The sequence below is a fragment of the Scardinius erythrophthalmus genome (genome assembly GCF_964197995.2).
Source record: "Scardinius erythrophthalmus genome assembly, chromosome: 25".
NCBI classification, from domain to species: domain Eukaryota; kingdom Metazoa; phylum Chordata; class Actinopteri; order Cypriniformes; family Leuciscidae; genus Scardinius; species Scardinius erythrophthalmus.
In genome coordinates this window covers 28,516,227-28,660,405 of record NC_138245.1, presented here as the reverse complement: position 1 = coordinate 28,660,405, position 144,179 = coordinate 28,516,227, and the positions used below count along the sequence as shown (strand labels likewise).

Sequence of the window (144,179 nt, the reverse complement as noted above, 5' to 3'; positions counted from 1 at the left end):
GCATCTCTGCTGACATCTGCAGAGCTGCTGAGAGGAACTAATAATGTGGGACTATAGAAATGTCCTTTCAGTCAAAGCAAACCAACTTCATGTGCATCTCAACCAGCATTATCATTATGCTGTCTGTAGAAAGCTGTTTTTTCCTTTTAGAACACACAGAGAGGATAATTGTATGGTTGAGTTAACGTTAATGAGCTCTGGCAGTGAGTTTAATGGATTTTTTTTTTTTTTTTTTTTTTTTTATAGAAAACAGGGAATAAAAAACAATAATAAATAATCTTTTTTGTGTGTGTGTGTGAAGGAAATGACCATATGCATGACTGTGAAACGCCTGGTTGGTTGTCTTGGCATTGCTAGGCGGTTACTTACAAGCCCACCCCTAAGATGAGTTGCATATTGAAGTTTAGTACTTCAGGCGGGGGGTTTATTCAGCCCTGGGAAGCTCTTGCTTCTTATCTCGGCATGTTGTTGGGAGTTTCACAGCTGGGCATTGCTGCTGCCGCTGTCATTTCCGTCTCATTTCAGCCCAGGATATTACTCACAGCGTCAACAGACTGAAGGGGAAAATGGAGATCACCCTTCGTGTGCGGGATGACTGACACCTGCCCGAAGGGGCGGGGCTTCCCGGAGGAAGGAGGAAACAGGACGTCACATTTCTGATATTCTTAACATTGTGACTCGATTGTGTCAAGGCTTCTGGTCTCATTCACTTAAGTTAATTTAGTTGTAAAAAACTCTGTTATGATGCATGTGTTACGGATATGGTGGCTGTAATCAAGCGCACGATGAAGGAGACTTTAATTCAATACTTAAACAAGAAAACATACAACCACATATCAATGAGAACTGAAATAATTCAAGACAAGGGACTGACTGAAACAGAGGGCTTAAATGCATGGACAAATGAGAAAATAGACAAGACACACCTGAACAGAGTACTCAAATCAATTAGTAACCACAGTGACAAACAGGGAGAGAACTGAGAACTGACAAGCACAACACAGCTGAACCAAATGAACTAATGAAGATGGTGAAAGTCCAAAAACAAACAGACATGTAACAGCGTGTTTATGTAATCATAAACACACTGGTTTGTACCGCAAATTATTTGACCATTAAATGCATTTGTTTTTTCTTCCAGTGGTTTACTTTAGTGGCTAATGAATCAGAAGTGCCCACACAGTCACAGAATATAGCTTACTTCTGCGTTGATAAGGTGAATAAGGACAGGCGACAAAAGACATTATCAACTGAGAACGTTGTAATCTGTTGCTGACATTCAAGATCCAGTGGAAAAGTGTGGTAGATTAGATTGGTTTATTATTTAGTATTATTTATAATTTCAGTATTCACCGGAAACATGTCGACAGATGAGGTCATTGAAACTACACTGTTATGATAGTTCGATTATAAAGTATATTTGAGACTATATCGATTTGTCAAACTATAGTTTGAATTAATCCCTTTTCTTTGCATGACACATTGACATTACAGTACAGAGCTTGATTGTATTTTTATTTTTGTCATTGAATGGAAGAGAGATTATCATCACATCCTTTTGATTTTCCCGGCCAGAACGTCCCGAGTCTATCACATAAAAATCAGTCTACAAGCTTTTTTTTATTGCGATTATAATTAAATGCGATTAAAAAGTCATGTGGGTTTGGAGTGCCATGAGGGTGAATAAATGATGACAGTTTCATTATTGGGGGAATTATTCCTTTAAGCATGCCAGGGCAGGACTTCTATTAGCACAGAATTTTGTCCTTGTTTGAAGCAAACGAAACAACCCCCATCTTGACACTATTTCAATCAAACGTCCAAAGCACAAATCCATCAACACAGACATTTCATGCGAGAATGTTGACGTCAGGATGCTGATGTATGGATTAACGGTTGCACAAACATCTCCTCCTTTACAGGAACCTGACACAGTGTACGGGTACGCTCTGACATTCCTTTACCCACAATGCATTTCCAATATAGTGATCAATGGGACACGGTTACTAAGGGCTACCACTCCGTCGAGCCTAAGCAATGTGTAAGTTCCCATAAAGAAGGGATTTGGGGCTCCTTCCTCATGGTAACGGTTCTCAGTGACCTTTCAGACAATGGCAGACAGGGCAGTAAACGGGCAGCCAAAGCTTTAGAGGACTGAAGAAGAGTTATGGCTAGGAAGGGCTTGTTTCCCATAATAAACCAGATCCACAGTCTGGAGGGACCACGGTACGAACCAGCCCCCCTCTTTCACTCTGACATTAAAGAATGTTCCTCCACTGCAACTACAGCTGATCTGTAGAAAGTACAACCTGAGCCAGAGGACTATTATGATCAGTAATGCTTTAGTTGGATTTTGAGCAATGCAATTTGAGCATAATACAGGGGTTAAGGCATCCAATCATTAGTCATGACGAAAGACATTTGACATTATACAATCCATGCATAAGCACAGTTTTAAGCACAGTTTAAAAGCATGATTTATTTAATCTTGGTACTTTCTATCTATCTACTTATTTGACTTATTTGATAAGTCATATTTGTATTACATGACTGAGTAATGGAGCTTGACAACTGTAAAATGGAATGAAATTATATACTTTTTTCTTCACCATATTGTGGTAAGAATTTAAATGATGTTACATTAAATGATGGGTGTCAATTTTTTTTGGGGGGGGAGGGGTGTTAAAAATGTCGGTGATACATGATAAGTATACAGTAATAGAGTATTTACAGATCATTTGCAAACTACTGTCAGTTTATAGTTAATTAATAGTTTATAAACTGTAGTTAATACATTAATAGACTATATACAAATGTATTCATTCATCGTCACTGCAATTAACACATTATTATTGTTTAATTAGCTCATATAAAGAGTTAGATAATGCTTTGTTAGCAACTTATTAACCGTATATAGTTCTCACTTTAGATGAGGTCACGGAAAATAAGAAAATATCATTAATTAAGTGCTTTAAACCAACCTTTATTGGAAATTAATTGCATAAGTATTAGAGTTCCTTAAAATGTTTAGAATTCAAATACATTAAGCCTATCCCCAAGCATAACACTCAAAAAAATTACATAATGTTGTCAATATGAAATTCATACAAATACTCTTTAGGTCACGTTATTAAAAAAATAAAAGCTTGTACAGTATAAAAATCATTACTTCAATGGAAAGTTCCCATAAAAAACATGGAAACCCAACGTGTGTGTGTGTGTGTGTGTGTGTGTGTGTGTGTGTGTGTGTGTGTGTGTGTGTGTGTGTGTGTGTGTGTGTAATGTATTTGTAAACATTTTAAGGAACAAATTGTTGAATTCAACAAACAATTCAACAAACAAAACATTGAACATGAATGCAATTAATGTTCAGTAAAGGTTGTTTTAAAACACTTAATTAATGACAATTTCTTATTTTCCGTGTCCTAAAGTAAGAACTATTTACGGTTGCAAACAAAGCATTATATCTAACTCTTTATATGAGCTAATTAAACAATAATAATTTATTAATTACAGTACAATGAATGAAGAACTCACTATTTGTATAATGTATTAACTACAGTTTATATATAGTTGACTATAAACCAATAGTTTGCAAATGATTTATAAGTGATTTGTTACTGTATTATAAAGTGTTACCAAACTGTCCATTAATGTGTACTTTTTCCAGTGCTCTTCATTGAGAATCTAGGATAAAATCATTAGTGTTATACTCAATCCAACTGCCAAGTTTGTGTAAATTTAGTGCAGCGGGAGTGGATGATCTATATTTGGCTCCTTCGCTCTTTTCTCAAGTGTTTATTTGTCTCATAATTCCATTCATCATGAAAAAGCAAAACCTGAGATGAGATGTGTCAGAGTGGATTTAAAGAGCTTAAGACATGTTGCTCTAACAAAAACCTCCGAGAACTGAAGCTACACGGCAACCCGGAAAAAAATTGATTCCAGCTGTCAAGTCGCAAACTTGGCCGGAACATCACAAAAGCAGCAGCTGAGGATAAAACACCAGCGACTCATGGCTTCAATTAGAATCGATTCCAAATCAAGCTTGTTAAAAAGGGCAACAATACAAATCATTCCAAGCACCTTCTCAAACTCTTCCCTCACGATTGGACTCTGCAGAGAACAAAGCTTCCCGTAATTCAGTCTGAGGACTTCTGGTGTGCATGTGGATCATGTAGGCGTTGAACACACCTGCACTGACACGAACGCTTCTCTACCCCTGGTTTGAAGAGTCTTGGGGTTTTTATTGTGCATGTCCTTGTGGGGAATGAGGAATGAAAAAAGAAAACGGAAATGTGCTCTTATGGGTGTTTAGGAAGAAACAAGCCAGGCCGAACGCTATATGATTCTCTTGCATAAGAACTGTCAGGGTGGCAAGTACCCGTGTAATGTAATGAATCAAGGTGGACAGTCACTCAATGCATATGTTTCTACACAAATAGTGTCATCGAATTGCAAAAAAAAAGCTCTCCTCATTGGCACGCCATTAGTTGAGCCGATTCTTAAACCTTTCAATAAGGTGCTACATTTACTGTATATCATCAAAGTGACTGTTGTTATGATGAATATATCAACATGCAATTAATAAAAGGAGAGAGATGGTAAAATCTCAGTTTAGTTGAAGAGTAATGGAGAGCAAGGTGAGTTTGATGACTCCTGCCACACACACACAGACACACACACACACATACCTTCAACATGGAGGAAACACTTTGCAAGCTGTGCTGAATCTGCCTGAGATCTCGCTGCCAAGAGCACACGACCTATAAATATTCTGAGCCAGAAAAATCTCACATGAGAGAAATCACCTTCATCAGAAATACAGTGACTGCAATTATTATAATATATAATATTATTATAATTTTGTGGAATTATTATAATAATATTTACGTAACTGTTTCCACTTCTGCGCTATATGGCAAAAAAATATAATTTTGTCTGGCCAAAATATATTTAAAATATATGCTAAGTATATGTTTTAAACAGCACCGTTTAATTAAATATATTCTTCAAATTGGTAATATATATATATTTAAACCTTCAAATGCCGCAATATATTACAAAAAGTAATTCAAAGGAAAAATATATTTTCAGTCTTTAAATTCATGTTGGGTAAATGCAAAATATATTTATGAACAACATTTTTTTTTGTAAAAAAAAAATAAAAAATTATTGAGAACTTTTCTGTATGCTAAAATTTAAAAGAAACTTATTTTTTAAGTATATTTTCAAAAATATCTGAAAAAAGGACTAGCCTATGTACTAATAGTTTTTACCTAATTTTACTTAATTTGTCCATATGTACTGCAAATTTTATGGCTCTTATGATAAAAAGTGCATCCATCATTTTTGACAGGTTGCTTTGGATAAAAGTGTATGGATGAATACAGCACACATTTGTGCTGTAGAAGACATTGCAAACTCTTCTTCTACAGTCAGTTTTCTCTTTCAGGTCAACTACAGTCATGGCAGAGCAACAAGAGCTAGTTAAATACTTTAAATATCTACCTGAATATCAACTCATAGCAAAATACTAGCCAAACATTTGCATTTGTTTACTTATGTGAAGTATGTTTATGATCATTCTCAGCTGGTATAAAAACATTCCTTACAGCGCCATTCAGACACAGAGAAGTTTCGGCTTAAAAAAGGTGATAAGCAGATAAGCATGTGGGCAAAAAAAGAAAGAAAAAACCCCCATAAAGTGGTGGAGCTCAAGTGTAGGTCTTGAAAAACCTCCTTCTCTCTGTCAGACACTCGCTAACAATGACGGATGGATGAGGAGAATGAAAGCAGAGGATGTTGCTTCCTCTCCAAGAAAATCCCATTCTATCAATCAGCAGGAAGATTCATTTCACCGTTTGGATTCGCACAGCTTCCAGGTCACACCTGATGACGTGTCGTGATGCACTGCATGCTTTCTGTCTCTGTGTCATTCTTTTCCTTCTGGGCTGGAATCTTGTGTCATCCGAGTACAGTTTGGAATTTGAGGAATATGTCTTGTCAAGGGTTTGAGGGTGGTTGTGTCTCCCGGGAGTTGTACATCAGTTTAATGATTGTGCCGGTGCATGTGACGTCACGTATTCACGAGTTTAACATGTGATTATCAAATCAAATCAGTATTTCCAATTGAAACCATTCATTTAAGAATCATTATAATCTTAAATGAATGGTTTGGGTTGAAAACCAGTTAAGCAAGTCTAATTGCTGTGCTAATCAAATGTGTCAATTTGGACTTTTCAGACCCTTCAGTTTGTAAAAGTAGTAAACTTGAATGGAAGTATTTCTAGCATCTCTGTTTTTATCAACGCATTTTTCTTCTATTAAAGAATTAATTATTGTCTGTAAAGCTGTAAAGTTGTTTTTTTTAAGTACTGGGACTAAACATCCTTACATACAATGGTATGTGTTTACCATATATTTAACTTTGCATTGACAAGGTTAGTAAGTGATTTTATCACACTAGATGGTAACACGTTATTTCAATGGTCCACTTTAGACATTTAAGTAACTTTAGGTGTCAACTAGCTCTCTAGAGTATTAGTAGATTGTCTGTTGATGCTCCCCTACAGATATTCTACTGACTATAAGTAACTTTGCAACTAAATGTCAACTTATTCTACTAACCCGAACCCTAACAGTCTACAACAGGGTTAGTTGACATGTTGCAAAGTGTGGACCATTGAAATAAAGTGTAACCCAATAGAGTAAGGTAAATATATATCAAATTAACATCCAAGCAAACGTTCAAAACTGTGCATTTTAATGTTTATTCTGGAGCAATGCCCTATAGACTTTTATTATAACTGCCTTACTTTAAACACGATTTTTGCTTGTTTTAACGAACTGAGGAAATTGCACACTAATTAAATGTCACATTTGACTGAAACCAAAACATCACCTTTATCTTGATTTATAACAATAAAGCTGGCGGTTGGGAACCACTGTAGTTCATTCTAGTTTGCAATGTAAAGCTATTTTTCTTGATTTCTTGATCGTGCTCATGTATCATACGGCGGTCTTGGCTGTGATCACGGCAATTCTTCTTGTCGTTCTTCTTATCGCCGTGTTGGGGGGTGTTTTCAGAGGTGATGTCATTTCTCCGGGAGACCAGTGTGGCCCTGGGAACCGTTCTACTGTTGCTTTATGGTGACATGAAGTCCTGATCCATTTCCTGTTTCCTGGCAGAGTAACTTGGCAGCGTCCACAGCTTAAAACCGGCATTTAGTGTCAAGAGCAGCCTTAACAAAAACCTTGTTAGCTGCAAGTCAGGCACTAATTAACCGGCATTAATTTGGCCTGGCAAGGACACATCATTATAATACCCAACAAAGGGAAGGGGACAGCAGACAGTGAAACACACCAGTGGAACACTTTCTCCAACAGACACACATATCACATCTCCAAGCAGTCATAATACGGAGAACACTTGCATTCGCTGCTTTTTCTGGGAAAGAGGAATCATTGAAGAGTTTTATCAGGCCTCTGCGCTCCTTCAGGCCCCGACACGTTAGGAAATTTAGCACTTGGCAAGTCGGAGCCTGCTGAGTGACTTTTTGCAGGATTCAGCAGTGATAAATTCTCACTAATGGTTTCAGAGGTTGAAAAAGTGTTCGGCTTGAAGGGGGCATGAAGAGCGATATGAGAGGGATCAAATCTGTTTGTCTCAGCAATTTTGGGTTCACAGACTGGAAAAATAAGCTGTGTAAATGTCTGATTTATGTAAAATAATGGTCAGAGGACAAATTTGGTGGAATGTGCTCTGAAGTTTAATTCCTGAAGTCTAAATGCAAGATTCCCATTTGTGAACGAATTGTTTTTGAATGGATCGTTTAAGTAGAGGAATTGAGTCAATTTATGAATGCCTGAAAGTGAAAGATGCACAATTTAAATGACATAAGTGCATTATTATTGTCTTTTTTTCTTTAGATTGATAAAAGTTAGGCTAAGTTGATAAAACGTTTGAAGCTTAAAGGTATAGTTCACCTCACAATAAAAAATAATCTGTTGTTTCTTTCTTTCTTCTGTGCAAACATAAAACAGATATTTTGAGAAATGTCTCAGTGCAGTTTTTTTGTCCATACATTGCAAGTCAGTGGTAACCAAAACATAATCAAAATATCTTCTTTTCATTTTCATTTTTGGGTGGACTATCCCTTTAAACACTATTTCTCAAGTCTCTTAGTAGATTTGTAAACATGCAGATTTTTACATAGATAGTGAGACTTTCTTCATTCCAGGCTAGGCCTTTTAAAATAACTGATATTGCAGGTTTTCCATGATCATATCAACTCTGTAAAAGACAAAAATTAGACACCAACAAGCAATTAACACTTTATTGGAATAATTTGAATCTCATCCTGCATCAGTAATTCCCTAAATTATGCAACTTGTTATTATGCCAATGAAAATAGTTTTTAAGCACCACATCAGCTAGAAATAACTTCTTAAAGTAACATGCATATATTTCTTTCTGTGCTCTTGGAAAATGTTTGCTTCTGGAGACAGCAAGGTGTCGTTGAAGGCACTCGTTGGCAGATGTCGAGTGTGGACTTCCCACGAAGCCTAAGTTTGGGCACTTTGCCACCAGCGAAGATTATCTTTCCACTCTCACAATGGCGAGAGCAATTCCTCCTCACTGAGAGATGTTAATTTAAAACGTCCTGCGCCGGGAGAATGCCCCACACTAGATTACAGCAATAAAGCTGATGTTCAACTTTTATTTCTTCTGAAAAGAAAAGTGGCGCAGTAACAGATTTTACAAATACACACATGCACAATGTGTCTTTCAGCGGCAGCATCGGGGATATTTCGTTTGAATGATGGTGTGGATCACTGCCATGGGGGGTCTTTCCCCGGAACAATGCCGACAATTAAAATCAGATGTTACACAAGCACTTCGGCCTTGGGAAATCACACAGTACAAGCCAAAAGTGTTTGGGAAATACATACGGTAGTGGTCTTAGCGGAGAAGCACTATTATGTTACCGTGTTTGCGCATGTCGTTTTTAACGTATCCATTAAAGGCAGACTGAATGCTCACAACAGTAACTGATGTTACTCTGTTGATCCAGTGCCAGGGGGGTCATCACGTATTTACTCTAGATGGTTCCCCCTCCATCAACACTAGGCCACAGGGTGACTTTCTCTCCCTCGTATGTTCAAGACGTCAATGATGTCATTCGCAAAGGCCACCATAAACTAGCCTGATTAAAACGTACCATTTTGTCTAGCGTTATTTTTTTAAAATGAAATTTTCAATGACTTTTGATTTTGTTAATGATAATAAGGATACGACAACAACACTGTAAACCCTAACGCTCAAAATAATTAATTGGTTTGAGTAGGACAAACTTAAATTAAACTAATTAGTTCAGTATTTAGCATTTCTTTCAAGTTCACAGAACTGATATATTTTAAGTAAACTGAACTGTTTCATTGTTTTGAGTTTTATGAAATTATGATTTATTTTAATTTAAACAAACTTAAGTTTAACTGAAACGGCTGGGATGTCTATTTCCCAGCACGCTTTGCCGATGGCACTTGAATGGGAGAGTAAATGCTAAAATTAAGTGTAATATAATGTTGTTGTTTTTTGTGCAAGATTAATGTTAAGTGGGAGATTGAGTATTGATTAATGTTTTGTTATGCTAATTTAGAAGAATTTCTGTTAATGTTGGTTTTAGGATAGTTACCATCATGGTGACAAGTGGTGCATGCGGCTTGATTTGAGAGCAAATAAAATCTTTATATTGTTGCACTCATGCAGCAAGTGCTGTATAACATACTATTGTTAGCATGATAACTGTTAGCAAACTAGCTTGTTAAAACTATAAGTTAATTCTAATGAAAGTGTTCACATTGAGATTACATGAAGGTTTTAAGTTAAATGTATGAAATAGTGTACTCTGATTTTAATTGTTCTTAACTTGAAAAGTACAAACTTAAAATCTGCCAGTTCTGCTTACTTAAACTTTGAATTTCAATCGATCGCCTTAAATTTTTTGAGTTCTGCTAACTTATTCGGGTTTACAGTGAAGAATGCATTATGACTAATTAAACATTTTAAATAAACCATACTGGATATATATATATATATATATATATATATATATATATATATATATATATATATATATATATATAGTGCATGGCTAATGTTTGAAAGCTGTGTACGGAAGAGCTTCTGTGCTCTTATTGGTCAACGTTACAAAAAAATGACGCGCCATTGGTTGTCCTTCACTGTGACACACTACACGAGATGAAACGATCAATTCTTGTGTCCCAACGCCCATTGTTGTTTACGAATCACTACGACACCCGGTAACACTTTATTTTAAGATGACATAGTTACACATTACTACATATATTTACTATAGTAATAACAGTAAATTTTGCATAATTACAAGTAACTAACCCTAAACCAAACCCTAATCCTAACCCTAACTCTAATAGTAAGTACATGTAGTTAATTAATATTACTCAATACTTATTTACGCAAGTACAATGTAACTACATCCCCTTAAAATAAAGTGTAACCAAACACCTTATGTCAAGCGGACTGATAAAATCGGGCTGATATCATGTAGTCTGAACCCAGCATTGAGCAACCCAATCTTACAGGAACACGTTACTTTTTTACTAGATGGCATTTTCATTTGAATTCGTTCAATGTGAATTGTAAACAAAAAAAAGGATGATTTTTAGAAAGAAATTAAGCATGAAGGTCCACCCCTAACCCTACCTCAAAACATAACCTTCACTCGGGCATAAGGAGAGAAAACATACAAATGAGATAATTCGCCAACAATTCGCCTTTACATAAAATTCTTACGAACAGCCATAAGATTGTGTCGGAATGAAGACCTCTGCTCCATTCCCTTTATTCTTGTTGGTATATTTGCATAATTAGACTCAACTGATCATATTGGTCGCTGTCGCTCATGTCTACAGATAGCCACAAATATAATTGACTCAAATTCCTATAAATTCTGCCATCATCCACTGCAGTTCTCAAACAGTGGCCTCTCTAAGCCATACAAAACAATTTATTAGTTTTTTTTTTTTTCTCAGTTTCAAACAAATATTTCTCTAGCATCAGGCTATATATTGTGTGTGAGTCTCCAGTGAGCACCTTTTTTTTCCCACAGAGCAACATCATCCCAGGAGGTAAATTGGCAGAAATCCTGTAATCCACTGGAGGGGGATGGCGGGTCCACAATTACAGCAGGACTACCTTGGGAACCGAAAGTTGGCGAAGGCCTCGCTGGGACCATTGGGCTGTCAGCACCAGGAGAAATTAACTGACATCAAACACCGTACCTCACAAGCTTAGACATGTCCAGCACACAATCACACAAAGAGAGAAAAGAGAGAGAGACATCAGACAGTGCAGGAGAACCAGAGAGAGAGAGACAGGAAAAGACAGGGAGTTTAAACAAGGGAGAGAGAGAGGGGGGGGGGGGGGCATAAGAGAGATAGACAGGAAAAGAGATGGAGATTAGAAAAGTGATGGAAAGAGAGAAAAAGAGAAAGGGGCGAGAGAGAATTTGATAAATCTGATTAGATATGCTCCTTATACATAGGGGTGTTTGACCTCACTAATTACGGTTCGAGGCCCACCCAAAACGAGGGGTCTTAAAAAGTACATACTATGCAGTATAATATATAGTTTTTTTATGTTTTAGTCCCATTGCTGATACACTTTATGTATATATATACAACATACTGTACAACAACATTTTATTTTGTCATTTTGGCTTCCTCCGCAATCCGCCACGCAGCACTGCTCATCTCATACAATAGCAATGTTTCCATACATTTATTTTTATGCGAATGTTGGGATATTGCATAAAAAAAAAAATGCTGGATGGAAACACAAGGATTGCCAGTCTAAAATGCCTGAGCCAAAGTCTGTCATCAAAATGGTTGGGCATAATAACCTCACAGAAATGTCCCAAACACCAGGCATCCGAGACCGAAGGTCTAGATAACTGTGCGCTCTGAAGAGCAAGTCATTTATGATGTACGAAAAAAAGCCACAGTGATTGCCGCAACTTCCATTTTTATTACAGATATTTTGCTCCAATTTCCCAGGAAGTGACAATTTTTTTGTCTTGAACACATGGGATGGAAGCGCTGCTTTATTCGCAAATGTGTTATGCATAGTTCCAATTTTGTGCGCAAGTTAAATTCGGAACTTTGGATTGAAACATATCTAAAGACAAAGTCTGTAGCTGTACTTGACAAAACCAACCAGCCCCTCTGAAGGGCCAAGAAACCGTCACTGCACCACAGGCTGCACCTAAAGCAAGAGTCTGATTCATTAGGTAAACAGTCTGCATTAATGAAGGCACTTTCCCTGGCAACTTTGAGCTTATTGCAAACAGCAGAGAAAGCATAAACTGAAATATAAGAGCAAAAGTGACGCCTGACGATGTTTTGATTTAACACTACAGGAGGTTGCGGGTTAAAGAATGCAATGGCGAATCAGCAGCGCGAAGGGTGCAAAAGTTTCAACGGTTTGTTTGTGAGTCTTTCCTGAACACAACAACAGGGTTGCGGTGGAATATTTTGAGGAAAACGAATAATTAATTGCAAGTGTTTGTATCCCATCTGCACATCTTTGAGATGTTTATTTACCCAGCTGTAGTTTCAGATCAAATTAATTCAAGTTTGTTGACATGTTTATTTACTTTGGCTTTCTTCTTCTTTTTATTTGGAATCTATTAATTTTAAAATTTTGTATGTTTGTACAGATTTTGCCATGTTGGACTGATCATTGATCATTCTCAGTTTGTTGTAGTCATTGGATGACAGAGCGATACCTTCACTAACCCTCTGTGGCCTACGACACACCCATATGAAATCAATGCATTTCAAGGGTAAACTCTAGTGTTGTGCCCTAAGGAGAGTTGGCATGGCATTTCTGGCACACAAAAGACAAAGCAGCCAGTTTGGCTGGTACAGTAGATTGTTCAGTGTGATAATGCAGCTGGTCTACGTTAGGCCCAAAATGCAATATGGTTCAGCTCAACCCTATTTGTATTGGCCATTTCACGGTGTACCGTGTATACAATGTCAGGACAGACGGGCTGTTGACAGCCTGTTTATTTGGACAATGCACAGATGTAAGAAAAACTCAGCAGATTCTCAACACAGGCCTTAAAATGTTGTACTGTTTCTCTCTCTCTCAAGCAAGAAAGAAAAACTTTGATTCAAAATCTGATTCACAGTTAAAGGGTTAGTTCACCCAAAATTCTGTCATTAATTACTCACCCTCATGTCGTTCCAAACCTGTAAGACTTTCATTCATTTAATGAACTCAAATGAAGATCTTTTGATGAAATCTGAGACATTTCTATCACGAGTTCCAAAAAAATACTAGGCAGCACAACTGTTTTCAACACTGATAAAATTAAGACATGTTTCTTGATCAGCAAATCTGCATATTAGAATGATTCCTGAAGGATCATGTGACTGAAGACTGGAGTAATGATGCTGAAAATTCAGCTTTGTCATCACAGCAATAAATATTTCACAAATCTTCTTTTAAAAACATAAAATGTATATATCTATATAGTGTTTTTTTAATGAATAAAATTGCATGAATAAGTGTTTCATTGATTAACCCATAAAGACAGTGGCTGCATCCAAATTCACATAGGCTTAATAGTGTGTGACAAAAGAGGTGTGTCCGCATTCACAGTCCCCAGAGTAGGAAAAAAGATGACCGGATGACCTACTGCTTCTGCTGAGTGTGCATACGATGGACACTTTACTATCAAATGAGGCCACGGGAGAGGATTTGTGAATGTCAGTGAAGTGACACAACAGACGCTGATGGTCACATGACAATGACAACATGCGAATTTAGTAATTCTGGATTACATTCATGCTACAGAATTAACTTTTTTAGCAGGTGCAAGTACCTACTCAAGAGTATGCGATTTCAGATGCAGCCACTTTGTTTCTGAATGAATCAGTGTTTTGAATAAAATGATTCAATGAATCACTCATATAGGTAACTTGTCACCCCCTACTGGTGTAACGTTGTTAACCTACAGAAAGACAATACAGCTTCATTACAGCAACTCGTGAACATTCTTCAAAATATCCCCTGATCTATCTAATTAAAGTACATAAAACAGGTTTGGAACAACCTGTGTGTGAGGTTTAGTTCCAGCTTCTTCAGCAGGCGGCGAACAGCAAGCAGACTGCAGTGGCTAGCGCTCTTCAAACCGTAGCAGGTGGTTCTTATATGGCCTTTGCACTCTCTAATTATTCAAGAGCGCCGGGCTTGTACACCGTGCTGTAGTTCAGGGTCCTGCACCTGTTTTACCGGCTGCTCCCTCTGGCTCTGTGTTAGCCGTGCACACACACACCACTGACATCAATTAGCCTATTAAAAAAAATCCAGAGCTTTGCCAGGGGTCTAAATATAGCTCCTCTGCATATAGCAAATTTATATTCTGAAAAGGAAAGAGAGAATGACAATTCAATATCATCATTACACCACTAGACTCCGAGTAACATGTAAACTACTTACATGCACATTCAGAACTGAATCAAGTAATAACCACAAGATTGAACAAGGTTAAAGTCAACAAAAAACACATAACATTAATTGGCATTAAAAAAATATTAATAACTATTGAGGGCTGCACTATCTGCAACAGTAGCATGAAAATGGCTAATTAGCAAATAATGGCTTAATGGTAATTAACCTGATATTTAGCCAAATTAATCGATATTGAATCAAGATCATGATTGAATCACAAGCTTACGAATCTAATCACCTCCCATCCATAATTCTCACTCCAAGCTAAACTCAAAAGTTGGCAGCCCTTATATATTTTTTTGAAAGATTATAAAGACAAACATTTGTTTTCTTTGCAATATCATGCACTAAATAGTGCAAAAATAAAACCAGGGACGTGAAATCTGATTTCATGTTGACTTTAAATAAAGCATGATACTGGCTGTATTATGTTGTAAACTCAACGTATTCCAGATGCTTTCCAACACAGTTAAGCTGGCAATAATTCATAACAGCAATAAGAGTTAGTGACAGGTGCATATTTTCCATGTAATTGATAATAAACAGGGTTTCCTGCCTTTCACGGTTCGTTTCTTAGAGGGCATCCACACCCATGTTGTGCCGATATTCATTTGGAGAGCCGTGGTTCACTAGATCTGCCTCATTCCTGGCCTTACCGGTCCGAGGTAACAGAGAATTGTTTATTTTTTTGTGCTCCTGGACTGTGAAAACATCAGTGCAGAACTGAGACAGAAGCCTGAGCAACATCACCATTAACTGAGAAACAGTGTGACACGTCTCATTTCTGCTTTCAAACATCTTGAATATTTACCTCCTGTTATGACATTAATAAAAGTTAAACTCTACCACCAAATATTTATTTGATATGATTATTTTTTATGTTCATTTGTTATTAATAATTTATAAATAAATACCTTTAATGTATTAATGAAATGTTGTTTCATGTATCCCATAATCACATCTGTAAAGTGATAAAGTGATATGTATATATATATATAGCAGTTTGATATTCAAAATAACATGCACTGATGAATTGTTCACTAAGTAAATATGATCAATTTTGATTCAATGTTAGCTTAAAATATTATTAAATAATAAAAAATATTGTATACATTACATATTAATATTAAATATAACATTAAAAAATATGGAATATCTCAAATTTTTATATTAAATATATACCATTTTAATTATAAAAATGCCTCTCTTGGTGTCCAAGTAAAATCTCTTAGTAATGTCTGGAATACTGAGATTAATTATACATTGCACATTGTCTACTAAATTAAATGGGCATTGAAAAACCGGTCTGGAATGGCACTTTAATGCTAATGTTTTACAGCAAGTTAAATCACAAAATGCTTAATAATAATAACCAGTGTTTAAGGGAGACGTACCATGTCAGTCTCACTCTGTAAAAAAAAAAAAAAAGCTCAGTCATAAATGTTGCTCAGCAATTTTTTTTCCTACTCTTAAGGAATTAGTTCAGAGATGCAGGACTGTCAGCTGGCACAAAACCCCTCAAGCCCAGAATAGTGGTGGTTTTTAATAACCATGTTCAAACTACGACGGTATGTTATTAAAGAAAATTACCTCTCCAGACCTTCCAATGGGCTGTTTGGGTGGGCAGGGGTGGCCACCCATGAATGAATGTATTAAAAACGACAGCCTGTTTATTCTGAAATGGAGGATGACCGTCTTACCATGATGAATGAGCCTTTAAGAGAGCTTCACGCAGCTTCTGAGACTGGCACTTCTTCTGCATCTGTAATTTGAAGAATAGTAAATGTGTGACTTTAGTGATGCAACTCATTGCACACATGAGAATATCTCGAGACTAACTTTATTTGGCACTAAACTGTGTTGTTTTTGGATGTGAAAGCTTATGTGTCTTAAAACTGAACCATCAGTAACTTAGAACAGTCCCATGACTGAAATCAAGATAAAAATCGAAATAAAGCCTGGTTAGGGTGTTATATGAACACTGGCCATGTTGCAAATCAAGCTCGACAATTTAGACACAGGCTACACTTTCTTGTTTTGGGGCTCCTAGCGAGTGACATAACGCCATCAAACGCACATCAAGGGAGCAGATCCTGGATGAAGTTCAGGAGCGAGAGACGTCTTTCCCACCCTCTTCCCTCCCTCTGCCGAGGGCCCTGCAATCGCGCCGCGGTCGAACCCCTGATTGAAAGTGGCAGTTTAACGAGAGCGTTTCCTCTCAGACTACAGTCCCAGTTCAGGAGGCCATGCGATCGCTTTCACAAGCCCTGTGGTTCGTCCCTTCCCATTTAGATTACAATCCTGAAAAATTTAGGTCACACCACAGAGAAATCCCATCCCTCCACCGAAGAGCGGAGAAAACCATTCCTGTTTGTGCAGTGCAGGGGAATTTTAGTGTCTGTGGAAATGTGGCTCAGAAAGGTGTAATTGACCTATGACAGATAAATGATTGACAGCCCGAATAGCCAATCAAATGGCTGCGTTGAGAAGCCTTGTTGCAATCCGCCAATGTGTCCATCAAGCTTTACTGAACTTCCGGATGCATACAAACCTCTTTTTAAAATCAAATTCCTTTGAATATGATAAAAAGGTTACTATGTTATTCGGATGCTAGCTATGCAGAATGGCTAGTTAATGGAGTTTTGTTCGTACCATTCACAAAATCAGTCAGTAAAATAAAAATAAAAAATGCAAGCAGTGAAACAGACTTCACATTCTTAATGACATTGACCTTCATTCATTGCACTCTTCTGTGATTCTGTGATGTTTTCTCCATTAAATAGGTCAGAAAAATTGAGCAGGATATTTGGTTTATTTATTAGGCTACGTCTACATTAATCCGGATACATTTGAAAACGGCGTTTTCGTTTATAAACGCTCTCCGTCCACACTAGCGTTTTCAGGCGTTTTCGGACGTTTCAGTGTGGATGAGAAACTTTTGAAAAACGCCTGAAAATGCTAAATTCACCTTACTGCGCATGCGTAAAACCCCACAAAAGATCACTGATATGATTCAGATGAAAAAATAAATAATGAAGTTATCGCGCAATTCTTCTCTTGACAGCATATGAACACTTTTCTGAAAACGGAGAGGGTGAAATGTCCGTTTATGAAAATAACCGGCCACGTTTAAACATAGCCTTAAGGCCTGTTCACACCGGGACGAATTTCGCGCGCGATATTTTCGCCGACGTTTAACGCCTCGTGACTAAACAAAGGGCGCCAATAAGAGTGTGCACACCGGCGCGAAAAACGGCACGCGTAAAAGCGTAATTTTTTAAAAAAACGCCTCGGGTTTGTTTTTTTGGTTTGACGCGCCGCGTCAAAAACTATCCGACCAATGAGATTGGCGCTTTTGTTCACGTGTCTGGAGCTTCTGAAGTTACAGTAAAACACAACTTGGGGGCGCTCAAACACAAAACGGTCTTGCTGAGCACACATACGTAACGGCGAAGAAGATATACACCAAGTACACTGCCGGGAAGAAATAAGACGAGGAAGATGCAAGGCAAGATGAATGTAGAGCTGCTGGTCTCGTTGGTGTCAGAACATAAAGAACTATATGACAAACGCGACAGCGACTACAAAAATCTTGATAAAAGAGAACTGTTATGGAGTGGTTTCTGTTTTACATTAAGCGCCATCTAATGTCAGGGAATGAATTTGCATGTTCACTCGGCTCATCGTCAGCGAAAATCGTTTGGGTGTGAACACAAAAAAACGCGTTGAAAAACGCTGGCGAATAACGCACGCCGATATTCGTCCCGGTGTGGACGGCCCTTTAGAGTGAACATTTGTATACTGAATGCAAATAATCTTCATTATGTTTGGTTAAGTTTGGATTATTTAGTCTTACTTCAAAAACAGAAACATGATGAATGGATTCAGGCGTGAATCTCCAGCTCTGCATCTCTGATAAGTATTGATCTCACCGCAATTTGTATGTATTTTACGAGGTGGCTAATTCGTACGAATTCATACTACCTTTCTCGTATGATTTTTGCTAAATAGTACATATCTTACGAGTTGCCCAATTTGTATGAATTCGAATGACTGACCTGCCCCTGACCCCGCCCCTCGTACGAATTCCTACTAATTGGTCGTAAGACAGCGTTGGTAATAAATAATGCAGCCAAAGTTAACTTTAAGAAAAATCTGCATCTTCAAGGTGTTAATTAATGTCAATATTTATGACAAGTCGATTGTCCGATATCTTGACACTTGGGTAGATTTCCCCATTGTAATTTCACTATTTTCTCACCTTCTCCCGTAATAATATAACATGTTTTTCCAAGGTCATTTGGTATATCAGCAAGCGAGCAGACTTGCACAGTCATTTTGTTTGACGCACATAAATATAGAGCACCCGCCCTTGAAAAGCATTGGACGTGGTTAAATAACCGCTGCAAGGTCATAAGGTCAATTATGAGTGCTAATAACCGTTCAAAAATGTCATTGTGTACTTGGCTTCTTCCTGAAGAAGGACCCCCGTTTCTCCAAGGTTCGGGTTTGGAAGTGACAGGTAGGTGGAGTGCGAGATGCTGAGACTGCGGTCATACCTGGGTGTATTTGCTCAACAAGCCCCCGATGACAGACTGGGCTCAGGGAACAATAGTTCCCTTGCAGCTCCTTATCGCGGGGTATGTACCACTGGGAACCTGCCACAGGAGCGACCCGTGTAAGCTGAAGCTACGGCGCTGGATTTCCAAGTGGGTCAGCAGCCAAACCCAGAACTGCCTCCATCTCTAGGACGAAGGGGCAAGGCCAGGGGTGACTCAACCATGAGCAAAACTCTTGTTAAACGTGAACTCCTGTCTTATCCCTTTTGGAAAACTCCCAAAAAGCCTTCAAAAACATCCTTCTGAGCCTCTAAATGTTAGGACACGTCTACATTAATCGAGATACATTTGAAAATGCAGCTTTTTGGCCTCCCTTTCTTACTGAGAGGGTGTTTTCCTTTTTGCTTTTTGAAGACACTCTTCAAAGTGGATACATTTAAAAATGCTCTTTTGCGTCATAGTGTTGACTGCGAAAATTAAGGTCTTTGAAAAACGATGACACATGTTTAGTCATGTGACGCATTGTACAGATAGATGAGCCTGCTATGTGCTGTTTACTTTCACAGTGTTGCTATAATAGATTAACGTTACTTTGTACAATCATATTCCATTCCTGCAAAGAAAACTGACTGAAATTGTTGTCCTGTTTCAAAACATGAAGGCAATTTTGTTTTAGACTTGACACGGAATGGCGATTTCTTGGCAAAGTAGTTGGGATCCTTTGATGATAAAATGATCGCACCTGAAGAATAGCTTGTATCATCTCACTGATTTTACACAAACGCAGTAAGATATTTTAAGCATTTTCTGAAGCTTGAAACGTTAGTGTGGACAGAGAGCATTTTGAAACAAAAATGCTGCTTTAAAATGTATTCGTAGACGTAGCCTAACTTGAAGAGCTTATCCATCATGCTATACTGTTTACATCAGCACCACCAGGTTAGTTGAGCAATGAACGCCATCGGTATCGACAATGAAAACACGACCGCAGGTATGTCCGTCACCGCATGTACCAGGAGGTTTGGAAACACTCTCATCATTGAGTGAGCTCTTCTAATCCTCTGGTACATCGGAGGGGGCCAAAAACACTCAATCCCTCTTCTGTGTTGGCCAGTGGGATTTCCCTCTTTAATTAATTCAGGATTTGTAGAGAGTGCAGAGGTCAGATGTGAGGAGAGACGCAGGATTGATTTTCGCTTGTAAGATCTTGAGGCCTATTGTGTGCCATGCTTAAACGGGGGAAATGTGCGTTTGTATGTTACACGTCTGGGAATATGTCAACGAATAAAACACACTGCTTAAATATACAGGTGAAATGGAACTGTAAAAATATTGACTGTAGGTTTCTCGACACTTTACCCGTTGTCCATTGAAACTGAAAAATAACATACAGTAGGCCTACATCAGTTTTTAAAATCAAAATGGACCATTCTTTAAACTTTTTTAATACATTTCCTCTTATCGTATTGTGCATGTTTCACCCAGTGCACATTATTATAAAGAGAATTTTTGTTTTTATTAACACATATCAAATAGTGTATTTGAATTTGTTTGAATGAAAGGATAGATAAAAAGGACAGAAACTGAATTTGGAATAGCATACTACCATTTTATATGGTGTATAGAATGCGTGTAGTATGAATGTGATCTGGACGTACTACATTCGCCATGTTGTCATTGTCATGTGACCTGCCAATGTCAGTTATGTTGCTTCACTGCCATTCACAAATCCTCTCCCATGGCCTCATGGGATAGTAAAGTGTCCATCGTATGGGAATCTCAAAGGAAGTAGTAGGTCATCCGGGTCCTTTTCGACCTACTCTTTTATGTGAATTAAAAAGAGTAGGCGAAACTCGTCCACTGTGAATTCGGACATAATGTTGTTGTGCTGTATGTTTTTTACTCACTAAAAACCCCAGCTCATACGCTTTTGAATTTCACTACACGATAATGTCTATCTATTACTATATAGGAAAGGTGGTATTAGGACAAGTCAGCTTACCATTTATTTATTTATTTTATTGCAGTGCAGGAACTGAGTGAGTAACAATGCGCATGTGCAAGAACGAATGCTTTTTGACATTAAGGTTGAGAAATGCAATGTTCATGATTCTGACTGAATGGCCAAGTTAAATGTTCTTTAACAGCTGCTCTATTTTGTGGTCAATATGGGAGAAGTATTAAAAAATTATTGTAAAGAAAACATCTAGCTTGCTAACACAGAATTGAATGTGCCCTAAATTCATTTAAAGGGGACATGCGTATTTTTCTTTACCATATGTGATAACCCTACTGATTTGGTAAGAATGTAATTGCTTCCTGTTTGGTTGACCCATGTTGCCCTTCTCTCTTGCTTCACTGAAACATCAGACAATGTTAAGGTCAGAGGTCAAAGCTATCAAGGGCACTTGTAGAACGATACTGTTGGTCCTCGAGAAAACTGAGCCAAAGATCACAGGGTTGTTTCTTGGAAAGACCCAGTCAGTGCACAAGCACCGCTTGATAAATACAGTGATTTATGTTGTTAATGACTAGCTGTTAATTAAAGGATGATCAGGTGTTTTGATGTAACAATATCATTTATGTTAAACCGACTCTGAAATTCATAAAGTCTACATGTTAGTGATGTTTTGCCATGGGTTAGTGATTTAAATAAACTCCAAGTGTTAAATGGAAGAGTATAATCTGCCCTGTCAATGAATAAAACTTTAAATTATGTTATTTATGGAGGCAAATTCTGAAATATACTGTATTCATAGTGATCAGACTTCAACTTTTGACTTGCGGCCAGTAAAACTGATGAAACAATCTCATAGATTTAGACTGAAGAAGGGACCAGAGATGAAAATATTGCAGTGGCATGTCTCATGTTAATCTTAAAAGGCTATGAAAGACAAATCCTCCGCTGTGCCTCCTCGGATCGCCCATTAAGCGTAACTTCTGGGAGGTGAGGACCACAGAACGTGCAATAAAACACGACAATGCAAATATACACAGTAAGAACATGTTTCCTGAGGGCCAGGTGAGGTCTGGACTAGAGGAGGGGTGAGTTAAAGCTCTCTAAATCATATCAGGCGCCCCTCAAATGCCAGTTCACCCCCATTTTCTTGCTCTCCCAGGTTTCAGGTGTTTTTTTGTCATGTCATTTCCCATGAAGCCCTTGTCAGTTATTTTGCTGACTGATACGCTACCTTGGGCTTACGATCCCCGGCGTCTGCAGGTCGTAATGCTTCATGCTGAAGGAGGGCAGAGTTACTGCTGTTTGGAGAGTCGTCACTGGTCAAATATGAGCTCAGCCAGATCCACTCACACAATTCACTGAGATTTATGGGAAGTTTGCCAGTGTTGTGACATTTAGGAAAGTATTTAAGGTATCGGTCATGCTCAGAACCTTTTTTCTCCTCTCCTCTTATAGGCAGAGAATAGAAATAACCCCAAATCAGTTAAATATTTAAATAATATGTATAGAGGTCTCTGGAAAGAAATGATGGATGGAACCAATTTCTATTAATTTAATTCTTATTTATTATATTTCGTTATTGTATATAATATAAGAAATAATAATTAAGATATTAAGATATTTAATTAATTTAGTTATTTAACTGTGTTTGCACCAGTAAACTAAAGGTTTATGGAAGCAGCTAATCAGAAATTATATTTAAATTTGTATTATTATTATTAATTTTAAACTTCTGAATGTAAAATGATTTATAACAATGACAAAAAGCATGTTAAAAATAGTAATTATTGTTTTTGATAATATATCCAAATTAATGGTTGGAAACCATTAATTAAATCAATTTAATATTTATTTAGCATATTTAATGTCCTTGTGAAATTATTATATCAGAAGCGATAAACTACTGAGGTCAAAGTTTTTTTTGTGTTTTTGAAAGAAGTCTCTTCTGCTCACCAAAGCACCATTTATTTGATCAAAAGTACAGTAAAACAGTGATATTGTCAAATATTATTAGTTTCATATAAGAGTTTTCTATTTGAATAATTATGTTTTAAAATGTAATCTATTCCTGTGATCAAAGCTGAATTTATACTCCAGTCTTCAGTGTCACATGATCCTTCAGAAATCATTCTAATATGATGATTTGCTGCTCAAGAAACATTTCTGATTATTATCAATGTTGAAAACAGTTGTGCTACTTAATACTTCTGTGGAAACCATGTTATATAATTGTTTTCAGGATGTTTTGATCAATATAAAGTTCAAAAGAACAAAATTTAATTTGAAATAGAAACATTATAAAACATTGTAACATTATAAATGTCTTTACTGTCACTTTTGATCAATTATTGATAGTGTTATGATAGTGTAGGGATTGTGATTATACTATATCAAAAATAATAGCTGGCATTTTTAAACAATTTTAATTAATATTTTATTAATAATATCATATTTCCTATTTTAACGAGTTTAGACTCAATGGAAATGCTATTTATTACCACTGATGCTTACAAGAGGTCAACCGTTTTTGCTCAAAATATTTTTTCTGTATAAAGGCCAGTTTGAAAGAATGACATAAGAACTGCTTATTGTTGGTGTAGAACAGGATGTAGATGCGTGTCTAGAAGTGAACAGGTGATCCCGTGGACTCCAGCGCTGGAAGTCCCGAGTCTGTTTGGAGTGCAGGAATGTTTGCAGGGCAGTGATTGGGAGATAAGATCAGCGAAAGGGGCCAAGGCGCTGAGAGACAACCGGCGAGGAGATGAAGCTTGAATTAGAATCACCCATGCAGGCAAGTGTGGGGAGATTGGAAGAGAGAGAGAGAGAGAGAGAGAGAGAGAGAGAGAGAGAGAGAGAGAGAGAGAGAGAGAGAGAGAGAGAGAGAGAGAGAGAGAGAGAGAGAGAGAGAGAGAGAGAGAGAGAAGGCGCAGGCCCGGGTTTAGGAACAGCTTTCTTTAGCTCACTATTCATTTCCTTGTGACATCACAGGCGCATCACACCTCAAACCTATACGCTCTAAGATGTCGAAATGCTGTGATGATCGAGCTCACTTAAGAGGGATTATCTCGACCTGTCTTCGCTGTGCTACCTTTGAGAAATGAATCTATGTTTTTACAGCTGAGGAGCTGCTCGTTGGAAATCCTAAAGATACATAAACCATAAATTACTGTCAGCACCTCTTGTGGATTGTGAAAGCACTTACGGTCTTTATTCACACCTGCTCCGTCCTTCCTCTCACTACCTCTCATGCCTTGCATCTCTAAATCTTACAATTGGGATGCAATAAAAAAACATGTCTTCAATCCCAAATGGCTAAATAAATTCCTAAGTACGGCTCAGAAGAAAATCCTTTTCTGTCTAGGAAATAATGGAGTCACTCTCAGTATGAAATATTAACAAATGAACCACAAATTCAGGCAAAGATTTGAAAACGGACAATCCCAAACCCTTTACTTGCAACCAATTAGAAATTATTCAACAAAAACTGAAAACAAACAACCGAAACGTAAGGAAATCCCTTTCAATTGTTTCAGAGTAGTTTTTTTTTTTTTTTTTTTTTTACGTTGCTTCCTAAATCGCATACTGTCTGAGTAGGTACTACATTTGAATTGGAATTTACATTGCATTCGTTAAAAACATATGTTCTATATAGTACAAATGAAATTCTGACGTACTCTATCCGCCATGTTGTTACCGTCACGTGATCTACCAGAGTCACCTGTTCATAAATCCTCTCCCGTGGCCTCATGGGATAGTAAAGTGTCCATCGAATGCACACTTCAGTAGTAGATAAGTAGGTCATCCGAGAACTTTTTGCCTTCTGTTTTTCAAATACTATGCATTTGGACCTACTACTCTGTTGGCACACTGTTTTTCACATACTATATAGTAGGGAAATATTCGATTTCAGATGCAGCGTTAGTTCACAATGAAGTGCATGCAATATATGCACACTGAATTGTGATTGGACATCATGCTCGTCTTTATTTGCATACAGATTTGTGATTGGTCTTTCCTTTCTTACATATATAGCTGCATTTACCCTGCAAAAGCAGTAGACAGAAATTAAACCGCATGATATTAGTCATTATAATAGCAACAGTGGTTCTAATGAAATTTCATATACCTAAACCTAAGCTTACCTAAACAAAGCATTTGTTATTGCTTAGTCTTACTTCATTACCCCAAACACTGAAAATGATGCATGTGAATTTACAGTCATGGCGTTTGACATTGGCACTGTGTGGTCCCGTGTTCAATTTCACCTCAGTCTAAGATTTACATTTTTGAAACCTGACGCTCAGCACAAACCCTCTGGTGGCCGGGGGAACCTGTGGTCCTCACTGAAAAAAAGCCAATCTCTCCGAATGGAGCAGATGCAGAGTGTTGTTCTTAAATGAATACTGACTTATAATGCGCAGACCTTGAAACTGGCCAACTGTACGACGCCTACACACCTCCTCAGACCGCTGTTTACAATATATGTGGAACCCGAGAGCCAAAAATCTGAACGTTTGCTGAAACACTGTTTTGGGAGGCGAGAGGTTGGAAGTAATGTGGAAAGCTGTCAGGTGGCCGTATCGTTACCTGGGAAGAAGGCAGAGCTCAAATATTTGTGTTAATCCCAGCTCATGTGAGTCCTGGATCTGGTTTCCCAGCGATTGAGTAGGCCCGGCTTTTTGCCTGGGATATCGGAATCAGGATATCAGAAGACAGACCTACTATAAGCTCTTGAGGTGGTGTAACAACCAAAGTCCCTGTGAAGACTTACACAATCCATAATCCTCAAGAGAGATCCACCAATCAGAGACGTTGCCGTTACCATGGAAACCAGAACTGTGGCAAAACAGCTCAGCAGTGACTGCCCAATCCCATAATCCACTGAAAATGACGTAATCTCCTGCATCACCGATAAATGTATATATGGGAATATTTTGTAATAAAATTCAAATACTAATCAAGTAATGAAATGCTTTATTTAAGGTATCATTTTGAAAGGCCAAATGAAAGTCCAAGGTCTAAAATGAAATATAGCCTACATATACATATATATACATACACATATATATATATATGTGTGTGTGCGTGTAACTAACACACACTCACACCTTTGTTTCTATATGTAAGAAAAATATATTCTTATGCTTTTTCATATTTTTTTCCATAATTTATAATTAAAACCTTGAATTCATAAATTGTTTAAATCATATATAATCTTTATTAGAATTTACAGTTTTTGCTTTGAATAAAATTGTGCAATATTCCTTTTTTAAGATTTGATCTTCTAAAGAACATTTTGAATATGAATGAGAAAGCGAACGAGAAAGCGGTTCTGTGGCAGGCTGTGTGCGTATTTTCCTCGTATCGACCTTGCGTGTGAATAGCTAGCATAAAAACATGAGCGTGTCATGTGAATCCGTCTCTTCACAGGTTAAATGTGTCTAACTGATGAACTGTCCACTTTTCAGAGCTTTAATGGTTTTTGTGTCCCCATGTGAAAAGCCCTTTCTTCCAGTTTAACGTCAATACCTCCCATGATCCTCCTATCGCCCGCGGCTGCCTGACCCACACGGAGAGCTGGGTTTATTTGTGTGGGCTGCCTGGAGTGTTAAAATATTGCATTGTCTCCCGGTAGGGGGAATGCTGCCCCGATTTCCCAATTTGTTTTAAATATGTCAAGACTCTGGTTCACGTAAGGGGGCGTTTGGAGGTGCCTGAGACACTTTAAATGTGTTTAATGTCAGACAGAAATGTGCCTGTGGCATGTTGTGATAACATGAGCCATCCAAACAAGCCCTTACAGACATGACAGGGAAAGAACTTCAGGTGTTTAATGCAAAATAACTCATAAAATAAAGTACAATTCAATAAAGCAGCGGTTCTCTTGGCATTACAATCTAAAGTTCACAACTGGCCCATATACTTGTAAAATGTATATATAATTAAAGTGGGTTGCACTTTATTTAACAGTACGTGCACTTGCGTCTACTTACAGTGTTCTTATCTAAGAAAGTACTAGTTAATGTAAGGTAACTACATGGATAAGGTTAGGTTTTGGGGTGGTTTGAATAATTATTCCCCAGTTATTGCAATTACTATAATAAGTATGGTATGTACACGGGGAACAGGACTGTAAAATAAAGTGTTTTTTCCTCTGATAACCAACATTATGCCACAGATGCTGTCCATAGAGCTTAACTTGAGCCTGGAACATTCCTTTAAGGAGCTGCGTTTACATCATACGTATGTGAACCTGTCGACCCCGTTAGGTTAACAGAAGCTTTCCTAAGCGCAGACCAACTCCTTTGTCCGGGCTAATTACACTTGCACTGTCTACAAAACAGCACCTTCATTTTTCATCTGATGAGCTGTTCATACCTGTCTGACAGTGGCCACCCTTCACGAGTCTCCTGCTGATCCTCCTTCCCTCCTGCTGATGGTGAAACGGATAAACAGAAATATTTCAGGACTTTTGTGTGCAAATGTGTGATACTCTTTCTGATAATCAAGATCATAATATATCTAGTTGCATGTCAATGCAATTTTGTTGCTTTTAGCAAACCACAATATTTTAGCTATTCCAATCAAATAAAACCTTAAATTTTGGCTTTTCACTGACAGAAAGAAATAACATTCTTTATCATAAATTACTCACGGTCATATCGTTCCAAACCATTCCAAGATCTGTTTGATGAAATCTGGGATCTTTCTGTCCCTCTACTGACAGCTACGCAACTACCAATTTGATGCTTCAAAAAGTTCATAAAGAGATCGTAAAACTAATTAATATGAATTGAGCGGTTTAGTCCAAATTTTCTGAAGAGAATTGGTCGCTTTATATGATGAAAAGATTTAATTTAGTCTTTTATTCACATTTAAACATTGATCAGCGAACATAAACAGAAGCTCAACCGAACTTGCTTGAGGCGCAAGAACAAATCTCATTGGTTCTTGTTGAAGCTCAAATGTGCTGCGTAACACAGGAATGAACCTCATTGGTTCTTGCTGAAGCTCAAACGTGATGCGTAACATGAGAATGAACCTCATTGGTTCTTGCTGAAGCTCAAACGTGATGCGTAACATGAGAATGAACCTCATTGGTTCTTGCTGAAGCTCAAACGTGATGCGTTACATGAGAATGAACCTCATTGGTTCTTGCTGAAGCTCAAACGTGCTGCGTAACACGAGAATGAACCTCATTGGTTCTTGCTGAAGCTCAAACGTGATGCGTAACATGAGATTGAACCTCATTGGTTCTTGCTGAAGCTCAAACGTGATGCGTAACATGAGATTGAACCTCATTGGTTCTTGCTGAAGCTCAAACGTGCTGCGTAACACAAGAATGAACCTCATTGGTTCTTTCAGAAGCTCAAACGTGCTGCGTAACACGAGAATGAACCTCATTGGTTCTTGCTGAAGCTCAAATGTGATGCGTAACACGAGACTGAACCTCATTGGTTCTTGCTGAAGCTCAAACGTGATGCGTAACATGAGACTGAACCTCATTGGTTCTTGCTGAAGCTCAAACGTGATGCGTAACATGAGATTGAACCTCATTGGTTCTTGCTGAAGCTCAAACGTGCTGCGTAACACGAGAATGAACCTCATTGGTTCTCGCACATCAAGCGAACATGCTTGAGCTTCCGTTTACCACAACTGATGTGTGAGTTGATGAATGTTTATGTGAATAAAAGCCTAAAATGAATCTGTTGGCTGCTCTCTATATGCACTATTATTGGCCAATTTACACAGAAGAAAGGGTTTGGAACAACATGAGAGAAATGTCATTTTTGGGTGAAATATTCCTCTAAAGCAACAACACAATGATGCAAAACATTTGCACCTTGACTCATTCTTTAGCGTGTAAACTAAGTCAGACAGTTATAACTGAAGCAATTCCTCACACTGTTTAGCAAACAGGTTTGTGTCTCCGACCCTATGAAAGGCAGAAGCCCCAGGCCCTGCTTAGCTCTACCACACTGTTTAAGAGTAACCTCACGCTGACCCTTGACCTGCCGTGTGGAAATATGTCCCTCCTCTCTCCCTGACATCACTCATGCACCCTAGACAAATCAGTCATGTTTCACCAACCGCCTGCAGGCCCAAAACACACATCAGCTCATTGGAGATCCAGCGGAGGTGTGATAAAACTGCTGAATGGATCTCAAAAGAGCAGAAGGGAAGCTGGCGAAGGCACCACAAACAGGCTCTCGAAGTCGTGGCCTGGGGATGTTTCAGCGTCCTGGGTGGCGACGTCTCTGGTGGCGACAGAAGCCAAGAAACGGCACCTGGAGCGAGAGATGCTATGTTATCCCGACTGGTCGAAATGCATTAGACTCATTGGGTTTCAAAGTGAAATGCGAGATGCGTTTAATGTGCTATCGCCACTGTTGGCAGGCCCACCCAATAGCTATATGCCCCGAAGAAAAATATCCGAAACATACCTGTACACAAGCGCGTATAGTCCTTCTAGCTACACAAACTTGATTCTGTGCAAAATTCGTAACGCAATGCAAGTGCACAATGCAATCACACAGTTTGAAGAGAAACCAGCCACTGAAATAATAGCATATACGGTTTATTAACCGTTAAATTTGAACTCTATCGCCCTCTTGAGTGCTGAGGTTTTTTACCGCAAATTTGCAATACATTGCCCAAGCGCAAGTAAGGGATGTGAGGAGAAATCAGAGTCAGTGGGTAAGATTGGAAAAAGCTATTTTATGCTTCAAACTGTTTTTTTTTTCTTCATATCAAAGCATCTATCTAGGTCTAATACATCATATCATGTTTTGCTAAATGTGTAAAACTACATAATTTACACTAGAATTCAAAAGTTTTTTGTTTTTGAAATACAGTAAGTTTCTTCTACTCACCAAGGCTTCATTTATTTAATAAAATAATACAGTAAAAACAGTAATACTGTGAAATATTACATTCAAAATAACTGTTTTCTATTTTGTTTTTTATGTAATTTATTCATATGATGCAAATCTGAATTTTCAGCATCATTACTCCAGTCTTTAGTGTCACATGATCCTTCAGAAATCATTCTATTTGCTGCTCAAGAAACATTTCTTATTAATATTATCAATGTTGAAAACATTTGTGCTGCTTAATATTTCTGTAGAGACTGTGATAAATGTGTATTCAGTATTTTTTTTTTGATGAATAGAAAGAACAGCATTTATTTGAAATAGAATTTAAGTATTAATTTATTTAAAAGAAATATCTTACTCCAGAATTCTGACACAACTTACCATTAAAATGGGGCAATGGACCACATTTTCATATTTTCTAAAATGTTCATATTTGAATGAAATATTTATGCCATATTTATGAAACTCTATAGATGCTTTCTTCTAATTTCAGTTGATAGCAGGCATCCTGAAATAACTTGGCATATTAGTTTACTTGACACAGGACTGCCTAAGTAAAAAAAAAAAAAAGTGTCACAGTTTACCCCACAACCCTCTACTTGCGTAAAGTATGTATCTGGCCTAACTATTCAGACACAGTAAATGTAGTCAGTCCCTTAGACGACAATAAAAACAACAGCAGTGGTTTGGCTCTCAGAATCATCTCTGTACGCTCTTTCCCAGCTGTCTCACAACTCATTGTGTTTTCCGATCCTGTGCTAATCATGTGGGTGCCATGTCAGGAAAAAGTCCTGAAATGAGCGTCTGACCAAGAATGCTTGCCGCAAATCGTGTTTTTTGCGCATTCCGCCGCATTCCAGAATGCTAACAAGCGGAAGGAGCTCTTCAGAGTTCTCAGCTATAATAAATGGAAAAAAGAAACGGTCTGTGGTGTAAGCATTATCCCCAAGACAGCAGTTTGGAGGGTGACAGCAATGCTGCAATGAAGACCTGCATGCTCGTTTTCTTCTTAACAAGTCATCGAGACAGGGAGACCATTAAGATCGATACACAATCAAAACATCAGCGAGGTCCTGCACCCTAATGCTCTCAAACCCAAGAAGAGATAGTGCCCGAGGCTGTCGTCACAGAACAAGGGATCTATATAGGAAATTCCACATGGAAAACTGAGTGTGGACGCACAACAGAGACTCTAAGAGCCACCTGGACATCACAACACACACCTGCACTGACACTATAGGAGGAGAACAATGCTGAAATAAGTGGAAAATGGAACTAACTCTGCAACATCTACACCATTATTGAACTGAATTGAATCACTGTTGAACTAAATTGAGCTTAATTATGACACTATTACCTAAGAGCTACTTCATAGTTGAACTGAACTTAATGAACTTTGCAACACTGACTCATTTCAATTGAATCAAACATTCAATTGAATTGAGACAATGCTGAACTAAATTGTGCTGTATAATGATAATATTGTCTTCTGTAGAGCTGCTTTACAGCTCAGACTGAATTTGTTTCATAATTGATGCATTTTACAACATTAACACTATTTTTAGTCAGCATGAAAGCAAGTTGCGATAGTCTTTTCTACCCTATTGTGATGTATATGCAAGTGAAATGAATCAAGAAAAAATGGGCGGGACTTGATTTTGTCCATGGGGAATTGATTGGATGGTTGTGGTTTGCTATTGGTCGATCTCATGTGAGTGACAGGTTGCCCCGCCCTCAAGTCAGTAAACATGTCAGAGAAGAGATGCTGCAAGTTATTTTGATTAAAGATTACGAGGGCACATGAATAAAAAAAATAAAAAAAGACATGGTCCAATTCTCACTATTAACCAACTACGACTTTTGCCTCAAAATGCAAATTGCTGCTTTTTAGAATATGGCATTAATATGTGCTTTATAAGTACAAATAAACAGCCAATATCCAAGCAACTAGTTAATAGTGAGAATTGGACCCTAAACTAAAGTGTTACCAAAGATATGTATGGATAAATCATTTATAGTAAATACTGCAATATTCCATAAATAAAAAACAAGATTTGGCCATTTTGATTTCATGATGACTAATGTGAAACTGCTCTGAAACTATCTTGAATAAATCACTATAGAAATAAATTTGACCTCACTAAACCAGCAACAAACTTAACCACATCTCACAGGAATCTCTTTTTATCAGGAAACAAATTTAAGTTTTTAAAACCCATTAAAGGTACAGTTTACCCAAATACTAAAATCATTTACTCACCTTCATGTCAGTCCAAAGCCCTTGACTTTCTGTTCGCCATCAAATACATCAGGAGACGCTCTTTTCCATTCAATAAAAATGAATGGTGACCACTGGCTGTCAAGCACTAAAAAATGACAAAAACATGCTTTATTAGTATCACAAGTAGTCCATTCAAGTCTACTGAAGTCATACGATAGCTTTATGTATGAATCAGACTGATATTTAATTCGATATTCACTGAAATGATTGACGTGGTAAATTTGACTGTACAATAGTATACTGAATATAAACTGAAAATATAAATCAAATGAAATTTGAGAGTGTAGCATCAGAGAAGATTGTCAGTATAACGAGCTATTCATTTTATAATAATGGCTATGAATAACAATACACATCCATACTTTCCCAGCAGATGCCACTCTAGGCAAACAGTCCCAACTCATATTAAAAAAGGAAAGTCTCATCTGGGAGAGAGCAAATAATCATTACCCCAAAATAATCGAACAAACGAACCAGACTTTTACGTCCTGAATCAATGACACTTATGCCTTTGTAATGGACTTACAAACTTTCATCAAAGACTTTTCCCAAGTCTAAAGACCAATTTCTATGACATTCTGGTCTTTAGGTATGACTCAGATGCTTCCTTCAAAAATTCAGATTACATTTATTTTTGAAATAAATCAATACTTCTATTTAGCAAGGATGCATTACATTGATCAAAACTGACAGTAAAGACATTTATAATGTCACAAACAGTTCTCTTTTAAATAAATGCTGTTCTTTTAAACTTTCTATTCATCAAAGAATCCTGAAAAAAACAATGCATCACGGTTTCCAAATCATCATATTAGAATGATTTCTGAAGGATCATGTGACACTGAAGACTGGAGTAATGATGCTGAAAATTCAGCTTTAATCACAGGAATAAATTACAAATTATTATATATTTTTTTAATGTATTAAAATAGAAAAGTGTCATTTTTAAATTGTAATATTTTTTCACAATTGTTTACTGTATTTTTTTTTTATCAAATAAATGCAGCGGTGAGCATAAGAGATTCCGTTCAAAAACTGACACCTGAATGACAGTAAACTGTAATATTTTTAGCCTGCTTTATCGGTGAAATCAAAGTCAAAGTACGATCACTTTGTTAGTCACCGGTCATTCATTCTGAGTGACGCTTTCCTTAGAAACACTAAAATGTAATATTTACCCATTCGCCTAATTTTGGAAATTTCCTGGCAATCAATACTGATATTAACAGAACAAAGTGTCTAATGTTAATAGTGATGTTCCATCATCTCTGTAAAGCAGTCGCTCGTTGCCAGGAATATGAAACATGGCAGTATCATTTACACCTTTAATCTGCTTCCTGTGGAATACAGTGGATCTGAACTTCTGCCACTTCTTTGAGTCACCGGTTACTCACTCTCACTGCAGTTGCTCAACTCAGCAGGGCCTTCGAACGCCCACAATATTGGGTGTTTAAGAGCTTTGCTAGTAAAATTCATTGCCATTGTAATTTATATAGTCTTGTTATCTTAAGTGATTGTTGATTTAAGCCTCTCACTTGAGCAGATGTGAAAATTAGACTTCCCGCTCGTGCTGAGAGGCATGTTGTTGGACCTGCTTCGTGTTGGCTGCTCCTCCGCTCGGCGCTGAAAGGAAAATGGGAAGACAGATAAAAATAAGCAAAACAATTAGCACAGCCAAAAGCTCCTGTGTGAACATCGGGATGGATTTGAGATTAGCAGTCAAAGTGCAAGAGTTCATGGAGGGCGTGCAGCTGAAACCATGGTTCACCAGATCCCGAAATAAACATCTTGGATAACCGAAATTATTTTTTGAAATATAATACGTGTTAGCTGGAAAGATTATGACGAATGTTTCTAATGAAATAAACAGAGAAAATCAGCCATGTGTTTTGTGTTTGTGATTCATCGGATTAGTGTAACTGTTCCGTGCAATCACGTTCAACAAACCCTCTTGTTCTTCTCGGACGGTAACGCTGCATTTCGTCTTCCTGACATCTATCTCAACTCTGATGTGTTTCCGAGATGGGAAGGCACATTGTGAAAGCCTTCTGGGTCGAACTTCAGCCAAATATCTCTTCCAGATGCACACAGCGCTCGGACCCCCAGGAGAGACACGGGACGCTCGCTGTGTCGAAGGCCCTGGAGACTGACTTTTTCTCAGTACTTGTCATTTTGCCTCGGTCACACACAAACATGTTTTCTGGAGGCGGATTGCTGGGTGGTATAGATCGGAAAAGAAATAATTAGATTTCCAGTATTGTACGATTCATCATGTGCTTTAAAACTTTAAAGAACTGTTGGTTATAAGTAATAGTTTACATCATGTGGTATACATTACCTTTACTGTTAGAGAGCTGGTCATTGTTGTCACACAATCCCCACGTGTGTGATCTGGTATCAGGTTTTTTTTTCTTTTTCGTTTCTTCGAAAACTCATGTCAGAGGTAATTAAGTTCCACTTGACTTGTACCACCCCCTCTTACTTATTTTATCATTTACTGGTACATTAGTCAGCAGACATCCAACAGGGCAATGATAGATCAAGGCCTTTGGATTATCCAGCCCCAACAGTCCAGACAAAGATGAGAAAATACCCCAGATCAGGTTACATCCCCCGTGATTTATTGAGAGCATATTTCATGTCTGATGAGGAGGACCATTGTTCGCCTGAGCGTGGACCCTGCTAATTGGGACCAATGATGATATATGTTACTGTTAATTCGATTCAGAATAATATTATATATATATATATATATAATCATTTTATTAAGTGATATTTAATAATTTGTAAATCATTTAAGCATTATTATAATTAATTTATTTATAAATATTATAAAAAAAATATTTTTTAATATCAGTTTAATTTAATTTAATACATTTAAATTAATTTAAACATTTATAACTGAATTTAATCTTCTTTTTTTATATTTTTTTTATTTAATGTCAATCTGTTCCAGGAATATTTTAACCAAAAACATCTTGTGACTGTATATTAAAACTTTTAAAGCATGCTGTTAAATCGTCCTCAAAATTGAGAACTGGTGAAATGTAATTTATAATTTTTATTAAAATATATAACAATTTATTGCAAAGGTCAGAATTTTATATCAGAATTAGTATTAATCATGTTTTTAACAAATGTATGTGTAAAACATTTGAAATGAATCACAGTCAGATGAACATTGCATGTTGGATCGCTTAGAAAACTACCAACAAACCATGTGATTTGAGCTATCATTCTTGTCCAAAGCACAAACAAGTCATACGCTGAAGTTTAATACTTAGGGTTAGATTTGTTTAAATCCCTAAACCCAAGAATGAGCAACAGAACTACACAATGACTCCAAACGGCACGAATAAAAACATTTCTAAACCTCTAGCTTGTAAAATAGTAATTTTGGAAGCACGATAATTCGTTTGAATCTCTGTTGGTACAGCAAAGTCACGGAGCGACATATTCTCCTGCCAGACCCTCTTAAGCTGGCCTATCACTTGCCTGAGCAGAACAGTGAAAAGAGAGAATTTGATATTGATCCAACTTCCCAGACACCCACAGTCAGGGATCTTGTTAACAGGATTAGGACACCCTGAATAGACTTACACCAGACACAGAAAAGGCCTTCTTGTTGAAGAGGACCCTCCAGCAAATCTCAAACAACAATCTGTACTTCTGCCTACACTTAAGGAGAGTCCTCGTGTTAACCAAGAAAAGTAGAAACGGGATTTGGGGGGCAAAATCTGCACTCATGTTTCCACTAAAGTTTGTACGTGTTCATGTCACAACACAATGCACGTCTCAAACACAACACCGCATAGAAGGAAAGACCTCTTACATTCCCACAAGACAACATAGAACAACTGCACAGCAAGTTGGACTACAAGTAGGAACAGGAAGTATTTAGCAAATTTCCCTTGTGTGGTCTCACTGCTTTGCAAAAAATTCAAAATGTTGCACCCTGCTTCGAATCCCACTCATTGTTGTTTTAAAATTCATGTGCCCTCTTAATTTTTAATCCAAATAACTTCCCCTCCCCCTTGCAGCGATATCTCTTTTCTTCCCTGATGACGTTTACGGGACAACTTGTCACATAAGATCGACCAATAGCAAACAACAACCATTCAAATAAACCCCTCATTGACAAAACCAAGTCCCATCTTACATTTGTTCTTGTTTGAAAAGCCGTTTCACTCGGATATACATCATATATGGCGACTTTCGTTTCATGCCAACTTTTTAAGTATTTCAGTTTTCTGAAAAATAATTTGATTAAGTACTTAAAACAAGAAAAAATATCTGTTAGTAGGGGTAAGAAAAATAAACTTTAATCAAAGGGAAAACAAGGTTATTTTTCTTACCCCTTTGACAGAAATTAGATATTTTTTTAAGCATGAACTCACTTAATTTATGTAATTTTGCTTCTCAAGTAAATGTTTCTTGATTTAAGAATGTTTGGATATCTGGAGTGGAAAAAAGACAAAAATACTGAGTAAGAAAATCATTTCTTTGCAATGTACTTACATATGTAAATTTAAACACTATAATAAAAGCAGATAAGGTTACACTTTAATTTTGATATTCCACTTTATACATTCTACTAACTATGACTAACTACGTGTCAACTAACTCTCAATGGAGTATTTGTAGACTGTAGGGTAGTGTTCAGGTCAGTAGAATAAGTTGACATGTACTTGCAAAGTTACTTCTAGTCAGTAGAATGTCTGTTGGGGAGCATCAAAATAAAGTATTAGCAGATATTAAGCAGAAAGTCTACTAATACCCTAAGGACTGCTATATACTGACATATAGTTGCAGAATTACTCAGTCAGTAGACTGTCTAAAGTGGACTATCGAAATAAAGTGTTGCCGCAGCCCACATTCATTCAAACACTTATTTGAAAGGTACATTTGAATGAGTGTCTGATGTTTCTTCGTGCTCAGTGTGTGTCTATAAGCGTTCAGATGACTCATTCTTCTCCGCTATACCCGTCAGACATCCCGGACCCAGAACCCTTTGACTGGCACCTCTCCTGCGGGCTGCCTCTGCGGTGATAAATCCCAATTATGACCCCTTCCATTAAAGCTAGTGAAAGGTCATGTGACCCAGACGGCATTCTCAGGCGTGATTAGGATTAGCAGGCCATCTTTCCTGGACGGAACTGTCGCCAGTAGCTCTGCTAGTTACTTAGCGCCTAGCCATCCCCGCCAGAGAACAACAAGCCAGTGTCTGCTGCCTCTAAAACCCTCTGGATTAGAGGCAAGACCCCACCAGAGCATGACAAGGCTTTTGTCACTGGACTCCATTGGCTTTAAGACAGCTTGTTGTCTTCATTTTGCTCCCGCTGTATTTTTAATTCAATCACTGGAGAGCTTGGAGAACTGGATTAAGTACTATCGCCGAAAATAGATTTTATGCTGTGGCCAAAGGAAGTGGAGATCGAGAAAAAAAATCTATTTAGGGCACAAGGAAGTTCTTTAAGGTGCGGTCTGTAAAAACCCTGCTTGTTGATTGCAAAGGATATTTGTGATGCTACTTCATCTATTCATCTAAAGGTAATTGATTATTATAAAAAACATTTTTTGTTCTTATTGCGGCTGCGTCTACATATGTAATCTTTTTCTCTACATTTTGGCCTAATGTGGATAAATTTCAATACATATTTTAGTTTGGACTGTGGAAACGGAGGTATACGAAACGATGACGCATGTATAGTCATGTGATGCATATTGTACCTAGAGATATCTATGGTTGTCCTGGCAATTTCAGTGTATCTTGTTATATTCCTGCAAAGATGACAGAACATAGACTTGCAATTGCTGTCCTGCATCAAAACATGAGGGCAATTGACCAGACATGAAATCGCGATCTGTACAAACAAATAAGTGGTGGGATATTTTGCTAATAAAATGATTGTGCCAGATAAATACCTTGACACTTTTAATATGTTTTACAAATATTTAAACATTTTTCAATGTTTCAGTGTGGCCGTGAAACTTTTGGAAAACACTGCAGATGTGTTTTGAAACAAAAATGTAATTTTCAAATGAATCTGGATTAATGTATACGTAGCCTGTGACTTTTATTGATAGAGAATACACAGGGCATAATTGAATCAGGAAGTGTCTCATACCAGACTTAAAGATATGTTGCCTGCAACAGCACAAATTGTCAAATGAACAAACAGGAAAATATGATGATGCAGGCGCAGCTCATTGCTCATTTAGTAAATGCACAACTTCTAGTTCAACCTGTGTCATTTGGGGTTGGGACTATACCTACAGTATCTGTGCAAACCAAAGAGTTTTAACGAACATGGAGAGAGTTATCAGTAAGCATTCCCATTCATCTTGATTGGCTGATGCATGCAGTTCTGGAAGTGTGAATCCTTGGTTTCTTCCATCTATTGGCACTCAGTTCCGGGAATGTTTTTTTTAGCCGAAAATGTCTTATGACTATCAATCTATATTAAAACAGAAGACAGGGAAAACATGCTGTTAAAAGCCTTCTCAAAATCAGGCACTGGTGAAAGGTCATTTATTTTTAGCACTGTCAGTTAATTAAAATATCTAACAATATCTAATTGAAAAGGTTGAAAATTCATCAATCATATTTTTTTTAAATTGTGTTAAATATTTGAAATTAATCACATGCATTTCTGAGTCAATTTCTATAGCTCTAATATTAATTTCAAACTAATAGTAATTTATATGTGCTTGCAAAATTTATTTTTATTTTTTTCAGAATACATGGATACTTTTAAATGGCTATCAAATGAGAATTTTTTTTTTTTAATTCTTAATGATGTAGTCAAGCAGGGTTTAACTTGATCTCAACAAAGGCTCAAAACTCATTATTTGGCGTTTGTTGTAACAAGTGATGCAAAAATTCTGTCAAATATTCAAGAAAATGTGGATACAATCTGAATCAGTCAATCAAAGAGAACAGTATCAGCAGATTTCTTATAAGCGGGAAATAGGAGCTCACAGAGAGGCAATAATAGCTAGTTCTGTTATAACCATTCATGACTTGCATCCATGTCAATCAAGTCTCTCCGTGGGACTTCAGAGGGTCCGATCCGGCCGGGAACAGAGACACACAGCCTCACCGTCGGTGAGCTCATCCCTCGGCCCATTCCACTCTGATCCCTCTTGGCACCTCTTTCTGATGGTATCTTAATCTTTCCTGTGAACGAAGGTCTCCCACCTCCCCTGATGGGGTCTGTTAAAAGGCCTCTGCTAACCTATTTTGGGGACATATGGTTTCAGAAGCCTGATGGTATTTCCAACCTCATTGTTGACTCGCAAGAATTGCATTGAACCCGCATCCCATGGCCGCATTTTAATAGGGAATGGAAGTGCTGGGTTGTGTCACATTTCCACAGGACTCCGATTCCACTGGGAATTCCAGAGGCATGAACTAATGTATCAGAGACTGTGATCAAGCTATTGTGGGCTGCTGGAAACTAGCGTGGTCTGGTGTAGTGGTTCTAGTTTAAGGCTGGCAGCCAGAAGGTTGTTGATTTGAGCCCCAGTATGGGCCACAGTTGTGCCCCTTGAGGAGTCAAAACGTTCAAAAAATATGTTTCTTCTGAACTTTATACCGAAATGTAATATCTTACCATCAGGATGCGTCAAAACGCTCTTGAGGGTGAATATGACCTTCAGCCTCCACGTCTTGGTCAAAGGCTTCCTCAAAAGTGAGTGCAGGTGGCGTCATCCAATCATTTCGTGATGGGTTAAATCAAGTCAGCCCTGCACTTTCTATCATTGAATATCCGGTTTCATTTGGAAATGTACATTATGGAAATATAAGCCCTAGATTTTAAGCCCTGTTGCTACTGTAAGGTGCTGTAGATAAAAGCACCTGTTAAATAATTATACACTGCATCAACAAATGGGTTGGACATTAAATATTCCTGATATAACTAGCAAATAAGATGCAAGATTGTGTTTGTGTGTCCTGGGCAGTTAACACCAAACCCAAACTGTACTTAAAAAATAAAATCTTCATAAAAAGTGATCAGCTAAATGATTTATTTATAAAAACAGAGACTCAGAAAATGTTTGACTTCTAGCATAAACTCTGGTTCATACTGCAGGTGCAAAAAATTGGCTTTTTTACCGCAGCCATATCTGTGCTGAAGAAATTAGTGAATGTGAGCAGGCTTTCAAAAAAAAAAAAAAATGTTCAACTGTAACAGGTGCTGATTATTTCACTGTGCTCATAAATATCTTCACATGCTATTAGGTGCCCAAATATGTGCTGATGTCTATAACAGGCTTCTTAGCTTAATGGGATAGTTCACCCAAAAATGAAAATTCTGTCATTTACTCACCCTCAAGCTGTTCCAAACCTGTATGGATTTCTTTCCTCTGTTGAAAACAAAATAATATATTTTATGTCACTAACCAAACATACTACCATCTTCAAAATATATTATTTTGTGTTTAGCAGATTAAATAAATTCATACAGGTCAGGTACAACATGAGGGTAAGTAAATGATTTTTGGGTGAATTAATTCTTCAGCCATAAGAGTTCCACAAGCTTTTTGATCACATTTTGGCTAATCTGATCCACCAATAACCAAACTAGATCCAGGATTCATGGATTCAAGAATTCATATTCTTTTTTTTTAAGCAGGATTTAAGCAAACTAATCCCAGTTTTTGCATTCTCATACCAGCAGCATCTCTTCTTCCAGAGACATTCACATTCTTGCTACAGACGGGGCATGTTTCAACTAAAACTCTTATTTCATAAATTCTCTAATTTTATGAGCCTAAATTATGGTTCTTTTCATGTGAGGACCAGAGATAATTCCAATAGATTGATTGATCTCGTTAACTTGGATTCTTGTCACATTACTCATGAGCTAACACTGAATCATGCACTTCAAATAGTCCGTTAAGGCAACCGTGATAAAACATGGCTCCTTGCATTCCTAGAAACGCTCTCCGCTGATGCCGACCCACCTAAAACTTCCTAACACTGCAGCGTCGAGGCGTTATGAGGTGTGACGCGCAGCTGGGGCCTATTCTCTCAGAAATACGGTGGTGTGTTCCTCGGATCATTGGGTAAGGGGATATAAGAGGTGGTGTTGCAGGCACAGAGCACTCGCTCAGAGACAATCAGCACCTGTTCCCTCCCTGATCGCTCTAAGCTCGGTGTGTAATTAATGGATGTTCTTGCTTTTCAAAGGGCTTATATTATGTTTACAGAAATAACAATAACTCTCTTTATCATGTCATAATTCAAAAAGGACTTGCATACACATGGCGACCAAAGCTACATCTGAATTACTGTACAAGCTGTGCATCTGAAACCTGCACAGTTTTAATCTACAGGAAAAACTGCCAGCTAAGCCAGACATTCACTGCGAACAATAAAGGGATAAAGTGTAATATTGCAACTTGGTGCCTGCGTATTTTATAGTTAATGTATAATAACCTGATTTAATGTTCTTACTATTGCAAATGGTAAATTGCATGACTTGCACAACTACTAAAATGCAAGGAAAATGCACTAAACTACATAAAATCCACACCACATATCTGATAAATGTAGGTTGTTTTGGAAGTAACATGCATGGTATTAATACTGTGAAATTACAGCCATTTACTGTAAAAATAATAATAATAATACATGCAGTACATTTCTGTGATTTTCAATTTACCATATATATATTGTAAATTGAAAATCTCAGAAATGTATTGCATGTATTGTTTTACAGTACATGGCTGTAATTTCACAGTATTAATACCGTAGAATTACAGTATATTGCTGGCGTTTCTGCTGCCAGTATTTTACTGTAAAATAAAATTAAAATACTAGAAAATACTTTATTTTGTTTTCACAGTAATATGCTGTAAAGCAATTTCACAGTATTCATACCGCAGAATTACAGTAGATTGCAGTGTCTCTGCTGCCAGTATTTTACCGTTATTTTACAGAGAATTATTTAAGACTCCCAAAAAGAGATCTTCATACTGAGACATAAAAACTTGCTTTGGGAACCTTCAGTAACTGAAATACTGCTATAAAATGTATTAAAATTATGCATCAGCTAGGGACTTATTAGGAACTTCTATCTGTATATATCACCATAAATTATAAAGTTACTCATTTTACTTCCAAAACAACTTAAATTTACACTAATATACAGTAAAATTGCACATATTATATTGTTAAATCTTATACAGTTTTTCACCATATTCGTCCTTAAAATTAAGCAGTCTTTAATGATAATTTTCAATAAAATTACAATTTTTTTTTACACTAGGTTAAAGGTGAAGCAAGTGTGTACAGGAGAGCCAGGGACCGGGAAATGTAGGTCACAAATGTGTTAATTAGTGAACTCGAAGTGAATCATACACCATGAGGCCGACGGCATTGAATACGAGGGGAACAGAGACCTGGGGGAGGGCCGAGAGCAAAGGGAGTCTACCGCTGGCCACCTCTGGCCCTCACTATATCACAAACACTGAATAAAACACAGTCTCAGCGCAAAGCTTGTCTTAATCATTAATTTGACAATGTGTGTGAACATCTGCTTGACAGCACTTTGCCGACATCCAGTCTGAAAAGTGTCATTGTTCTCTGTTACACATTTCTCTAATGCTCCCGCCCAGAACCTCTCGTCAATCGACGGCAACACAGGAAAGAGTTTAGATGTGTTTTGCTTCTCTTTTTCATCGCAAAAGTTATTCAGGTAAGATTACTGCACTAATGATTTAAATAGTTCAATTATTAGTAGCTGTCGCTAAGGCTAATTATTAAACTTCCCCCGCACTGTTTGTGCGACATAGCCTACATTCACATCAAAGTCTTGATGAAAAGAAGTGTTATATTCATTTTCACAGCGATCAGACTGACAAATGATAAAACGCACCAAAAAAAATCCCACAGACTTAGTTGACAGGACACAGTTTTCAACAAAAAAACGGAAAGCTTTTTATGAGTTTTGGTCATTACACGACAGCAGTGTTTGGGGACCTGAAAATGCAAACATCTGAAAACGGGTTTCAAAAGTGCAAGTTTTTGAAAACGATACCGTTATCGTCTTAGTGTAAACCACAAAAAAAAAAACAACAACACAGATTTGTGAAAACGGTGATATCATGCGCATGCGTATAGACCTTTCTCACAATAACCGGAAATACGTAATCGTTGTGGAAGCGGAGTTCCTGTCAAGCATCAACACACCAGAAAAACATAAACGCGGGCAAGTTTAAAATGGATCAAGGAGTCTACACAACTTCATTAACGGATTTGCCAAATATTACATTTGCTGATGTGACGACTCGTAGAGGAAAACTCCGTCACCAAAAAGAAAAAACGAAATAAAGGGTAAAAAAATTTCCACACGGAATTTGTCCATAAATATCAAGGTAAGTAGAGAGTGAGGCTAACTGTTACTGAACTGTTAACTAAAATGACGCGTTTTCATTAGCGTGTCAATAGCTCTTGCTAGTTGCTTGCGCCATTTGTTTATGTTGCCTTGACTGCGGAGGAAGTAGATTACCACGACGATTGCGTATTTCCGGTCACAAATACGCAAGTTGTGAGAAAGGTCTATTACATCTTCAGTCTGTAGATGTGTAGTGTTTCTTTACAAAGTGGCATCGCATCGCCATCTACTGGCCTGGCAGCGGAATACAGCGTTTTTACAGCGTTGAAAGATAATTCCTTTTATTCTTTGTGTCATAAAAAACACTTTTTAAAACGCATTTTAAAGGGATAGTTCACCCAAAATGTTACATTTTGTCATCATTTGCACATGTCGGCGAAATATGTAAAAAAAATATGAGATGGGAGAAAAAAAAAATATTTCAGTGCTTTTGCGTTCTCTCGCAAAAGTTTGGCGTTCCCCTGAGAAGCTTTGCGTTCGCTCGCAAAGAACTCAAACGTTTCTTGGGGGAATGCAAACATTTTACGAGAGAAAACGCAAAAGCATTGACATAATGTTTCCTCCCATCTTTAAGTCCATCACCACGTCCCTTTACGAGCTCCATACATTTCTGACCCTTAACATGAGTGGAAAAGGTCCATTAATTGAAACAAATGTAAAATAGAGAGATTTAAGCTATATTGGGTTGGTTGTCTGTATTTTTACCTAATTGCAGTGAGCAAGTAGTTTGTGATGATGAGACATTTTTACGGGTTTATTTAATTCAAATTTGGAAATGTCACATACAGCAATAAGGCAATAACGAGCTGCAAAGGTAATGCCCAAAAAAAGTTTTTTTTTTTTTTATTTTATGTTCACAATATTGTCTATTGCATTTCTACATCAATTTTACTAGATGTGTACATTTAATTTCTACAAAGCGGCCGGCATGCAGAAGGCCATGAGAGCTCTGATTGATACCCCCAATTGAGTCGGGATCCAGCTTTGTTTTGAGCTTCCCTCAATCCCATTCAAACGGCCTCTCTTTTCAGGAGAGCCGTGTATTAGGGATGCTCTTTGGAGCCATTGACTCCCCATTGTCTGTCGAGGGGCCCTGCTGTCCTGTTCCTTTGTTATGACAGTTGGGCGGCCTTTATACAGACTAAATAAGATAACTCAGCTGTTCATTTGAGGGCCTAACCCTTCAACCTTGCAACACCCCCCATCAACCACCCAAACCAGCATCTAGAGAAGCCCTTAAAACCCCCCAAAAGTGCAGGTCACAGTCTGAGTCTGAACACATCGCACCAGCTCAAGAAACTAGACCAGTAGGTTATCAAACTGGTTTTGCTTGAGGAACAAGATTTTATATCACGTACTGACTGGGTACTAAATATAACCCATATAGTCTGGGTCAAATATTATTTTACCTCATGTAGGACCTGTCTCTGCTGGAAATGACCTACAGTACAGTCATTTAACTAGCTTTTACTTGGTGTGAATTTGTCCACCATTTAATGTCAGCAACAAAGTTGACCAATTTATCCTAATGCAATATACTGTATGATTTGTTGCATTTCATTATTTTTACATTATTTGGTTGTCTGGAAACTCAATGACCCCAAATGGCTATAATAATATGTTTATAATAAGCATCGTTTTTTTGTTTGCTGCCTATAGCAATAATGAGCATATCATCTATATATTCTCCTGAGCAACGAAACAACAACCTCTGAGAAATATAGGTAAAATGCATCTGTTCAAGCAATATGCACAATCCCGAATGTCTCCATATGCTCTGGGCTCATTGTTGTGGCTGTCATGATGCTCATACACAACTGTCAGATTATAGTTATCATTTTACACCATTAGCATTCCAGCGTTTGAGAGTCTGGTCTCTGGTAACAACAGGCCCACCGAGGCTGTGAATGTGTGAGGACGGCTCTGCTCAAACACTGCTATCCCTGACCCTGACACTGAGGCTGACTGTGGACTAACATTTACTCAACATCATCCGTCCTGCTGGTTTCCGCCTTAACCAGAGAGTCAATACAGAAAACATCCTGACGGGAGAGAGAGTGCACATAAACAGATAACGGAAAAACATGACACGATACACATTTAAGTGAAATGCGTGTGTGCCAATCTGCATGTGAAAGAGAGGATGAGATGAAGTTAGATAAAAAGAACAAAACCGAATTATATGAATAGACTGGTGAGAGAGGCTTTACGAAATAAGATCTTCTTAGAAACAGGAGTGACTTTTTATGTGTCGATCTAATCCTGCGCTGGTCCAAAACCCTGCTGTGTGAGAGAAAGAGTTACTGAGTAACTCAGCTCACTGCTCATCTCCTACAATCTCTACTACTGACCCCTGCGTGCCCTAACCCGAGTTTACAGGTCACATCCCCCTCTTTCACTCTCACCGGCAGTGTTGGGGGTGACCAATCACAAGTAACATGCATTACATGATCAGATTACTTTTTTGATGTAACGAGTAACGAGATTTGGGTTACTTTTCACGATAATAATGATACATGTAACTTTTTTAAACTACTGAATTAAAGAGTTAATTCATTAATTACTCACCCTCATGCCGTTCCAAACCCGTAAGACTTTCGTTCATCTTCAGAACACAAATGAAGATCTTTTTGATGAACTTTTTGCACTCTCCATTGACAGCCTACGCAACTACCACTTCCAAGGCCTGAAAGGTAGTAAAGACATGATAAAGGTAATCCAACAACATCTGCTCTCGCGTCAACAACACGCATGCGTCGCGGTGCTCTCGTGAACGCGCGGGAACAGTACAAAAGTTACAAAACACCCATAACATTAAGAGATCTTTTGTATGACAAACAGCTCTAGAGGTCAGGAAATATTCGGAGAGCTCAGAATATAATAATATTTGAAAATGAAGATGCTATTATAGGTGTATGTTCTTTAATGCATTACCGCATTAAAAAAGCACTTGAAAAGAGTGAGAGCAATGGTGATAAAAATAAAGCAACACATTACTTACACAACGTAATTAGTTATATTACAATATTGTAACGCATTACTTTTAGAAGTAACACTGCTCACGAGCATTCGCACGTACTGCTATAGGTCATATGCAACAGAAAGTCATTGTATATGTTATGAAATGCACATTTAGTAATTGTGCCAAAAGACTATTTGACCAACGCTAAAGAAAATAAAAACCCTGTTGATCAACCACTAATCTATCAAGGAGAACTTGTCCATATCAGTGCCTATGGTGAAAAGAATAGATCAATAAAAGAAACCAAAGAGAGTTTTACAGCCCGATGCCACTGGAAAACCACAAATAATTACTTATTCTCAATTTCTGGTGCATTGAAGAACCTAGAAAGTAAATCATTGATCTGAAGAACCAATAATGAAACATCAAAATATTATTCTCCAAAAAAAACATTTAAGTATTACAGTAGTATTAAGTATTATTGTTCAAATGCTGCTCTTTCATTCTTCAGCACACATTAGTTATATCAATAATGTTTGGATGAAGTATTTTAAGGGAAAAATTTACACAACAAGCATTATGATACCTTTCAAAAATCTGTGTTCAGTTTTTAAAGAAATTAATATTTGTATTCAGCAAGGATGCATTTAATTAATCAAAAATGGATATAAAGACATTTATAATGTTACAAATGATTTCTACTTACAATAAATGCTGTTCCTTTGAACTTTATATTCATCAAAGAATCCTGAAAAAAAGCAGCAACTGTTTTCAACATTGATAATAATAATAAATGTTTCTTGAGTTTCAAATCATCATATTAGAATGATTTCTGAAGGCTCATGTGACACTGAAGACAGGAGTAATGATGCTGAAAATTCAGCTATTCCGTTATTTTAAATGGCATCATTTCACAATATTACTACTTTTTACTGTATTTTTGATCAAATAACTGCAGCCCTGGTGCGGATAAGAAACTATAAAACTTTAATGAGAAATGTTCAGAATACTGACTTATCACTATCTATGAGAAATAATATTGATTTTTAAGTGATCTTATTTGAGTTTTATTATTTTTATATTGTATTTTCCATATTCTTCTCGTTAGCTTGTTGTGGTCATTTGTAGCACGTGAATTGTGTTGACCGGTTTTCCAGTATTACAAACAGTCTGGTCAATATTTGTGCAGTATTGACTGAAGATCTGCTTTATGTTTGAAGGCAGATGTGAAAGGAGAACAAACTTAACCTGTTGTGATCTGAGATAGAGGAACCCGTAAACACTTTCACTCAGATGACACCCGTGTTGTGTTCATCAGGATTTCCAGAGGGAAGGGTTGCCATGATCGATGCTAGGAGCAAACACACACACACACAGACACACACACACACAGACACACACACACACACACACACACACACACACACCAATAAAACAAATTAAAACGTCACTAAAGTAAAAAATAACGTACATTGAACTGGGTCTTTACTGCAAAATAAACCCAAACGGGGTTAACAAGTTCAGTTATTAACCAGCCATTGGATAAATAAACGGTCGGGCATTGTATATTAATTGGAGTTTAATTACCGTAATTACAAGTTTCTGATTTGTAAAAAGCATTCACAACCTTATGAAGCCTTATTACAACGCTCATGATAACTTTTGTCAATGCTACAAACAGTAAATCCACTTCACCAGCTTATTATTCTAACAGCGATGAAATATACAGAGCTACCGCAAAACAGAAATTCAAACACAAAATTCTAAAGAAGGCTGTGCTTGTTTCTCTGGCGCATAAGGTTTAAAACTTGCAAATTCGGGATTTTTCTCCGAATTCCGACTTCCACCTGACCGCTGTACCATTATTTTGACATTGATAATGTTCGCATTCTGAGTCAGCTCAGAGTAGAACGTCACGAATTGTCATCTCGTAATTATGGTAATTATGACATGGCGTGAATGCAGCATAAAATGCAAGGATGAACCAATCAAAATCAAGTATTCCAGAGAGCTGCATAATAGAGTGAAATCGATTTTCTTGCAACTTTGAAAGTATCTTGCATCACTTCTAATGTTAATCGTTTGTGTCCTACTGTGTCCCTCTGGAAAAGCATCCACCAAATGAATAAATCAAATCTAAAAAAAAATTCGGACTGTCATTTTTATTGGCTAAATCTTTGCGATAGCAGGCGTTATTGTAAGAGGCCGGAAAAGACCCTTGACCGTAATACGCCATAACTCACAGTCAACCGAACGCAAAGGGGAAATGTTTATGGTACCCAACGCTCAGTGTAAATGTTAAAGGGGTCCGGTGCACCACCATTAACATGCCATTGGGAAGCCGTTTCCTTGGAGACGGCTCTGCAAGCACAAGCTGTATAAAATCTGTTTGGGTTCGGAATGCCATTGTGATCAGATATATGTGCCAATCCATGTTGCCATGGAGGGCGGGACGGCTCAGGAACGCCTTTTCATGACTAAGCCCTTTTCTTCCCTTTTCCCAGGAGTCATTCATTCTGGATTTAATTTATCACAGACAGGGATGATCAGATCAACCCTCTGTTGCCTAACCTCTGCACCTCTCCGCTCACTTCTGACTGACTTCAACACTGATGGCCTAATGCTAGACAGCTTGCTTTGGTCTGAAAAGACAACAATATATGTATTCATGACAAAGAATGCAGATCTGATCAGCACCCTTAGATCTGATTTTAATTTGGGCTCAACGTCCTCTCTTGAACTCAATCGCAGCAGATGGGCCACAGATACTGATGTCATTTCCTGGATCTTTCCAAAGTATGCGCACAGTAAAACGCAAATGCCTTTCCATGTTCGTTTCATTTTAAAACTTCATCAGTCAGCAGAAGCTTCTATTTTAAAATAAATGACAACAACTGGATAAAAAATGTATTAATTTAGCGACATAGTTCAGTTAGCGACACAAGTTGCATTGGTTCACTGATGGCATCAGGTTGTAATAAAATAGGACTTTGATATATACTGCTTAGATATGGAAATAAATAAATACAATGCAAAACTCAATTATCATGTTAAATACATTGCAAATTATTAATATTATAATATTATTTAATAATATTGTTAATATAATATAAAGAATATTTATAATGTAATTAAATAAGTAAAGAATAATTGACAATGGCTGTTGAATTATTAGAAAATAATGCACATCCGAGGTGGTAATGCCATGACGCTATATTCATAATAATTGTGTTCAAGAAATTGTTCAGATGTTCTTCAAGGTATATTTGTAGTTTTTGTACTTAATACGCTCTTGTGTGTAGGACTAATTTCTTATGTATCTCATCCCAAGCCTCCATTGCTATTTCCAGCACATAATTTTAGAGCTAGTCACTGAGGCTTGAACCATTGATAGCAAACTAATACAGTTATTAATGCAAATATGAGAGAGAGAGAGAGAGAGAGAGAGAGATAGAGATGTCTCAGCGACAGCAGCGTCTCTACTAATAACGAAACTGTTAGTTTATTTGCTTCAAGAACAGCGGCGTTATAAGCTCTCTACATCTCTAGTGACAAATGTTGTGTAGCTTTTAAGTTGCTAAACTATTTTACTGATAAAATCATCAGAGAAGCGCTGACGATGCATTTCTGTGCGAGTGTGTGTCCGTACTGTCTGTGTGTGTGTGTGTGTGTGTGTGTGCGTTTAAGTGGGAGAGCAGGAGAAGGAGAGTAGGCCTATGTGCTGTCGTACATAAAAAAACAATTTCGAGGCAAAAACATCTAAAGAATTTGTCGTTTTCATCCTATTGTTTACTATATTCATTTGCTTGGTCAGTGTCGATGTGGGTTTGGTTCTTTTGTTGTTGTAAGCTATAAGGACCTTTCAAATAACTGAAATTATTTGGCGAAGTGATACGGACATGTAATGCAGTCAAGGCCTGCCTGGAACTACTTTAGCCGTGCGTTTACCTGAAAATAATAGGGTATATGTCGAACGTCGCATGACGAAACCGGAAACCTGGTCTCATCGCATCCGCTTGTCATAGAAAGTGTTAACAGCCGTATGAACTGATGCCGATATCTATGGAATTTTAAGGTAATCAGCTAACCTACCTATCTCACTTTGTTATTAGCTTTTTATTCTATTTAAATATCTAAACGTTAGTGTGAAGATTTTTTTTTTTTTTACTTTTAAATATCGATCTTCACATGCGAGGGACATTGGTTATGATCATCTTTGCTCGCTCCGTTTAAGTTATCTTGAGTAAAACAGTAAAAAAATGCATGAAGCACATACAAAAGACCTGAACCGGAAGCGATGCGTTCTGTTTTCCGGTTTCGTAATGCGGCGTTCGACATATACCCTATTGCACACCTTAGAACGTCCATCAACCAATCAGATTCAAGCATTCAGTAATACTGTAAAGTACTTCAGTAAAGTACTGTTTATCACAGGCTGAAATGTGAAAACACAGGCTGACGTATAAAGGACAATATTATTTCACAGTGTCTTATGAACTGAAAACTAAAGTATTGATAAGGGCAGACGGACTAATTAGAAGGATTCCAGACGGAGGAAGAACTTTAAGCAGGAGTCATGTGAAGGCACTGCAGTCTGCTGTACAATGACTGTATGCACTCGCATGTTCAGCGCATGCTGTGAAGAGCCTGTCCAGACGTCTGCAGCGCTCGCACCGCAAGAATGGATTCATTCACTGCTGGCACATGTCTATAATTTCTCAGTTGTAAATCAGCATCTTTGAGTGCATGTTTACACACACACACACACACACAAGTCTAGAACGGTCTTGTTGCTGAACTGGTCTGGAAAAAAGACACAAAATCAGCAGGGTAAAATATTTTTTTTTATAAGAAACTGTGGAAAAATTACATCTTTTAACTAAGTTTCTAAATCTGTAAAACAGAAGGTTATAGGATAATCAAATATGTCATAACCTGGAGTAGTGGCGTGTTTTTTCTATCAGCTTATATTTTAAGTCATTTTGTAAGTGTTTTTCTGCCAAAATGTTTCTGTTTACTTGCATGTGCTTTTGCATGATTCTTTAATGTACTATAGAGTCATTGTTTTACTAATTATAGGCATGTGTAATGTTTCTTTTCTTCTTGCCATCAATAGACCGCAGATGAAAATTTGCCTGTATGGCTAAATCTGGCACATTTATATGATAGACATAAGTGCCCATGTCAATTAATCTGCATTAAAATAAAATAAACATAAATTAAACCATACTTAACTGGCTGGAGAAAAAAAATGCATTGTATAACTTTGACACTGCAGATATCAACAAACCCGTTTAGCAGTTACAGATGACAGATTGGAAATCTGTGGAAGATAGATGATTGACAAACACATATCATAAGTCTCTTCAGATCAATGCAAGACAGAAAAAGAGGGTGGCAGCGTTCCCAAATCAGCACCGACACAGAATTCAGCACTTACTCCGAGCAATCTGCCTCCACTGATTGTGGTTTTACGGCTGCTGATTTGCTCAATGTGAAAGAGAGAGTTCAAGCACAACAACTGTGAAAAACTAGTGTCATGTAGGTTGTCCACTGTCCAAACCTCGTCTCCTTGGCTCCATCCAGTCTTGCTCTCATCAGTGGCGTCGGTCTGTGAGGATAACAGATCACACCTCTTTTGTGAGTGTGGGATTGCACACGGGCCAAGGCTCAGTAAATCAGCACCAGTGAGGCGCAGAACTGAACAGAACCGGCAACAAGTGTGTTCTGGTCCCTCATGAGTCCAGACACTGAGTCTGAGCCATCAACAGCACTGAAAAGGCCTGATGGGAGGGAAATTATACAATTAGAATGTATTTCGTCTAAACACTAAAACAACTTTTTGCCAAGTATGTTTCTAATGTCATTAATTGGCACTATGGCATTATTTACAGTATACACATTTAAATCCATGTACATACATCCATCCATACATCCATACATACATATATATATATATATATATATATATATATAGCCAGACTATTGTTTTTGTGCATTTGATTTTTTTTTTTCAGCAAGGAAGCATTAAATTGATCAACAGTAAAGACTTTAATTGTTACAAAAGATTTAGATTTCTTATAAATGCTGTTTTTCCATTCATCATGCTGAACTTTCTATGCACCAAAGAATCCTCAAAGAAAGTATCACGGTTTCCACAAAAATATTAAGCAGCACAACTGTTTTCAACACTTACATATAATAATCATAAATGTTTCTTGAGCAGTAAATCAGCATATTAGAAGGATCATGTGACACTAAAGACTGGAGTAATGATGCTGAAAATTCAGCTCTGATCACAGGAATAATTTACACTTACATATCAGTATTTTGACGAATTACATGTCTCCATTCATTTTAATGAGTGATTTACAAAATAATAATAATTCTACCTAAATTTAGCTTTTAATGAAAATAAAATAGTATCAATCCAAAAATAAAGCATAAAAATTGCATATGGCATCAAGTCTGAAACATTTTGAATAGTCCTTCACAAAAGCATGTTTTGAAAGAGAAATGATCTGATTCTTTAAGCTCACCTGGGCTCAGAAAGTTCACATTTTGCAACATTAAGTTACAAATAAAAACTGACAGCACCTGGTAGCATCATTTAAAAATTGAAAGATTAATCAGAACAATCTCCCAGATTGAAACCTAGAAGTCCTTCAATTCAAAAAACACCAACCTTGACACAAGCATCAGTCATTGTTACTCACTTTCTCCCTCTGTTGGTCAACAGGGATTCTGAGTGAGCCAGTCAAACACTTGTCTGTCAGTCCTGTACTAGACAGATAAAAACAATTACACGTAGGATTTCCCAGCATAGAAAGATCTTTGTGGTTTCCTATTGCATATGTGAATCACACAAGCACACATATATGATGAACTGTTGCTGTCACTGCACTGAAAGGAAACAACACGAAGTGACTGATTTCAGCCCTATGTTCACTACAAAACCTGGCTTCATTTGTTTATGTAAACCTAATAAATGGGACATTTGGGGATGATGTGTCTCGAACTAGCGACTCTTGAAATTAAAATGACAACTAGCCTATAGGTCATATAACAGCATTAATGATATGCCATAATGTCTATTTTTATACAAAGCTGTCAAAATACAAGGCAGTCTATAAACAGCATCTTAACCACAAAGTACTTGCGTTTGGGGGCACCGGGGCCAGGGAAAATGCACCTTGCCAAAAGTATAAGAGGTTATACCTCGAGAACGGCGAATAGCTGCCGCATTGAGTCCCTCTGGAGAACTCTAAAAATACTTGGCAGCCAGGGGCGAGAGAAAACATATATGCATGCACTAAACCCGCCTTTATCTGCTTTCTCACACATCAAAACCTCCCCCAAATGACGCGCCGCCCCTACCGAACCCTTCAGGAGTCAGTAAATTCAGCATTCACTCTCAGACTGAATTCAGAGTGGCATCTACAGGGGTCACCAAACCGAGCTGAACTTCACGTTTACATGAGTCAACTGCACGCGCAGGTCCAGGACTGTCATTTAGACTCACTTTACTGGCGGGACCGCGCGTGGTTCATCTTTACCTGATGCTGCGTAAAAGTGGACCGTGGAAACCGCTGCACGCGCTCTGAAGAAATCGCATCAGAGGATACCGCTCAAGTGTGATTTTACTGCCACTATACAAACTATTTGAGCACTTGCGCTTGTTTTTACGCGGAGGTAAGAACTGTTGATCCGGACAGACCCGCTTCTCATCCAAATGGATGCGCAATGATGGATTAATCGCTTTTCGATGCAACTTTTCAGCGCAGTGCCCCTGACAAACTCCTCCTGAGGATTTTATCCCGGCAACCTTTACCTGATTGTATCCTCTCAAGATGTCATCGGAGTATTTGATAAGGTCACTGCTTATGCTCTTTCTAGCACTCTTCTCCGCCAATGCGAGCAACTGGCTGTAAGTGAATATCACTTTCTTCATTCGTGTGATGTTTTGACGTCTATGTTGTCTGTTATGACTGAAGTCAGTCAGATTCCCAAAAGCAAATGTGCAGCGTGTCAGTGCACCGCAATTTATGAGCCATGGCAATCACAAATCTGACGGATGATGATATGATCATATAAACGAGAATATTCAGCACCTACCTTTGTAGATTGCATACCTTAATGCCTTTGCTGCACATTTTTGAACGCGCAGAAGACATGAAGTATAGTCACAAAAACTAAGTGTAATGTGGCCTAGAATAGAAATAAAGTCAGTTTAAACAAAAGCATGCATTGAAGGGAGAGCACCAAATATAAGGAAATGAAACTGGTTATTTGGAGACTGACATCACAAACTTTCAGTTCATGTGCATTTGGCACAGCTGCGCTTGGCGCTGGTTGCGCGCAGCCTGGAGAGCAACGCATGAATATGACAGCAGTAACAGCACTCTTTATCATACTTACAGTGCTGAACAGAGCTGCAGAAATCAATAATTCCATAGCAGTTTACGATTATACCAAGGAAGCAATGGTCTGATTTAGACATTCATATTGGTTAAGTAGCAGGATAGCAGGCTTGGTTTAGGTCGTATCAAGATTTCTGTTTAAGATTATTTATCTGTATCCTCAGGGCAGAATAGCACATCATTTAATCTATCCAGATGCAGCTGAGTTTTCGACGGAAGAGTGTTTTTAACTAAAGGCGAGGTGACAGGTTTGGGGCATGTACAGACACGCTTCACACTAAAGGAAAACCTCCTACCTGTCTACAAAATATGATCATTCTGACAGGAGCCTGTTCACTATTCCAACCCCATCCCAGGACAGGTATTAGCAAGTAGCCAAATAGACATTAGACAAGTTATATGAGCAACACGTGGGCATGAAACTCTAGTGTTGTCTGTACTATTAAGAAACACTTGATAGGAAAACTAGTAACTAATGTCATAAATATCTGACTTGTCCTGAAGTAAAACGTTTGATAAGAACTGAAAGGTTTAGTTAATATGTATTTGATCAACAAGGAAAAAATGCAAAACCTGCAATATCCACACGCAAAAAAAAGAAAGAAAGAAAGTATTTTAATGTTTATTAATTGTAGAAAAAATATATTAGTAGAAAACCAGTATGACAACTGACAATAAATAGGGTGAATTGAAAACATTTCAGTAAATCCATTGCATGCTTTTTGACAAAGACCATCTTCAGACATATAAATCTTCTAAGCAACACTGTAATTCTAGTTTACATGAAATCAATAGTGACCTCGTCTTATAAAAACATGCTGCACTTTATGTCTGATCTCAAAATGAGATGTAGATGTAAGGTACGATTAAGAAAACACTGTTTGTTTTGTCTCACTCATTTAAAATAAAATCAGATAAGATTGAGTAACCAAACTCACTCTGTTTAGTTTCGTATTTGTTGCATGTAAGAAGCCTGTGAACTATTATGCGTTCAGTTCAATAGCACCCGCACGACTCTTAAAAATAAAGGATCTGCAATGGTTTTTCTGTTTAAGTTCAGCACAAACCTCTTCAGAGATCAAAAAAGATTGTGATGTTTCATAAGTTCTTCAGATCAGTGATGCTTAAAAAGTATCAAGCAGCAATAAAAGTCTGAATTAAATGTTTTGAAATACAGCTGAAAGCATTTGTGGGATGTGTGAATGTATTATTGCTGAGCACCTGTGTGGAGGTGGAGGTGCAGGTGCGGGTCACGAGAGCAGTTATACTGCACCTGCACACCTTCAGACCTTCAAATCTACATTCATGCACATATAAGCTTACATTGCTGGATCAATTTTTATCAATGACTATTTGCAGTTGTTTCATGTTAGAAAGCCAGGAATGAATCACTAATTAGAGAGCATAAATAGCAGATGGTAGATGTTATCAAACAAACTCTTTTCTAAATAAATACTGCAAATGATCACTCAATACTTATTCTAATGCATTTTGACAAGCAGCGACTCTTGCTTTCATCTCGGCTTGGCAAAGAGAGTATACTGTTATTGATCAAACTTCAGAATCCTTAAAGGGATAGTTCACCCAAAAATTATTTATTCACCCTCAGATAAACACAAACAAAGATTTTTTGGAAAATAATCCATCTCTGTGAGGCTATATAATGCCATTGAACGTAATCTGCTATGCGATCATAATAATCAATACGACCCCAGTGGACGAATCAATGTCTATGAGAGTAGTAAATGAGAGAATTTTCATTTTTAGGTGAACTGTCCCTTTAAGTGGAGAGCAACATTTCTGACTGAAACTCCTAGAGCTTTCAAATTAAATCCACCAAACTTTGCACAGTCTGTTCCAACTTATGCAGGGTTCTGACTACACAATATTTGTGCCTGTTACGATAGTCACTATTTCAGATCATGCTATTTTGGCTCCTAAATTCATCGAGTCGTGACTACACGTTGCTTCTTGACCAATCATCGCTTGTCGTCTTTAATGACATGCATGATGTCATCGAGAAGGCGGAACCAGCGACTGATTTCCATGAACAAGAGCGTAAACAAATAATGGCTACCGAAGAGGCGTGTTTGCTCCTATTGGTCAACGTCACAGATGTGACGGAACCCGTCGTGGAGGACCGGAAACAAATGAAACATGCTAACACGTCTCAGGCACGGTGTCGGTTGTCACCTATGACACTATACAAGATAAAACGATCAATGCCCATTGTCATTTACGAATCACTACGACACCCTACGTCAAACTGATCATGCCAAAATCAGTCTGATATAGTGTAGTCCGAACCCGATCTTTTTTAACCGATCGAACAATTTCGCATTTCCAAATATCCTCCAAAATATCCATAGACTATAAAAATCCTGATTCTCAATTCATCTTATCTTTAAGTATAAGGCCTAGGCAACCTTCACAATTCAATGGTTTTTAAAGTTTAAAGTTTGTCTCGATGAGCTTTCCTATTCTAGTTCCATTATGCAATCATTTTATAGCTAAAGAAAGAGTTGCACTCTGCCAAATACAGAAGCTGAGATGGGTTTTAAGATGCTGAGGTCACAGACGGTTCACTAATGCAACTACTCGATTGCAGTTATGATTATGAATATAAAACAATACAAAACCATGCGGTCGTATTTGTTTAGGATGTGACGCAGCGTGACTCTCCGCATGGGATGGAAAGAACGGTGGTGGAGACGTTTGCACGTGGATGGTCAATAAATAGTTCACAGCTGATGAGCAACATGAGAAGAGAGAAACCTCTAATGTGAAAAACATTCTGGCGCCGAGGGCTGATAACACAAATAACACCAGTGACAACAGGGTAATGAAGCTGTAAAACCTGTTATCACATACCTCCACTCATACAACAGCCTATTAAAAGGTTAACTTAATAAAACAGGTCGGCTTTTATCTTTTTCCTCTTGAATATTCTCATTAAAGTGCCCCTGTTATGCTATTTTAAAGTCTCCTACAGAAGCTTTACATGCATCCAAAGTATTCTTGTAATACACAATTTTTATACAAATATATCTTGTAATATACATTGCAGCATCAGCTCTTTTCTCACAGTGTCTGAAATGGCTTGATAATTGGTCCGGTCTCTCTAAACCCCTCCTTTCTGAGAGCCAGCTCTGCTCTGATTGGTCAGATAGCCCAGTCTGTTGTGATTGGTCTACCACTTACATCGCCCGGATCTTTCTCAGCATTAAAACAGTAACGATAACTTCGGTTTTAGCGTAGTAATTTGAGTCCCTAACCATTGGAAGTGCATGCAAAGTGGATTTGCTTTTGCAGAGCAGAAAACAGCATCTTCTCAACATCACGAACCAAACTCGGCTACAAATACTGTGTTTGAGGGTCACAAGACGTTGATGAAGGAAGAGAGACTGAAAGTACTGACGACTCGTTTCATGCACTTCAGAATCTCTTCTTTCTTTTGGGAAACAATAACTATTTCTCTGCACTTCGATCTCTGAAACTTTGCAGACCTTTTATGTTTTCAAACAGCAATATTACACACTACATGTAGAAAAATAGGTGATAGACATACACAGTAAAAGAGAGATTGAAAAGCTGAATTTGAGCAATCTCTTATTGACTGCCTATTAATCAGGATTAACTTTCTTGCAGTAATAATGCTTTTCACAAATGCTAATTGAGATTGAGAGCCACATAAACCCTTCTGAGAGGTCATAAGCCTTTGCTTTTGTATTTTTATGAAAAAATAAAACTTCAAAACAGGAAAAAAGTCATTTCTCTTAATTTTTCCCTACTGTACCCGAGTGCATTTCCTCCAGCCTCCTGTCTATCCATCTTCACTTTTACAGATCTGCGTTCTGGCGTTCCGGTCAGATGTTTAGGATGTTTTTTTAGAGATCAGAAGCTGGGATGACTTCGAAATAAACCTATAAATACACCCATTTACTTCTTGAATTGATGTAAATTATATTTTTCAATAAGTATGTATGTGTACTAATGTTTTTCATTTGGTTTTAAGGCTTATACCCAGCTAACAGGGAACGTTCTCAGAACTTTGGCTGAAGTTCTGATAAGGTTCTCTCAAATTTATGGGCAAAAACTCTTCCAGTAACATTAACACAACGCTTATTCAGAGTTTTCTGGTCTCTAAAAATGTAGCACAAAAATGGTATTTATACATTGGTCATTGAACGTCTTTTTTTAATCTAAAAGACATTAATCTAACATTTTTTAAATGCTACTACATGATTTAGAACATTCAGCAGACATTCAAAAGTAACATTCACATTATGTTTGCAAAATGATGTTAACATTACAAAAAAAGTTTTTAAATATTTTAAAAATATCTATAATCTGTATAAGCAGATTCATATACAACAATTAGCTGAATTAATGCGTTTAAATGTACGTTTTCTTACCGCTCTGAAAGACTTTTGGTGCCCTGAAGTATCTTCATGATGTACATCTGGTACACATTTAATCTGTTAGAAGAGATAGAAACAAGCTTAAATAAATATTAACAATTGGAATTGACGTGGTATTTTCTTGGGCGCCAATGAGATCCATATGATTGATTGAAATGACCATGTTCAGTTAATTGTAGTGCTAATCTTTTAGGATACTGTCAATAAATGAGATAACACTGCCCTCTAGAGTTAAAGACAGATCCACTAGACCTGCAAATACGCAGAAATGCAACTCTAAATACTGTCTTGTAGCTCCATTTGCTTGGCAAATGTTCATAACTAAAAGCAAATGACTTTTTGGTACATGTGCTTTTAAGAGTCTGCAAGAGTTAGAAATACCAATGAGTCACTGAGGTATTGAGGAAACTAGAGCTGTTTATCAGAGAAACGCAGTTGTGCAAGAATGACACATCTGTTTCTGAAAACATGTCGCATCCCGTGATAGATGTTTGATTCACATTTTGGGTCCTTTCTATTGGACGTCTTCTTGACTGAATTTTCAATGTTGTGAGGAGAAATGAAGTGTGACTATCGTCATCTTTACACTGCGGTTCAAAAGTTTCAAAATTAATACTCATATTCAGCACCATTAAGTTGATCGAAAGTGACAGTAAAGACATTTATAATGCTAAAAAATATTTTTATTTCAAATAAATGCTGTTGGAAACTTAAATTTGAAAAGTAAGACCAACTAGTTAGTTAGTCAGACTAGTTATTAAGGCTCAAGACTAGGTCTTAGTGGCCATGGTGGTTGCATATGTAATGCAATTCATCATCTTCCAGCTGAAAATCAAATCTGATTGCTGTTGTAAAAGGAAATTTATGAACAAGTCACAGTACTTACTATATCATTCCTGTCTGTCCGTGCCACAAACGGTGCAGGATGAGTTACCCACAAAGTTCTTTGGAAAAGTATGAGCAATGCCAACAGCCATGCATTATAGTAACAGCAATAGTGTTTCAGTTCAAAACAAACTCCTTGGTATTGCTGAGGGACATGAAATGTTGTTAAGTGTAGGTGGTTTAATAATAAAAATAATAAAATGGAAATACGTGGGTGATGCATCAGTTTGGTTAAACGCCCCTAACGCTGCATTTATGTCAGACAAACAGCTTTTAATACACAGACGTGTCGCCCTGTGACGCACAGCTGACAAATGTAAATATCAAATATTTTTATAAGCATCGTGAAATTGTGGCCCTTGGACGCCGCAGCATGCATGTTTACTTGCCGTCGTAGCTTGAACAGGTCCGATATTTACCTTCACCGATTTACCACACAGAGACAGGAAATGTCAACAGCCATCGTTTGATTATTCAATAAACTCAACAACAACAAAAAAGATGCTGAGAGGAAGTGAAGCGTATATGTGACCCTGGACCACAAAACCAGTCACATGGGTCATTTTTTTTAAATTGAGATTTATACATCACCTGAAAGATGAATAAATAAGCTTTCCATTGATGTATGGTTTGTTAGGATAGGACAATATTTGGTCGAGAATCTGGAATCTGAGGGCGAAAAAAAACCTAAACATTGAGAAAATCGCCTTTAAAGTTGTGCATTTATGTTGGCGATTGTGCTCCATTCACTCACAAAATTAAATGTTTTATATATTTAGGAGGATATTTACAAAATATCTTCATGGATAATGATTTTTGGCATAAAAGAAAAAATCAGTAATATTGACCCATACAATGTATTGTTGGCTATTGCCACAAATATACCCGTGCGACCAGGGTCACATATGGTAAGGATTTTACTGTAGCATTTTTACAGTAAAAATTATAAACACTAGAGCGTCTACAGTGATTTATATATACACACACCTTTCAAAAGTTTGGCGACAGTAAGTTTTCTTCTTTTTTTTAAAGACATAATTTTACTAAAAACTTCTGTTTTAAAATTCTTTCTATTCGTCAAAAGAATCTTGAAATCTCGGTTTCCACGAAAACATTACGCAGCACAACTGTTTTCAACACTGATAATAATCAGAGATGTTTCTTGAGTATCAAATCAGCATATCAGAATGATTTCTGAAGGATCATGTGACACTAAAGACTGGAGTAATGATGCTAAAATTCAGCTTTGATCACAGGAATAAATTACATTTTAAAACCTATTAAACAGAAAACATAGTAATATTTCACAATATTACTGATTTTACTGTATTTTTGATCAAATAAATGCAGGCTTGTTGAGCATAAGAACCTTACCAACCCCAAACTCTTGAATGGTAGTGTATATTATATAACTTTAAGTTGTAGTAGGAGGCGAGCGGATATATACAGCCTGGTGTGTGTATGAGTTGGCGATTTCTCTTTCTCTCTCATTCTCTTCCAAACTCTCTCGAACAGCCTGGTTGCGTGCTAAGTCGCGCTTGGCTAAGCCATCTGGAGCCAACAGCGCTCGGAGGCCAGGGTTGTGTAATTCAACACAAACATGACACAAAAGGAAGACGGCACCGTGCTCCAGGTGGAATGCTCCGCAAAAACCTCCCAGAAACACACAGGAAGGCATCTCCCATTCTTTTACAAAATCCCACAGTCGCGTCGGCTCCCCCTTGTTTTCCCAAACTTAGTGTTGCGATTAGCGAGTGCATTTTTCTGGGGGGGAAAATAAAATAGAAGAGAACGCTAGAAATGGGGAGCAATGAAAACAAGATTCTCTCAAGGTCTCAGACAATCTTTTTCCCAGACAAATATGCAGCGGGCCGTTCTTCAGGTGCTTGTTTGTCAAAATCCCGAGCTCGATACGAGCGCGAGTCTTATGAGAGCATCTGGCACTGATATATTATATTCCAGCGCTTATCCCGGCAGAACGGACGGGCCTCCGCTGCCATTTGGCTGCCAGATTCATTATCAGGTCAGGATCACAGAGCTAATTTACTGGTGTAACAAACAAAAGCTGTAAACACGCATGCAAGAACATGCAATCGTCAACAGATGCCACACATGATAAAAAAGAAACTCGATCACCCGCCACGCAGAATGCGTCTGCATCTGCATCTGGCCGGTGATGTCATGCTTCATCTTCTGTCCGGACAGAAGTGTGTTATCAAAGCTTGTGAGAGCAGAGATGGTCTCGTGAACAAGGAGGTGTTTGTTTCTTATCTGCCCCAGCCTTGGCCTTCAAAATCAGCTCTTGTCAACAACAGAGAGGCTGAGATGCAGCGCTGCCAGTCGCCCTTTTTAACTCTCTGAAACCAAGCAGACCGAAAGACTGCTGTAGGGAACGTTCACAAAGAACATGTTTATGGTGTTAAAAGTTGGAGATGCAGGTCAATAATACGAAAAATAAGCAATGTCTACTCTAGAGAGATGAGTTTTTAATTTGAGCTCCACGTTTTTAGAACGTTCCCTGTGTCTGAATATGCTTACTTCCACATGATAGGCCAAAACACAGTATGTGAGTCGAGTGGTTTGCCCAAATGCAGAACATTGATAAAACGATAGGCGAAAAGTACCCGGAAAACAACCGTTGAGATTCTGTAGTGCGCATATGATGATCACTTTCCTATCCCATGAGGCACGGGAGTGGATTTTTTTTTGAACTGACGCTGGTTGGTCACATGACAGTGACAACATTGTGGATGTAGGCCTAGTACAGTACGAATGTCATTCATACACACATTTGTACTATATTGAATGTGCTTTTTTGACAGTCGTGAAGTACGTTTCAAACCAAATGTAGCACCTACTATACAGTATGTGACTTTGGATGCAGTGGCCGTGTCATGAAAAAAAAATGCAAGAGGCAAGTGCAACGGTATGACATAAAATAACAATAGAAAACAGCGCATTGGAATGTAAAAACTCGTTCTCTGTGAACCGCCCCTTAAAAATAAAGGTTATTTATTGGCATCTATGGTTCCACATTCATAGAAACTTTCCATTCCATAAAAGGGGAAACGATTTACTATAAGATCCCATTAGTTGTCATTAGCTAATGTATTATTTTTTTGATAACATTAGCTAATAAAAATACAACTGTTCACTGTTAGTTCATGTTAGCTGAGGTCCATGAAACAATGTTAACAGATACAACTATAGATTTTAATAATGTGTTTGTAAATGTTGAAATGAACATGAACTAAGATTAATAAACACTTTAGAAGTATTTTTAAGTATGTTATCTAGTTAACAAATGAATCCTTATTGTAAACCGTCACCACAAAAGGTTCTTTATAGTGGAAATGTTTTATTTAATGCCATGTCAGCATCTAAGGCTATTTTTTATAGTGGTTTTATAGAGAATTTTAAGATGTTCTTTGTAGAAAGAAAATTGTTCTTATAAGAACTGATCATTGAAAGGTTCTTTGGGGAACCAAAAATGGCTCCTCAATGGCATCGCTGTGATCTTGTAACTTAAATGAATATTTACAGCACAGCACCTTCAAAGCCATTGAGACTTTCATCCGCGATTCATTTGGACGTACTTTCGAATTACTCAGTACCACACCAAAAGACCTTTAGACACAAATAACAAAACAAAGCCGTCCGTGACCACTCTTGCAAACATCACCTGCACGCAACCCACTAAATGCATCTGTGCAGAACTTAAACAGTCAAGACTTTGATCTCCACCCGTTCTTGATGATAATGAGACCAAGCTTGGTGTGTACAGAGGAAGTCTGTGCGCTGCGTTGTAGTATAGGACTATTTTTATAAGGTGCCTTAAAGAGATGGAGCTCAGCAGACCCATTAAAGCGATGGTGTTGCCCCGACCCCCTGGCCCTGGAGGTGATGGGTGAAGATAGTCTCTATCCGCCTCTCTCAACATCACCCTTACCTCTTCTGTCGAGCACAGCCTTCCAAGAACGTCACAGGAGAGCCACAGCGTTTAGATCTGCGCTGTTTGTGCTATAGAGAGTCAACGGAAAAACCTGTTAGTGCCACAATACAGTGTTATTGTTAACGGAAACTAGAACAACTACTAAATTAAAGCGTTTAACTTAAAAATAAATATATAAAGCATCATTTGGTGGGAAAATTACTCTAAACTAAAACCCGAAACTAGCTAAAACGTAAATAAAATTACCGCAAATTAAATTTAGTTTTATATACTCAGTATATTAAAAAAAAGATACCTTTATAACCTGCCTTCATTAAACATGAAAATGTCACTAAACTGAAAAGTTTAAAATCATTGAACTTATTTCAATAATATCAGTTAAACTTCGGAAGCTTTTGGAAACAACCATTTCCAATAAGTTGAAAATTGTTAACATTTATTAATGCAATCGTTATCATAGACTAATAATGAACAACCTTTTTTTACTCAATAAATATAACAACAAATATACAATATTTAATAATAACACACCAATATACTAAATATACTAATATAAATACTATTGTTCATTTTTAACTTGTTTGTTTAGAATAGATTAGCTAATTTAACTGGAAATATTACATATGTATTTGCATATGTGGAAAATGACATTAAAATTTATCAATGCAATAAAATGTTTGTTTATTTTAAGTTCATGATAGCCAGTGATATAACTAATGTTAAAAATATTGCGAACTAAACATAATGAAAACTCTGGAAAAACAACTAAACAGAATGTCATAGGACGAAAATGCAAAATGTAGAATTTTTTATTCTTCAACATTCCTTGCATGGATCACTTTATTTACCCGGCATAGTCCATGTGATATTTATGCTTTTTCTTCCAGCTCCAAAAGCATCCAGCTTCTAGATACAATGTCAAAAAATGTTCAGTACAAATGTCTGTTAATGAGAGTCTATGAACACGTATTGATTACCAGTCTCTTGGTTGGTCCTCAGATACCTGGCAAAGCTGTCCTCAGTGGGGAGCATCTCTGATGAAGAAACCTGTGAGAAGCTCCGAGGACTCATCCAGAGGCAGGTTCAGATCTGCAAGCGTAACGTGGAGGTGATGGACGCGGTCCGCAGGGGAGCCCAGCTCGCCATCGACGAGTGCCAGTTTCAGTTCCGCAACCGACGCTGGAACTGCTCGACGCTAGAGAGTGTTCCTGTGTTCGGGAAAGTGGTCACACAAGGTAAGCAGAGTCCCATTTAAAGGAACATGAAGCCAGCTCTGCTTAAAAGCATGGGGATGCTTAATGCTTGCTTATTTCTGCCACAGGTACCAGAGAAGCTGCGTTCGTGTACGCTCTATCCGCTGCAAGCGTAGCCTTTGCAGTGACCAGAGCCTGCAGCAGTGGAGAGCTGGACAAGTGTGGATGTGACCGCAATGTGCACGGTGTCAGTCCAGAAGGTATGTGTGCTAAGCTTTATCTGAATAATAATTATGATGATTAATCAGTAGCATTGCTATGAACCCACAAAAATTATTATTATTCTGGCATACCCAGACTGAATTAAAGCAACTTAACCTGATCAAGAAATGCCCACTTTGATAGGAAGAGTTGACGTGAAGTGATCAGTCGTGATTCACAGTTGCCGTTTATGAGCAGGATCTGAAACATATTGTAATACAATAATATATATATATATATATATATATATATATATATATATATATATATATATATATATATATATATATATATATATATATATATATATATACATACACACACATATAAAGAAACATTTATACACACACACACACACACACACACACACACATATATATACATACATACATATAATATACATACATACATACATATATATACATTTACAAACATATATACATATATACACACACATATATATATAATGTATATATATTTATATATATATATAAATACATATTTATTCTGTAATCTTAAAATTATTAAATGTGTTAAATGATTATTAAATATTATTAAGATATGTTTAACACAATATTTTTAAAAATATTTATTGAATATTTCTATGATATTGTTTCATTCTGCTTTCTAAGAACTGGGCAGAAATAATTAGATAGTGATTTATTATTATTTTATTATATTGTCAGCTATAGTTACTTTAACTAAAAGTTTAACTAAGATAAAAAACAAAAAAATATTATTTTAAAGATTTATATACCTAACATTACACTTTCAATAGATAGAAATAAATATGCTTTCAACATAATACAAAATAAAAAGTTTCCATATAATATTTGAATGATTTGCTTTAGTGTAGTCAAAAGTCATAAGGTTTGACTTTATAACTGACTTTTCATATTCATTACTAAAATTAAAAAATAGCTAAATATACATATCCAATTCTCATGGATATCTAGTTAACTAAACTATAAATGACATTCAAATATTTGATTTTACTAATCTGGAAAACTTTGTTAGAATGATGATTTACCGCTCCAGTACCTTGTAAACAACTTTGTTTCCAGACGGACTGATAAAACTCCAGATTTCTCATTACACTTCTCCACTCTTGACCGTCTTTATCTCAACAGGTTTCCAGTGGTCAGGATGTTCAGATAATATTGCATACGGGGTTGCTTTTTCCACGTCCTTTGTGGACATCAGGGAACGAAGTAAAGGCCAGTCCTCCAACAGAGCCCTGATGAACCTTCACAATAATGAGGCAGGGAGGAAGGTAAGAGGCTTTACAAACATCCCCACTGAACGTTTTCACACTCATGATTTGTTAATAAATGACATGTCTTTCACCATTCCAAGGCGATTCTGAACCACATGCGAGTGGAATGCAAGTGCCACGGTGTTTCAGGCTCCTGCGAGGTAAAGACCTGCTGGAAAGCAATGCCACCGTTCCGCAAAGTGGGCAACGTCATCAAGGAGAAGTTCGACGGCGCTACAGAAGTGGAGCTGCGTAAAGTGGGCACCACCAAGGTCCTGGTTCCACGAAACTCGCAGTTCAAGCCGCACACGGATGAAGATCTGGTGTACCTGGACCCGAGCCCAGACTTCTGCGAGCACGACCCCAGAACGCCGGGCATAATGGGAACCGCGGGGCGCTTTTGCAACAAGACCTCGAAGGCCATCGACGGCTGCGAGCTCATGTGCTGCGGTCGCGGGTTCCACACCGAGGAGGTGGAGGTGGTCGACCGCTGCAGCTGCAAGTTCCACTGGTGCTGCTACGTCAAGTGCAAACAGTGTCGCAAGATGGTAGAGATGCACACGTGCCGGTGATCCGGGCGGCACAGCTTCCCCTCAACACTTCCCTACATGCACAGGGAAACTAGGCAAATACACACAAGGGAAGAGAGACATTCCCAAGCATTTCATGCAACGAAAGAGGAACATGTCATACATGAGACTATATATATCTGACGTCCCAGTTGAGAGTATTTTTCTCTCTCCTCGTTCTGTTTTTAATTGCAGTTGCTCTCTTATTTTTTATATATATATATATATATATATGTATATGTATATGTATATTTTTTAACTTATTGCAATTGAATAGAGAGTGAATTTTTAATGTGACGCGCACGCGAGGAGTGCCATTGGGAACGGGGTTACTGACAGACGTTGACCCGGCGGGATCAGGGGCACATGAATATGGAGAAAGGTCAATGTTTAAAAGCTGCTGCTTTAGGGCTTCATCTTGAAAGATGGACATGGGACTAACCGAACTATCGAGATGCACGTACTTTCCATACTCGTTGCCATTCGTTCCTGTGATGCTGCTTGAATTCAAGAATCACTCACCGATAGCGCATACAGCTGAGTGTTAAAGTGAGCCCTGCTTTAGAAGAGATGCAAACCAACTCCGAACAAGACGGAGTGGAAATATTACAAGTGTTAACAAGCCGTTCAAAAGGAGAGCTTTGAAAATAAAGTCGTAGCTAGTGACGCAGACAGATCATTGGTGCTGAGCTGTAACCATGCATCTGGCACAAAACTGACAAACATAAATTGTTTACCCGCTTGGGATGCTTGGACCGACCATGGATTCTGTGCACGATGACTCTAGCACTTTTCCTCTCCAGACGCACATACCACAAATAAACAAATCCCCCAGCATTCCCTGCTCCATTAGTCAGACAGAGTGACTGAATTATTTATGGCGACTATGTACGATACCATAACTCCAAGCTTCTCTATAATACAACTTGCTATCCAGTATGCTTTTAAAAGAAACATAGGTTTGTAAAGACTTATACACTGAAGAGGACTATATTTCATATGAATGTATGTTAAATTGAAATATATGCTGTGTCAAAGACTGACATCCTTGTGCTTGTGCTTATTGCTCTTTGCAAATGACGGTACGTGGAAATAGGCATCCTTAGTGAACTAGCTTCACCAAAGAGACCACGCTGACCAATCTGGTCATTGTATCTTTCTTGTATCTGGTCATCACACTAGGTGAAGAGTCTACATTTTGTAAAGTTTGGTTTTGCAATCTTGCCGCAGTCGATGTTAAAGTAATATCCCAGGTTCAATACAAGTTAAGCTCAGTTGACAGCATTTGTGGAGCAATGCTGAATACCACAAACATTAAGATGGACTCGTCACTCCTTTTCATTATAAAAAAAAATGTAAATTAAAATTCTAGGACACTTACAATCACCGTTAATCTGAATTATCTAGGTTAATACATGGGTGTTAAAATATAATATATATCTTTAAAATATATATCAGTGCCTTTGATTTGTCTCAAGATGCACCAGTAATGTGTTTTTTTTTATAACTTAAATACTTTACCAATACTTAATATAACTTTAAGGACTACTTAAATGTCCTAATTGCACTAAGGCCTAATCCTGGATTAATCTAAGCCCTGTCTCTGAAACCAGGCCAAAGTGTGAAAAAAACGTGTTCATTAACAATATGTTATGCCTTGTATTAAACCTGAAATATTTAATTAAGTTACAGTACCATTCAAAAGTCTGGAGAAAGTAAGATTTTTATTATTTATTGCAGTACATGTACTCAGTGTATTTACCCAAGAGAAAGTACTGGTAATATAAGGTAACTACAGGGGTTAAGGTTATGGATAACAATTTATTTTACAGTGTCCTTGTTACATATGTTACATGTACTTACCATAGTAATAACAGTAAATTATGCATAATTACATGCAACTAACCCTCAACCAAATCCTAATCCTACCCTAACCTTATAGTAAGTACATGTTGTTAAATAATATTACAGAGTATTTGGTTACATTTTATTTTAAGGTGTCATTGTTACAGTGTAATTATATATTTAAGTACTGAGTAATATTAAGCAACTACATGTACTTACTATAGGGTTAGGGTAGGATTAGGGTTTGGTTGAAGGTTATGTTTAGGAGTAGGTTCAGGGTCAGTATTACCCAGTTATTGTAATTACTGTAACAAGTACATCATATGTACAAGGGGAACGGGACTATAAAATAAAGTGCAACCAAACATTTGTAGAAATTAATACTTTTATTTTATATCATCCAGGCCCCATTAAATTGTGGCAAAAAAGTGAACGTAAAGACATTTATAATGTAATGAAATAAATGCTGTTTGAACTTTCTATTCATCATGGTTTCCACAAAAATATAAAGCAGCACAACTGTTTCCAACATTGATTATAATAAGAATGTTTTCTGAAGGATCATGTGACACTGATGACTGAAGTAATGATTCTGAAAGCTTTTCTATCACAGGAATAAGTTACATTTTATACAAAATATATTAAAATACTAATATCTTTAGAATAATATCTTATCTTAGAATATCTTACTGACCCCTAAACTTCTGAACAGTACTGTACAAGGGATATTTCACCGCTGGAAGGATGAATGTGTATTTAAATTGGGTCATTTATGTAGTAGAAATGTGAAATTATTTTAGAAGTTGGTGCCTTAGACTGAGAAAAGACTGTAAATGTATTTTTGGCTCATGTGGATGAAAGACAACAACTCCCAGAATGCACTTGCTTCACTGCCCTACTCCCACTCCCAAGCCACGCCTACCGGTTACAGAGGGCAGTATCGGGAGAAATGATACAACTAGGCCACTAGTCGACTCGAAAATGAAAAGGCGCCGTTTTATCGTGAGATCCCCCTATGGGCGGGTTGAAGACATGCGGGACGAGCTCCTCCTACTGGCTGTAGTCTCTCGCCTCTGGACAAAAAAAGCCTCCGATGAGCTAAATGACGATTTTTGCGTCATCAGAGGTTTTTTTCCAGACACACAATACAGAAATCTCTTGTCTCAGGGGGACATGACGGAGGGAAGCACGGTCATTCGAAAATACTACCGGGTTTCTACTGATACAAAGCTTAATGCTAATCAGTGAAGTATCCCTTTAATATGAGATCACCAGGTTAACCACAACTACTACAACAGAGATTCTCTGAATAAATTCAGTAACATTCTGAATGGCATCTTCCTTCTGTATTCTGCTTTAGAGACTCATGTAATGGTTTAGGGATCAGGGCAGTGCCAGTCAGGCAGCTGCTAGTGACCCGGTCTAGCTGAACTCAGAGTCATGCCATCACGCCAAGAACAATAAATATTTATAGAAACTATTCATGGATTAATGACAGGAATGAAGGTTATCGGACATGCATAACAACAATGCAGCCCCAGAGATGACTTTCGTAAGCACCGCTTTGCTGAGCTGTTGCCCAACAGCTTGAATTAAACGCCACTTTCCACAAATAATAATAATTAAAAATAAATTAATATTCCTTTATCATGGAACACACTACCTCTCAAAATGTAGGGGTCTGTAAGATTTAAGTTTTTGAAACAAAGCTGCATTAATTTAATCAAAAAATACAGTAATGTGAAATATTTTAAATAAATTAACATTCTATTTATATATATATTTAAAAAAATTAATTTATTCCTGTGATGGCGAAGCTGAATTTTCAGCATTATTACTTCAGTGTCACATGATCCTTCAGAAATCATTCCGATTTGCTGCTCAAGAAACATTTCCTATTATTATCAATGTTTATAATATAAGGTTATAATTCTTTTCAGAATTCTTTGATGAATAGTTCAAAAGAAAAGCATTTGTTTGAAATAGAAATCTTCCGTCACATTATAAATGTCTTTACTGACACTTCTTTTTATCAATTTAGTGCATCCTTGCTGAATAAAAATATTAATTTCTTTAAAAAAAAAACACACACACACACCTGACTGACTGACCAAACTTTTGAACAGTATATATACACAGTAATTTGAGAAACTGTAAAATTATACATTTAAATAAATTCTTGGATATAATGAACATTAAACCATCAAATGATACAGAATACTGACTTTTTGAGCTGCATAAATATGAAAAAAAGGTCTTCCATGATTAAGACAAACACTCACTCTATTGGCTGAGCAAATATTGTGTCCATCCCAGTCGGGCTGCTCAAACAAACAGATTGGTGCAGAAATAATAGACTTCACCTTTAAATACATATAGAAAACATGGTAAATATACACCTGAATAATAAAGCATCACTGCATAAATGTCTGCTACATCTAATGTTTCTTTCAGGAGCGATCAGACTACTCCACCCTTGCTGTAGGATACTACTGTCCTCCCTATCAAGGGCCTGACAGTCTGACGGGTATAGGTTACACCCTCAAACGAGCTGACGCATTTCACCTTTAATTGATGTTGCAAATGTCATCAAACCACCTCTGGCTTTTTTCAGTTGTTGGAAAACCGTGAGAGCGTGCACGCTAGTTTAAAACAATCCAACCATGTCATTTTAGATGTACATTTTAAAGTCGGCTTCCATATTCCTTGGTAATACCGATGTCTGTTACTAATAAACTGCTTTGAGGAACAGGAAAATGTGGTTTAAAGAGAGGAGAGTTTGTCTTTTATTGTGCACTGGGATATTAAAGCAGGGGGCATATCTGTGGACGCAGGCTGGAGAAATCATGGAGAAATCCTCATAATATCCAGCACATCCTGTGTTTGTGGAAGTAGAGATATTGGGGCCCAAAACACTGCTTTACTTTGCTGCATAGTTTTGAAATTCATACTGTAACATGCAGACATGCTTTACTAACGTGGATGTTTCAGGGTGACTTTTTAACACCTGTAACACGATAATCTGTCTGTGACAGTAAGACATTTCTCCTATGGCTATTTTGGGACATATATACGGGCCTGAATGTGGAAAAATCAGTGTGTATGAGAATAGATGTAAAATGCGCTTGAGGGAGATTTCACTATGAGGAATCTAATCCTGTCAACAGAATGGCCCTGTCACCGCCTCTTTGATGGAAAATACCACACAGTAATTTAATATTTGGAAAGGCTTTTCCAGGGACATAACATAATTATCAACCTACAATTCAATAAAGGAACTCAAAGATCAGGGGCTTTAGCCTTTCAGCTACTTTTAATATGACTTTGGTCTCTGAAGTAATCACAGGAACATTTGTTTGATAAGCCAAGATATTAAAGTCAATGGCAAATATGCTATTTGTGGTCAATGGTAAATATGCCATACATATATGTATTTATACATGAATAATAAATAAATAAATACATTTTATATTTATATATTATTCTTATTTAATTTGATCATTTTGTATAAAGGATATATATACACATATACAGTATATATACACACATATACATATATATACACACATATATATATATATATATATACACATATTATATATATATATATATATATATATATATATACACACACACAAAATACAAAATAAATGTGAACAAATATAATAAAATAAGATAAATTATATTTATACATAAAAGTAAATTATTTTATCATATTATTTATAATATAATTATTTTATTCTATAATATAATATAATTTCATTTTTAATCATTTTTGTAAATTATAATTTACTTTTATAATTTTTCATACAAATAAAATGTATGTATATATATGTATGTGTATATATATATATATATATATATATATATATATATTTTTTTTTTATTCTTATTTAATTTTATTATTTTTTTATAAGACAGATTTTTATATACATAAAAGTAACTTTTTTTTATAAAATATGTATTATAATTTACTTACTAATTTTTCATACAAATAAAATAATAATATATATATAATTTATATTATTATTATTATTTTACAGTCTTCATTTTTCATAAATGTAAACTGTAATGAGTACTGATTTATCCACTTCCATTCCACACCGTATCCATAAACTCACCTGTGAGGACATGAGGGGGGGGATGAGTCTGCAGAGAAAGGTCTGGAAGAATGAGTCCAGGAGTGAAACGAGCGCTCCTCTCTCCTCCCAGGCCTTCCTCAAAACTCACAGATCTCTACCAACATACTTCTCATATTAAAAGAAAACAAGTTACACAAATGAGACAGATGTTTCTTGTTTGTGATGACAGTTGCCATACTCCTCCCCCCCTCTTCCCTTACTTTTCTTTCTTTTTTTTTTTTTTTTCTTTTTTTTTTTTTTGTAAAGCATCAGGTTGTGCAATGACCCGGTCCCATAAAGACATCATCTAGATACCAAATTCTGGTGCAGAATCTATTAGAATTCCTAAAAATTCACATTTTAGCAGGAATCATCTTTGCTTAATATCTCAATTCATCTCGGCTCACCCTAGCAGCACAAACTGGCTTGAGTCATTTACACACTAAAGTTTGTTTTTCTTTGGATACATTTATCTTTCTTGTATCTAATTTATCACTGTTCTGCTGTAAACTCACCCCTTTCTGCCAAGTAACAAATTCATAATCAATTGCCTTTAACATGAAAGAGATGAAGTACTTTACAAAGGATGTAAAGTAATAGTTCATACAAAAATGAAAACACTGTCATCATTTACTCACCTTCATGTCACTTGAAACTCGACTTCTATGGAATAATAATAAAAAAGTTGTTTTGAAGAATGTTGGCCAGTCAAGCTATAAAAAAAAATAAAAAAAAAATAATAATTTGCTCAGCGAGTTACTCTGGCGTCGAGTAATGATGCTCATTAAATATGCCCTTGTATCCAAGCTGCACCAATCACATTGGGTTATCTGATATAGGCGGGCCAGAGGCGATATGACGACAGCGCTGTGACGTCAAAGTCATTAGTAAACATTGCAAGATGGCTATGGATGAACAACTATGGATAGTTGTTTGAAACGGCTTTGGCCGCTACAGTGAACGAGTTAGACTTGGCTTTTTATCTAAAAGAGAAACAGAAGACGGCGCTCGAATCGTTCCTTTGCAAGAAGGGCGTTTTTGCTGTTTTGCCGACCGGATACGTCAAGAGTCTAATTTACCAGTTATCTCCGCTGGTAGCTAAATGTATGGGGCTTGTTGTGATTGGTCGTAGTGTTATCCAATTGCGTGCAGTGAGATTTTCAAATGCATGCTTGGTACCGCCCCTCGAGCTGGCCGATTTTCATTAGTCGATGCCAGACCATTAATCTTTCAGATTTATCTGGATTTCCAGGCTAGTAACATGCAGCATCTGCACTATATTCATTCATTATAATGTCACTTTGGTGTGCTCTTTCCCCCCAAAAATGCTATGTTATCACCTTGGACTAAAACTTACTGATTTTGCTCACACAGGGTATAACAACTTCCCCAAAAAAAAAAAAAGTATGTTTGTCTACTACACATGCAGACTGGTCATTTTTGACAGTCAACAAAAATTGCTTATACATGCTATATTAAATCACCAAATATTATATTATAATAACTTGTTTTCTTTCAATTAGCACAGGTTTTAAGTGAAAACAAGTACACTCAAGCTATATTCACCAAAAAAAATAAAAAATGAGTTGCATTAACTGAGATCAACGAGGCCTATATGATCAATCAGTTCCAAAAAGAAATACAAAACCTTTGCTAATCAAAAGAGAACAAGTTGACAAAGATTGAATCCAATATTTGTTGATAATATAGCATGAGAGATGCTTAAAAGGCTGTGTTCAACACAGCACAGCACAAGAGTTAATAAAATTCACATCAATAACAATTAGTACCATAAAAATGGAAATCCTCCCCAACATGCTTTTACAAATATTTAGGCAGTTTTCAAGAACAGAAATTCACTGGTAGAAAATGTTGGGAAACTAAAAATGATGGCTGCATTCATTCAAGGTATCAGTTGCATTTAAGACTAAAAGAGCAATTACTTAGTGCACCTTTACACTCAACAACCCCCATTTGGAGTTAAGCGCTAATGGCCATCTTTGTGAACAGCATGAATGACTTGAAGGTTCACGTTGGGGCAGCGGCTCAATGGCAAGTATTGTTTTAGTATGAACCACAGAGAATTCCTCTACAGTGGCTCATCCATCATGGAGAGATATACAAGGCCTTCTAACCTGATGCAAGCCCCTCTCTGCCCGGCAGTCAGGAATCTAAATCTGTATCCACATATCTCAGTGGTGATGCAATTACTAAAACCATGGAGGTGCTTTCCATGTGGCCAGATATCAGACCCTGTGATCGGACACAGGTGTAGGGACTGTCATGAGATCATGAATACCAAAATAAAAAAGAGGATATGGCCGTAAACAGGCCTTACACTTAATCTATCAACCGCAGACATGCCGTCGTACCAACTGAGATCTCACAGCCACCTGCGCTGCAACTGCATGCTGGTATCTCTAGTTTGGACATGGTTGTTCTGCATCATGATATGGAAGCATGGTCAGCAGGCGGGACAGGCTGTCAACAGATAAGCTAAGGGTTTATGGATAGATGGGACAATCTAACACACCTGAGGGGTACTTATTCACTCGGTGGTGACCGAAGGAGACGGCCCATGGACGCGACATGTATCTGAACACCACGAGAGAACTGGCGTGTCACAATAAACTAAACTGAGGGATTAGAGGAATCACTGCTGGCCTCTCTGCACTCATAACATTCACTGTGGAGATATGGCAACACTTTACAAATAACGTTCCATATGAACTAACAATGAAAGATACTTCCGAAGCATGCATCAATCTTAGTTAATTACTAAGAATTACTATATTAGCAATGTTTTTGAATAATATTAACAAAGATTAATACATACTGTAACAAACCCATTGCTCAATGTTAGTTAATGCATTAAATAGTTCACGAACGGGAGCTTATTAAAAAGTGTTACTGAAAATACTGATAAGGGGCATGCACAAAAATTCTTTACTTTCAGCTAGACCCAAAAGTAATGAAGAAAATGCACGAGTTTAACAAAATATTAAAAACGATGAATCCTCATGGTGTTAATATGGCACACATGCATAGGATGGAAGAGCATGCAATGATTAGTCAAAGCCAAGTCCAAGTGGTTAGTGCGCATGCTTTGCGTGAAGTTACGATGTGTGAACACACAGCATTACCAGTCCATGCGTTCTAGAGAACTAAATCTTAATTTTGAAGAAACTGGCACTGAAATAGAAATGGAAGTTGTAGAAAAAAACGTTCTAATGAACTTCATGTTTGCTAATGTTCGGTGTCAAATGCCTGAAAGGATATAGCATGTCACGTGACTATTTTGGTGCAAATCTAGGATTTTATTCTGTAAATACATTTAAACTTGTTATTGAATAAAAAAATATTATCCACCCAAAACAAGTTTTTTTTTTAAGTGGAATGGAAATTTGTGAAATGTGAAATGGCATAACTTTTCTGGTTAAAATATGTTAAATGGTAATGTTTTTTTATTTTTATTCAAGTTTTGATAAAGGTACGTGAACTAAAAAAAAAAGTTTATTTATTAATAAACACTGTAATATGCCATTCAAAATTATTTTATGGTGACTTTAATGCTCAATTTGTAAATTCTTGCTTCACCTGGATGTTTCCATTTAGCATTTTATATTATATCCCTAATCTGCATAAACGCATTCCGATTGAAACCCTGTTATTGAGCTATGGTGCTTATTCGGGAAAAAAGTGTTCAAATCTCATAGCAAATCTCAAGTTTATGAGCATTTTTTTCCCCAGGCAAAAAAAAACAGATAAGATATACTTCAAATGCAATACATTAAATAAAAGTTGCAAATGTTGGGATGTCATTAACAAATGAAACATTTCACAAGTCGGATGAGAAACACACTCAAAAATAAAAGTATTTGGATTGATTGATAAATATATAAACCTGGTTGTGTATTTAAAATGCATTCAGTTTTTAAGTACACTTACAGATTTATTAGCTGTGCAATCCATTTTAGATGCAATTCAAATATACAAATCTTAAATTTAGACCTAAATATTTTTTGGAGTGCAGTTGAGTAACATAAACACGATCATTTGATTCATAGATAAATATCACCATCTAAACATAAAAAGTAGCAGCAAAGACCAATATTAGCTGTATTTCACGTCCCAAAAAAAGACAAGGGGGAAAAAAGCGCGAGACTAACATGTTCCCAAAAACGATCCAACATAAAGAAAGACTTGGTATGTGCGCAAGACTTGAGTTTAAGCTCTGCTTGTTGCCACGTTACAGATGGCCAAAGGGTGGCGGGGAGCAGGGGATGTGGCTTTTTGATTTAAGACTCTGTAATATTTCAACGCTCATAGCTGTTGCAGTCCACGGCCTAACCTTTCAACACATCCCAAACGTGTTTGGCTTTGACTGGCACATCTGAGGCTTCAACCCAGCCCTCTCCTGGCTTATCTGCGGCTTCATCGCTCCACATGCGGACTTACGCTTGACACCTCAGTGACAACACCATCACTGAAAGACATGGACTTGCATTTGTCACCTCTACCGCTAATATTTATGAGTCTTTGGAGGCTTACGTGATTCTTGCGGCCTTCCAGGTTTAGCCTTTGGCTCTAATTGGCCCTTCAGGCATGATGAAGAGAAATGCCATCCTGAGGGAGACATCACAACACTCTCCAAGAAGAGCATGGCAGAGCTCACGTCAAACCTAATGTTTGCTTTGGATGAGAATCAGCATTTGGGACAGGAGAGATGCAAGAGCACTGGACAGTTTGGACAATCTGTTTAAGTCCTGCCCAGATGACAAATCACCCCTATTCTCAGATAAAAGTTAAACATTTCAGAATCATCCACCTGGAAACTGCGAGTACAGAGCATGAAGTGATGGGGTAGACCTGCATCAGGACGACCTCAGATCACACCTCTGAGGATACACCTGTACAAGTCACAGAGTACAAATGCTTGCCCACAAGAAAAAACAAATCTGTGTTCTTAAAAGACACAAGAAAACTAGAAATTAAAGACCAAGTAAAGAAAATATGAAAGGATATAGCCAGGGCCGGCGACTGCTATAGGCGAACTAGGCGGTTGCCTAGGGCGACAAATGTGTTGGGGGCGCGGACGCACTCTAGTGTCGCCCTTTCTACTTCCCATATTAATCATAAAATTAGAACGAAACGCGAAATAAAACATTTTTATTAAACATGATCAAAGGGCGCCCCCTCAACCACACGTTTAATTACTTGTCAACCTGATTATTAGATTGAATTTATGATTTTTGTCGACCATTTCTGGATTGGCGGGGGGCGGGAGGGTTGCGTTACGTTACGTTAGGGAAGTGCTCAGCTGCTGGCGCGTTGATCGAAAATGAAGCGGTCTAAACCTCTGGTGCACAGGGACGAAAACGGAGAAAGGAAGAATATAAAAAATAAAGCTCAGTATAGAGTAAGTCTTCTCATCTTAGCTATTAAGGTGTCCAATGAAATAAATTTGCTTAGTATTGTAGCCTACATCACCTAATATTGGACGTTTCATTGCTGTCACTAAGCTATAGTTTGCTAGCTATAGTTACTTTGAAGGTGAATAGAAATGGCAGAAACAACTGTTAATATTTTATTATTTGAGATAGAACTAAAAGAACTTAAATATTTTAATTTTGTAGTGGTACATATAATTTTGTAGTGGTACATACATGATCCATAAAAGCACATTTGTTTGTAGAAGGTAATTTGCTTAAATTAATCCAATTTGGTAAATATCCTTGAACATTCTTTGTAGAATTTGTGTATAAACAATTTACAGTTGATTCTTCAAGTCATAATTTGCTTGTTGAAGTGTTGGAGTGACTATTAGAGCATTTTTGTTTGTTCATCAATGAACATTCTTTGTAGCATTTTTGTATGTGCAATTTATTAGAGTGTATCATTAAGTAATATTTTGCTTGTTGAAGTGTTGGAGTGACTACAGGTGAAACTCGAAAAATTAGAATATTGCAAAAGTTCATTTATTTCAATTATTCAACTTATAAGGTGAAACTAATATATTATATAGACTCATTACATGCAAAGTGAGATATTTCAAGACTTTGTTATGGCTTACAGCTTATGACATATAAATTCATATCAATTCTAATTTTCTGTGATTTTGAATTTGGGGTTTTCATAAGCTGTAAGCCATAATCATCAAAATTATAACAAATAAAGGCTTGACACTTATCAATTTTCTTATTTCTTATTTTCTTATAAAGAGCGGGGGGGATGGGGGGGGGGGGGGGGCGCAAAAACTCAATCTTGCCTAGGGCAACCAAAGGGCTAGAGCCGGCCCTGGATATAGCCTACCTATAAAAATTGGATTGGCATGATAACAAAAGTTGAAGGAAAAATTTGCATCGTAAGAATTTCATATATATACAGAAGTGGTCAAAACAAAAGTAGTGTCCAGCCTAGGAAAATTGACACCATCTTCCCCCTTTAATCAAACATTATTAAAAATGCATTATGATTTTATAAGCATATTGCGCAGCTGGGCTTTGAGTCAATTGCTTTGTGATAACGCAATGAAACATGGCAAATTGTCATGATCTAATTTTTGGCCATGCTGTCATATGAAGAAATTATGAGCACATGCAAAAACAAGAGAGAACCAATTAAAATCAATTATTCATTTATGTTGTAGTCAGTGTATGCTTTTTCCTGTTAATTTTTGGCATAATAAAATAACTAGCTGTGGTTTGCCTTTTTTTTTTTTTTTTGCCAAATGATTGTCAATCAATACCTTAACCAAGTTTAGTGTTTTGTTATTTATTCTTCCTCGTATTTTGATGGTTTAATTGAACTTGTACGGTTATTAAAAACAAATGTATTATTAAATAAATAACTGATTTTTAATATTTAAAACCAGTATAAAGGCAGTACAACAGATACTGTCATTATGTACATTACTTTTAATTTTTATATTTTTTGTTCAAATTATAGACATTGTATTATTATTATTAGCATAATGGTAATAAAAACTAGAAAACATGCTTAATTGTGATGAAAATAATAAGCCAACCACTTATTGTGACAATGCAAAAAAAAAAAAAAAACAAAAAAAAAAAACGATTCAAAGACTTAATCTTTGAATAAATAATAGTAGTAGAAATAATAAGAAAACCTTAATTCTTCCTTTTGATTTTTTGGAGTGAAATACGAGCGGGACATCTACCCGAGATTCACCCGATGACGGCAGCACAGCTGGTGATGTTTTCATAACAATAATCATCTGTATCAGAGTTCTGGCACAGCTGTCAGTAGGTCCAACCTGCACACTGATAATGAAGCTGATAATGAAGTCCTGCAGGTGGACACCCCCACCAACATCACAGAGGAATGCCTGCCATTCCTCACTTCATAATTCATGCTTTTCTGCGCTGTTTAACACAAGTGTACGGTGACAGGCATCACGTTAAACACTCGAAGAATGTGTTAACTCATCGACCCCTGATTCATTTGTAAATCTTGAGTGGACAGTTTCATAAAAAAAAAAAAAACAATTGTTCACTGCTAAAAAAGTGAGTTTTTACTTATTTTGTATGAAGGTATGAATAATATACTGTATTTTAACATGAAAAGAAAGCCAAGATTTTGTATTATTAGATTTCCCTAACGGCAATCAGTGCAATTTTTATGCCATTTGCCATCTTATACAAGAATTTCCCCTCACAAAAATCAATCCACCAGCACTTCTTAAAGGAATACTCCAATTTTTTTGGGAAATAGGATCATTTTACAACTCCCCCAGAGTTAAACAGTTGAGTTTTACCGTTTTTGAATCCATTCAGCCGATCTCCGGTTCTGGCGGTACCACTTTTAGCATAGCTTAGCATACATCACTGAAGTGGACAAGACCATTAGCATTTCTCTCAAAAAAATGACCAAAGAGTTTCGATATTTTTCCTAATTAAAACTTGACTCTTCTGTAGTTAGATGGAAGACCGACGGAAAATGTAACGTTGCGATTTTCTAGGCTGATATGGCTAGGAACTAAGAAACTTTACTGCCGTACCATGAGTCCAGCAGGCGTAATGATATGAAAAGCCTGAAAATAGGCTACCTTCCGTCAACATAACCAACGTGACAAGGGACAGGGAGCGTTTGGAAGTTACCGAGCTGGGGACTATTTTCAGGCGCTGCGTCATATCATTACGCCTGCTGCACTCATGGTACGGCAGTAAAGTTTCTTAAAAGACTAAATTAGAAATTGTAAAAAAAAAAAAAACGGCATCTTAACAGACATAATCAGAAGCTCAAACGACCCTGCTTGATGCCCAAAAACAAACCTCATTTGTTCTTACTGAAGCTCAAACGTGATGGTAACACGAGAATGAACCTCATTGGTTCTCACACCTCAAGCGAACATGCATGAGCTTCCGTTTACCACAACTGACGTGTGAGTTGATGAATGTATCATTACTTTTATGATGGATGGATGCGCTTTTTTTGGGATTCAAAATCTCAGGCCCTATACACTCCCATTATAATGCTTGGAAGAGACAGGATATTTTATAATGTAACTGATTGTGTTTGGCTGAAAGAAGAGCCTAGAAGTACACCTAGGATGGCTTGAGGGCAAGTAAATTATGGGATAATTTTTGGGTGAACTAACCCTTTAAATACTGCTATTACAGGGCAAATTTGAATGGATATATGCATTTTCACATAAAAAGACTGAATATGCTCACTAAACGTCCACTGCTACAGATCACTGACTGAAAGAGTCTGCCTTTTACTTGGTTATTCAGCACACCCTGCTGGCAGAAAAGACTCATAAGAGCAGCTGTGTTAAATCACACTGACCAACACAAGTCTTGTTGAGTCCAAAAACTGCTGAGGAAAAACTCAAATTCATGAAGAAATTGCCATTTAACAAGTGAAAAATACACTGGCATTCTTTGAAGGATGTCCCATTGGGTAGAGATTGATTGTAGTGTTCAGCTTATAATGCATCCAGCATCTTAAGAAAGGGATTGGAACATGATAAAGGCAATTAAGGTATAAGTTTAATATTTTTTCTCAAAAGAATGCATATACAGTACAAAGGAGAGACTTCATACAGAGCATTTGGTTTCCACCAAAACAAAAACAAAACAAACAAATAACTAGGGAAGGGGAAAGACTGGAAATCAAACCAATTTTGATCCACCTGTGTTGCACTAGTAAACTTGGTTCTGTTGAGAGTTTAATGTCTGTGAGAGAGGTTATCTTGCACGACCACATAAACAGTTGCTTGCTTAATAATTAAAAATAAAAATAAAACCCACACAGGTGGATCAGAGAATTGCTGGGATCCAGCCACTGAACAAAAGGAGTGAAATGAACATTTGAGGAAAACAAATATGAGATAAAACAAAAAAAATAAAAAATAATCATCACAAAGGAAAAACAAAACATTTGGTAAAATAAAAACAACTGGAGCCTACAACATCTTTTGTCAGCTTACATTATTATTATTTAATGTTAACCTATCCAAAGGAACCTGGAGGCTTACCAACATGCATCACAAGTTCTGGAAAAATGCTTTCATGGTCCCTAGCAACGCATTAGAACACCCCACTTGTTCTGCTAACACTGTTAGAAAGATCCCTGCTTGAAATAGACCAATTTCCTTTATATATGGAGTCCAAGTTATCCACGGAAAATAACTGAACCATTTACAGGGCTTTTGTCTCGAATGCCTATTAAATGGGAATATTGGCAAAGAATAAGGAGCTATTTCTAAGCACTTCAGGTGATGTTGTTCAAGGGTGGAATAGGGATTACGGTAGACTTGCGAACACGTCTCAAAGTACAATAATTCTACAGTTTTATTTCTTGGGCTAGTGGCGTTTCAGACCAGGTCAGAGTGATTCAGTTGCCATTTTGAACGCTGTACAAAATGTTTGCACAGCACAATGGAAATGGATACAACCTGAATCTCCTCAAGACTTTAGCGTCTGCGAAGCATTACTACTGTATGCGTTACATTAACCCACTGAGACGTCAAAATTCAGCTGGCAAACCAAGGCAGCATCTCTAAATCTCACCATGAAGTACAGAAGTAAGACTCCTGGAATCAAAACTAGAAAAGGCCCTCTAGGTTTTTATATTAATGGGCATGTGGGTTGTGTGTTTTTCATGTGTATATGTATATGTGCATGTGTATGGTGGGTACTCTTTATATCTTTATTGCAGAGCAAATATTGAAACTCACTTCTTTTACACATTGCTTTTTAAAGTGTAAAGCTGTGGACCAGCCTTAGCAGAGCAAAGAAGGGAGGGGGAGATGGGAAACTGCTCATAGCAGCACACATTTACGCTTCTTCTTGGGCTCTGGGGGCTCCAGGGCTGCCAAAATCGCCTCATCAAATACGTTCTTTAGGCCTTTCTGTGAACACAAAGCAAGGGAGAGATGGACACTCAACATGGGTCAACACAGACAAAAGAAGAAAAGTAAATCGATGGGTGGGTCGGACACTAAATCACTTCTTTCACAGACGCATGATTGGATGACTTTGGACATGTTAAAATGCAACATATAATAGCATTATAGAAATAATGGGTAAAAAATTTAAATGCGTAGGGAATGCATGTGCCATAAAGTAACATTTACAGAGGAACCAAGCAAATGGGAATAAGCCAAACAAGAGCAAAGGAATCAATCAGGAAGTTTATTCATAACTAGGTCCACACAGAATTTGTGCATTTTCTGTATTTATTTTGGAAGAAAATCTGCTAAATGGATTTTAAAAAATGGCAAAAATGCACTTTCAAATTGAGCATGTCTTATTGGTACCTGGAAGAGTAATAAAATTAGCCAAACTACTCAATAATTGGCCTGCAAAGATACATTTGGTTGGCCAAAATTCCATAAACTTTACACATCTCTCAGCTGCAACTACTTAGATCAGAACCAGTGAACTGAAAATCAACTGAATCAGCCATGCGGAGCAGTCATTCAGACACAAGAAAGTGGAAGTGCAAGCAAACACAGGCTCAGAGACTGAAGGGTTGGTGAGGTGAAGGGCTGCTCAAACAGAAACTCAAGCCTCTGGGTGAAATAACAAACAGACAAATGATCTGCGAAAGAATGCAAGTGTTATAAGACTGGCCGTATCTGGATGTAATGAGCAAGAACAACACTTTCATGAAATTTCAGATCACTTTTGTTTGTTGACAGGTCAGGTGACAGCTAAAGCAGGGGAGAGTACGTACAATGCGCTTTTCTGTGCACATGCCCAGATTAGGGGCAAGGAGGAAGTGCTGGGTGCTTGGAAACAATAAGCAAGACATTGTTCGAGGCAATCGTCCTCAGAAGAGTAGTCTGAGAAGTTATTGTCCAGTCCAGCGCTGTTAGCACGTCTCAAACGAAGGCTGTGACAAGACCCCACTGTGTGAGCTATAGTGAGAAGGATTTATCAGAAAACAGCTGGTGGAAGGTAGATGTGGATTGCGCTTTGTGCATAAAAGGCTGTGTGGGTAATGTTTAATAGTGTTCAAAGTATGCTATATGCATCCTTGAGTTATTAGCCAGTCACAAATACATTGGCATCAATTGACCCTGACCATTTAAAAACACCAACTCTGGCTTAAAAAACAGCATTAATGCATAATTAACGAGAGAGACGCATTGAGTAATGGCAATTGCAGCTTGTCCTTTATTAATGGCACATATTTCACAGGATTATATTAAGCCATTTAAACTCTCAAGACGTTGTATGGATAAGAATGGCACCAAACTGCAAACTGTAGCCATAAGTTAAGATTAGAATTAACTTTATATGATACAATTGTTGCAGTACAAAATAAATACACTGACATAAGGAATGATTCTAATGATTCTTAGAAAGAGCGCTGCTCTTAAATAACAGTAACAATCAAATAAAGACCATGAACTTTAAATGATCCAATGTCTGAAGCAACATATCAGTATTTAAAGCAAAAAACTACATATGCAACCCTTCCTTGTAAACTTCCACATTTTTATTTGAAAATCAAAGTGCAAATAATAATAATAATAATAATAATCTGTAGAAAGGAGACAAAATGTCACTCCCAAGAACTGGGTCTAACTTTAGCAATCTCCAAAGACAACATAAAGTAGAAAAAGGAAAACAGCAAAAGCAAATCCTTTAGTATTGTTGAAAGAAGATACATATTTATGACGTCACTTAAGAGATTGGGATACTTGTCTTTTCTGTGGAGCAAGAGGTAACTAAAGGAAGCAGCAAACATCTGGGGAAGAGTTGGGGTGTTAGAAAGAAAGAGAGAGAGAGAGAGAGGTTTAAAATATACAGCACTTCCGTTTTCGCTGCGTTTCAGGAGGTTCGAGGGCAGCTAGGATAGCTTCATCAAATACATTCTTCAGACCTCGCTATGAACACAGAAGGGAAGGGAAACAGAATAGAGCACCAATGTTAGCAGTGACAGAAAACAGGAGAAAGAGAGAGAAGAAGAGGTGAGATATAAGAGGAACTAGCACATTTCAAGAGGACAGCAGCTAGCAAGGAAGAGAGGCTGCTTGTTGAAGAGTATGTCGCACTAAAACAAATCTACAGGAGCAGATGCCGTGCAAGCCTACAGACGACACTAATAATTAAGGAAATGGATACATTGCTGTGGTAGATTAAAAACAAAAATCAAATTTAGGTTGCCAATTGCAAGCTGATTGCAGTGCTTTCGCCACTGTTCCTTTTTAAAACAGACTGCAAGACGACATTTATTAAGTCAAATATAGCAATCCAAAAAAAAAAAAATAATTAGTACATTTGTTTCCTAAAAATCAAAACAATCCAGCCAAACATAAAAGACAACATGAAATCATAATAATTACTTTAATATATATTCTTGGCCTTATTGTGCAATGCTCAATGCATGTTACTCTAAATGAGAAAAAACTAACTTAACTTTCACCACTAATTTTGCTGACACAGACAAGGCCACATGGATGCAAAATAATACTAATCAATAACATCATGGCCCACTTTCTATGTGCTGTTTTATGTTGCCTATAATATGAATATTCCCACCAGATCAGAATCACCTATCGCATATTGAATTATATTCTAATATGCACGCATCACCAGGCAGAGAACAGCTGGTCAATGACAGATCGACCTCTGATCAAACACTGAACCAAAGGTCAATCCGTAATCCTTTTTTCAAAAACAAAGAAAAATTCACCAATGTCTCTGAGCCTCTGCCATGAAGCTTCCACTTTCTTGTTAAGGTAAAAAAAAAACAAAAAAAACACAAACCTGGAAACTTTGATTCAATAATCAAATGTAAAATATTAACACTATATTATCAGGCCAATGAGAATGAAGAGATACCATTCTTTAGATCTATGGATTTCAGTTCTAGGATATTTTAGTATGTTAAATGACCAACTAAAAAGGCAGTTTCTGTTTGTAATGTAGATGATATACGTTCATGAACATATATGAGGTGTGCCGTATATAAGACCCCCTTACCTGCGTCAGAGCGGAGCACTCCACATATTTGACAGCCTTCAGATCGCGGGCCAGCTTCTCTGCCGTCTCCGGAGTGATGGGTTTCTGTTTGTTCTTGGCAAGCTTCTCAATGGTAGAAGGATCATCTCTCAGATCAATCTGCGTCCCCACCAGCAGGAAGGGGGTCTTTGGACAGTGGTGGGTGATCTCAGGTACCCACTGAAGGACAAAGCATAAAGGATCAGGCCACTTTTTCCAATTAACTCATGTAATTGATTAATATACTTGACCAGGGCTGCGTTTTTCAAAAGGCTAAGTAGATCATAGAACCATTGGTACCAATGATCTCTAAGATCAACTCACAATGCTTTTGAGAAACAGCCCAGACTGTTAACTAATCGACAAAATCGCATGACACAAAAAATAGACAATGCAACTAACAAAATGTCTGCTTCTGGCTGGTTTGAATGATTCAAGCTCACCTTTTCTTTGACGTTTTCAAACGAAGAAGGTGAAACAACTGAGAAACAGACTAAGAAGACATCTGTCTGAGGGTAGCTCAGGGGTCGTAATCTATCGTAATCTTCCTGACCTGCAGAGACATGGAAATAACAGGATACATTAAAACTAAGAATGCAGTTTGCGATCCTGAGCAGCCGACGGACGTCATTCAGTCATGTGGTCCATGTTGCACTTGAACACATGCACAGCGAAAGCCTCTGGTCCCACAATCCACCAAAATAGCAGTTCCAAGCTCAACCACCCTCCACAGGAATGTGTGGAATTCTACAAAGCTCCTGAGGTCTAATTTTTATAACAATGACGATCATGAATGTTTTTTTTCCCCAATCCCCATCAGCATGAGCTCCACCCTCGCATACAGACATTGTAAAATCCAGATAATTTACTTCCGATTCAATAAACCTTAATGATATTGAATGTTAATCACTAGGCTATATATGAAAGTTTAAGATGTCGAGAAAAATGTTGCACCGTACCTGCAGTATCAAACAGCCCAAGGGTGTACGGCTCACCTCCAATCATAACCGTAACTGCATAGTTATCAAAGACCTGTAAGCAAACAAAGAAAAAGTCCATTGTACATTCAGGAAAATTGTTTTTTTTTTTTAGCTTTCAAACTCAATAAAACAATTACAGCCACAGGAAATATGACTTTATATAAGTGAATGTGAAATGGAAAATGTTACTCACCGTTGGTACGTATTCAGATGGGAATTTATTAGTTGTATAGGAGATTAATAGACAGGTTTTACCCACTGCACCATCACCAACAACGACGCACTTAATCGTCTGCATAGCTGTGCTTTTACAAGTCCACTGTTCTCATTCAAGATCTGCAATGAAAGACAAAAGCGTTCACATGAGACACATGTTGAACTTTATTCAGTCAGAGTTGCTCTCCAATGGCGTGTCATTCTCAAGTTCAAAAGGTGTAAACGGAGACACTATAGCACATGTGCATTACACAACACCCCCAAGTCCTCTAATATCATGTGTGCAGAGTAATGTGCAGGCAACAGAAAACATCACGAAATTTACCTTAATTTTAATCAAATTAATTGCTTCATGTAGATAAAAGAACCAAAAAAAATCTAATCTTTCTTGGATTTTACCACATTTATTTAAAGGGAGAGCAGAAAGAGAATGAGGGATGTGTTGCAAGCCTGATTCAAACTTCAGAAGCTTTAACCACTACGCCACAAATCATTCTTCTATTCAGCCTCCTATTCTGTATGATCTGAACTGACCATATGATTTAAATCAGTGTTTCCTGCACCACAAGACAAACATACAGTGCAAGCAGTGCTGACTGAATCACGACCAAATGAGCCAGTACTTTAAATGAATTACAATGAATCCAGAATGAATGGTTACTACATCAACATCAGACTCGCTTACCGTTCTCCATATGACAAGGTGTAGCTAAAGATTCATAAATGCAACAGTTGTTTTTGTAATAAATTGCAGTGGCGGCAGGTGCAGAAACCCTTTTTTTTATGATCGAATCATCTAAATGTGTCTGTATAATACCAAAACAGACTGGAAGAATCTCTCATGCCGTTAGATACCAAAGGTGTTGTTGGTCTGCAAGTATAAAACACCCACATTAGAAAGTGTGAGAGTCTTGGCTGTGATCGACTCAAGATGTGAGAAATTAATCTGTCCTGCTTTCTGCTGCAGAAGACAGAATAAATCATTCAAATCAATCACACACTCTTCAATGCCTCACAGACAGTTACATTCACACAGTAATACATTTCCTTTAGTTAGTCTGACATGTTACTGGTGATGTTACATGCATCCACTCAAATGGTTTGTGCAATAACTAAGACAGATTTGCTTAAATGCATTATGGCTTTTATATGACAGACCTATGGAAACATCCGAACCCTGAAACTTATCGTATTCAAGCTAAGTGCATACTACCAGACTGAAAATTAAACACCCGTAAAATGTTAACAGTAGCTACGTTTACACGGACACCTTTTGTTTCAATTGGAATTAACTTATTCTGATAAATACGAGCATACTGGTTAAATTAACGCTAAATAAAGTGATCGGGTTGATGTGCATGTTTATATGGCACACGCTTCAAATTGGATTTGATCGTTTGACACGTGCACACTGCAGGAATATAGTTTCCCACTGTTGCCATACTAACCATCCTCCAATCATTTCTTCTTCTCTTTGTTTTAAAATGCAGACTTTATATTTAGAATAATAGAGATCGGATTTGGAAAACGTAAGGTTTAAATATCGGATTTGGTCAATTCGTTCCGATTGACGTGGCTACCTCTGACTTTTTATTGCGAATGTGCTACAAGTCCGACTGCAATCAGAATATTAGGGTCCATTAGAGATGTGACGGTGATAATATTCTCCCACCGGTTAATCGACTTGGGACAACACCGGTATTACCGGTTTCATCGTGGGGGTGGGGGGTGTTAGAGTGATGTAATTATTTTATTTTACATGGCGTCAATTCATCATTCGTATTGAGTTTGATTGACATACGATCTGACCAATCAAATTCCACCATTTTTGTGCGACAAAGCAGTCAGAAGAGTTATTGATTAACGTCGGTGGATTTGAACTTGGCTTTAACTGAGGCAATCTGTCACGACACATTAAAGAGCCAAAAAACGGTAGGCCTATTTTATTTTTGTTTGACTGACCAAATTTGAAAGTTGAGACTTTGTTTCATATTAAATATTACCTCCTCGGTCCTGTCTTTCAGCGCGTTGTCAGTGTCCTCTATTTTTCACTGCTTGAGATCATGTTGAGAACAATAACACCCTATTTGAGGGTATAGGGCACGATTTCGGATTCAACCAGTGTTTGAAGAGTGGGTTTGTTATTATTCATGAAAAACGCAAAAGACGCGATCTCTTCCCATGCAGTCAAAATTAACGGGAGACCTTTGTTCTTTGATTAACATTAATGACACTCCATCTGACATGCGTCCCATTTTCTCACATATCTCTACATTCATTTATTATGATATTATTTAAATCATTTGCTCTTATGAGGACACTCGACAAAATGGACATTTTGGCATAATTTGTGTGTGTGTGTTATGTTTTGTTCAAGGCCGAAAAGAGAACTCGATACTGACGCGCGTCTTTTCCGTGTGTGTGTGCGCGTGTGTGTAATAGGCAGGACTTACAGCAGGTCTCTTGTTTTGCCGCGCTTGAATGGTTGAGCGTGATCATACAACGCTAGTCAACAGGTGACAGAAAATACGGATACTGCGTAATTGCTTTAAAACAATTTTTTTGCGGTGCTGTGGTGGGCAAGTGATGAAACCGGTGTTGCGACTGAACACCGTGTAACACCGGTAACACCGACTATCGTGCCAAGCCTAGGGTCCATGTAAACACAGCTAGTGTTTTGTCTACTATTGTGTTCTGATCGCAGACTAGGAGCATCAACTACGAGATCATTCTAGATCAGTTTACAAAACAATTATTCTTACATTAACACACATATCAGCAGGGAGTTTATTCTTATCAACATGGAGGAAATACTTGCTGTCATTTTTACACAGACTTGCACAAAATGGTAAAAATAGTTTTTTTAGGGAAAGGTGTTTGGGGAGCTTTTCAGTGCTTTTTAAATGTAAAATCTGTTGGATTGTTTCAGAAGTATGCACACTAGAAGATAGAGATGATTTATCGATTAATTGATCGTTAATTTGAAATCCCTACTAGAAGAGCATCAGCGACACACACTGCAGTTTGACACAGCATCATCAGGAGCACAGCTACTTGGGCGGAGTGATTAGCGCAGCACACGAGACGCCCTGTTGATGGTTCCGTAAACAAAGTAACCACTCCGCCCAAGTAGCTGTGCTCCTACGCCTAGTGAGAATATAGTTCCCAGTATTTATACGATTAAAAATGGTCTCTGTCTCACATAGCCTTGTTATTTGTACACGCTGTGACTATACAGATCACAACATGTAAATAGGAAAATGTTTGCATTATTTTGTCACTTATTGGGATTAGTATGCTACCTTATCCATTTACATCCAGTCTTTGTGCTAAGCTAGGCTAGCGGTGGGTGCGTCAAATAACACTTACAGAACGCACAGAAATGAAAAAGGTATGTATGGACTTATCTAACTCTGGGGGATACTGTGAATAAGCTAAAGTCCCAAAAAGTCGGAGTGTTCCTTTAAGTACCCATATTTTTCACGCATGCAAGTGTCCTAAAGACAAACTAAATCCAACCTCAATTTGCTCAACCGTATTTAGACACAAGTACACTAGGGTTTATGCATTCAGCTCCAGAGCAAAGTTCTTACCTCTTTAAATTTAGTCTCGGATATCTTTCACGTTTAAAGCATTCAAATGTCCCCCTCTCTGACGGGCCAGTCGGCCCCTCCCCTGTTCTGATTGTGGGTCACTGCGGCTTTAAACTCAAGCATAACGTCATTGGTTTAAGCACATCGCTTACAGCGGGTCAGCATGCTGCTAAACCACTATTCACACAACACAGACCCCAAGCCTGTGGAGAGGAGACATGGGGGCAAAATAAAATAATACGGCAATATCCCTTTCCTTTGGTGTGCGGAGGGGTAGAGTGTGACTGAAGCGTGAGACCGAGAGAAGCACTTCCTACTGCGTGTGCCGTGCCTGAGCAGAAGCTAAGCCTCTGCAGAGCTGTGTGCAGTAAGCGGGTGAGCCTTCAAGCTCACAGATGGTCAGGACGAGGAGATGGAAGCCCATCCCGGCTGTTTCCTTCCCCTCGCGCACCTAAATCAGAGGAAGCAAGGCCTGACCTCATTCTACTGTCAGTGGAAAACACACAAAGTGCAGGGATCTGTTAGGTCCTGTCACCTATCCAACACAAATTCTAATCAAAAATGTAATTCGTTAAACTAGATTGCAGTTATAGTGGGTTTACACACATTCTCGGAAAGTCTCCCCTGGATTAACTCGCATGCTCAAAACTGTAATGATTTTAAAACGCCGTCCTGAACAATCATACCGAGAGAACATTTCCATGCGGACAAATGCGAGTGGAAAGTTTTGTACTGGAAATAACTTGTATTAAGGCCAAACTTCAGCTCACTTCAAGCGATAGACTTCATAAAGCAATATAATCCAGCCCCATGTGCATACCCAGACAGTAAATCCCCACTCTTTAAAACCAGGGTACATTTGGACAAGCCTGTGCTTTGAATCAATCTCACCTCGAATTCTTATTTTCTCCCTGAATCCACCCTTATTTTTAAAAATATGGAAAAGATTTGACTGCATACCACTATTTATAAGACTTGACACACATACACACATAAAATTACAAGTGCTGTGGGTATAGAGAAGTGAATGACCAATATTGCTTTTTTTGTGAATGATATTACAACTTTTGTAATTATTGTTTTAATTTTTTCAAATAAAATTGACAGAATTTGATCGATTTCATATCAGAAGTAAAGCACAAAGCTTTGCGATTTTTGGATGGGAGATGTTTGGTGTAGAGAAAAACCTGGCAAGTAAGTAACCCAGGCTTGAATTACAGAGGAGTCATATGGTCAAATAGTCTGCTTTAACGTTGCTATTTTTTAACCTGTTAATGCGTTATTGACACATTCAACAGCCCTAAATTCAACACAAGAGACAATTTCAACACACATTTCTTGAATTGCAGTTTAAACACATTTTTCCACCTTTAGATCGACAGGACATAATTAGACCTGATCATAGGCTATTTTTCGATCAATACCGATTAATTGTCCGATACACTGGTGAACTCCTAGTGATAAGCAATAATACATTAACAATGATATAAATAATATTCGAGCCATGCTGTTTTGCTATCCTGCCTAATTGTTTAGCAACGAATTTCTCACTTGAGAAATGGCAGTTATGTAAGAACATGAGTAATGGTCAACACTACATATTAAATGTTATTTTTAATTATGTTGTTGGTCGCACAAAATGGTGTCATTTGTCAACAGAACATAATTAAACCAATACAGCGATGAGTTATCATCTATTTCTACTTTAAAGCACAAGGCTAGATCAGTTCTAGATGCTAGATTTGCCCATTCTTCTCGTTCAAGTCCTGCCTTCTTCCTGTGATAGTTTAACAATTCATTTGTGACAGGAAAAGCATTTCCTCAGTAACAAGAAGCGAAAGAGAACTTGTTGCAAAATACACATTGATACAAGTAAAATGTATGCTGTGTCCTCCCCTAACTTAGATTAATTTGAGAAGGAGAAATAAACCAAAAACAGCACTAAGGATGCAAATATTCACCATTAATGCTGAGTACTTCTCTTTTAAATTTAAAGAACCTACAAGTCAATAGCAGTGCTAAAATCACATGAAACTATAGAATTAATACGTGTTAGAGAGACATCCCTGACACAAAAATATGTTTGGCAGCAGGAAACAATGGTCAGATACAAATAGACCCCCAATAGAACCACAAATCACTCAAACTATTAATTTCTATCTATCTATCTATCTATCTATCTATCTATCTATCTATCTATCTATCTATCGAGGATGATGTAGCTTAAAATGCAGTGAAGTTTACAAAATGTTGCGGAGATCAATAACACAATTCTGACAATATCATCCATGTTAAACAAACAAACTCAGATTCAACGCAGGATAATTAAAAATAGATAAATGCAGCATAACGTTACTTCCATTTCCAATGATGCTGTACAACTGAAGGCCATCAAAACACAACCTTTCAACTGAGCAAACATGGACTGCACAATTCCTTTATATCAACCAGAATAAATCCATCTGTATTTAAGATAAATTAGCAATAACGTGCTAATATGAAAATATAAAATAATTATGACATATATCCGTCGTCAACAGGCGACTGCAACGGATGACAGATTGAAAGCCGAAAAGATCATTATGTTAAATACTGACATAATACAAATCAATTATTACATTAAAACAGACACTAAATATGTTATTCAATAACACGACGAAGATTGTAAAACTGCCTATGGTCAAATCTGACCGGTTCTCCTCAATCTCGTTTAGCCGCCTGTGCTAACTGTCGTCCGGTGCCATTTAACACGTTTAATTCGTTAAATACGCCTTCCAAATATATCTATTCATACGGTACATATACATAACTCGATATTCAACTAGATCAAACGCTAATATTGGTCAAAGGAAGAGAAATATGGTTAATATTTTGAGCGTCATTGGCACTCACCGTATCCTTTCTGTTTGTTTCTCTGCGCCGGGCGTTGGCAGATCCGCGCGCTTGGGGTTTCCAGAACTGAAGAGCAGGGGCGAGTCGCGCGCTGCGTCACTCTATCACACTTCATTACAACTAAGAAATTATTATTATTATTTATTATATATATATATATATATATATATATATATATATATATATATATATATATATATATATATATATATATATATATATATATATTTTTTTTTTTTTTTTTTTTTTTTTTTTCAAGATACAAATTCATGCAAAGCTAACAGAATACATGTAACGTTTTGTCACTTCTTTTTTTATATGTACAGTGTACCATTTATGCAGATAGTTTTATTTGGATTAGGATTCAATAAATATTTCATTAAAAAGGGAGGTAGAAAAGATAAATGAGGATTTTGTCCATGCAGGGGAAATGTACTAGTTAATTAATTTGTTCAACAAAAAAAAAATACATTGATAATCATGTATATCAAATATTATTAATAACAAAGATATGATGAGAATATGGATACAGCATTGATAGGCACATGTAAATAATAATAATAATAATTTACATATTTAAGTATTATTCACTAGAATGGTCTACATTTCTTTTCATATACATTTATATTCTGCTACCATATATATTTTCGTTTATTCCTTAAATTGTTTTGCACATAATGACTTTGACCAATATGTAATGACAGCAATGAATTCTTAATTTTCAATATAAGATGAACATCACCTTATTTTACTAACCATGACATTATTAATAATTGTAAAGGGTATTATTTTATAATTTCTAATTACTTATTTAATTTTTTAATTCGGATTACTTTTTGACCTATTTCTCTAAATATTTCAAACACCACACGATGGCAGTCAAACAAAAAACAAGATCACATCACCTTGTCAAAATAAAAGTCCACTGTTTAATCTCAGTAATGTTAGCGTAAATAATACGTGTAAAATCAATAGAAAATTCTAATAAAAAAGTTTTTATAGTTTCTATATAATTACTATACAATTAGATAACGAAAACAACCTGACACAGTTATTATGGAATATTGAATTATTGGCGACTTTGACTTTTATTTTAAAGTATACAGATTCCTGTTTATCATATGACAGCCAGGGAGCACATGATTTTCAGAGACGTCAATAGATGGACTAAACACAGTAATTTGCTTTTTTATGTTTTTAAAGTGTTATCTGATAGGTGAGTAGTTAAACTGAAAGAATGCACTTTTTATTTTAATGTTTGTGTACATTATTAAATCAATATAGCGTCATTGCCATGAACATAAAATCTTCTGTTCTGATCTTAAGTCACAGTTTATCTCCAGAATGACTATTGCGGATCTCTGGGATCAGAGAATACCTGCCTTTCTACTGAGTCCATCTCAGTTTTTGGCCACCACCACATCTGAGAGTTTCTTGGCTGAACTTATACACGAACTGCGGAATGATAAGGCCAATGATCAACTCAAGGTATTGAAAGCAGACAAACACACACATATGTGTGTGTGTGTGTGAGAGAGTGTGAGTGCGTGTATATTTCAAAATAAACATTTTAATATATAAAAATATATTATATTGTATTAGTGTTCTTTTATAATGTTTAGTTACATGTTTCATAATAAGATGACAATATATAAAATGTATAATAAATATTAATTCATATAAAATTTTAAACATTCTATTATGTTGAATGTCTGTTTATTAGCCAGAGGCGCAACTCACTATTCAGTATGGTATATTTCAAATGAGCAAACATGTTATCATCACATTTCTCTCCACAATGTTTGCAGCTTTTTCAATAACCTGTATGGCTTTGTTGAAATGGTGTGCATTTTCCCTGTAAGTAACTCACTTTTGTTTGATATTGTAATTTCTCTTCCTTATTATAAGATACTCCTCGTGTCTGTGCTACTGGAGCATCCAACTATTCTCTGCCCTTCTACTTCTGTGGGAGAAGAAACGGCCCTTGAACTGCTATCAGTCTACTCTCACACGCCACAGAAATCCATCAGCCTCAAGTGCAATATCATGCTGGCCATCACCAATGTGATAATATGCACATCCTGCTTGGCCACCCACACAAAGATGGCTGAAGACTGGCTGGACCTTCTATTTCAGACGATTCAGGACACCAATGACTACAGATGTGGGCTTTCCCAGCAGCCTTTAAGGGCCACCGCCTGCGACTGCCTCCGAGAAATGGAAACCTGTAGCCCTGGTCTTCTTTCTCAAAAGTTAGAGGCCCTGTATCTTCTAAAACAGCAAGAAACTACAGTTCTGCATCAGTCCTACTGTATGCTGTATACACTAGGGCTGAAGAACGCCATACGGATCTTGACGAACCAAAAAGATGTTACTGACCTAGAGTTTAAGGGCATCTTAGGAGGAAATGAAGGGTTTGCATGGAAAAGTAATCAGTTAGGCTTGACCTTCTTGCCGATAAACATGATGGTGCAAGTCCCACGATTGCCACCTGGACTGGATTGTAAGGAACTCAAATCTGTAATGTCTTCACTCTTGGAGGAGTCTTACCTGCTAACGCCCACTTCCCAGTCTGCCCTGCTCAGGGAGCTCGTAGAAGTTGTCGCCATGGTGCCGGGACTTTCTCCAACGTTATTCAAATCGCAACTTCTGAGACTCTTTGGGACTGCAGAAGTCGAGCTCATGCATGCCACACTCTTCATGAAAGAAACGTTCACAGACAGCCTTTTCACCGCCGAGGATGAGAACTTCCTGCTCAAGCGTCTTGTGAGCACGGCCCAGCATCCACTCCTAAGAATTCCTGAGAAGCTCTTCTACATGGACTGCATCCTGCACTTCCCTGAGAACCGGCCCATATCCAGCAGCGGAGAAGAGAGTTTACCTGTGCTGGTTACGCCACGTCTGGCAGCATCTCTTCTTCCAACGGTTTTTAACGATAGTGCTACGATGCTCTGCAGACTAAACCTTCTTTGTCTGGTGTACCTAGAAGCAGATGAGGGCGAAGAACACAAAGGGATCAACTACCTCTTTGATCACATAATGGCCCTTTTGAAAATCGTAGACGGCGATGGTAGCAGAGAAGTGGTGGTGACCTCTTTCAGGGCTGTGTATATTTTTCTCATGCACTTCAGCGGCATGGAAGAACTCTCTGAGAAGCTGATCGCCAAATTATGCGACATGTATTCCCGACAATGCCGGCTAGCTCCAAATTTGATTGGCCTCGTGGATCGCATCCAGGAGTGTCTCGGCGACCACGTCTGGTCTGTTAAGTTGTTGCGAGGGCTTCAGAAATGCATTATGGAAATGCCTCCATTGCAATTGACGATTCATAATTTGAGCTGGCACTTGAAAGTCTTGAAAAGAGTGGCTAAAGAGGGTCAGATTACCCAGAGGAACACCATTTACCTTCTTCTCAATGTTCTCATCAACTCCAACTTGTGTGAAAGAGGCAAATGGCAGGTTGGAAACGCAGTTCTTGCGGTTTGCCGCAATCTTTTGGAGCACCCTTCCATCGATCAAGTGTTTATCGAGTTGGCTGATCTTTTGCAATACATATCGGTTCATTACGACGACACGGACATTAAGGATCACGCTCGCTTCTACTACTCGTTGCTAACCAATCTTTCATGGGAAAAGCTGACGGGGGTTCTCGTCAAAGGTCCCGATGGAGGCCGTGCCAAAGAGCGGTCGCATTCTGCCACAATGGCTGAGAGCGAGGGGATCGCCAGTAACCTGACTGTACGCAAAACTGAGCGGCATGTTTTGCGACTCGTCAAGGTGCAGGAAAAATCCTTGCAAAACTCTTCGGAAAGTTCAGAGTCGTTGGAGGCAACAGAAGAGACTAAGAATCTATTGGAGGTTTATCAAGAACAGTTCCAGGTGCCAGGTTTTGGGTCGGAGGTCACTTTGAGATACAATCTGACTCATGCAAATGAAGCTGACACTTTATTCAATAGAGTCTTTACAATCTGTCTGCATTTCGAGCTGAAAGATTTAAACTATGCAAAGGTAAGCGATATACATGTGCCATGCGTGTTCAGAGACCGAAAGCCACCTGAGGTCGACGTAAAGCTCAGACCATTTCAACCATATCCCACTACTTTATGCGTCAGTGCAATATTTACCACCCAAGATGGATGCTCTTGGCACAGCCAACTGCCTGACGTGAGCGTTTCATTCCCTGAGATATTCCTTCCTCTGCCGTTACCGCTAAATACATCACGCGCATGTAAAGAGGAAGTGTTCGACCGCATCTGGGAGGCCACAGCCTCTGGGAGTCCTGACAAATCTGCCATTAGTCTGTTCTGTTTCAAAACTGGAGATGAAAGTCTAGCTGATCTGATCAAGACACATTTTCAGGGTTACCTGATTACAGACGAGAAAAGCAAAGGATCATGGAAAGTCTTGTTCTTTCTTCCACCAATGTGCCATGTCCTTTTGATGATGACACAGGCTGAGGACGCAGTTCAGGTCAGCATTGCAACGGACAACTGGGAGCTATTACCCTTTGTGAACTCGTACCTCCAAAACATTACTGATCATTGTAGCACAACAGGAACAGATGGCTAAATGGTGATTTTCATTTACATAGTCGATTTTAACCAATTCAATTTATTTTATTGCTTCCTTGTGTTGATATAACACCATTTGTTTCTGTATATAAAATCTTTGAGGAATGTGTTTAATAAAGTATATAGGAGCACATATGTTGTTTGTTTCATGTATACGAGTAAGCAGTGCTTTTCTGCTGCTTTACACACACAATCAATACAAGGTACTGTAACTGAACCATTTAATGAAAACCAAATTACAAAAAGATGTAATTCTTAAATTAAGATACATTTGAGAAAGCAACATTTAAAATGGAAAAATCTGACCATAAAGACATTAAATGCATGATTGAATGACAGATTCAGCAGTAGTAACAAGGTAGTCAAGTCTGCAAAACTGAATTTTAATTCAATTTATCCTGTATATTAACAACCAATTAGCATCTTTTAAGACCAGTTGGCCTCTATGACCAGATAAGACAGTCCATGAGTGAGCTTTGCCCTTTCACTCTGAAATACCCTCAAAATTGGGCTCTGTGCAGGCTGGTAGAGCGATTTGCCTGTTCAACAGTTTGTCCATGATGCCCATTTCAGCATCCCGCTTTTCAACCTCCTCTTGTGGTGTCCAAGACATGTCGTGTTGGAGTTTGTATCCGCCAAGGAACTTGTGAGGGCAATTGGGACCCCATTCCTGTAAGAGTTTGAAATAATATTATATTAAATTAGCTGTTAAATATTGTACTGTGCTTAAGAAAACCATAAATAATTGTTCTAGTGACTTTTATTACATCTTTCAGTACTAAACACTAGGGGTGTAACAATATATCGTGTCACAATATATCGCAATACAAAAATGCAACAATATGTATCGTGGATAGTTCACCCAAAATAAAAATTACCCTGCGAGACATTTTTTTAGTTTTCAGAGTCAGTACTACATTAAATTACAATATATTATGTTGAATGTATAATAATGGGGGAATATTAGTGGGTCCTGATAATGCTTATGTTATAAGTGTAAGGCCCGTGAAATTGGTCCAATTGCCGGTTCACCAATAACACAGGGAAGGTTATCACGTGCTCTGTCCTTACCCATGCAAAGTATTTGGTTGGTTAAATTTACAATACATTTAGTTATGTATTCTCTCGTTAATTCATCTGACTCCATAAATGAAAGGTTTTAATAATATCTGTGCCTCACTAAAAGTGAGTGAACATTTGACTATTCCGTGTATCTCTTCAATGAAAATAATATCAAAGTCAGTTAGAATAATCAACAATGTAACAATTTATTATGTCAGGTAAATGTATCATGCCAATTTCATAATCAATTCAAAGATAATCGATACAAAACATCAAATGCTCTGGAATAGAGATAAGATGCAAACCCAACATTTAAGAAATACGTTAGGCTGAGAGATCTACATCTCCCAGCCTAACGGACCCATCTGAAATACAGAAAAAGGCCCCGATCTCCCTGCTGCAATTCCTTAAATAGACAAACCTTTTACCTGGAAACATGTAACAATCGAAATTTGCATGCAGTGGTCACATCTTCATGGGGGTGTGGGACCATTTGCTTAGAGACCACCTTCCTTTGTAAATCAGTTATCCATAAGCTCTTAAAAACCTTATTACCTTTTGTTTTATCTATCTGGATATGAGATATCTGTACCAGTCGCACTGTGACATTTTAAATGATACCAAACATGAAAATACTCTGTGATAATCATTCACATTAAACTATACATTTTCTTGGGTGATTTCAGGTGATCGTCTGAGCTTGAGAGAGGGGTGAGGGGAGAGGGAAAGAGATGTAGATTAGGATGACTCGGAGGTGAGACTTTCGTCTCGATGGTGCATGAGAGCTAGTTCAAATGCTAATCTCCAGAGAGGTCCTTTTGTCCTCTCAGGGCCTGGTCACCCCCAAAACAGACTGTTTGGAATTTCCTAATTTATCAATTCTTACAAAGTCTTATGTTACCAGTAAAAAGTGGCCTATATTATTTTAAATATATCTAGCCAGTGACAGAGTGCAAGCATATTCGTCTAAAATAATTCTGTATTTTCAGGTTCAGAATCATGAATATATTTATTCTGGTGTCACCATTGTCCAAGCCTATTCATTTACACCCACAATGTTATATCAAATTTAGCATTTAATCAACAGTAAATTTTTTCTTAACCTTTTATTACATGTCTTGGAGTATCGCAATAATATCGTATCGTGAAATGTATCGAATCGTGAAATAAGGGTATCGTTACACCCCTACTAAACACTGCACAATTCCTTATTCCCGAGGTTATAGTGCAATTATAGTAATCCCTACTAAACGTTTTGTTTCACTATCATTACTACTTGGCACCAACCAATTCAGATTGACCTCACTTCTCACTCATAACAACTAATAAGACTAATGAGACTCATAATGTGGCAATCGACTCACCCGAGGAGACAGAATCGAGAAGTATCTCTGTCCGGATTCACGCATGTAAAGATAATACATGTTTCCTGGCTTCTTCACAACATTGCAGGCGGCGTGGTGAAGCTCAGCGTCTTTCTTGGCATCTTCCAAAACCTGAAGTATAAATAGGAAGTGATTTAACCATTATTAATTTGTCACATTTCAGATTATTATATTGGCATATATATTTAAAGGTAGGGTAGGCAATTTTTTTCATAAACACTTTGTTATACTGGTTGAAACTCTTCACATCCTGATAGCAAAAGTGGTCCAATATTAAAACGTACATATCTCATCTCTGGAAGGCTGTAGGACCAAAATACATTCATCCAATGATACTATGTCCTACCAGCCTGTCAACAAATGTATTTCCATATTTCTGCGCACCTGCTTGCACAGACATCACATATCATGAGGCGATGTACAGTTGTAGACAGACAGTCACTGAGCGCCGCAAAAAAACTAGAGCCCGACCGATATATCGGCAGGCCGATATTATCGGCCGATATTAGGCATTTTCAAAACTATCGGTATCGGCATTTATAACGGCCGATAAATTAATATTTCAAAAATAAAATAAAAACGGACAAAACACCCTTCAACCATGTTATGAGGGTTGCCGTTGTATAGTTTGTCCACCAGAGGGCACTCTACACCGTCCCTGTTGGCAACACTCGTGTATAACGTGCCACACATTCAGCAACCTGCTGATCCAGCCCGAGTCGGGCAGAGAGAACCGCGAGTGAGATCAGCGGTGAAGTGTGTTCATGGTGAGTTGGTCACGACTCACGAGACATACATTGCTTGAATAACAATTAAAAGAACATCCCTATCAGTTCTCTTAACTCAAATAAGGATGACAAATTTCGTGACTCATGTCCAGTTTTGCTGCGGTTAAATAAGCCGAGAGTGAAGCGGAACAACGCGACGTAGGCTATATTCACATAAAATGTTAACACTGCAGTTCACAAAAGTTCATAATGTGCATGTGCTTTAATGCTTTGTCGGTTAAACATTTAATTTTAAATACTGATGCGCTGTTCTAACGTGTGCGTTTCTCAGCGCGTACATGTGAAGCTCACATGCACTAAAAGCCTTTCTACCAGCGCCTTTCTACAAGTTATCTTTCGAGTATTATTGTGCTAATACTGTTAAATACACACAAGATTTACATAAACAATGTCGGTTGTCCGCTTGTCAAATGCGTGTACATTAGACGTGTCGTGCTCAGCTCTTTAACAGACAGTATCAATTGTAAACACATTGCCGCTTGTCCTTAAAGGGATAGTTCACCCAATAATAAAAATGATCTCATTATTTACAGGCACTCTAATGTTGTTCCAACTGTATTAATTTCCTTCTAATATTTTTCTAATATTAATAGTTTGAAGAATGTGGGTAACCAAACAGTAGCTGGTCCCCATTGACTTCCAAAGGAGAAAAATATACTATGGAAGTCATTGGGGTACATCAACTGTTTGGTTACCCACATTCATCCAAATAACTTATTTTCAACAGAAGAAAATTTGAATTTGAATTTGTTGTCAATTTGAATGTGAAATTGTTGTTTTTGTTCAAAGGACTAAACGTTTAGTCTTAAAAAAAATCTTAAGTTTGTATTTTTATACATTTTATTTATCAGAACTTTAATATATTTTGATGTTCCTCTGTTCTGTTGTGACAATACAAGAAACAAGTTTCTTTTTAAAATGCATTATCATATTATTTTAGTTAAAACTCATAAATAACTACAAATAACTAATGTTAGGGAAATTTGTTAATGTTTTGTTGCGCGTTTCTGAAAAAAAAAATATATATATCGTCCGATATATCGGAATATCGGATTTTAAAACCAACAAATATTTGTACCGGTATCAGCCTTCAAAGTCCTTTATCAGTCGGGCTCTAGTACCCATCAAAAGTTTGTACACACCAATTGTAAAGTGTGTCCAAACTTACTGTACTATAATACACACATAAATAATATTGCTACTGTATTATAATATACACATAAATAATATCGGCCGATATATCGGTATCTGGCTTTTTTTTATCGGTATCGGCATCGGCGCCCAAAAATCCATATCGGTCGGGCTCTAAAAAAAACTGCAGGCAACTTTTACAGTTCCTCCTAAACCAAAACAACAAGCCTCTACATTCACGCCGTGTTGTACCCGTAATTACAAGATGCCAACCTGTGACGTTCTACCAGGAGCTGTTTCAGGAAATATGTGTTTCTCTGGCAACACTATCAATGCCGAAATTACTCTGCAGCAGTCATGTGGTACAAGTAAGCGCTCTGGAAGTGGTTTACGTTCATTATTATTGTAATTAGGGTTGCAAAATTCTGGGAATTTTCAAATTTGGAAACTTTCCATGGGAATTTAAGGGAATTAATGGGAATTTAAGGGAATTTATGGGAATAAACTGGGAATTTTCAAATTTGAAGGTTGGCTCTTCATAGGGAAGTTAAATATAGTTGAGGAAAGAATATTTTAGCATAATCTTGACTAAAACAAACAGATGCCATTTAAATACACTTGAATATCCATGCCATTCCTCAATCACATGCACATAGCACACTGCTTACTGCATGGCTATTGAGACCACACCCCCTACTGGCACTGTGCATGCCTCCATCACATGTACAGAAGCCCAAAGCACAAGGCACACATTTGAACCTGTGGACTAAAAGTAAGTTTTGATGATATTATGGGGAAATATATTTATTAAATGTTTAAATTGCAAATATCACATACAAATGTATTCATCTAGTGGATAGCAAGCTGATAAGTTAGATGCTAAATAAGCTAGCATAACTTTATTTACCACATAAGTAGGGCTGGGCGGTATGACGGTATATATCGTTACCGCGGAAGAAAATGTCAACCGTAACAGATTTTTTTATTCCGTGTATACCGCGACATGTAAATAAGGCGGCGTGGTTAACTCGCGTGCAGCGTGCGTGAGACTGAGACACTGATATTTGTCAAAGAAACATGAAGAAAGACCAAGAGGATCCACAAAAGGAATTACGTTTTCAAAATTAACGTGATATTTTCGGGGGGAAGGCGCAGAAGTCAACTAGAGCAGTGCAGCACACTGAAAGTTTAGAGAGACGCACATGCTCGCAACAGGGCTTACTTGACAACAAGTTCATATATCAATATTCTAACGAATAGAAATAACCTTAAATAATGTATCTATCCGTCTCTTATGTGTACAGTTACTTTCAGAGTGGACGCGCAAGCGGTTGCCGTGGTAATGAATATTTCCAAAATTCCCCAGCTTAACTTCCCATGGAAATTTACCGGAAACTTTCCGGAAATTTACCGGAAACTTACCGGAAATTTACCGGAAATTTTCCACCCCTTTGCAACCCTAATTGTAATGTTATGTGCTCTGATGCATGAGATAATTTAACGCCATCTCTCGTGACGCTTTGCAGAATCTGCTCTGGCTGTTTATGCGTTCATGTGTTTTGGAGGAGGCGTGGTTTTGGAGAGAAAGTGCTCTGAAGGGAGGGTGGGATCTTATGCTTTCAAAACTAGCTTGCTATCGCAAGCCTCTCCGAAATTGCAAACCCTACCTTTAAGACAAATATTGCAGTGCTGCTCCCAATACAACTCCAGTGACATTTATCAGACTGCTGTATAATATAAAGGTCATTTGATTTGACAGTTCAATCTCACCTTTCTTGCTTGCTCCTGAAGGTATCTTATCTGGTCAGCAATGACTGTAAGTTTGTTGCAAGCATTGGCTCTGATAAATTCATCTCCCTAAAATTTCCACACAAAACAAAATCCATCATTAAAAGATGATAAAAATTGTATATCACAAGTGTGATCTAGGCTAAAGCATCACTTACCTTCTGTACTTGCTGTGCCAGAGCAACTAGATTCATGGGATCCCCAACCCGGTTAGTCTGGTAGGGACTCACCAGCGTCATTCCACTTGGGTTACTGCTGGTCTCCACCAAAGTTACTGTAACATATTAATGTCCACATGTAAAATCCTGTTCCATAGTAAAGACATGTTTTTGCATTTAGAGTAAAAATTACACATAAATTCCAAAGAATAATCTTATAAAACTGTACTATGGAAACCATACTTCATAGTTCAGCAAAAATGGAATAGTTACTACAATAACTATATTCAATTTCTATGTAACTGCCACTTCCATAATAAAGACAGAAAGACTTCAAAAGCTTCCTACACTGAGATCTGAGATACCACAGTAATTCATTAGGAAACTAACTTACTATGGTGAATTGTGTAAGGTAGCCTAATTATGCAACCGGTTAGATAAGCTCTCAAGACTAAAAACACCTCGTGAGGGACAGAGCAGAGAGTTTAACATCTTAAAAAACTACTTCACAATACATTTTGGGACTCTGTATATAAAAAAGCAAATATTCTTTATGATATCATTTAATTATTAATATTTTACTGTTGCTTGCCAAGTTCCACATTGACTCCAAATGTTACCAAAAGCCTACAGGCTATTGTATTGTTTGTGTGAATGAAATCGAACACTTATAACTTCTGAAAACGTTGTTTTCACTCTTATTATCACTCTGATGTATGTTTTGTTTACAGTGAGCCAATAATGGGACATTTAATAACATTACAAAAGCTATGTCGACTTATAATAACAACTTTGCTTGTCAATGAAAATACTTTTAAGCAAAGACATTTAACATATGTTTTCAACTTATAGCTAACAATATGGTTCGATGAACTCAATCATTACATTTCAATCAATCATTCACTGGCTGACGAAACAGACAACAACCTTAACTAAAAAATACGCTATAATATGACTTGTTCATACAATTTCTGAATTTAACATCGAAAGCCTTTGTCTTACCCGTGGTGGTTTTGTTGGGCTGGTGTGGCAGACTAACAGTTGTATCCATTCTGTAATAAACTATCTCTCAACTCTGAGCAAATGAACACGAGACTTCTCGCCGGTCTCACAAATTTTTTTTGGGCACAACCAAAAAAAAGGCGGCGTTTCTGGGGTCCTAAGTGTGTTTGTTGCCTCGAGTAGTAGCCGTGATAATTGCCTGTATAAAGATTCCTCTATTTTTGTCATTAATAATTTCCACACATATTTAATTAGGGGTTAAAATATAGCACATATTTCTATGATAATAATTTTAAATATTATAAAAAATATCATTATTTATAATTCGAGTATTCAAATACTAAGCGATTGTGCATGTTTAGAGGCAGCCTTCGCGTATCGTGTTACGCTGACTGTAGAAAATGTAGAAACGTGAGTTTTCTGCAGTTATGAAAGATCTGAGTTTGAAGATTATAAAAGCAAAAATTGCAAGTCTGTACAAGTTTATCATTTGTTTTGCACGCCACTTTTGGACTTTTCCTGTTATCTGAATTATGCAAGCTGTTTTTATGTTATTTTTTACAATTTCAAGCTGGTTGGTGTTTGGATTTCCCACAATGAGAAGAAACAACACACTGCGAAAAAAGTGTAATTTTTGGTATTTCCCAGATGGCCTGCCTTGCTAGTTGCTATATTAGAATTTTTTTTTTCTTTTTTTTTTTAACTAGAGAAAGGCTGTGAAATTTTAATTTTAGTAAAACTTTAAAATAAGTTGTTTTTGAATAAAAACGTGCCATTTTATAAACTTTATTAATCCCCAAGGGGATTGATGACGGTTTAAAGATCCAAAATATTTTTAACTTGATCAAATAAAAAACTAATACATTAAAGTACATGTTTTTTTACTGCATTTTATGTAGTCTATTCATATGAGAATGTACAAAAATTGCTGATCTGTTAAGTAGCTTAGTAAAATGTGTTTGATAATGACTGCAGGTTACTGTTAAGTATTAACCAGCTTTTTTTCTACTGATAAAGAAAAGCAAATGAAATGTAAAAATAGAAATAGACAACACTTTAAGTATACTTACTAACACTGTGTTTATATACATACAGACACACACACACACAGATATATATATATATATATATATAAAAAACAAATAATTTTATGTTTATGCGATTAATCGATTTGACAGCACTAATACATACTTTATAATCTTAGTTCAAAATGCCTCAATTGTCATTTAAATCTGTGTCTAGATCCATATTCGCATAATTGCCCTAAATGTCCTAGTTTTTAAAGGGGTGGTTGATTATGATTTCACTTTTTTAACTTTAGTTAGTGTGTAATGTTGCTGTTTGAGCATAAACAACATCTCCAAAGTTACAAAGCTCAAAGTTCAAAGCAAAGGGAGATATTTGCTTTAAAAAATAAATTGCTTTTTAAGAACTACAACAAATGGCTGGTAAGGACTACAGGACATTCCTCCCGGGTTAGCGACATCACTAACCCTAAAATTTACATAAACTCTGCCCCCTGCACACGATTTATAGATTATCAAGACAGAATATGCTAATCAATGAGTAGAAGATAACCACACATCACTCATCTACATAAATTCATCAACTTACCATTCAGAGAAGTCCTGTTGCTTCTACATGTTGTCACTTCTTCTTGAGTCTCTCCATCATTGTCTGAAACATAAAAGGCTAAAAGTTTTTGAAATTTTCAGTGCATGTCTATGTGAGTGTAAGCTGTTGAAGTTCCGCCCCCTGTGCCGGGAGCAGCAGCTCATTTGCATTTTAAGGAACAGACACAAAACGGTGTGTTTTTGCTCACACTCAAAAAGTGACAACTTTAACATGCTATATTAAAATATATGTGGGGCATTTTGAGCTAAAACTTCACATACACACTCTGGGGACATCAAATGCACATTTTACATCTTGTGAAAAAAGGGAGATGTAGGCTAAACCACCCATTTAAACAGGCTTTCACACAGTCCTGGAGCTCCTCCCTCTCTAAAGACTTTCGGAGACTGGAGAGTTTCCAAAACCGAGTTCTACCTCACATGGCCTACAGTCTCCAAGATGTGGACCTCACTGTCCCTGATCTCAATCCTCTCCACTGTACATTTCACCTTGTGTGAACCCCAAATCAATGGAATATTTGAGCCATACGATCTGCTTTTTGACAACGCGGTGGAGGCGTATTATAAGCAGGACTGGCTGGCTGTGATCCTGAACATGGAAAGAGCTTTGCGGAATAAAGGAGCGCTTCGTAAAATCCAGACGCACTGCCGCTTATCCTGCGCGAATCACATCGCTTTTGGGGACTCTTATCCAGGTTTGGGTTTCCCGATGCCAGGAACCGGAGCCGTGGGGGATTTAGCGTTTTTCCAGACGATTCTCAAACGGGCCGACTGTGTGAATGCATGCGAAGGCGAGAAACTGGGACCACCGACACTTCATAAAGTTAGTGAAACTATAGAGCAGGAGTTCAAGAAGAGGACGCCTTACAATTATCTGCAAGTGGCTTACTTTAAGGTAAAAAGAGAGGCAAGCATGAATTAAATGCATGACAAACTTTTTATAAAAACGCAAAGGTATTTAAAAAGCAAACCGGAATGGGAACGAAATCAGTGCGTCTCACTGGACGAGCTTTTTGTAAACAGAGTACATCGAGTTGTATCAGATGCATAAATGTGCATCATATGTGTATAACTGTGTCCAAAGCGCAGATAGCATTGAATGGTCAAATGTTTGAGAAGCTCATCCACGTTTCCCCAACCCCCCCAAACTCACTTCACTGTGCCACGTCTTTAGGTGGAGCCTTGCAGTCTCAGATGCTTCCAGAACTTCTATGAGAGGCTCTAAAATACAATTTCCTATTAAAATTATGGTTTAAAATGAGATATACAATCATATACAATCGGGCCCGTGAGCCTCCGACCACTAGGCTTTATGTAAATGCATTCTTGCATTAAAATCATGCTCTCGAAGTTATACTTTAGAGACCAAATTGTTGCTAGAATAAAGCTAAGCATGACAAACAAACAAAAATATATAAGAAATGTGTATATATATATTTATAAACATTTTAAAATAAGTTTGTGTGTGTGTGTGTGTGTGTATGTATGTAAGTTTTGCATTAAAAAGATCATATTACCATAACAATTAGAGTGAGCTGTTGAACTGAAAAGAAAATGATGACTTAGACTTCAACATCCATGGTGATAATGATAATATTTCATTTCATATTTCAATTATAATATTTCATATATATACATACATTTTTTAAACATTTTTTGTTTGTCATGCTTAGCTAGCTAAGCTATTATTCTTGGGACAATTTTGTCTCTAAAGTATAACTTGAAAAGCATGAGTGTTTTCTAACCAATATCTGAATATTTTCGTTCTCTTTTTACCTACAGATAAACAAGCTTGACAAGGCAGTGGCAGCAGCAAATACATTTTTCATAGCAAACCCTGAGCATGTCGAGATGAAACAGAATTTAGAGTACTACAGGATGATGGCTGGGGTGCATGAGACGGATTTCAGGGACCTGGAGGAGAGACCGCACATGGTACGAGGAATGTTTATTAATCTGAATATATCAGAGATGGTGGATGAAAAGGAATGTGGATGGATGGATGAATAGGTAAGTGGATGGATGGATAGGTAGATGGATGGATGGATAGGTAGATGGATGGATGAATAGGTAGATGGATGGATGAATAGGTAGATGGATGGATGAATAGGTGGATGGATGGATGGATGATGAATAGGTAGATGGATGGATGAATAGGTAGATGGATGGATGGATAGGTAGATGGATGGATGGATAGATGGATGGATGGATGAATAGGTAGATGGACGGACGGATAGATAGATAGATAGTTTCTAATGCTTTAGTATAATTGACTGTCACTGTAATTGTTTTCAGGCTGAATTTTTAGAAGGCAAGAAACATTACAGTGTGGAAGATTTTGCCCCAGCCATCGAGCACTTTGAGACCGCTGTTGAAGAATACTTCAGTGCTTATGAAGACTGCAGAGTTCTCTGTGAAGGAGCGTTCAATTATGACGGATACAACTACATGGAGTACCACGCCGACCTCTTTCAATCTATGACAGGCATGTGGGATTCTGATGCTTCTGATTTTGAGCTAACACCAGATTGTGCTTGTTTCTCACAGAAAAGATTCTCTTTGATTTATGATTTATAATTTTGAAATCTCATGGTGTTTGATGTCTTATTTGAGTTTTTATTTTCTTGTATGGATTTCTGTTTCACTACATATTTCATAAATATGGATTTTTGAAGTATTCATGCCTATATTTGCTTTGATCACAGATCATTACCTTCACGTTTTGAGCTGCAAACAGAACTGTGTCGTGGAGCTGGCATCCACCGCTGGAAGAGAGACGCCTTTTGAAGATTTCCTCCCCTCACACTTTAACTACCTTCAGTTCTCATACTATAACAGTACGATACACTCTTATTCAGCATAATCAGATTCAGTACCAGATTTCAGTGTTGTTATTGTTTACTAAAAGCAAAACTATTAAAAATGGGATAACACCTTATTTAAAGCCTTGATGTATAATGCATTATAAGGGTATTCATATGTACGTTATAATGGATTGTATCGGTTCATAAATAATTATAACCATATTTTCAGATTCCTTGTTACATTAGAAATCTCTTGTTTGTCATGTTTAATGCATTATACTTTCTAAAGATCAGTTGAATTATTAGATGAGTATTATAATGTATTACAACTGTGGTTACAACTATTCATGAGACAATACAATGCTTTATAAGGTGCATTACAAGGCATAATTAATTAAAGGGATAGTTCACCCAAAAATAAAAATTCTGTAATCATTTACTCACCCTGAAGTTATTTCAAAACTGTATGAATTTCTGTCATCTGAACACAAAAGATCTTTTGAAAAATGTCAGTAATCAAACTGTTGATGGGCGCCATTTACTTCCATAGTATTTTTTTACCCTATACATTTGGAACAACTTGAGGTTGAGTAAATGATGACAGAATTTTCATTTTTGGGTGAACTATCCCTTTAAGGCATTAAAAACACTTTTATAATGACATAAAGGCTTTATTTTTTGGTATTACCAAAAAAACAGCACTTAAATAAATATAAATATCAGATAAAAAAAAACAATAAATAATGGAAAATTAGAAATCTTGCATTTGCAACTGAAATAAGTTGAAGTACTAAAATTACTAAAACTAAAACTGAAATAAAAAAAATCATTAAAGCTATGTAGAAAAACAAAATGACAAAAATAAAATGACAAAAGTACTAACACAAGCCAAAATTAAAATTCTAATAAATATTCTATAATCATTTATAAATAATACAAAAAAAAACACTGTCAGCTTTAGCATAAATATGTTTTTTTTTTTTTTTTTTTTAGAAGATATATTTAAGTTATTGTTATTTATAAGTTATTTAACATATTGGCAGTTAGTTGCACTGGAGTAAATGCATCATGTGTTATTTATGTGCTCTCTCTCTCTCTCTCCCAGGTGAGAAATACGAGCAGGCCATTGAGTGTGCGAAAACATTCCTGCTGTTCCACCCTGAGGATGCGGTCATGGCTCAGAACTTGGCGTACTACTCCGCCGTGCTGGGAGACGAAAAAGCCGCCAACATTACAGCCAGAGAGGTACCGTCTGCACTTAGCAGCATGCTTTTGATCGACAGCACGTTTATTTGTCATGTCGATTGAAAATAAATGTAAAATTATGTTTTTATCAATGGAGTTACGTTGTGCAGACTTCACTCACTATGAACAAAACATCATTGTGTTCTTGTTCTTGATGCAGGTTGTCAAGCAGCACATCAAGAGGTCTCTGCTGGAAAAAGAGCTCCTTTACTTTGGCTATGAGATGTTTGGTAAAACTTTTGTTGATCCGGTAAGTGTTAACATGCGTGCAGTGCTGTACTTCTCATATTTATGTGTGTTCAGTGACAAGTTGTGATAAAATCTTGCTCTCTTTCCATCTCAGGACACATGGACCCCTGAGAATGTCATGCCAAAGAAACTAAGAGACAAACAAAAGTAAGCATATCTTTAAAATGTTATCACAATTTAAAATAGCTGTTTAAATATATTTCAAAATGTAATTTATCACGTCACATGATCATGATATGCTGATTTGCTGCTCAAGAAACATTTCTTATTATTATCAATGTTGAAAACAGTCGTGCTGCGTAATATTTTTGTGGAAACCGTGATGCATTTTATTCAGGATTCTTTTGTGAATATAAAGTTCAACGTTGTATTTAATTGAAACAGAAGTAATTATACCATGAAAGTTCTAGTGACCTGACGTTGGTTTCCTCTCGTGCTCGCAGGGCGGACCGAGAAACAGCCGCGAGGATCACAGAGGAGATTGGGAACCTGATGAAAGAGATCGAGACACTCGTGGAAGAGAAGACTAAAGAATCATCAGACATTTCCATTTTAGTAAAAGACGGTAAGATGTAGGGATAAACAAGTCACATGACCAATTCCTCAACTTTTATATGCACATCTTAATTCAGTGATGCTATTTCAGATATCAAACCAGCACCTACTCCAGAAACTGACAAGAAACTCCCGTCTGGTGACATCAGGGTTAGCATGACATCCACGGCCCTGAACGGCTCACAGCGAGTCGTCCTGGATGGCGTAACCACGTCTGATGAGTGTCAGGAACTTCATCGCCTCTCCGGTGTACGTTTTTTTCCCCAAAAGAGTGAACAAAGATGTTTGTTTGCTGCAATCAACCAAATATTTCTCTCTTTTTATGTTGCTTAAATGAAATCTCGCAGGCAGCAGCTCTTCAAGATGCTTTTAAAGCAACACCGTCCCCTCATTCAGCGAGTGAGATGTTTCAGGACATCACAGTTCTCAAAGCTCTGCAGGTGAGACATACTTTACTACAGAAGTTTAAAAAATCATCTTGAGTTCAGTGAATTTACTAATACTAAGAAACTAATAATTGCAGTGTGTTCTAATCAGTGTGATAAAGCAACACTTGTTTAGTTTCTATTTTTGTTGGGCTTGATTCAAAAGTTCGGGGTCGGGTTTGACTTTTTACATTTTAAAGTTTATTATGCTGGCCAAGGCTGTATTTATTTGATCAAAAATACAGTAAAAACAGTAATATTGTTAAATATTATTACGATTAAAAATAGCTGGTTTTTATTTAAATATATTTTAAAATGTAATTTATTCCTGTGATCAAAGCTGAATTTTCAGCATCATTACTCTAGTCTTCAGTGTCACATGATCCTTCAGAAATCATTCTAAGATGCTGATTTGCTGCTCAAGAAACATTTCTCATTATTAATGTTGAAAACAGTCATGCTGCTTAATTTGTGGAAACCTTTTCACTTTTGACCAATTTAATGCATCCTTGCTGAATAAAAAAGTATTAATTTCTTTAACATAAAAAACTCATTCTGACCTCAAACTTTTGTTTTAAAACAAAATCAAACATTTAAAAAATTAGCTTGAGGTATGAAGCTGATTTTAGATTATGCAGACTCTGTATTGTAAATAAAAGTGTGATACTCTTTCAGGTATGTTGTATTTTAATTCATCATTAAATGTTTAATTGTTTCTGTTTTTTGTCTCAAACCTTGGCCAGGAGGGTTTAGTCCCCTTGAAGGGCGCTCATTTGTTTTTTGAACTCAATAAGAAGGTCCATAAGGGTTTGGAAACCTACTTTGGTCTGGAATCACCCCTTTACTACTCCAGCTCAAACCTAGTTTGCCGATCCACCATTGGTAAACTGACTTTTTAAGAAAGATATTCATTATTTTTGCATCTTGAACACAGACCTATTTCTTAAGCAAGCATATGTTGGTCTCTCTTTCTATCCAGAGAAACAGGAAGACCGGGCGGATTGTCTGCTGATCTCTGAGCTCAACGAGTGTATCAGAGAGCCGTCAGCATACAACGATCAAGGCTACAGGTTTGCCACTTGAGGAACCAGTAAAGCATTATTGTTATTCAGGTTATAGTGTTTTCACTAATGCATTCTGTTTTGTTTTGTAGTGCCGTTTTGTACCTCAATGATGACTTCGAAGGAGGAGATTTTATCTTCACCGAGCCAGACGCCAAAACAGTCTCTGTAAGATCTATAAATGTTTTGCATAATTTTCATTCAAACTAGTGAGCTGTGTAGGGGAGTAACTAACTAACTACAGGTGAAACTCGAAAAATTTGAATATCGTGCAAAAGTTCATTAATTTCAGTAATTCAACTTAAAATGTGAAACTAATATGTTATATAGACTCATTACAAGCAAAGTGAGATATTTCAAGCTTCTATTTGTTATAATTTTGATGATTATGGCTTACAGCTTATGAAAACCCCAAATTCAAAATCTCAGAAATTTTGAAAATGTTCATAAGCTGTAAGCCATAATCATCAAAATTATAACAAATAAAGGCTTGGAATATCTCACTTTGCATGTAATTTTCTATATAATATATATTGTAATAGTTTCACCTTTTAAGTTGAATCACTGAAATAAATGAACTTTTGCCCAATATTCAAATTTTTTGAGTTTCACCTGTAACTAAAAGAAGTGGCTACAAACATATCTATATTTTTCAGTAGCGTGATTCTAGCTCAGCTGCTAAAACTAGCGTAGCTTTAACCAAGCACTTAATCCTGGAATATGCTTTTCCTCTCAAACAGCATTGGGAAGTCGGATTCATTTTAGCAAATCAGTTTGTTCAAACAGTTAATTTCAATGAACCAATTTAAAAAAAAAGTTAATTTAGTGTTTACTTTTTTGCATTACTTTAAATAAATACTAATATTTTTCACTGTATTTTTGATTCATTTATAAAAAGTTGTCTCTACTTTAAATCATAATGCGTATATTGTAGCTTCCCTAGCAACACTTAGTGAGTCATTTTAGAGTTAGTAGAGTCAATCTATGAGGTAGCATGCTCTACTAAATGTCCATAAAATTTGCTGTTGTGGCATGAATTTTTTAGAACGGATATTATTTCACTCTACCATCTCTTCAGGCATTGGTGAAGCCTCAGTGCGGCAGAGTCGTGGGATTCAGAGCTGGACAGGAGAACCTTCATGGAGTCACCGCCGTAACCAAAGGCCAGAGGTGTGCTCTAGTGCTTCAGTTCACTCTGGATCCTCAGCACAACGAGAAGGCAAGTATAACTCTCAGTGCACTTTTGTGAATGGTAAAATAAAGCAGTAAAATAGGAAATACGGTCCCACTTTATATTAAGTGGCTTTAAGTACTATGTACTTACATTGAAAAATAAGTACAATGTACTTATTGTGTTCATGTTGTATTGTAAAACACTTTTGCTGCTATTGAGGTGTGATACGGGTAAGGTTAGGGACAGGTGTGGTGGTATGGGTAGGTTTGAGGGTGGGTTAATGTGTAAAACAGTGTAATTATAAATGTAATTACATAAATTAATTACAGCTGTAATTACATGCAAGTACAATGTAAAAACATGTAAGTACACAATAAGTCCATTGTATCAAATTATTCATTTCCATGTTAGTATATAGTAGTTAAAACCACTTAATATAAAGTGGGACCGGAAATACTGTGTGTTTCACAGGGTCTGTTGTTATTGTAAGCTAAAGCTATTAAAATATTTTTTGTTAATTAAATAATATTAAAATAAAAGACACCATTTTATCCAGCAAGGATGCATTAAATTGATCAAAAGTTACAGTAAAGACATTTATAATATTACAAAAAAAAAGTTTCTTCATTTTCTAACCTTGCATTTTGTTGGGTCCGCTCCACAGGAGCGTTTACAGGCTGAAGAACTTCTGAAGAAACTTTCCGCCCCAGTTGAAGCTGACGTCCAGAAAACAGGAACGGACAGTAAAGAGAAACCCTCTGAAAATGATGGAACAATTTCAGCTAAAACAACAGAGCAAGGCACAGTAAAGACAAGCACGCCTGCAGAACAACCAGGCAAAGCTACTGAAGACAACAAAACTGCTGGCAAAGTGGTCAAGAAAAGCGAAAAACCAAAGGCCAAAGCATCAAAAAAGCCAACCCAAACAAAAGCTACAGCAGACAAAACAAAGAGCAAAAAGTCAGACAAAACAAAAACCACAACAGCAGAAAAAAAGAAATCAAAAACAGCCAACAAGACAAAACCTGTAACGTCAGATGAAAAAGAGAAAACACCGGGCAAGAAAACAGGCAAAGCAACTGTTAAAAATACTGCAAATGATGAGAAAACAAAGCCGAAGATCACAGAACCGAAAGACTCTACAGCTGAAAAACTCACAGATGAGTTATGAGCCTCAGAAGATGTTCTCTGTTTTATACTTTAGGTTTTTTTAATCAGTGATGGAGCAGTGCTGATGGATCAGTTTTTGAACATTTTTCTAAAACTTTTGAAATCAAAGCCGTATGAGAGTGCAGTGTGGGTGACAATCAAGTTGAGTGTTGTATTTTCTGTTTTGCCTGAATTGTATTTAAATCTATCCTTGTCTCAGGAACCAAAATACAGTAGTAACATTTCATACTCCTGGAAAGAGTATGGCAGCTTTCAGAGATTGCATTTACCACTTTGCATTCCCATAATAATTCCTGAATAAAAGCAACATGTTTTTTAAAATTATAACACTGCAAAACAAATTTTTTTTTTGACTATGCAAAACTTGCAGGCACAATGCTAAGGTGTTGTGGGATGTTGCTAATGCAGTTGTTGTTCTGAGCAAGTAAAAATATTCCCAGGAAATGGCTTAGGTTTCTTCTTTAATGTAATAAACATGTGATATTTTTTTCCCACTTGTCTTACTTGTTTTGTTTCTACCAAGCAAAACACTCAAAACACAATTTCAGGTATTACTCAGCCATAACTTCAGTTTTCTTCATAGGATATTAAAGTGATTTTTAACAAACACTAGGTCATGAATATGCACTGACATAACACTGCACTAGGTGGCAGCAAAGAGCTAAGGGACCGTTCCGTGTGTTTTCTGTAATGATTCTCCAAGTACGTTCCCTCAGTAACACAAGGCTGTTTGTACTGGTTTGAGGCATTTTTATATAAAACAGTAATCCTGAAATGGCACAATGGCTATTTCACAATACCTATTCTTTCACTTTTTCCTTCACTATTTGAAGTATTTTGTTTGTTCTTCTTCATGCTCGGTCCACCCAAAGCAATTTTCTGGATAAGTGCATTGGCAATTATATTCAAAGATTTCTTTTGGACACCTACAATTACTCCTTAACAAAGAGTGTCCTCTTCTATCTGCGTGACAAAGTCATTTGCTGCTGCAAATAGATTAGAATGAAGTCCTTTTATTAACGTATCGCGCCATATGGATTTTGCATGTGATTAGATCCAGACCCACACATCCATGATGCAAAAGAAAGATGACTATCTCATTTAAATATCATAAGGCTAATGACTTAACTGCACAATTATCAGACATCATTATACAATCTATGCGTCAAAAATACTTTTTATATCTAACAAAGACTAAATAAATAATATTAATACTATAATATTGGCACGTGCTGCAGAAGAACTGAGGAAAATAACCACCAAGATCACAAAAAAGCTATTAGCAATATTGGCAATCAGGTATTTCCATATGAATCAAGTGAGTCGATCATGTTGTTGGAGTGATCAGTCATTTATTTATGTGAAATCTTTCGTGTCTATTCGCGGTCATCATCTCCTCAAAGTGAACAAAATTTCCTTTTAGCATTAAGCTTTCAGCATTTCAAATTTACAGCCTTTCGCTTTGTGGAAAATAATTGCAAATATTGATGATCTTGACTCGTATCTAATTTTTGTGTGTAATAAAAACCTCTCTGAAATGAGGATGTCCTTCCACTTAAATAGCAATAGCAATTATCAAATCATGGTTTGTAGCTAAACAAATCTAACCAGGACATTAAAATGTAAGCATTTTTAGCAAAGGCTATTTAGCATACTTAGCATTTCCATGCTAACCATTAACCAATATTAAAGTTTTGTGGTAAGGAATTGGCTAGTAAACCAAACCCCATTGTTTTGGTGGTTTACTCATAATCTTTTTTGAGGAAATATGTCATGTTCTTGCAGATCACCGCAGTCATTTGCATCTTAAAAGCTTAGAAAAAACATGCAAAAACCAGCCTGGTTTTAGCCAGCCTTCTAGCCTGGTCATATAGCTGGTTTAGCAAGCTGGTTTTAAAGGGGTTTTGACCACTTCTTTAGCTAGTTAAGCTGGGAGACCAGCTTGACCAACCAGCTAAAAACAGCTAAACACCAGCTTGAGCAGGTTGGGAGATCAGCTTGAGCAGCCTAAACCAGCTACATCCAGCTTAAACCAACTAAGACCAACCAATTAGCATAGGCTGGTTTTAGCTGTTTTGGAGTAAGGCCTGAGCTCTTATATAATGTGCAATGCACAAAGTTTTACAGCATGAGTGCAACTGTTACAATTCATTCTAATGTGGTTTGGTCTTACATATTAGGCCACAGCTTGCAAAGAGGCATTGAATAGTCCACCTGGAGCGTGCTGGCAGCTGAATAGTGGAGGTGAACGTGAAAGGTGACCTGTGGTAGCAATGAGACCCCTCATGTCCATTTACCTCCCCTTGTTAGTGGTACAAACAGTTCCTCTTGTGTACCTCCCACTGCTGAGGAGTGGGCAGAACTAGCCATGAGCAGAATGCCAGGGACCGATGGGTACAATGGTCTATTTTCACTTTAGATGTCTGTAACACCAATGATATTAGTGTCAGTATAAGTTTTATGGTAGAAGACTTCATTGTGTATTTCAATTAGCAGATCTACATTGGAACAGTTATCTGGTTTCTAGCTGGTCTAAAGTGGTTAAGGGGGATGACCATCCATTTAGGATGCCACTGAGGACATAGGACCTATAGGTCAAGGTTTCTGCTGGAAAAACAGGACATATAGCAGCTTAAAGGTGCATTGCGCAACATTTCATGTTAAAAATACCCGTTTTTCTAACCCATACATGCTTAAACAATTGCCTGATGGGCTGAATGAGCCCTTCTCTGATCACTGCGATTGCCTCTATAATCCTGTACAGTAAAATAAATAAGAGGGATTCGGGTCGGAATGTGAGACTGGGCGTGACGTCATGCGCGTTCAGTTGCAGTGTTGCAGTTTCGCTTGTCGCCAGAGGGGGCATAGTTCTGCAAAAACTCAGAGACTTGCGCAATGCACCTTTAAGGTGGTCAAGAGGGGTTTTATAACATGATTCAATGCAGCGCCAGGCTGAAGTGTTTTTTGCCAGTTTCAGCCCGACGTAATTATCATTTTCACATCTGCACCATGTTGTTTAAATAAAAATGCATTTGCGCCCATTTGTGCGCCCTTGGGCGTGCTGGTCTGAAAACGAGGTGTGTTCAGGAGCATTGTTGGAGCGTTGCTTTTTTGAGGCAACTGATTGAGGCAATATGTTTTTGTTATTTAAAGAGTGTGTTTGTAATGTGCGCCTATAGGCGGGTCCACAACGCGCGTACACTTTGTCCCATTGATGGTCTGCTTGCACGCTTTAACCTTGCGCACAAGCCGATCCGTTTCCTCGCTAGAGAAGCAATCCGCCAAGGCGCAAGCGCAACTGGCTTTTAAAGGGAATGGGAGATGAGACTCTGATTGGTTTATTGCACGTAACGCCCAAAACACACCCATTACTCATTAAGAGAATAGGGACAGCCTTTATATCCACCTTATTTTCGAACGCGGAAGTAAACATGGGTCCAATATCCGGTTTTTGTGCGGCACTTCCGTTTCCTCGCTTCCCTGGGCTAAATAACATATCGATCGCGAAGGATTATGCAGAGTTGATAGAAAAATGTTACACATGCCGTAGCTATGAATACTACAAAGAACTAAAGCCCCGCCTCACTCAGTTAGGGTACCGGACCTGGTTGAAAACACTCATGCATCTAGCTGGCAGAGTGCCAAAACTTCACCGGCTCCTTCAGCCCCGCCCTAAACATAGTCGAGCCAACACTGGACTAATATGGAGGTATTTTGTCATGTCAAATGTATTAATAATGCCATAAGAATGCAACCAAAGCATAGGATGGATAGCAATAAGTAGATGGCTATAAATAGTTGTAAATCATACAAAATAAATGCCATGATCATGCCATTATGCCATGATCACTAGATTTTATACAGGGGTTACTATAATGATTTTGTTTCTCCTTGGAGTTTTTATCATGGTTTTTATTGAGACTTCATAGCCCAGCCACTTTTCTGGTATCGGGTGGTCTTCTATAGGTGCTCACGAAATGAAAAGAACAAACATACGGTCGTTTCGATGGTTTCTTCAAATGTAAAGCTTTTAACCACAGGCGAAGGGATTCCTCAGGCCGGCGACACACTGCGTGTCCGTTTTTATTTCGGCTCCCATGTTAACAGGTTAGAACGTGCACACTGCCTGCGTGACATGCGCGTCTCACAGGCGCGGAAAACGCGTGCATGCTATAAATAGAATCGACGCCTATTTTTCACGCGACACGCAAGCGTTTTGGAAGCGTTTCCAGACAAAATAGAATAGGAAAAGATCTTTGTATTTAATTTTACATGAATACATATTAATAAATTACATTTTGATGTTTGAAATTTTAGGTTTTGACAAATGCAGATATAAATGCAATGAAAAAAAATCGATTTTCTAATATTGCACCTGTCAATACAGAACGAAATATTCTGTAGCCTGTTTTGCCGTCAATACTGCCGACGTTGTCTTTGCTGCTATATATATGTTTAACATTAAAGGCCTTCCACAACTCTCTCCCCATTATGTCGAATATAATCACCAATGAATGAGGCTTATCATATGTCACCTAGCAGTGCCGCGTCAGACACGTTTCTGGTGTGCAAAGACATGTAAAACGCCACGCAACAGAAACGCCACGCAGCCAGTGTGTCTCTGGTCGTAGGGCGCCTGATTAAAATGTAAATGATTTCGATGATTAAAACACTCCTGCTCCAAGTAAACCTTTCTTTTGTATCAGTTTATGACAACCTCTAACTGCACAAACAATCCCGGTCTTCCCCGAAGCCATGACGATGAGTTAGTTGTTAGGAACACTTGTTTAATTAACCGATATGGTGAAAAGTGATCAGCGCGCCAGTGACCGGAAGTGCCTGACCGGAAGTCTCGCACAAAATACCGTCAACTGGCTGCGTCCGTATTTCCGTTAAAAATAAGGTGAATACCATGAGGTGGGCGCGCCGACCATTTTCCCTTCGTTTAAACTAGCGCCGTGAGCTTTAGACCATGTGCTTAGATCGGTAAAATAGTACCCGATAGTTGGTTTGTTGTTGCCACAGACAAACTAAATCAGTTTGGACCAGCTATAGACAAGTTACCATGTTTTAAAGCACAACTATCACCTTAAACTGCATGGTGTTAGTTGGATTTTAAAACATGTAAAAGGTAGTATCTGCTAATATAATATAATGCAGTATATAATGCAGAACTTATTTTTTTCAGCTATAAAGTAACACTTCTCATTTTCATTTCATTTACCAAGATGTACTAAAATAACTAAAACTGTATTTTGTATTTATTTATAAAATATACATAGACATTGCATTACCCCTTGCACGATAAGATGATGTTGGTAGTCTTGTGTAACAGCGTTTGTTGGGAGCAACTATGGGAAGCCACCCTGAAATTGGCAAAAAGGTTTAGCCATTAGTAATGATCACACACTCTCATGCATTCATGGTTTGAAATATGTTTGATTTTACATACCTTAGGAGTTTACAGTATTGTGATTGCTGGGTGTTCGGATGCTTGGTGCAGACCTTTACTGTTACCACACATCCATTGTCTTTTGTTTGAGCTGATGAGATGTAAAACAAATGCAAAGTAATTCAGAGTTCCATGGTAATGGCTTTGGAAGCACTTTCTGTAGTCTTGCCTCTTTTCTTTTGTCATTTACACACCCCACACGTGTCCATCTGACCTTTACATGAGGACATTGACTTTGTGTGCATAAGGGCCGGGGTCAATTAGCATTGTTGTCGGTCAGTTCAAACTGTGATGCATGTCACTTTACACTAAAATGCATGACTTATGTAGAGACTTCCATGAAGGAACAGTCACATGAAGTTCGTTTGCATTCTGACATGTTTGACGGCGGAACGAGAGCATTTACCATCTTTTTCTCGGGCGTGTGTCTTCGCTGTATGCCGTCTTTGTGTTGGGCTGCCCGCCGTGTCATACAAACTCTAGCAGACACAGACCACATTGTCTGCTTCAGGGATTGTGGCGAATGTGGCTAGCTATTGTTCGGACAGAATAGAAAAGCAAAGCCTTAACACTGTGACTGGCATACAATACAGTACTACATGGATTTACGCCTTTTCACTCAGAAGTAATCTGTGGTGCGTATACTAAGCGGTATGAAACTTGTTCTGTTGTGTTCATATACAAGCTCTTTTGTCTTACATGGAGTATGTAAGTATGAGACGTTTATAATGGTAATTGTCCCTAAGCCTTATGGGACACAGAGGGGTGAATTCACTAAACAACCTGTGTCTTATTCACTAAAAGGGATGTGCAGAACAACATTTTTTTTAGCATCGATTAGTTGTTGGGTTGTCTGACCGATCAGTTGAGTAATTGGTCTTTAGGAAACCATGTATAATTAGGCTGGTACGACTGGACAACTTTCAGGAAGACTTCACGAGACATGTTGTTGCGTTCAAAAATGGATCAAGTGTGACAAAAAAAGTGATTATTTTTACCATGATAAGTAGCAACAAGTCTTTTCTTGCATATTGTAACCTAGAGTACATCTGAGTGAAATTTAAAATGAAAACAGAAAATATAAAATAATTAAAAACTGTAATAGTATCTCACTAAAATAACACTCCAATAAGATAAATAGGCCTAACTCCATTTAGAGAATAGATGGAGTGACTCATGTAATTTCATGCAGATGCAAACCTCCCTCCAAAGCTGTATGAAACGCAACAGCAAAATATGTCTATTTGAATGTGCAAGGACTTTATAGGAGATGAATTAAAAAATTCTTTCCCAGCTAAAACACTATCAGTATGCTAATTAAAGCACCACAGCTAAAATATCAAAACTAAAAATACCGTCATGAACCATCCCTACTCAATAACCACCTTCAATTTATCTTAACTAAGCACTAAATGAGCTGAAATAGCACTGAATCATTAGCGTTTAAATTAAATATTTAAATTTCTATGCAGGCTTATTAATGATTACGCCTTACACACAAATGTCAGCGCTATTCACCTAGCACATAATACCTGCAACAATTACGTTAAGCACATATTCTGCAGTTACCTGATTTGCATATTTGTATAGTGAATCAAATGCAAACAGCACATGCAAATAAACAACAATATTAGTTATTTGTCCCCAGAGCCAGTGAAATCACAGGAACCCGCTGCCAATATACATTTTTACAGTAAGGTGAGGTGTAGGGCACTGCAGTAAATGTCTAAACCAGGTCTCATAATACGGTAATCTGTTGACAATTGCTCCTTCCTGTAAAGAGAGGAGTAAAAGTGAAGGAAACACCAATTCTGAGAAGTCAATGATGTGGCCTTTAAAAAAAAGTGTCAGTTGAGACTAAATAGGCAACGTTTCTCTTGTTTTCTCTTCACAGAAGAAACATTAGCTAAAAGTGAGGAGGTTGAAAGTATCCATTAGTGGTTGTTTCCCCAGAGACAGACTCAGCATGTCTCTCCCAGGACAGGATTTAGCCGGACACAGCAGGACACGTCCTGACGAAATTAATTCCAACTCTACGGCTTGAAAAGGTAGCCGCGAAAAGAAAAACAGGAGACTTAACAAGATCTGACATGGAATCGGCCAGTGTTTCCATGAAGCTAGAGCAACAGGACAAAAGTTAGACATAAATTTGATCCTTTTCATTATAATCACATCACTTTCTTAATATTTCTATTAATAGCGCTAATTAGTTGCAATGCAGTGACTCTAAACACACAGGGAAGTTTTAAAGGGATAGTTCACCCAAAAATGAATATTCTGTCATCATTTACTCACCCTCAAGGTTTTCCAAACCTGTATGAATTTCTTTCCTCTGGTAACCACAAAAGAAGATATTTTAAAGAATGTCGGTAACCAAACAGTTGATGTTCCCAATGACTTCCATAGTAATTTTAGCCCATCAAATGTTTGGTTACCCATATTCTTCAAAATATCTTCTTTTGTTTTCAGGAGAAGAAATTCATACAGGTTTGGAACAACTTCACAGTAAAAAAAAGTTGCTGTCTTAAATTTTTAAGCACAATCAACTTAAATTAGTTGAATTAGTTGAATCTTGTACAACTTATTTTGATGAGTTTAAGCAAATTAAAAACAAATGCTCTAATAACTTATTGATCATATAATGTTTTACAGTGTTGAGGGTGAGTAAATGATGACAGAATTTTCATTTGAAAGAGTGAATTATCACTTTAAGTAATTATTTGAGCCAATGAAAATTATTATAAAAGTTAACTTGATAAATCCTGCTTGACAGTTAAATTTACCAAGAGACCAAGAAAAAACAACTGAAAAGGTTAAATAAACAATGTTATGTCGACAAGTCAAGTCGGATTTAGTTGTATTCACAAGAAAATTAAGAAAAGATAATGACAAAACATTATAACGCATGGACTATAGGGCTTCTGTAGTTAACACTAGATGAAATTCTCAACTGCAAAGGCCCTAAACCCTTGACAGGTCCCATTTTCTAAAATCATAAATCATAAATCCACATAAATGTATTCTCATATTTTTTAACCAAGTTGCTTAAAATCTTAACCAAATCTTGTCTAAATGGAGACAGAGAGTGGCATTGTTGGTATATTTTGATGGATGCCTGAATGATGACTTCAGTGGTTGCTGCAATGAACTGTCGTCTTATTTCCCCTAAGACTTGGATCACTCCGGTGCCGGGCTGGGACAGTCTCCAAGTGAGTGCGATTGTGCTTGGGGAACCATAAAGCTCATCCTTACTAGCTGGAGGAGGGAATGTCTTCAAACAGTAGGAGGTGCAGGTATATGAGAAGAAGTGACCTGTGATGAGAGGTAGAAGGGAAAAGTCATGGTGTCATTGAGATTGTCTTTGAAAACAGTGGCTCCCCATTTCAATATAACTTATGTAATGTCATTTCTAAGCAATGGATGTCAGTAATCATATGTGGCAACAATATTTTTTTTAAACTGCATGTGACTTTTTTTGTTTTTCCAGCGATTTAATGAGAATGTAATAATAAAGTTTCGTGACAGTCTATCATTTAACAATGCAGTCCATCTAAGTCCATCTGCCTTTGAAAGCAGTGGGTGCTGCGCTGGCAATGGTAGATTTAGCATTTATAGGTCAGGTGTTCACACAGAATGAAATGCAGTGAGCTAAATGAATGCAGGATGAGGTGAGAATCATTCGGGTGCTCTTGTTTGGAAACTGGCTGGAAATCAATTCACAGGTAATTTAGGTAAAGCAAAAACTTACTACTTCAGTCAAAATACCTCAAAATGTACATGAAAGATGCCATGAGGAATTTCTTGAGTCGTCTATGTTGGATGATGATCTGTCAAACAAAGATGTTGGATTGTCATGGATACAACAGGAAGGTCTAGCATCACTTGTCTTGTGTTAAAGACAGAAAAAAAGGAGAAATTAAATACTGTCATTGCATTAAGTCACATTTACAGTTGCTTGGTGAAATGTTGTGAGTGAAAACCCTTTATTCCACTAAGGCCCTGTCCCAAATGAAGCCCTAAGCCCTTTGCGATCTTCCTCCGGCTACGAACTCTTGTGCCGTAATGCCGCTTGACTGTCGGGTAGAAGTCTTCTGCAGAGCTTCAGTGCAAAAGTGTGAATATCGGCCTCAAAGGGGTCGCTTGTCAACAGTCTTCTGAAACCTAAAATGACAAATGGAACACCCTAATGGACACACGCATGTGGAAGTCCACAAGACCTTAAGTGCATATGAAGTGTGCTATTTGGGACAGGGCCTAAGATTTTGCACGATTGGGAGTTTCATGCGAGGGTGATAAAGTTCCTCATGCAAGTTTCACTCGTGTTCAAGTTGGTCACACGAATTTGCTGCACTGACCAACAGAAAGCTGATTGGTTAGAAAGTGACTTGTGCTTCATAGTCAAGTCCCAAAATAGATAAATAGCCCTGGATAAGATGCAGTAGGCATTTTTGAGGAAAAGTACTTCAAGTGTTGTTTCTATATGATTTTTAGGTGCTGAATCCATTTCTGCCGTATAACAAGTTGTAAACATCACTGTTTTGGCATAAACAATAAAAACAAAATGGCTGCCAAAATTAACTGCAAAAATGTATTGCAGTTTAAACATTAAACATTAGAACTAAACTATGCATTCTCAGAATATTTAAACATGTAAACAATGAAAAAACAACATTAACAGTTTTTAATGGCTGCTGGAATTATGCCAAGGTACCAAGGTACACTGGGAAGCATATATCAGTGGAAATATGCAGTTATGCCCAGCCCGAAGGGGGGGACTTGGAATACACATGACCCCAGGGGGCTGCATATTGAGAATCACTGGGGTGTCCAGCCGCAGGTGGAATATTTCAAACCCAGGGGTGGCAAGGTGGCTTGCCAAGGGAAAGACACATGCTCAGAGAGGCTTAACAGTGGAGGTCGCACAGAGGCCATGTTAGGTGTCGCCTAGCCTGCAGCTCTACAGATGTCTGTTAGCGAGGTGCCATGCGCTAGAGCCCAAGAGGATGCCACACTCCGGGTGGAGTGGACCATCACACCAAAGGGGCATGGTCGACCATGCTGCTGGTAAGCCAAAGCAATGGCATCCACTATCCAGTGAGACAACCTTTGTTTGGAGAGAGCCTTTCCCTTCAGCTTCCCACCATGACAGACAAAGAGCTGGTCTGAAGTCCTGAAACACTGCTTTCTGTCTACGTAAGCACGGAGGGTGCGTACTGGGCAGAGCAGTGCCAAGGCTGGGTCTGCGTCCTCCAAGGGCAGCGCTTGCAGGTTCACCACCTGATCTCGAAAGGGTGTGGTGGGAACCTTGGGCACATATCCAGGCCAGGGTCTCAGGATCACGTGAGAGTTAACCGGTCCAAATTCCAGGCACGCTCTGTCAACCGAAAATGCCTGCAGGTCCCCTACCCTCTTGATGGAGGCCAATGCAACCAGGAGCGCTGTCTTCATTGACAGGAACTTAAGCTCCACTGATTGCAGAGGCTCAAAGGGAGCACTCTGAAGGGCAGTTAGAACCACTGAGAGGTCCTAAGAGGGAACGAGAGGAGGGCGAGGAGGATTCAGTCTCCTCGCTCCCCTCAGGAACCTGGTGATCAGGTCGTGCTTTCCCAGAGACTTACCATCAACTGCGTCGTGATGTGCGGCAATGGCGGCACTATACACTTTCAGGGTGGAGGGAGACAGCGTTCGCTCCAACCCTTCTTGCAGGAAGGAAAGCACGACACTGATCGGGCATTTCGTGGGTTCTTGAAGTTTAGAAGAACACCAGTTCACGAAGAGGTTCCACTTCAACGCATAGAGATGTCTCGTGGACGATGCTCTAGCGGAAGTGATGGTAGCCACCACCGCAGGTGGTAGGGTACTCAAACCTGCCTCGTCCCGTCCAGGAGCCACACGTGGAGTTTTCAAAGATCGGGACGAGGGTGCCATAAGGTGAGCAGGTCCTTCCTCAGGGGATTTGGCCAGGGAGGTGCTGTCGCGAGGAGTACTAGTTCTGGGAACCAGGTGCAGTTGTGCCAATACGGGGCAACCAAAATTACCTGCTCCTCGTCCTCCCTGATCTTGCGCAAAGTCTGCGCAAGAAGGCTCACTGGGGGAAACGCATACTTGCAGAGGCCCCGCGGCCAGCTGTGCACCAGTGCATCCGTGCCGAGCGTGTCCTTGGTCAGAGAATGACTCCATATGAGGAGGTGGCGGGCAAGTTGCGACATACAGCGGGAGCACAGACCACCTTGTCGGTTGATGTACGCTACTGTCGTGGTATTGTCTGATCGGACTAATACGTGCTGACCCGTGAGCAACGCACAGAAGCGGTGCAGGGCGAGACGTACGGCCTGCAACTCAAGGCAATTGACATGCCAAAGGCGCTGGGAAAACTGAGGTTCGTCCACGGGGTGAAGGTCTCACGGCAGGTCGAAGTCACTGGGACTCGGAGCGTGCCGTGTTGCCATGCCCTCGCTCGTAAGCTGCGCACACATGGCGACCGAGTCAATTTCCATACCATGCACGGAGCAGAGTTTGCTCTTCTCCCAGTCGACCCGAAGGCCCAGACAAGCTAGGTGCCGGAGCACTAGGTCCCTGTGTTCACAAACCTTGTCTCGAGAGTGAGCTAGGATCAGCCAGTCGTCGAGAGGAACAAGGGCTGCTTCGACAACCCTCGTGAAGACGCGAGGAGACAGGGCTAGCCCGAAAGGGAGAACTGCGTACTAGTATGCCTGCCCCTCAAATTATATATTTATATATATATATATATATATATATATATATTTAAATATATATATATATATATATATATATATATATATATATATATATATATATATATATACATACTGGTATGCCTCATTTGCATATGTAAACATGACATTTTAGAAAACTTGTAATACAAAAAATGTCTGTCTCTATGTAAGTGAAAAACTGGAAAGGTTTTATGGTGATATCTATAACTTAAAAAATTTACCCTATCCACCTGTAGTGTTTCGGCTGTGAATAATGCACCTATTGTTTCGATAACAATTACAAGAAAATGGGACCCTTATTTCAATGTTATACGGTGGATCCTTATTCAGGAGACATTGAACTTTCTAAAAATGTGGTATAACAACTTTTCCTCAAAAATGCCTACAGGGTTACACAATCTTGAAGATTCGGACCTGACTATCATACATCTCTACACTACCGACCTTTTTTCACAGGTTGTTAAATGTGATGCACCTTTAGGCATTGCTCGGACAGTTTTCTGGTTTTCTCTGGGCGGCAGAATGCCCTTCTACTCTTTGAGGTCACTAAAGACCTGAGGCCCGTGGCATAATGGTGGATTAGCCCAACACATTCCCCTTCTAATCCCCCATTTTCAAACCTCTTCGTCCAACTCAGCTGCTCTGCCCCAGGGCTTGGCCCCCTTGAAGGGCATGTTGACGTTGGCTACTCTCGCTCTCTTCATTCGCAGGGACCGTCTCCCTCCCTTCAGCCCAGGTGGAAACTCTCGAGTACAACTTTCTATAGGCACCACTCCAGCCTGATGTTTTTCTGTCGGTCAGGTGGAAGTGGCAATTCACTGGCCATGGGCAACAAAGAGCCCATCCGGACTAAGATAAGTGCATAGCCAAATAAAAGGGACCCCCGTTGTTCTCATTCCTTTCCAGACGTCGCTGCCGTTGAGTGCACTCTGATGTCTTCAGAAGCGCGCTCAACACGAACCCTCCAAATGTACATTATAGAAGGGGGGTGAAAGAAAAGATCTCTCTATCTCAGTGGGATGAATGCAAGAGGCTTCCCTTAGCTGTATGCGTACAATAAAGGCAAAAGGAGGAAGAGTGGGCGGCTACAATGGAAAAAGCAATTATGTGAACGGTAATGGGGCTCGAGCCACAAAAGTCGGTCCTTTCCCATGTCGGAGAGCACGCCGCAGGTTCCCGTCCTCTGGGAGGTCTCCTCCATGCATCGGGAACACTCTGGTCTCGTTAGCTGGAATATGACTTGGTATCTTTGATCATGTCAGCTGACTTTTAAGCTCAGCTTAGTGTTGTAAGGGCCTGGAAAAAGAGGAGTGGAAAAACGGACAGGATCTGACCACCTTCCCTAATGCAAGGATGGATTTTGCGCTCGGTGTATGACAACGGCAAATCTGGAATGGGGTCATACGGCCACATATGGGAGAGTTTCAGAACGATGACGCGGAGAGGCACTGTCACATGAGATGGCTTCTTTGATCATGCTCAAAACTCTCTTTCCTCTTTTCAATAACACTGCTAATGTTTCATTGACAATTGTTTCCTGTATAGCAGTTCCCATTTACTCATTTTACCCCCCAATCTACATCCAACATCACAGAGAGCTTTTGATTTTGGCCAGTTTTACTGCCTTAAATCAAAGTTACAACTTCAGATACTACCAACTGTCTTGACAGCTTGCCTTTTGGAAAGGGAAATACTCTTAATACTAGAAATATCCTGACAGCTCAATGCCTCAATATATTGTGTCAACCAAACACATCTAGAACTTCTGCCATACTGTGTCCATCTTTTTACAGAATTAAATTAAATTTTCGAGTTAGATAGCATCGCAAGATTCCCACCCTTCTAACCTCATGAACATAACAGTGCCTGAGTAGACTGTACAATTTGATAATGCCCTAATTTGTTTAGTTCATCAACTTCATTACGCAGTTTCCTGAGAAGACACTTGATCATGTGATTTACAGACTGTTGCACAAAATGAAAACAACCCTTCTGTTGTATTCAATATTTGTTAAGGCAGGAACACTCTACTCTACTTTGTTCTCTAATTTACAGTCTGAAGTCGTCATAGTTGCTGAAAGCCATAGCTATTCTGCACATTTTGAACAGTAGGAGTTGACAAATTTCTTTGAAAAATCACAGTGTATGATTGGCACAGATTATTTATCAATATCAAATGTTTTATATATTGAGCTTATTTTAGAAAACACATTGTTTTCATTTGTCATGAGTCTCTTAGCAACAAGGCAAATGTTTCTGTGTGAGTTTGTTGTGTTCGAAATGATGATGTCTGGTAGTGTGTGATCCTCAATAGTTTAGTGTGAGATGCCCAGTTTTTCTCTGTAACCATTTACAAAATCATATGTATTGCATTACATTCTGAATACACTTTTACAGTGTTTTTTTGACTCTGATTTGACCCAAGTCAGAAAGCATGCTGGATAATGTGTGTATGTATAGTAGCCTACATTTATTTCTTCATTTCCTACAACGAACTAATACTTACCAATCACCATATTCAAGTCCAGATTTACCTTTTTGAGAGGTGAGTGCTAATTTGGACACATTTTATTTTTTTCTCAGTAGTTTTTGTAACCAGTAGCAGTGTGAATGTCCTAATATTGGCAATACATTAGCTTGGCAGGTGACTGTAATATTGTACTTATTTTTTTTCAAGGCATTTCAACCTTGAACACACTGAACAACACATAATTCCACATGTGTATTGTTGGAGTCAAATAACATGAATCCTGTAGTCCATGTTGTTAGCATTCCCTTAAAAACAGCATTCTCAGATTGTCATTTGTGCACCTCTTCTCTTCCCAAAAATTATTTTCCATCTATTTTGTCTGAACTGCAAGTAACTTTCTTTTTTTACAAGTCTGCTGTCTACAGAGGTGAAAAGAAAACCTTTGAATGTCTCATTGCTAATTAGCCGACAGTGAACTTGACCAGATGGCCTTTTCAATGGTCAGAGTTTCCCAGAGAGCTTCTAAGCCGCTGAAGTTTGGACCTGTGAAGGAGGGGGGACTTTCACTACAATACACTTCAGTTTCTCCTCTACCTCCATCTGTATCTATACTGTTTTTTGCCTAGCACGTAGATGATGAATGACATTATAGCTCAAATTTGCTCAATTTACAATCTGTCTCAAATTATGCTTTTTACTATTTGTATTATTTGTTCCATGCAGTGTTAATTGTGCCTTTATCTGAAACCGTAAAAGTCTCTGGAGAGAAGCAACAGAATAGCACTTGCCTGTCATAGACTAAAAGAGACTGGTATTGTTCTCCATGTTATTTTACCCATCATAAGCAGTAAAGTATTCTTCAAAAACTGCCTTGACGTACTCAATGGCTGAAGCTCCTGATGGCTGAAGTAAATTATACAGTAAATGATATTCCAGCTTTACAAAAACATTTTACAAGGCAAAAATTTGTACAACAAAACAACAATAACAGCAAAAAAAAAAAAAAAAAAAAAAACCTCACTTTGCCAGTATATATTAGTATAATAAAGCTTTTTGTAAAGGTCAGGCTGAGAACAATGAGAACAAATACATCAAATTATTCCATTTTGATACAGTAGTCAGAAACGTATCATTTCTGTTGGGGGAAACAATGCCATCAGACTAAATTAACTTACTTATCAAACATATTTTTCTTTCTAAAAATGCCCAAATCTTTTGGAAACGCTTAACTATTCCAAAAGGAATAAACTATATGTATTTGTTCTTCCGCACATTAAATCACACCCCCAGTATAAAATACATTGTCAACGGAATCTATAGATCAGTCATATGACTTAAATAACCAATCAATCAACAAAGAGCAAAGGGAGCTCTGAAATAAAATGAAATAAATGTTGATAGACATTTGACACACATCGTGCCTACAGACTAGATTGTTTCCATGGCCTATGCAAATTAGGACTACAACATTATTCACATTGACACAATATCAATGAAGCATGCAGTTCAAGTTCATTTACTCTATCTATCTGTCTATTTATCTCCTACGCTGACCCCCGTGAACAGTGGATCTGTCTTGTTACCCGTGATGGGTTTGGTGCAGCCGCATCAAGCATGGTTATATGGTATTTTAATCCATGCAGAAACATGGGCTGATGAGCTGTTTGTAAAAGGGCTTGTCTGAGCTACATAGTTCAGTGAGACCCACTCAAATGTAAACAGCAACTCTGGGGTGATCGGTGCATGGGATGGGGGCAGGGATAGTGAATTCATCCTTGTGTATGTGTGTGACGCGTAAGGGACGGGTTGTGGATGAATGGAAAGAAGGAATGGATCAGGCAGTCTTGTGGTCTCTGGAAAAAAAAGAAGGTTCATTGCTATCTAGATAATTAACCCCTCTCCTTGTAATAACACCAATCCCAGGGGCCCCCGAGTGCGTATTCGACCCCTGACTCCATGTGGGGATGGACCGTGGGGGCTAATCCTGTTTCGAGAGGATGCTTCAAAGAAAAACCTAATGAGACGTTTTGGAAAACACAGAACTGCCCCACCTCTCTGAGGTCAATGAAATAATGACTTGTTTTTCATAAGTCCTTGTTCAACAGCGTTGTGCAATGGCTATCTACAAGTTTTTAGACGCCAGATTAATTATCTAATTTAAATCAGTCCAAAAGTTGATTGCAGTTTGTGGTCTGGAGTATTTTATGAGGTTTTTGTTGATGTAGCTCTAGCTCTATGATTGCCAAATATGTAGGACAGTGAGTTGTGTTCTTTCTCTTTGCTGTATATGCTTTACTATTAGTGGTGTTTGATAATAAGGCAAGCGTCACTATTGCTATTACTCACTGTTAGTGGAATTTGGACAAAACCACTAACCCCAAACTTAGGGGCGTAACTCTTTCTACAACATTTATGCGACATACATGAAGGATACCTCAAATTCATGTGACTTGTTGAAGAGAGGTGTGCTTTTATGATCCTTGGCAGTGGACTCTTGACTTGGGCCAGTTAGCAATCTGTAAAAAAAAAAAAAATTTGAGAAATGTATAAATCAATGCGACATGAATTAAAAGGATAGTCCACCCAAAAATGTAACATTCTGTCATCATTTACTCACCCTCAAGTTGTTTCAAACCTGTACACTGTAAAAAAGTGATCAGCTGACTTAACTTAAAAAAAGTGCGGAAACCTGTTGACTTTTAATTATTAAAGTAAATAAACTTATTTAAAAACTTTAAAACTTATTTTATATATATAAAAAAAAAATATGTTGAATTGTCAAGGTCAAGTTTGGTTCTTTAAAATATCTTCTATAATGTTTAACAAAAGAAAGAAATTCATACAGGTTTTGAACAACTTGAACCACTATCCCTTTAAAAAAATTGTTTTAATTTTCTCAACAAGTGTCTTAATGATTGTCCTAGGTAACACTGTTTTACCAATAGTTAGGAAATGAACACGAAATTTTGCTCTGAATACGCATAGTTTCAAGTGACACTCAGTATTTGAACTCTGGTATTTTTTCCTTTGAAAGAGAAATAGCGAAATCTTGTAAACCAAGAATTTCTGGTAAGTAGTTTTGCATGGCTGCACATTCAACCCGCAAACCTCAATAATGATGACAATCAACAAATGTAAAAAATGACATAAATCAACATAAATCAACAACAACAACCATATAAATGAAGTCAGCAAATAGCAAAACAGCAGCCGCATAATTTATTCATGCTGCAGTGCATGCTAACCCTATAACATCGTTTAATAAGAAATTGAACGGGTTTGAGTATACTGGAAAAATTATGATCAATAAAACATTAAAAAGATTAGTGGAGTACTTTTTTACAAGATAACACTATTTTAGTCTTTCTGCTTCAAAATGTTGTGTTTAATGTTGATTTTTTCTTTCTTATTTGAATTATTATTTAATATTTTTTAAAACTACTATTTATTGAGTAAAAACTGTTTAACGTAAATTCTACAAAAAAAAATTCAGTGTAGTTGGAACAACATTTGGCGGAATACTATGCTATGCTAATACAAGTCTAATGTGTTTTTTTATAGAGTATCTGTGAAAATAAAATATAATAGCTTTTTTTTTAGTGCAGAACACCTTAGCAATAACATGGCAACACCATGGCAACAGGCCATAACACCCTAGCATCATAGTAGTAACGAAGGAAAGCCACTTACATTTTCTTAAAAACAATTTTTTAAATAAAAGTTTCTACTTTTGTCACTGTACGTTCTTCACAATCTGTTGATCTGCTCTGTGACCAGACCCGAAAGGCGCCTTCATTCCATGCAGCAAGACCCGCTGTGTGTTTCCCTCGCACGGTGATTAAACCGAGCGGGTTCCCATGGAGATCCTCCGAACTGTCACAGGCCAACCCCTAAATCTCCACCAGAAGCTAGAGTTTTTTGTGTGCGGGTGACACTTCCTTTCAAACGAGCACAGTTTAAACGCTGATTTATGCGCCTCTGTGGTGCTTCAAAAGGGTCAGTGCAGGAACACGTTCGAATGGGGAAAACAACTTCAGCCAACAGATGCCACATTACTGACACATAACTTGAACCTGAGATTTACGTTTCATTGACTCTGCAAGACGTGAAGATTTGAAGACACTTGCTCACTTTGAGAATTTTATGCAATTAGGGCTTTGTGGCATATCGCACGTCCCACTTTTTTGAGGGTTGACTCCACAAGTGACATCTGGGCTTAATCAGTCCCTCCTGCACTAGTTTCAGAAGGCGTTTCTCTTCACTAAAGCACCAATCAGAGAGTAATCATCGGCTTGGCACTCCACCCCCAAATGCATTCACTCCATCAAGGCTTTTTTTTTGTCTGTGAAGTATTCCCCTTTCTTTTTCTCCCCCCCATTCCCACTGCTCTGCTCCCTGAGCACCATCCAGACGCACTGGTGTATGACAAGAACAGCTATGCAGACAGTAAAGCAGCGTTCAACCACATCCTGACGGCATCCTTGGCACCCTGAACGCTCTTTCTACAGCCTCCAGAAGTTGTGTACCTTCACAAAGGAGACTCGAGGGACCAGTTTTAGACAGAATCAAGGGATGTCACAGGCTGCCACCAAATGAGAGATACTGAAGCAAACGAGAGCAACAAAAGGATATGCGAGTGACCAAAGAGTTGGCGAGAATCAGACAGACTTTAACTGCTTGACTTGTTCGATTCATTCTGAGCCAAGTGGATTTCTTTGCACGTTCATAAGGGAATTGCAGGTGGCTTCCTAACTGGAGAACTTCATTGAACTCAGTCTAATTCTCCACTAAAGCAATAGTTTAAAAAGGACAATTATGGCCAACTCTGGGTTTCAGCTCCTGGGCTATTTTCTGGCTCTGGGTGGATGGATTGGGATCATCTCCACTACGGTCCTGCCCCAATGGAAGCAGTCCTCATACGCAGGGGACGCCATCATCATGGCCGTGGGCTTGTACGAGGGCCTGTGGATGTCCTGTGCATCTCAGAGCACGGGCCAGGTGCAGTGCAAGATCTTTGACTCCTTGCTCTCGCTGGATGGTAAGTACTAAATAGTTCAATAGGTTAACACAGACACATGGTTAAAGGGATAGTTCGCCCAAAAATCTGAGTTCTAACATCATTTTCTCTTCCTAATGTCATTGAAAACCTGTATTACTGAAGAAAGTGGAAAATAGAAGATATTAATAAGTCAATGTATAAACAAAAACATTCTGCAATATCTTTATTTGTGTGTTCCACAGAAGAAAGAAAGCCAAATAGGTTTGGAACAACATTAGTTTAATTTAGATACACTCTTAAAAATAAAGGTTCCAAACAGGGTTCCATTTTGGGTTCCCCAAAGAATCTTTCTGTGAACAGATCTTTTTTTTAGTATGAAGAACACTTTACAAATCTAAAGAAACTTTATCCACTATAAAGAACCCTTTGTGGAATAGAAAGGTTCAATGGAAGATAAAAGTTCTTCATATAGCTATACATACCAATTTTTAAGAGTGCAGTCAAGTATGTTCAAGTGTGATATATGACTCAAATTCATAAAAAAGCTTCATATGAAATAATAATTAAATCAAGATTTTTTGGATAGAGGAGGCTGGTGGCAAAAAAAGCGCAATCAACTCTGTGAGCTGCTGTGTGCACATGGATTTAATCAACTCGTTTAATCGATCAAATTAAAATATGTGCATTTTGACATATTATAATGAAAGTCTTATGTGACACTAACCTCACTGAGGCGCTGACTCTAGCAGACTGTCGAAATGCCGTGGAATGCAATTACATCGCGATTAATCTACATTTAGCGCCACTGTCATTGTCAATTTTATGGTGACTTGTTACGTCTAATCAGAATCAGTCACTTCTCGTCGATTTCTGGGACAGTCCCGGGAAGATGTCCCTAACAATCAATTATGAATGGTGGCTGATGATGCGTTTAGGATAATTCAATAATTTTTTCAACATCACATCCACATCTGTTTGTGATTTGTGGACAAATATTACAACACTGCAGTCAGTGACAAAACATTGCGGTTCTGAAGAGCTATAAGACGCTTTCATAATAACAATAGCAGAAAATGTAATATAAATGTGGCATGGTTCAGAGAAAACAGTTTGCCATCTTCTATTCTGCTTCATTGCTTTAATAACAGCGTATTGTCTTGAAGTGATGAATGGCAGTTGTGTTGAGAAGAAAAGGCCAGTGTTTAGGCAAACACCAAAGATATGTTCAGAATGCACATCCCCACACAACACACAGGTCGTCTTTATTGCCGTTTAGAAGAGATTGTATGCAAACAAACATTTGCTGACATCTATGACTACATTTTTAAGATAAAAGGTCTTATAAAAACATGTCTAAATTCCAATTGTAAATTCCAGTATCTGATTGACTGATCAAGTTTAAATGCAAAGGTTCCAAATGGAATCATAAAAGTTCTTACAACATGATGTCATTGGAGAATTTTAAGTTCCACAAAGAACTTCTGAAAGCATCTATGGATGCTTTAAAGAAAAACCAATTGTACCATAAACCACAAACCAATTTTTTAACCTCCAAATACAGTAACTTCAAGAACCATATGAAGCCCAAAACGATTATTTATAAGGACATTGTTCTCTGTTTAACCAAAAATTCTACAGAAAACCATTACATTTTTCGTATTACTTCCATGAGTGCCAATAATCATAGTCATAATAACTGCTTTATCTTTAAGTCGCCAATAGCAAACTTAAGACTCAATGTTGTCTAAAATACTGACATTAATACATGTGTGTAATGGCCACTTCGCTTCATCAAGCATCAACTTTGCACGTAAGATCTGACGGATTTATGCAGAGAATTTTGTCTAAAGTACTTTCACAACCCCGGCTGCCACTTTCTACTTAACTACTGTTAGGTTTTGTGGAATATCATTTGGCTTTCATAACATCTCTATCACACACATCCGCCACTCGTTCACAAAGGCAGCTCTCAGTACTGTACTGCTCATGGTGGAATCTGTAACCCTCGGCCCACAAAGGGTGACGGGACCATCTGATTCCACTGTCCCCCCCTCATCCCAGCCTTAGGTCATCTGGTCAGATAGTGACTGCAATGTTCTGGCTTCAGTATGTACAGACAGCCTCCCACAAACTTGCATTGTTTGCCCTTTTCTGCAGCAGTTCTAGTGTCTTTTCTTAAATAACTGTTATTATGTGCTGTCAACTAAACATAGTATTTAGGATAAAGAAGCATCTATATGGAGCACACTTGAGCCACGTTAATGCAAAGTTCGTACAAAAACCTGGATGGTAAACATTTTAAAACGAATACTGCATGCAATGCATTAAAAATGATAGTGTTTTGTTGTGTCAATCTAAAAATGAAAGTATATACCATTACCAAAAAAGCTGGGGTTTAAATCTGAACTCCTAGAAGAAAACTTTACTATTTACATCAACTGCATAAATAATTAAAACATTTACATCATTAAATAATGTATCTATATATCTGTCTACCCATCCATTTTAACATTTTATAACACAAATAAAATAAATAAATAATTATTTTAATAAGAAATAAATAAATTATTGAACATTTAAGAGAAATATGTTCTATTACTGTCAATGATTTTAAAGAAAAACATGAACAGACTCACTGTTGGTTAATTTAAACCTATTAGTTGAGGTTGATTTTGAAAAAAAAAAAAGCACAGTCACCCAGAAATAATTAACTATAATGTAAGTAGACAACCACGAAAATAAGAAATGGAAACAAAATTGATGTGAAATATGGTTATATATCGAACTAGACTTTCTCTATTTTTAGTCCTTTGTTCTAAATATCAATGGTAAAAATAACATTTTAAAAAAAAAATCCTCAGAGGATTATCGAGTGCGTCAAAAATGATTATGACGTCATAAATAAGTGATTGGTATGAGGAGCGCATTGAGAGATGTTTTCAATGACGTGTCAAGCAGCCCACAAGCGCAAACAATAGACAATGGCTGAGCCTCACATGCAGCTTCTCTTGAAGCATGTTCTCCACCACTGTGCTAGTGCTCGCCTTCCTTTCGTCCGTGCCAGGCGCTGCCAACCTTGGCACTGGACAAGGGATTGTGGGAGGACCCCTCCACCCGGAGTCTAACTACCCTCTTTCAAACATGACCTTGAGATCACAGTGTTACTCGGCGAAACGCTCTCCTTACAAATCAAGAAATGAAGCAAAACAAGGATGAAAGACAAGACCTCTCTTATAAAGCAATAAAATCCTGCTTCAAAAGCGTCCTCTTTGCACATAAATCATACATCAAAAGTTGTGTGATAATATCTCCTCAGTTCTCAACTTCTTTGAGATGCTGTTATACTTATTATATGGCTTCGATTCATGTTTGATGCAACACTTTGAAAGCAAATCGTTCTACAATGGTGATTCCCATTACATGTGGCCAAGCTGAACTCTTCTTTTGAGGTGGGCATAACAATGCATGGATAGTTGGGTTGGTGGTCTGCATCTACTGTGGGATTCTGAGTTGAAGTTGAAGTCATTATCCAAGCTGAACTGACATGTTAGCATGTAGCTGTCACACAAAAGCATTGAAAACAATCCGCCTTTGTGGAAAAGTCACAGTAATCCCCTCTGTGTGAAGCATGTAAAAATGTCACTCCTACAGTTTTATGCATGAACCGAACACCGTGTGGGTTATCTGTGGAATTTTGATGTAGTAGAGCAGCTAGAAATGACCACCAAAAAGTGCTCAAAATAGATGGGAAAAGGTGCTAAAATGGTAACTTTAGCATGATGGGGGAAAAAATAGTCAAAATGTAAAGCATAAATAAATTCATCTGTAAAATGATTGTTTTAAAGATGTATATAAATGCAAATGGTGTGAGAAAAATTACAACTTAATTTAAAAGGGAAACAGGTTTCTTTTTCTGACCCCATTGGCAATTTTTTTTTCAACTTTATTTTGATGATTTTCTTTGGAAAACCAGACTTAAAAATCTTAGGTCATTTAGCATCTCAAGTTAATGTATCTTGATTTAAGATTTGTGGATATTTGTACCTGAAAATAAGACACAAGAAAATTATTTTTGCAATATATAAATAGGCACACACATGGTAAGGTGTAAAAAGCCTTTAAAAAAACTGGGCAAAATCATTAAAACATTATGTGTTGTCCTTCTTCAGGATGCACAGTGTTGATCAACACTTTATAACAGTTTATTACAGTTTTTTTTCACACATAACCATGTAAGTGCCTTGGGATTTTTGTTGTTTCGTTTAAAATTCCTTTATTTTGAGTACCCACTTAAACTCTACAATTATGTTTGTTTTTGCAGTCCACATTCAGACGTGTCGAGCTCTGATGGTGATCTCAGTGCTGATGGGATTCATGGCTATCATTGTGAGTGTGGTCGGGATGAAATGCACGAAGGTGGGCGACAACAACCCATCCACCAAGAGCAAGATCGCCATCTCTGGTGGGAGTCTGTTCCTGCTCTCAGGTGAGACTCCAACCCAGACTGACTGTGTGAAATTGTGTGAGTTTTCTAATAAAACACGAACATTTCCTTTAATAATGGTCATTTAAGCTTACTAAGAAACTTTAGGCCTTCCCTTGAGAGAAAACGTAAACAAAGTCATTACTACTCTCTACACGAGTGTAACTGAGCTAAGAATGAGCACATTGTGCTATCTAGGTCAACATACCTCAGTGCTGTAAATCATTCAGTGTAAATTAGTTTTGGTAAATAAATTGACATTCCTACATTCTTGAGGTCTGTTCTGGTCCTCGGCCGCTGGATCACTTCTGACCCATCTGACATGCAGGAGTAAACAGGAAGTGGCTATTCTAGTCACACACACATTCAAACATGCAAACAAACAGAGATGTAGTCAATGACGGTGCTAATATTGTGATTTCTATTATGTCTAGGTCTGTGCACTCTGGTGGCAGTGTCCTGGTACGCAACACAGGTGTCCTACCATTTCTTCGATCCGAATACGCCAATTAACGCCAGGTAGGACCATTCATAGATTTTAACTCATTGCCCGCCATTGACGAAATTTTTCGGCTTTCCATGTTTTTAATTTTATACGATACGCATCTTCTGAAAGAGTACTGAATCTCTTGATCAAAACAGGCAAAAAAGGAACAGAAGCAAGCGATAAAAGCATTGATTATAAACGTTGGAAAGTCTGAAAAAGTTTGTTCCAAATGTTGCTTTTTTTTTTATTAAACTTACCCACATTTAAGTGTTGATAAAAAATAATCCATGAAGTTGGAACAAACCATTTTTTAAAGCAAAGGCTCTGTTCTTTCTTTTGATATATTGCATGTTGAGATATTCACACAACAAAATATTTTGGGGGACATGAACGTTTTGAAAAAAAAAAAATGCTAGTAACTTTTTTTTTTAAACGCTTGCAGGAAAAGAGTTAAAATTATGATGAAATCTAATATTTCTTTTTATTAATTATACACACACACACACATACATATATACATATATATATATATACTCAGGCTAAAATTAATCTAATATATAACACTTCCTATATATATACAGTGTATATTCATACTGTACATTTTCTGTGAATTTTGGGTGAAATGTTATCTTAACATGAGAATCACCTGGTTATATATATATATATATATATGTTTTATACCTGTTTATATAGTATTATTATATATACCTGTTTTAAAATATAGGGGTGGCCTCTGTCTTTCAGGTATGAGTTTGGCCCCGCCCTCTTTATAGGGTGGGCGGCTGCCATCTTGATGATGTTGGGCGGCTCGTTCCTCTGCTGCTCCTGTGTAAATGAGGAGAGAAGAGGACAGCTCTACCGGCAATCTCAACCCTCTACAGCCAGGGAGTACGTGTAAATACAAAAAATAAAAGCACAGCAGAAAAGGAGAAACTGTAAATGTAAAGAGCAGCGGGTACAAGAGACAGAGCTCTTCCCACCATGAGTACACCTTCTCACTCGCACTGAGCGTTACTCCAGGTCCAAAACACACAAACTAAACAATTACATGGACAAACACTTACATTGTCTAGGCCTACGGTCAAGGAGGTTTGTGTACTTTTTTCAGAGATACTGTACAAGCATGTATTTTACTATACATTTTAATGAAGAATGGAAATTCTGTACTTTATTGATATGAACGGCATTCCCAACATGCCTTAATAAGCTTTTTGATCAAGAGCATTTTTGCCAAAAAGAGACTTTTTTTATAAACCAATTTGAAGCTGAAATCCCTAAGAAGTTACACAGTAAAAGAGCATTTACACTGGACATGTTTTTTTATTTTATTAATTTTACATAGGTTTCAGGGAAAAATTCCATGTACACGCAAAGTGTTTTGTGAATGGAAATACTGTATAACCACAAAGTCTAACTAAAGTAAACTAAAAGGCAAATTAAGTCAAAGGAGAAATAAATAGAAAGATTCAATGTGGGATACAGCGGCTATGTTCGGACTAGCATACTACTCTTCTGATTTCTGCAGTATACTGTGAACCGCATGCATGGAATACATTGATGATTACTACATTTTCCAAAACATATAGTATAAAAGAGAGCGCACTGCAGAGAATACAGTATCCCACAATGCAATGAGCTTGGGAGGATTTTAAGCATCTCTTTCATCACTTATTCAATCAGACACCAAATGTTAAGAATTTTATTTTGTACAAAATTTAATTATAAATGTAAAATAACCATTATACAGTATATAGCAAGTAGTAGACTCATTATAGCAAGTAGTATTTCATTCCGAACATAGCCTATAGATTAGAAACGTGTCATGCTGTTCTGATTGGCTGGTGGGAGCTCTGTTTGCCAGCTATGTGTGTTCCTGTCAGCCATGGTCACACTACACCACATTGAGGAGACCAGGAGTTACGACACTTCCACTGTCCGCTGAAGTACAGGGAATTCCACTAGAACCATTATGTAAAACCACTGAGTTCCAGCGCTCCAGTGTGGGAACTGGGATTTGGCTGACTTGAGTCAAAAACGTCCAGCACAAGCTGTAAACATGCTATTCAGGCACAGCAGCACTTTCGAGGGAAAGTCCAACGCTGCTTTTAGACCAAAGTATGTGGTGTTTTGGGCATTTTTAAACACCTCACCAGCAGAGTTTAAAATACTATGGGGGAATTCACTAAGGATGAGTTATGACACTGATCCTGCCGTTTACTTACACACTATATTTAAAAAAAAAGAAATTCTGGGCAACAATTACTACCACTATCATTAGAAAATATAAGCATCGATTAAAGAGGCCATATGTTCCCTTTTTTAAAGGTCATTGTTTTGTTTACTGGGTGTACTAGAATAGGTCAACACAAGTGTGACGCACAATGTCCTGAAAAGTGAAGCCAAAACATTTTGATCGCCCCCTGGTGGCTGGCTTCAGTATATGTCATAATCCTCGCCCTCTCAATGTAATTAAGTAGGACCTAAGCCAAAGTAAAATGGACTGATACCATCTCAAAAAAAAAGGTGTAATGGATGTTTAAGTAGTTCTTATCTGACTGACATTTGTTCCAAGTGTTTATTTTTACAATGAGTTAGGTTTTAGTTAGTTATTTGGTGCTATAAAAATTAGATATAGGGCCCTATGATATACCCGGCGCAA

General features: G+C 37.6%; 6 protein-coding genes across 11 annotated transcripts in view; 4 read left to right on the top strand and 2 right to left on the bottom strand.

Moving 5' to 3' along the window:
- Positions 1–53,807: 53,807 nt before the first annotated feature.
- On the top strand, positions 53,808–68,546 carry wnt4 (wingless-type MMTV integration site family, member 4). The gene is made up of 5 exons (XM_081357597.1): positions 53,808–54,533; positions 65,284–65,519; positions 65,606–65,737; positions 66,869–67,011; positions 67,095–68,546. The coding sequence occupies exons 1-5, from the start codon at positions 54,457–54,459 to the stop codon at positions 67,563–67,565; spliced, it is 1,059 nt and encodes a 352-aa protein (XP_081213723.1). The 5' UTR covers positions 53,808–54,456; the 3' UTR covers positions 67,566–68,546.
- A 13,978-nt stretch (positions 68,547–82,524) lies between these two features.
- Positions 82,525–94,811, bottom strand: cdc42 (cell division cycle 42). 2 transcript variants are annotated; one of them, XM_081357874.1, is made up of 6 exons: positions 94,691–94,811; positions 88,183–88,325; positions 87,969–88,041; positions 87,453–87,562; positions 86,992–87,189; positions 82,525–83,906 (listed from the first exon to the last, which is right to left on the bottom strand). In XM_081357874.1, the coding sequence occupies exons 2-6, from the start codon at positions 88,285–88,287 to the stop codon at positions 83,817–83,819; spliced, it is 576 nt and encodes a 191-aa protein (XP_081214000.1). In that variant the 5' UTR covers positions 88,288–88,325; positions 94,691–94,811; the 3' UTR covers positions 82,525–83,816. The 2 variants fall into 2 exon arrangements, with proteins under 2 accessions (XP_081214000.1, XP_081214001.1); XM_081357875.1 differs by having other exon boundaries at positions 82,525–85,892; positions 94,691–94,765.
- Positions 94,812–95,795: 984 nt separating this feature from the next.
- On the top strand, positions 95,796–99,393 carry ap5b1 (adaptor related protein complex 5 subunit beta 1). Of its 4 annotated transcripts, none has more exons than XM_081357897.1 (3): positions 95,796–95,866; positions 96,017–96,178; positions 96,599–99,393. In XM_081357897.1, exons 2-3 carry the CDS (start codon positions 96,035–96,037, stop codon positions 99,257–99,259), a joined length of 2,805 nt encoding a protein of 934 aa, XP_081214023.1. In that variant the 5' UTR covers positions 95,796–95,866; positions 96,017–96,034; the 3' UTR covers positions 99,260–99,393. The 4 variants fall into 4 exon arrangements, with proteins under 4 accessions (XP_081214023.1, XP_081214022.1, XP_081214021.1 ...); XM_081357896.1 differs by having other exon boundaries at positions 95,814–95,906; XM_081357895.1 differs by having other exon boundaries at positions 95,818–95,906; positions 96,034–96,178.
- On the bottom strand, positions 99,248–106,752 carry cUnh1orf50 (chromosome Un C1orf50 homolog). Its single transcript, XM_081357900.1, has 5 exons — positions 106,576–106,752; positions 105,574–105,689; positions 105,398–105,484; positions 101,688–101,819; positions 99,248–99,931 (listed from the first exon to the last, which is right to left on the bottom strand). The coding sequence occupies exons 1-5, from the start codon at positions 106,622–106,624 to the stop codon at positions 99,746–99,748; spliced, it is 570 nt and encodes a 189-aa protein (XP_081214026.1). The 5' UTR covers positions 106,625–106,752; the 3' UTR covers positions 99,248–99,745.
- A 1,828-nt stretch (positions 106,753–108,580) lies between these two features.
- On the top strand, positions 108,581–117,385 carry p3h1 (prolyl 3-hydroxylase 1). Its single transcript, XM_081357915.1, has 15 exons — positions 108,581–109,104; positions 109,992–110,144; positions 110,505–110,694; positions 110,915–111,046; positions 112,119–112,258; positions 112,419–112,508; positions 112,602–112,654; positions 112,951–113,072; positions 113,154–113,311; positions 113,410–113,502; positions 114,231–114,369; positions 114,467–114,557; positions 114,641–114,716; positions 115,627–115,767; positions 116,387–117,385. The coding sequence occupies exons 1-15, from the start codon at positions 108,649–108,651 to the stop codon at positions 116,891–116,893; spliced, it is 2,541 nt and encodes an 846-aa protein (XP_081214041.1). The 5' UTR covers positions 108,581–108,648; the 3' UTR covers positions 116,894–117,385.
- An 18,557-nt stretch (positions 117,386–135,942) lies between these two features.
- Positions 135,943–144,179, top strand: part of cldn19 (claudin 19) — an 11,974-nt gene continuing 3,737 nt past the window's right edge. For both annotated transcript variants that reach the window (XM_081357849.1, XM_081357850.1), the window contains exons 1-4: positions 135,943–136,589; positions 140,872–141,036; positions 141,468–141,552; positions 142,265–142,408. In XM_081357849.1, coding sequence (XP_081213975.1) covers positions 136,367–136,589; positions 140,872–141,036; positions 141,468–141,552; positions 142,265–142,408 — 617 coding nt within the window. In that variant the 5' untranslated portion in view covers positions 135,943–136,366. The remainder of the gene's footprint in view (positions 136,590–140,871; positions 141,037–141,467; positions 141,553–142,264; positions 142,409–144,179) is intronic.

Bases quoted from the DNA above. Each gene is read 5' to 3' on its own strand.
- wnt4 (XM_081357597.1), top strand. From the start codon at position 54,457: ATGTCATCGGAGTATTTGATAAGGTCACTGCTTATGCTCTTTCTAGCA. The intron at 65,520-65,605 runs GTAAGCAGAGTC...TTTCTGCCACAG, and splicing joins CGGGAAAGTGGTCACACAAG to GTACCAGAGAAGCTGCGTTC. The intron at 65,738-66,868 runs GTATGTGTGCTA...TTATCTCAACAG, and splicing joins GCACGGTGTCAGTCCAGAAG to GTTTCCAGTGGTCAGGATGT.
- cdc42 (XM_081357874.1), bottom strand. From the start codon at position 88,287: ATGCAGACGATTAAGTGCGTCGTTGTTGGTGATGGTGCAGTGGGTAAA. The intron at 88,042-88,182 runs GTGAGTAACATT...GTTTGCTTACAG, and splicing joins CATCTGAATACGTACCAACG to GTCTTTGATAACTATGCAGT. The intron at 87,190-87,452 runs GTGAGCTTGAAT...TTTGTCCTTCAG, and splicing joins TTGAAAACGTCAAAGAAAAG to TGGGTACCTGAGATCACCCA.
- ap5b1 (XM_081357895.1), top strand. From the start codon at position 95,830: ATGATTTTCAGAGACGTCAATAGATGGACTAAACACAGTAATTTGCTT. The intron at 95,907-96,033 runs GTGAGTAGTTAA...GTTTATCTCCAG, and splicing joins TTTAAAGTGTTATCTGATAG to AATGACTATTGCGGATCTCT. The intron at 96,179-96,598 runs GTATTGAAAGCA...CCTTATTATAAG, and splicing joins AGGCCAATGATCAACTCAAG to ATACTCCTCGTGTCTGTGCT.
- cUnh1orf50 (XM_081357900.1), bottom strand. From the start codon at position 106,624: ATGGATACAACTGTTAGTCTGCCACACCAGCCCAACAAAACCACCACG. The intron at 105,690-106,575 runs GTAAGACAAAGG...AATATGTTACAG, and splicing joins GCCCAACAAAACCACCACGG to TAACTTTGGTGGAGACCAGC. The intron at 105,485-105,573 runs GTAAGTGATGCT...TGGAAATTTTAG, and splicing joins TGGCACAGCAAGTACAGAAG to GGAGATGAATTTATCAGAGC.
- p3h1 (XM_081357915.1), top strand. From the start codon at position 108,649: ATGTGGACCTCACTGTCCCTGATCTCAATCCTCTCCACTGTACATTTC. The intron at 112,655-112,950 runs GTAAGCATATCT...TCGTGCTCGCAG, and splicing joins AAACTAAGAGACAAACAAAA to GGCGGACCGAGAAACAGCCG. The intron at 114,558-114,640 runs GTTTGCCACTTG...TTTGTTTTGTAG, and splicing joins TACAACGATCAAGGCTACAG to TGCCGTTTTGTACCTCAATG.